The 142,573-nt window shown below is 51.5% G+C and overlaps 1 protein-coding gene and 1 long non-coding RNA gene across 5 annotated transcripts; both read left to right on the top strand.

Moving 5' to 3' along the window:
- Positions 1-39,731: 39,731 nt before the first annotated feature.
- Positions 39,732-141,866, top strand: PDE9A (phosphodiesterase 9A). Of its 4 annotated transcripts, none has more exons than XM_082392482.1 (19): positions 39,732-40,288; positions 75,041-75,111; positions 76,390-76,467; positions 82,869-82,912; positions 109,151-109,205; positions 110,103-110,173; positions 118,372-118,456; positions 124,597-124,678; positions 126,221-126,295; positions 128,880-128,966; positions 130,154-130,258; positions 130,450-130,532; positions 131,691-131,847; positions 134,830-134,943; positions 135,911-136,015; positions 136,473-136,601; positions 138,035-138,130; positions 139,597-139,666; positions 140,412-141,866. In XM_082392482.1, the coding sequence occupies exons 1-19, from the start codon at positions 40,220-40,222 to the stop codon at positions 140,420-140,422; spliced, it is 1,587 nt and encodes a 528-aa protein (XP_082248608.1). In that variant the 5' UTR covers positions 39,732-40,219; the 3' UTR covers positions 140,423-141,866. The 4 variants fall into 4 exon arrangements, with proteins under 4 accessions (XP_082248608.1, XP_082248607.1, XP_082248609.1 ...); XM_082392481.1 differs by having other exon boundaries at positions 39,735-40,288; positions 139,594-139,666; XM_082392483.1 differs by lacking the exons at positions 39,732-40,288; positions 75,041-75,111; positions 76,390-76,467; positions 82,869-82,912 and adding an exon at positions 107,525-109,036 and having other exon boundaries at positions 139,594-139,666.
- Positions 62,065-68,736, top strand: LOC309628932. Its single transcript, XR_014244790.1, has 2 exons — positions 62,065-62,733; positions 68,643-68,736. It is a non-coding gene; the product is annotated as an uncharacterized lncRNA (long non-coding RNA).
- Positions 141,867-142,573: the final 707 nt, after the last annotated feature.

The following is a 142,573-nucleotide window of genomic DNA, read 5'->3' as shown; positions in this document are numbered from 1 at the left end:
ATCGATTCGAGGTTACAAATAAATTTTCTCCAGTAGATGAATTTAAAAACAGAATCCGCAAATAACGAGGACCAGCTGTGGTTGAGACTGATGGGAACTTAAACATACCCTGTTCTCATAGGAGCAGACGGGCTAGGAAAGCAGCTCAGCCCCCAGGAGGGCGGTTCCCCCATGTCCAGTTCAGATGTGACCGAAGACAGCAACAGCAAAGGGAAAACACCCGAGGGGCAGAGCCACAGCCAGAGCGCGGTGGACGGGGCTCTTCCCACCCCACCGGGATTCCAGGATGGCGCGGATCTGTGGCTCCTGTGTACCTGTCCTCCTGCCCCTTTGCGGTGGGTGTGAGGATTGCTGTCGTCCCAGCCCAGCTCCCACATTTTATATTGAATGTGGACGGGATAATTTGCCTTTTCATCCAGATCTCTGACCCCGTGGGAACCGCTGGGCATCACCCCCGATGCAGAGACACCCCCCCCCCCCCACACACACACACACAGCACCCAGAGAGCCGGAGAGCTTTGTCCAGGACTGAACAGGAACTGGGGGTGGTGAGGGCAGAGCTATTTCAAATGCGAGGAGAGGGAACCTTGGGCAGTGGAGCGGACGCGTGGGCCTTCACGCTGCTCACAACGACCTCGGTTCTCTCCACTAGGCGTCCAGCGGGCTCCCAGGGAGCAGATCCTGAGTTGGAGCTGAGCACGCAGGACGTTTGTCGGGAGTCCCCTTGGGATCGAAGCCGTGGTGGAAAGGAGGGGCAGAGAAGGACGTGGCTTCAGCTGCTGTGCAGAGCAGACCACAGCCTTGGGCCCCCGGGCGGAGATCTGAGCGAGAGCGGCCCTCAGGTCCAGGACGGCGGGCCTTGTCCTCCTGCTGGGCTGCCGGTTGCCTCCCCCTTGGTGATGCTCCGTGCTGCCCAGAGAGCCTCCGCTTCCTGCGCACTCGTGTCTACCCACCAGCGCCTCCACTCACACCTCCTTGTTCCTTCCCCTCGCGTCCCCCCTCCCCACCTCTGTTCAGCTGGCCAAGTCCTGCCCCATCGCTCATGAATTCCAGCACCTTCTAACCTTGGGGCTGCTTCTCCTTCCACGCAGAGCGGAGGACCAGGTGGGCCCAAAGCTCTGCCCACGGGGAGAATTTTCCCTCCTCACTCTCCCTAAAGCAACCTGAGAGAGGCTGTCTTGTGGCAGCCGTGCTGTCTTGGCTGGAATGGACGCATCCCTGGACTGGGCGGGGCTTCTCCTCCTGTATCTGCTCACCGGGGGTGTTTTTAATTTACTATCTTGACCAGGGTCAGGGGCGTTTCTAGAGGCTTCCACCTGTCATGTCCCACTGTGACTGTTTTTACCCCACAGGCGAAAGACCCAAAGCGAGCTTGCTCCAAGTTTGTCTGTCCTAATTATAATCTGGGGTTGGGGGACGTGACCATAGGGGGTCAGGGACCCAGTGGACCCACTGTAAGCCAGTCCTTGGCCATGACCACCTATACTTACTACCTGGCTTCTATATACCTCCACCTCCACAGGAGGCCACTGTGAAGCTCTGGGTCCTTAGGTACCAAAGTAAACTCTAACCTATGTCTAACGATCCTTAAAATGTTTGGAGACGCCCGCCACCAAGGGAATGGCTGCAAGTCATTGTAACAAGCTCGCATGTTACATGGTCCGTTTTCCTGGGGACCCAGGCTTCTCAGGTCTGGAAAGAGGGCAAAGGATCATGACTCTTTAATGGGGCAGCTGTTTTTACCCTCCAGATATCCATCCTTGCTTTTGTCTCATGGTCTGCGTTGAGTGGTCCCCTTGTTGGCTGCATGTACATTTTGCCCCCGAGGATGCTATGCTCTATTAACCATTTCAGAGCTCTGCAGGTTGCCACACCGACCTTTCTGCTCTCTGCAATGATTCTGTGCACCTGAGTTCTGACGGGTCCCCACCCACACCTGATCTTGTGGTTCTCATGTCTTTGTCTCTGTTGCTCTTGGAGATCCTGGTTCTCATGGCCCCTCCTCCCGTGAGCCTGTTCCACAGACGAGGTCGCTACTGACTTCTTCATGAGGCTGGTTCTCGTCTCACCAACGCATTTCACGTGCCTATTGTTAATGGTGTGACCTGCAGGGCTTCCCAAGGAAAAGAAGCATCTCGTAGGTTTGGGGCTTTCACAGTTTATGCATTCCAGCCAGGTGTGTTAACGTCTCCCACTATCGTTGCATTTGTAGATTTTTCTACTTATTTTCATTCTGTCAATTTTTAAAATATATTTTGGTAACGTTATTAAGTGCATACAAATTTAGAATTGCTATATCTTCCTGGTGAATCAAAGTATCCCCCTTTGTCATTTGAAAATGTGTGTTTCTAGTGATTTTAACCTTGAAGTCAATTTTGTCTGAAATTAGTATATATACACCAGTTTTCTTTTTGTATTTGTGTGGCATGTTTTTTTTCATTGTTTTGTTTTAAGCCATTTTTATCCTTACTTCTTAGATACTGTGGGATGCCACAAAGCAGTGTCTAGAGAAAAATTTGGGTCTTGAATGCCTTTCTTCAATGAGAAAAATTCTTAGCTAATATTTCTTCAATATTGCTTCTGCCAATTCTTTTTTTCCCTTTCCTTTTCAGACTCCTGTAAATATTTACAAAATCTTCTCACAGTAGCCTTTATGTCTTTTACCCCCTATTTTGTATGTTCAGTCCTGTGTCTCTCCTTGCTTTATTCTGGATGTTTGCTTTTAACCTGTTTCAAATTCACTCATTTTCTCATCAGGTAATCTAACATTCTGTTAAAACAATCCATTGAGTTTTTATTTCAATAATTGTATATTGCTGTTCTCAAATTTGTATTTGGTTATTTTCAATTATGTTATATCATTTTTTGTAGTTTTCAATTCTCACTCACTTTAACATTTTGCCTGGTTAATTCCAATATCTATAGCCCCTGAGGGTCTGTCTAATTTCACTGTCCTTTGTTTCTGCTGGTTCTTGTTAATACTATCTTTTCTCTTAGTGTGTTCGGTTATTCTAGATTGTGTACTGGACGTTGCACTTGGAGAAAAAATATTTTATAGAAATAACTGAGGAAAATATTTTTCTCTGAGAACTTTTTGTGACTGCCAGGCTCCTGGTTATATTAGCAATCTGGAATCATTTTAATCTAATTGTAATAAGTGAGATTTTGAGACACCCTAATGTCTGAAAACTGGACTGAACTTTTCGTGAGGGCTTGTTTATTTCCAATTCACTTTTTTCCTTAAGTGTAACACTTTGGGGTCCCAACCCAAAGAAGAAGGCTAAGACCCCCAAACTTGGAGGACCTTGAACTCTAAATGTCATCCTCTCTTCCTATGGGATGGCAAAAGTCACTGCTCAACTTCTCAGTGGCCTCTTCCATGATTGGCAAACACTCTTAGTGGAAAAATTGCCCCAGAAGCTAGGTTCATCTTTCCAAATATTGATCTTCTCCCTGATGTTGGCCTCGTGGTTTTCACTATCTTTTTAGTCCATCAGTAGTCAAGAATTTTTTTCAGATATTTTGTTCAAATATATCTTGTTGTCCTCAGAGGGACGGTTGGTCCAAATTGCTTAGGTCAGTCTTCCTGGAAGCACAAGTCTTTACACTGTTGTTCTCAGCATAAATTTAACAATTCAGTCTTCTGACACCAAGAGATCAAAGCTTCAAATATGCTCACTTTGTCAGCCTGACTACATCATTCTATACTCTGAATACAAACGGGGAAAAAAATGCAGTCAAACTTTGTACAAAGTTCAGAAGCTTGAGGACAAGCTGACCTAGAATTCTGAATAGGTTGCATTTCAAAGTTCACCTGTCAGTGGGTTGTCTAGATTTCAGAGTGTGTGTTCCCATGTAGGACAACCAGCCCACAAGAGCCCTGATGTGGGGCTGAGCCACTGAGACCTCATGAATTCTGTGTCATGGGGTCAGAGGTGCAGATGGGAGGAAAACTACAGGAGTCAGAGATGGGACTGCCTCCCTGTCTGCCAAGTAGGCGGAGGGCCCAGGAGAAGATGTTTAATAGGCTCACTCTGCCTTTGGTGTTTGCCCACCTCTCTGTGTTCTGAGCACCCAGCCTCCAAGCACCCTGTGCCTTCCTGGGGTCCCCAGTGCACACTGGAGAGCCTCACCCATCCTGTCTCCCACCCATCCTGCTCCACGCTCCCAATTCATCTCATCGTTTTCCCTCATCATAAAATCTCAAACTCCTCCTTTGCAGGCCGTCTCAGCTCATAGCTGACGGAGGGAGGAATCCGCTCAGACTAATTCCAAGTTTGTAAAGAGGCACCTGTTGTAACACATGACTCTGTCATCTCAGGCAGCAGAGGTAACAGAGTGGACAGAACGCCTGCAGAGAAAGTTGGAGAAATTATCTGGGGGGAGACAATAGGAGAGACAGTCACTGAGGTGCCTCTACTTCAACTATTCAATTCCCTTAACTAGGTCCTACTTTTCCAGCACTTTCTCTCCATCCAATTCTGAATCCTAGGGATATTCCAAGTCTGGATATTTTTTCAGCTGCTCCAGGGCAGAGCAGTGTCTGCCTTGTATCAAAGGGGACCAGTGACGGGGAGACAGAGAATGGGAGAGGTCAGGGGCCGCCCTGAGGCTTCTGGAGCTATTTGTGTTAATAAACCAGGCGTCTGTAAGGCTGGGATTATCTGGAGTCACATTTTTTAGGTTTTTGCCTTGACTGAATCAAGTTTGGTTTACATACTACAGTGTTGCTGCTGGGCTTTTGTGGGGGGGGGGGCTTCTTATTTTTATCAGTTTAAAAACAAATCAAAGTCAAGCTTTTATTCCTGGCAGGTTTCGGTTGCCTACGCTTTATTTAGTGGACAATTCTGTTGGGCTCAGTTTTTCTAGAAAACAGAAAACCTACCTACTTTTGTTGCAACCACAAGAGGAGCTCACGCTGTAAGCAGGTGGAGGGTCATTGGAGCACCTGAGTGGTTTACAACTCTTTCTTGATGGCCAAGCTTGGCCCCTACCCCCTACGTGGTCAGCGTGGCTTTTCCCCATTTACAGGTAAACGAATGAGGCTCCTGGAAGCCAGCCTCCCTGCAGGTCACGGCTGCCGCCCAGGGCCCTCCCCCGACAGCTCTACAGCACTACGTGCATTTCTCTGCAAACCCTGTTCTTATGGTTTACAGGGGTGTCTGATCAAAGTTTCTGTAGTAGAAAACCACATTCACAAAGGGGCTATTTTTGGACAACAAAACTTGGAATTTTTTTTTCCAAAGGGACTTCTGTGGGCTTTCCACGGATGAGGGGACATTTGACATTCATGGCCCACTGCAGGTCTGGGCAGAGTTTACTCCCTGACAGTTTGGTTTTTGAAAACGACATGGCAAACTCTAGGAGAATGGAAGATGTCATGTGGACAGAGGCCACGTATGCAGTGACCGTGCCTGTGCTTCCCAAGGGGCATGGCCTCATGACTGACCTTGCTTTGGACTTCATCTGAGGTCTAACCTAGCCAGCATGACCTATGGGGTCCCACGAGGGGCAGGCTCCGTAGGTACCCCCAGAACAGCCCTTCTGTGGCAAAGCTTGTCCCAACGCTGACCCATCCCTGAAGGTAACAGAACTAAGACCCGAGCTGAAAGGGATTTTAGGGGCTTCAGATGCAGAAGCTGATTAAATGATTTGCTCAGAATCCCAAGGAAGCTGGGAGCAGAGCCAGGACAAGACTTCCCGCCATCCACTGCTCTACCCCCTCCAGCCCACCTAGCCTCCTCGCCGTCCCAAGGCTGGGTGTGATCACTCTCACACACACGTGCACACATACACACACTCGTCCGCGGCCAAGTTCAACTCTGCATTGTTCACTAACCATTTTTCCAGCTCCACCAATATGTATCATTTTGATCAGGAATGTTATCTTCCTCCTGCCAGGTATGATCTCCTACTCTGCAGCACGATCAAGGGTGTAATACTGGCCACCACGCATTATGAGTGCCCTGATGAAATGAAAGCTGTTTTGTGAACAAGAAACAGCAAAGCTCACTGAATGATGGCAGTTAAAGTAACAGAGGGACCAAGATGAAACAGAAGCACGGCACAGAAAGGTAAGAGCAGGAAATATACTCGAAAGCTTTCAAGCCAACTGCAAACTCCAAGTTTCCAAACTTCTCTTTAATCTTTGCCAATTTGGTAGGTAAAGGATGGGATTCCTGGTGCGATGGAGGATGTCTTCACATGCCTATCAGTGCATGTAGGTCCCAGTGGATTCCTTATTCCCAGCCTTCGCCCTGTCTCTGTATAGTTTGTCCACTGGATCTGAAAAGCTCTTGACATTGCCCACATTGCAAACATTGACAAATTTTTGCCATAGTTGTTGATTTTTTTCTAGGTATCCTGGAAATGCACCCAGAATGGGGATCCCAGTGGTCCGTGGTGGCCGGCCTCTGTAGGACGGGGCAGATGGTGGGCAGGCTCTTTCAGCCCGGGACTTCCTGGCAATTGTAGGAAAGAGCGTCCAGGAAGAACAGGCAGGGTGGCAACAGCACTCGGGCTCCTCACACCAACAGACCAACGGGCAGAGAAAGGTATCACCATGCCGGCCAGGATAACTGACCTTGATCGTCGTGTGGCTGTAGGGCTGGTGACATGTAAAAATGTGTTTGGTACCCACCTAATCCCCTGGGGCATCTTTGTTCTCCTATGTCCAGTTCAAATGGTCAATAGACAAGCACAGCGAACGCAGCCTGGTGAGGGGATGGTGACCCTCAAGGATGACCGGCTGGCCTCACTGAGCTGGCTACCTACACCTGTGTGCTGCGGTGGACAGAGGCGTGTCCAGAGGCGGCTCTGCCACGAGGGCCAACGTCTGAAGGATCACCTGACTGTGCTCCCAGCCGCCAGCCCTGCTCGCTCCCTGCCCGGCCCCGGCCCGTTCTGAGCCCGTCTCTCCAGCTTCTCCTCGATTCCGTGCACATTGATTATTCAGTGAGGGTGGGTTTCTATTGTTTCAAAACAAGAATCCAGGCTGGTGCCCACGATTGGAACTCCAGGCAGGTCCCCCAACAGCACACACTCTTTTAACCACAGATGTTCTTGCTGACGTCTGAAGTAATTGGCTCTGTTTTTCTTTCCAGGCTGCAGCCCAACCAGAAGATCACCGTGAATATCTTTGACCCTTCAGTGCATTTATTAAAGAGAAATTTGGCACGTAGGAGCCTTCTTGTGGTGGATTATTTTTCTCATCAGAAAGAGGGAAACTGGGGAACTCCCTGGTGATCCAGTGGTTAGTACTCCACGCTTTCACTGCTGAGGGCGCGGGTTCAATCCCTGGTAGGGGAACTAAGGTCCCACAAGCCACATGGTGCGGCCAAAAAACAAAAAACAAAGAAAGAGGGAAGCTGACAGCGTCTGCTAAAAGGGGAGGGTCAGACAGTGTCCGAACTGCTTTCCACACACAAACTGTCACCCTGCTCACGACCCCCTGCAGCTCCCACCCTCTGGTGGATCCTGGGACCAAGGCTCGCATGTTTGCCACAGATATTACCTCTTGAAAAACTGTCGCAAAGGAGACTTAAGGAGTTAGTGGCTGATTTAAATGGGTATCACCCTGGGGAGTCTCTCTATAGGGTCCCCAGGCCACCGATCCCTCCCACAGGGACCAGGGTGCCCTTCACATCAGACAGCAATCCCCTCGTGTGCTCACTTCCCTTCTTGTCACGGTGGGTCCAGAAAAACAAACATTTTAGGTTAAGTGGTTGTCTTCAAAGAGCGGGGCCTCGTACCCAGACAGGACCTCATCGAGAATTCAGGAGGGCACAGAGCAAAAATCACAAGTGGGCCCATTTTGTCTTTCCAATTTTTTTTTTTTTATAAAGATTTTTTTTTGATGTGGACCATTTTTTAAACTCTTTATTGAATTTGTTACAATATTGCTTCTGTTTTATGTTTTGATTTTTTGGCTGCAAGGCATGTGGGATCTTAGCTCCCCAACCAGGGATTGAACCCTCACCCCCTGCCTTGGAAGGCGAAGTCTTAACCACTGGACCACCAGGGAAGTCCCTCTCTCAGACTTCTAAAACTGGAAAATTCTGCCCCTTGTCCTGTGAGGAGTGGCGCCTGCCTCGTCCCCGCTGCCAGCAGGGCACCCCGTCCACTGCTCTCTTAACATCTCTGCTGAGACTTAACTTGTCCCAGGGGTGCCTGCGGTGGGAACACCCAACGTGAGTGGGATTCATGCCAAGCAGGTATTCTAAAAAGTCTCCACCTTTGTCCACAGGCATCTAAAGGTGAAGATGGACGAGGCCATGCTCACTGGAATAATTGCCAACTTGAGTAGACTTGAGTTAACTCACAGCTACCTGGAAAATGGCGCCCGAGCGCACAGCTGGGCCCTTTGAGCTGAATCCTCTTTTCTCATCCCAGTACTTTCCTGTTCTGTGTAACGCTAACGAAAAATCTGATCTCCATCCCTACTTCAGAAAGATTACAAGGCACTGGCTCTGGCAGCAGAAAACGGGTAGAAATAGCAGATCTCAGGCATAAATGTAAACATCTGTTCCGAAGCACACTATCTTCCATATGGACAAGTGAGAGCACGTCCAGAAATGTAAACCGTCTCTTTTGTATTAGTATTGCAATGAACGCAATTAAAAGCTAAAAATAGGAAAATGTCTACCATTAAGACACAAAGACGTTTAAAAAGGCGACTGCAACCGTCCCCATGCAGGGCGGGCATGCGCGTGGGTATTAAGCTCATCCATTTATTGTTCGCCAGCAATTTACTGGGAGCTTAATGTAAACAAGACAGGGTTAGGGAACAAAGGTGACTAAATTGGTCACGAAAGACCCACTCGACATCCTCAGCTCACTCTATACTTGACCATCAGCAAAAACCACTTGTTCTTGTCACCAAAGACGACTGATTTAACAGCATTCTGAGTAGTTTTGTAGAAGGTACACATTTTATCCTACTTCACCGTAAACTCAGACTCCAATACTCTTGTTTGACAATTCTATGCTTTGGGTTTCTGCACAGATGCTCCAAAGGCACGCACGTGTGCACACACACACACACACCCCACCCCGGACCTTCTTCCCACTCTCCCAAAATCAGCACCGTTAACCCAGAATGTTAAGTGGTCAGAAAACCAGAGAGCAGGAAGCCGGCTCCCGCCTTTGCCCCAGCTCCCCTGGATCCGCAATGCCCACGACAAGCGGGCTGCTCTCCCTCCAGGCAGGGTCTGTACTTCTCCTCGGAGCCCCTCTGGTCCCCAGGCGCCATCTCCAGCCCTCGAATGCAGTTGAAATTCTTTGTGTCAGAGGCTGTCTCCACACTGGGCGGTGACTCTATGGGGCAAGCTGTGGTCCCTCAGCCTGGGTCTCCGGGGCCCAGCTCAGAGCCCACAACATCCTGACGCTCAAAATAACACTGCGGGGTGAAGGCATGGGCGTATAAATGGTGCCCTGGCCAGCTTGCTGTCGCCCTTCACGAGGGCATTGCCCACAGGTCTCGAGTGCAGGATTCAGCCATCGTGACATGCCCGCTCCTGATGGACTTGAAGATGTGACTCCCCTCCACACCTCCCCAAACCCGTTCTGAGTCCAACGCCTGGATTCAGAACAGGACGGGTCACCGCCCTGTTGGAAACACCAGCTGGCATCTTCCTGTCTCCCTGGTCGTCCTGGGGCAGGAGGAATCTCAGTCCCCAGTGAGATGTGCCTCCTGTCACCTCGTGGAAGCTGGTTTCGTCTTCTACCTCCCAGACGTCACTGCCTTTACTCACTCATTCCTCAAAAAAAAAAAGAGAGGAAAAGTATTTCTATTATGTGTCTGACATCACGCTGGCTGCCATTGCAGATGACCGAGGTGAATAAGACATAGTCCCAGCCCTGGAGGAGTGTACAGCCTGCTGGGGATGGGACGTGATTGGAGTCAGGGACACCGCAGGGGGAAGTCCTGAGGCTCAACGCCTCCCCTCGGCCCTGCTGAGTCACGTCCCCACGGCTCAACTCACTGACTCAAGTTCACGTCGACTGCATTCCCCGTGCAAGCCATGCCTCAACGTGTGGGGTCTTAAAAGTACTATCTATTCTATTTTGATTAAGCATCTGTCATCTGCATTTCCACTTTGGGACAAGCTGTCAGTCACTGCCTCCCTGCGATGCGCGTGGAGATGCGCAGACTAATTTAGGGGCAACTGGAGGGCGACTCACGTAGAAGAAGAACTGACGAGAGCTTGCCTGCTGGAGGAGCTGTCGAGATGGGGCGCATCCGTCCACCTTATAACCTCCCTCTACGCCCATCACACACCCTCGCCTGCGGTTGTCAGCCCCCTGGATGATCCTGGTCAAGAGGCAAAGAGGATGGGGGCCTCCCACGGAGGCTGGCTGTGGACGCTGGGCCCGCATTTCCTCACCAGCAGCACCCACCCCGCCCCCGGCACCAGCCAATCCCAGCCACAAAACCCTTGGCGCCAAAACAGTTGGATTCTGACTTTGCAGCAATCAGGAAACTCTGCACAATAGTTCTCAGCACCCACCCAGGTGCTGTTTTAAAAATACATCTGCCCATGCCCACCCTCAGAGATGCTGATTCCCTTAGTCTAGGGTGGGCTCAGTCATCAGCATTTTTAAAAACTCCTCAGCAGATACCCAAGGGCACCCAGAGTTGAGAACCCCGCTCGGCTGGAAGAACTTTTCTACCCTGAGGACTCGGAGCCCTAACAAAGGGTCTTCTTTCTCCGGGACTCGGCTTGTACCCAGCTCTGGAGCACATCCCTCAAAGCGTCTTTGCTTGAATTAAAGTAGTGACTTCTGAAATTCTTGAACTGCTTTAGCCTATTTCACATGAGAAGCTATTACTTCTTTTCCAAAACAATGGAGTAAAATGGCTGTTTTTCGTATCTACCGATTCATAAGGTGAAATTTTGTATAAAACAGACACCCATACTAGTCATAAAGTTAACCTGAAACTACATTCTTCCCCAGAGCCGGGGTCCAGGATGTGGTAATTGTCGGACTTACGCTCCACAGCCCCCTGCTGCATCAGAGAAGCCTGGTTTGTACCCACTGTGGTCTAAGCTCCTACAGACCCTGCAGACACCTGGTCCGGGGATCAGGCCTCCCAGTTCTGCAAGGAGGCAAGACACAGACCAGCACGGCCTCAGTCCCAAGGCGGAGAAGCTGCTGTGACGTTCACAACTTTCCTAACACAGACAAGGCCGGGTCTTGAAGCGGAAAGGAGTCGATGTCACGTCTTCGAGCTGAGCTGGACCATGTATTCAACCTGGAAGGCCGCTGATGCTCGCGGCATGGCCATTTTTGGTGCTAAGACTCAGATATTCCCTGCTATCCCAGGAGAAGACTTCTCCATGCCCCCTAATTATTTTGTTTCTATTCTTTCTTTTTTTGGTTGATGTTATTCATGGATAATGGTCAACCTTCATTATGATCGTGGCACTGGTCACAGGTTGACCCAGAGGGAGAGGAAAGCCGAACCACGTTACCTAAGGACAGGTCCCCAGCACAGACACCCCGTGCCCTGCAGAGACCCTACTGCCCAAGGCCACCACACCTCCCTTCCCATCATCCTCCCCAGACAGCACTTGACCCCAAAGGAAGAGAGTTGACAGTTGCTCCCGCAGACTGGCTGGCCCATCCCGACCTCGGACACCGGCTTCCATTCCCTCCCGTCCCCTTTGGGCTCTCGGACAGTTATTGCGCTGCTAACACCCCAACTTCTTCCCTTCACTGTTAGAGCTTCTCCACTTTACATGCAGCTGCCACCTGGAGGGAAATTCCGTAACTCCTTCATCTTCCAGAAGCGCCCATTAAACTCCTGCTTCACACGGTATGCTCTGGGGAGCACCACCCCCACCCACTCTCCCCTCGTCCACAGCAACACAACCAGGCTTGCTGTGTAGACCAAGGTGGTTGTGCCATCCACAGCGGTGCCGCCAGAGGGTTGAGCGGGGCTGAAACCCAGCTCATCTCCTGGTGTGGTCACAGAGTCGGCACAGGACACTGCAAAGGGGCGCCCTTGACCTCCAGCAGCGAGTCTAGACTCCTGAGTCTGTTGGAGCGGGAACAGAACTAGAGGCGGGGACTCGGCCTGACCGTGGAGCTGGGGCCTCGGTCTCCTCCTGCCCTCGGGCTGGGATTTGCACCATCGGCTTCCCCAATTCTCAGACAGGACTGCCCGCCGGCCGTCCCAGGCCTCCAGTTTGCAGATGGTGAGTCCTAGGACTTCTCAGGCTCCCTCGTCATGGAAGCCAGCTCCTTAGAATAAGTTTATATGTATCTGGTTCTCTGGAGAACCCTGACGAGTCCGGCCACCCCACCTGGATTCTGTCCAGTGTGTCTGTGCCCTAGTCTGCCCTGCACCCTCTGAAGAGGACCCCACGCAGGGTGGGATCCCGAGGGGCCCGTCTGTCTCTCTTGCTGCACGTGAAGGAGCAGAAGGGCCCTCATCTGGAAGCAGCTGTCACACCCACTCCCTCTCGGGAGTCTAAGTGGATTGGCGCCAGGTGGGGGGACCGCAGGAGCACCTCCACTTCTCCAGCTCAGTCTTCATGGACCGTCAACAAAACAGACCCAACCAAGGACAGAAAGACTGCCCGGGGAATTGCCCATCTCTGGGGCCATCGGGCAGCCGAGCACCCAGCCGACACAGTGTGACACACAAGAGTGAGTCCAGGGCAGGGGATCCCCAGTCAACCCCGTCCTGAAAGGCAAGAAGAGCCCAAAGTTGAAGAACGAAGAGCCGCCCCTGCTGTGGAGTCTCTGTTCCGCCGCCTTCAAGAGGTGGGGGAGGGACGAGGGAAGGGAATAAAACAGGTTGTGATTGTGGCCACTCGCAGGGCTGGACAGCCTCCCTGGGCCGAGGCAAGGTGGGTAGCCTTGAGGGGCTGCCTGCACAGCCCCGCTTCCCACCCAGAATTTACACCTATGTCCCGGTCACACACTTAACCCTGTACATCAGGAGATGCCAGGGAAGCAGGTCGCTGTGGCCCAAGAGTGTGATTGGACGGGAGATGTCGCCTGGGCAATGACTGGTCCTCCCACCCCATCCAGGAGGAGCAGGGTTGGAATGTGTGTGTGTGTCTGTTTGTTTGAAAATACACATCTGTGTTGAGAAGGGAAGGAAACTCCTCCGCTGGGCTCAGAGAGAGAGCTGCCTGCATCTCCTCGGGAAGCGCTTTCTCCTAAATGCAGCCGGTGGGCCTCGGAGGGCAGCCCACCCTCCCTCTCCCACTGTAGCTCAGAGCAACTCAAAGGCTGAGGCACCTTCCCCTAGACCAGAGGGGAAGGCTGGCCCCCACCCCGTGGCCCCACTTCTGCGCGTGCAGCACCTCACTCTCCTTCCTCTCCCACACGGAAGCTTGCAGCCGCCTCTGCCTGGTACCTTCCCTCCTGCCAAAGTCACCCCCTCCCCGGAGCCCTGATGTCACCCCAACACATCCTCGTTGGTAAAGAGGTGTCAACCGCAGCACTTGCCACCCCCAGAGCCCCTGCGAGGACCTCTGCACCCCATCCTGCCCCAGGTCCACGCTCGGACCACAAGGCTCCTCCCTCCCAGGCCCGGGTTGGGCCCCTGGTCCCAGCAGACAGAGGCTTGTTAGGCAATTGTTGACCGGTTCGGTCTGTGCCTTTTCTCCGACTTGTGTTCTCCCACAGACCCCATAGGCATGCCCTTAAGTAGTCCCCCTGAACTCGAGGGATTCTCAGAGTTTCTCTTCCCTTGTGCCCAGGAGCCCAAAGCATCTCCAAGCTCATCTGCCCCCTTCACTTCCCCTCCAGGCACCCTTCCCCCAGCCTCCACAGAGCCAGGCCTGGGCTCAGGGGCAGGACCCCTCCTGTCCCACCCCCAGGGTTGTGTAGCTGTGGGCAGTTCTTTCACTTCCTGGCCTCCGGTCCCCTGACTGTAAAGGAGGATGAGGTTTGAAAGGTACATAAAATCCCTAACGCGGACAGGTATATAATAGGTACTCGAAAAATGTGTTTCCTTCTCCATCAGCTGCCACCCCAGTGAATCTTCCTAAACAACCACCCTGCTGTGTCCACCCCCAGATTCATAGGTTGAAGCCCTAACTCCCCAGCGTGGCTGTAGTTGGGGTAAGGAAGTAATTAGGGTTAAATGAGGTCATCAGGGTGGGGCGTTGGTCTGGTGGGATTAGTGCCCTTATCAGAGGAGACCCCAGAGCTCGCTCTCTCGAACTCTTTCTTCCTTCCTTTCTTTCTTTTTTTAAATGACATTTATTCACATCATTTTCAGAAAATAAAAATAAATGATGATTTAGAAAATAAAACCATTAGATAATGGTTAGCTTATTACTTTGGAAGGTGAGTATTGCAATCATAAAATATGTCTCTATTTCATTTTATTTTAAATTGGGGTATAGTTGTTTTACAATGTTGTGCTAGTTTCTACTGTACAGCAAAGTGGAGTAGAGTTTCCTGTGCTATACAGCAGGTTCTCATTAGTTATCTACTTTATATATATTAGTGTATATATGTCAATCCCAATCTCCCAGTTCATCCCACCTCCCACCCCCAGCCCCTGCTCTCCCCCCTTGGTGTCTATACATTTATTCTCTACATCTTTCTCTTTTTCTCCCTTTCTTTCTTTCTTTCTTCCTTCCTTCCTTCCTTTCTTTTCTTTCTCTTTCTCTCTTTCTTTCTTTCTTTCTTTCTTTCTTTCTTTCTTTCTTTCTTTCTTTCTGTCTCTCTCTCTCTCTCTACCACACACCTCCCCACTGAGTATATGAACCAAGGAAAGGCCACATGAAGACACAGGGGTACAGCAGGAAAGCATCCATCTACACGCCAGAAAGTGAAGCCTCACCAGAAACTGAATTTTCTGGTGCCTTAATCTCAGACGTCCAGCCTCCAGAACTGTGAGAAAATCAACTGCTGTTGTTCAAGTCATATAAGCCTGTGGTATTTTGTTAAGGCAGCCCCAGCAGACGAAGATCCACCCCAACCATGTTACTCTCTTCCTGCCAATGGTTCTCCTCACTACTTAGTGAGGTCAAGGTCATCGGGCAGGTGATTCAGGCTTCCCCAGGTCTGGCTCCAGCTACCTTTCTGGTATTATCACCCCACCACCTGCAAAACTCAACAGCCTGGCCATACTGGGCCCAACTGACATCTGACTCACAGATAGACAGACGGATGAGGGGTCAAGAGGGCTCCTGAGAGGGGAGCAAATTCGGCACCTTTTACGGTGACGCAGGTGGGGCCCGAGGGTGGAGCAAGTGTGGTCATCATCAGTTCCAGGAGGGGGAACTCCACCCACAGGCATCTCCTTCCTGGAGCCCACTCCTTCCTGGAGCCGGCTCCCTCTCCCCCACGCCAGGTGAGGGATGCTGAGAGATGAGGGATACTGACAAGTGAGGGATGATGACAGAGGGAGTCACGTGTGCCATGGATCCCCCAGTGAGAGGGACAGGGGACGTGGCCCTCTGCTCTGTAGAGCCACAGTTTCCCTTAGAGCTGTACTTTGCTTTCTAGGATCGTTGAATTATTCATTTATTTTTATTTTATGTGTTCAGTTACTCAACCAGGATTTACTGAGTCAGCACTGTTTAAGTGGCAGCGTCCAGCAGCGAAGGAGGCTGACAAGTCTCTGTCCACTCAGAACCTGGAGTCTGACGGTCCCTGTGGAAGAAACGCAGGACAACAGCAGCAAAGGACAATCTTCCAAAAGAGGCTTTTTCAGTCTCTGCAGGATTTTATCAAAAGTGAGCGATTTTATCTTTATGCAGGTGGCAGCCTTGTCCGTCTCGTGTTCCTGAAAGGCTGACACAGTCAACTTTCCCATCTTTTTTTTTTTTAATTTTATTTATTTGGCTGCGCTGGGTCTTAGTTGCAGCACACGGGATCTTCGTTGCCGCATGTGGGATCTTTAGTTGCGACATGCAGGATATAGTTCCCTGACCAGGGATCGAACCCGGGCCCCCTGCATTGGGAGCACAGAGTCTTAACCACTGGACCACCAGGGAAGTCCCTCCCATCTTATTTAAAAGGTCCCTGCAATGAAATGTGAGTTTTAAAAGTCATGGTCTAGAGGTAGGTGCTGCTGAGAATCTATGAAACCCGAGAGCTGTTCTGAAAAGGAGACACAGGGAAAAGTGTCCCCCTCTGGCCTCCATGAGCATGAGTGGGTTGGAGGAGGATGTCTGCTGCTGTGGCCTCGGGTGGGGTTTCTGCGAAGAGGCCCCTCGAGCTGGGCTGCACTTTCCCCTGAAGCTGATCACAGATGAGAGCCGGCTTTTTCCAGCTCTCCTGGCTCATCTTTTACTTCTTTGGTGCCATGTGATTGGACAGGTGTTGCTATGAAGAACAGACGTGTAGACACGCTTTCCGCACTGATGCTCTTCTCTTCCTAATGCTCCAATCAAAGGGCTCCACGCCCTGCGCCTGCCTCTCCGGTACCCGGGGCCGCTCTGTGTCTGCCTCACTTTGGGCATCTCCCAGCTCAGTCTAGACAGACTGGCATCTGAAACGGACGGGCGAGCCTCCCACGCTCTCCCCACAGAGAACAGTGCTGGTTTGCAAAGAGGAAGGACCGGCCCAAAGCCAAAGGGCAGGTTGCCGGGGAGCAGGAAGCAGAAACTGTCTTTAGGTTTTCATCATGCCCATAGGATGCATGCTTTCCCTGTTAACTTTTTACACATTTTTTCACCTTATTCAATAAATTCTAATATATTTGGGCTGTGACAACCATCGCACTATTTGTTTTCCTTGTGTCCACTATTTATATACCATTTTCTCTCCTTTCTTGTCTTCTTTAAGACTTTTCCGGTATTTTCTATGATCATTTCCTCCCCTCATTGTAGAATTTGTAACCAAATAGGGGAAAAAAAAAAAACAAACAGGAGGGAAATCCAGAAATGACTTGTATATCACTTTAATATCTATAAGAGAAAAAGGAGACAGATTGTGAAAAAATGCAGGATTCCATAATGTTAAAGGTCAGTGCAAATAGATGAAAAAATATTCAAATATCTTACATGAATGGAAATAAAAGATAGAAACAGAGGGCTCATTGTTCTCTCTACTTCGTGCATATTTGGAAATTTTCATGATTATAATATCTTGAGCACCAAGAAGAGGCAAGTCCCCTTGAAGCCTGGAGGGGGTCTAACAGTCTTGGTGGGAATTGACGACTCTGTGAGTGGACAGAAAACTTGGGTCATACACAACTTAAATCTTTGGGATGTGAAAACAAGGATTTAAAAGAAGGGATTTGTATTATGAAACCACCCCTTTTATAGACTTAGTGGGGCTCTGTATGTCCAAATGTGCTGCCAAAAATAATTCACTTAGCATCCTGGCCCGTGTAGACAGTCACACACAACTGCAGCAGGACAAGACTCCACTGCCCCCAGGTGGTTTGGGGATAAGCCATTGTTTCCATAGTGGCCTTTTAGGGTTCACTTCTTAGGACTTTTCAACGTCAGAAATATTTGGAATTAGGTACAGAAATTTTAAGAAAATCAAACTCATAGCCTATAGTATTTTCAAGTTAAGGAATTTATGGACAGTTGAAGTTTTATCTGCTCATAATTAGGTTCATTGCAATAAAAGCCCTTCCTGGTTTCTCCTTTCAATTAATATAGGAGTAATTGATTTGGACTTGGGATGTGAAATAGAAATTTTACTAAATTTATTTTCAGTTTTGAAACATACAAGAGAAGTCGCCATGTTTAGAAAGTTAATTTCTCAGTTAATGAGATCAATGGTAAAGATTGATTTGTTAATAAAATAACTGAAGCCCTCACCAAGAAAATTAACTTTGCTAAACTTACACACACAATTTAAAATATTCAGAGGGGTTTAACATTTGCTTCCATTGATCAAAGCCTATTTTTAAAAAAAATGGAACTGCTTCCAGTTACCAAAATTATAAATATGAGCTGATCTTAAATACAAGGAAGAACTAGTTATTCAAATTCTCAACTTAGATAACATGAAAAGTATTTTTTAAAACCAAAGCCAATTTCTGAGTTATGTTTTCTGTACAAAATCCAACCTTGAGAGTGCCAAAACTCACATTTAACACAAGAGGGAAAAGGCAGACAGAAGCCAGCCGTCTAGGACATTTGTTAAATTGCAAGTGTGCTCTGACCAGGGCGCTTTGTGAAGTTCCTGCTGGCCTGGAGGGGGTCCTGCAAGGGGCTTTTAACCTCGGAGAATCGGGACTCAGGAAGTCACTTCTCTGCTTGCCCATCTCTCTGCCACCGCCTTATCCGCCCCTCCCTGGCCTCAGCTCTGCGTGGTGCCTCCCAGCTGGCACACAGCCCTCCCTGCATCGGCTGACCCTCTGCTCCTCTGTCCCAGACCCTTCAGGAGACAGCGCTCCCCTTGCTTCCTCCACACCAGGTCCCCACCCCATCCCAGCCCAACACGTGCTTCTTCCTGGGGCCACATGAATCATACGCGTGATCTCCAATCCTCATGATGGTCAAGCACAGAGCACTGGACTGGAGTTCCTGTTCCATTCAGCCGCCAGACGCTGAACGTGTCCTTGGGCCCTGCTCTCCCAGGGAGGGGGTGAGGTCACGGGGGACAAACGTCCACCGGAAATCTGGCCTTCCCCAGAGTCAGGGGGCCCCAGGGCACATCACCACAGCAGGGTCCCCGGCCCCACCTGCACTATTCCACTTTCCAGGATCTTTTCATGCTGACACCTGGGTCCCAGTTTATAAAATCAGGAAGGAAGCACTCACCCAGCAGCCTTTACAAATCCAGCAGAGACTCAGCTCAGAGAACACTTGAAAGCTCTTCAGATTATATCACCCCGGCATGTCTTTATGTAAAATTGTCCGTGTTCCTTCCCCACCGAGGACCGTGACGCGCTCCCTTGTCTGTGTGATATTCCGAGGGCCTTGCCCAGGAAGCGTTGGCTTGTCCATCGGAGAGCACAGCCGGGCCTCACTGTGTGTTCGATGTGGGATCCACCGGGGCCACAAGGAATCAGTCGGGCGACTGAGCCTGTTGCTACAGCCCCTGAAGCCCTGGACTGCACTGAGATCCTGATTCCATGTTGATGTCCAAGCTGGGAAGTCTTTATCAGGTGCCCCAGCTGCAGTGAAGACACCAAAACTGTGAGAGGCGCCTGGACCAGGGGCAGCAGGGGTTGAACCTCTCATCCAAATTGCAGCTCTGGGGGTCATGGACAGACGTGTTCGGTGCCAGCACCCGCCGGCTGTTGGCGTAAGTGACGCCATCTTGGGCCCGCTAGGTCCCTCCTGTCCTTCCGCTGACCCTACCCAGGACTGTACTGTGCAGAAAATCCCTTGTCTGTCATCAAAGGCTCTGAGGTTAATAGATATCGTTTGATAATTATTAGGACCAGGTGGCTTCTCTGCTTTGTTAGTCCCCAAACAATGATGAATGCTGATGTATTCCCAGCATGAGGAGTGGTTGCCCATCCAATCTTCTTGACTTAGGAATGCACGTCCTATTTCTAAGCATGCACCCCCATGCCCTAGGTTAACTTTAATGCTGTCCCAATGGCCCCTCAGGGGTGCAGAGTGCAGCTGTGAATACGCATCATTGCCTGCCCGATCCACCCTGCCAGTAAATTACCTAATAGTAAACCGATCCATTGATTAGATGGAGCTGCCTGCCTCGTTTTTCGATGTCAAGACGCCTTGTCAGTGAGGTGGGCACTTTTCCTTCCCTCCATCCTTCAACACCCACCTCCCTTTGCCCCCTCAGGGCATCCTTCCCTTGGGGACCCCAGCCTGATTTCCTGCTGCCCCACCTGCATTTTGATAGCTGAGCAGTGTTGTACCAACCAAAGTGGAGCCTGAGACAAAAGGAAAAATATGCACCCCTATTCACATGTTTTATATAGTTTTATACGGTCATGTCTTTGCCAGAGCATTAAAATAGTTGCAAAGATAAAAAGCCGCAAAGTAGATGTATTAAAACTTACAACACTATTTTATTTATATATCAAAACAGAATTAATTATAATTTTACTTCAACTTAAGTTAATTTAAAATTATTTAAGATAATTACTTGGATAAGAAAAACTGTCAGACATGGAAACTCTTAAGTAAAAATAAGAATAGTCTGAACCAAAGACTATACGACACCAGAAGTGAGCTGTAAGGTAAATCACAGACTTGGGTGATTATGACACATCCATGTAGGGTGACCAACTATGACAAATGAGCCACTCAGGTAGGGGGTGTCGTTAATGGGGGAGAGAGCTGTGCATGTGTAGGGGTAGCGGGGATGTGGGAAATTGCTGTATTTTCCCCTCAATTTTGCTGTGAACCTTACACTTCTCTAAAAAAATCAAGTCTTAATAAAAATAATAAATCTAAAAAATAAGATAAGCAAACCAGTAGTTTTTGAAAATATTATTAAGTCCGCTTCCATGCAAGCCAGGTGTAGTGCATTGAGTGGTGGTCCCCACGCGCCCAAAAGGTGTTCCATCCGGAACCCATGCATGTGACCTTGTTTAGAGTAAGTGCCTCTGGAGGTGTAACCAAGTTAGGGTCTCAGTGTGAGGTCGTCCCGGACTAGGGTGGGCCCTGAAGCCAATGACAAGTGTCTTCATAAAAAACAAGAAGGGGAGGAGACACACGAGGACACCAGCTAGGAGCTGGGAGGGACTCACGAGACTTCAGAAGGACCGGCTCTGCCCACACCTTGAGTTCACACTTCTGTCCTCCAGGCTGGGAGAGAATACACTCCTCTTGCTCTAAGCCACCCAGTTTGTGATAAATTGTCACAGCAACTCCAAGAAACTAATACACCAAGGTTTCACGTCCCCTCCCAATGCCCCCAGTCCCCCTGCCCTGCTCACACTTCAATAAGGTTTGGTGCTGCGCTGGTTTTTATTTTAAATGTTGATATTTTGTTGATGGTGCATTTTTTCAATTTAATTTTGATTTTTTTAAAATGTTGCCTCTTTTACATGGATCCAGCGAGCAAGCACTGGGGTGGTTGAAGAAAAAGACTAGCTGGTATCCGTAAGATGGGCCACCCTTGGCCCCCTGAATACTGAGACACCCAGGCCCACGCCCCCTGTGGGTATTGACATGGGCCACAAACATCTTCCACGTGCCCATCCATGAGATCCACCAGTGTCTCCCTAAGGCCCACCTCGTCACCAGTTTTCCACCTATGTTCCTGCCACGTCTCTGGCCAAAAGGCTAACCCTTTTGCCACCCACCATGAATCAACCGAGATCTGCTCCCCGGCCAGCGCTACACTCGCAGGAGGTGGGCGACGGCTGGCTGTGCCTTTCTGAGCTCTGCCCACTGGGAGCATCCCTTCACCAGGGTCCTCCAGTGACACTTTGATGGCAGCGCACCGGCCGCGACTCCCAGCTGGTGGCAGCAAAATGCACAGAACCTTCTCTTTACCAGGCCCATGCGTCTCCTGCTCCATTAAGGGGCCCCAGGCTTGGGCTGAGGAAGAGGTGGAGATGGAGCAGACGGGACCACAGGGCCCTAGCTCCCTGCTCAGACAGTTTCCCGGTGCCTTCCAGGCTGCTCTGGCCTGGTCGTCCTACGAAAACTTCCGTCTGCTGTGGAATTCCATTGTGCATCTCCAGTATCATGGTTGGGGCCACGTGGTCTCCAGAGACCTCTTTTAGGGGTGGCTGCACTTCCTTGCTATGAAATGTCTTAGCTTTCGGGGGTGATGCAGTGTGAAGACCACGGTGATGGAGGAGAACCTGTAAGTACAAGAATGTGGTGCTGGCAGAGGACCAAGGGCAGGAAGGGAAACCTATTCATCCCCGTGAGGACAGAGTGCTGCCCCGTGAGTGACGGGGCTAGTGTAATTCACCGGCCACCAGGAAGTCAGCCCGCCCCACGAGGGGACACAGGTGACTCGGCAGTGGTCCAGGGTGGCACTCAGTGGTGGGAGAGCCAGGCGGGCTTTGGTGGAAGGGAGACCACGTGGACCAGGTAGTGCAGACCCTCCACCTGCAAAAGCAGGCAGCTTATGCCTCTCCTTCCTGATCAGGATGGAGAAGAGGCTTTCTCCGGGCAATAGCCGCGTAGCCACTGCCGGGGTTGTGCTGACCTCCTCCAGTAAGGATACAACCTCTGGACCACTGATTAGCTTCGTGAAAACCCACTGTCTTGCTCTGGGGTCCTTCGGATGTTTGCACCTGAGCAACAGGTGAGTCACATGGGCTTATGGTATGAATCTCTGCCCCAACACCTCTCCAGTGTCCGCCGCTTTCTCCCAGGATGCAGTGTTGGGCTTGGTTCATTATTTCACGGGGCTGTGGTGTGGAGGCTCCAGGGCCTCCTCGGCCCCTTCTACCACGATGGGCATTCGGCCAGTTGCTAAGCACATTCATTCCCCCTCTGTATCCTGGGTCTGGGAAATAATCAAGGATGGAGACTATCTCTGCGGGGGAAGGAGGTTCAGGGAACTCGGAAGCTCCAAATGTTCCACTCACCTGGCCTCATCCCCCATCTCAGGGTCCCTGTCTTTACCCCCAGGGCCCTTATGCCAGCTGCCTCTGTGCTCTTGATGTTGGGCCAGATCATTCTTTGCTGGGGGGCCGTTCTGTTTGCATCCCTGGCCTCTACCCACTAGATGCCGACAGTACCCTTCCCAGTTGTGACAACCCCAAATATCCTCAGACTTTGCCAACCTTCCCCTGGGGGTGACATGGCCCCTGTTGTGAACACACTTGTGCTTGGCTTCAGAGACCTGGCCACGCTCAAGAGATTTCACTCGGCGGCCTCACAGCCAGACCCCAGTCCTGGTCCTGAGGCTGCAGGGGCCACGGGGGTTCTTCACAGCTGCCCCTCTGGGTCTTCCTTGCTTATCCAGTAATTGGAATTTTCCTTGTTTCCTGTGTAGGTTAAGAGGAAGCCCGGAGGCTAAACTCTCTTCCGTCTCCACTAGGAAACCATGACAACCCGGCTTCTCCCCTAGCGCTTTGCCTCCTTCCACGCTGGGCCCTTGATTATGGGAATCATCAAGATGCTGTGATACCCGTGTTTACCTGTGGTCTGTTTCCCCGGCCAGGAGGTTACCTTGCATCTATGACCAACCCAATCCCAGCCCCCGCTCTGAGCATCTGTTTTCTGGGTCACCCCTTGTACTGACTACCTTATCAGTCAGGATTGGGGGGATTCTTTATAAAGGTGTGGGCAGGGTACAGGGGAGCCTCAGAGATGGAAAGCTGGAGATCATCGTGGTGGAGCTGTTTCCATCCTGGGCCCGTGGGGTGGGTGGGTGAGCACTCACCAGGAACCTGAAAGAAGCCCACAGACAGCAGGCCGCCATGAGCAGAGCGGTGACCTTCAGTCAAGGGAGACAACAGCCAGAGGCTCTCCTCCCCCCACCAAGCTCCCGCCAGGACTCCCTGTTGGCGGAACCCAACAGAAGCCAGAGGATAGGGGCCTGGTGGTGTACCCACGTGGGTCAGGCCCAGGACAGGCAAAGAGAAGGATGGAGAGGGGACCTGCAGGGGCGGGGCCCACAGCACAGTGTTGCCACCCTGCAGCCCTGTGTGATGCCCTCCACCATCACAAGGCTGTCCCCTGTGCTGGAAGGCCGAGCCCCACCTGCTCAGGGCTGGCCCTTCTTCATCTGGGCCCAGGTCAGTGCCACCTCCTCAGAGGCCTTGCTGACTCTCTTAGATCCCCGTTGTCCCCACTCCTTAGAAGGTAAGCCACATGCAGGCAGGAACCATGTGCCCCCAACACCTGGAGCAGCGCCTGTCACAAAACAGGTGCTCAGTGAGTGTGTGTCCACCTGCCTACTAGACTTGTGAGTGAATGTGCTGACATTTGCCCAACGCAAACCAAACATCTTATGTATTAATTCATCCATCCATACATCTAAGCTTCCATGCGTCCATCCATCCATCCATCCAGCCAGCCAGCCAGCCAGCCATCCACCCATCCATCCATCCATCCATCCATCTATCCATCCATCCCAGCATCCATCCATCCATCCATCCATCCATCCATCCATCCATCCATCTATCCATCCATCCCAGCATCCATCCATCCATCCATCCATCCATCCATCATCCATCCCAGCATCCATCCATCCATATATTCATACATCTAAGCATCCATCCATCCATCCATCCATCCATCCCAGCATCCATCCATCCATCCATCCATCCATCTATCCATCCATCCCAGCATCCATCCATCCATCCATCCATCCATCCATCCATCCATCCATCATCCATCCCAGCATCCATCCATCCATATATTCATACATCTAAGCATCCATCCATCCATCCATCCATCCATCCATCCATCCATCCCAGCATCCATCCATCCATCCATCCATCCATCCATCCATCCCAGCATCCATCCATCCATCCATCCATCCATCATCCATCCCAGCATCCATCCATCCATATATTCATACATCTAAGCATCCATCCATCCATCCATCCATCCATCCCAGCATCCATCCATCCATCCATCCATCCATCCATCATCCATCCCAGCATCCATCCATCCATCCATCCATCCATCCATCCATCCATCCCAGCATCCATCCATCCATATATTCATACATCTAAGCATCCATGCATGCATGCATCCATCCATCAGTCATCCATACGTGCATCCATACATATATCCAAGCATCCATCCACCCACCCATGCATTCATCTAAGAATCCATTATATCAATACATTCGTATGTCCAAACATCCATCTGTCCATTCATCCACTTAAGATATATTCTGCTATCTCTTTCAGCGCCAGCATCTCTCCACCCAGTGCCCGTGGCTTAGGACAGTAACCTCACTTTAACTCCTCCCCTGGCTTCTTTTCCCAGAGATAACGTGTTGAAACACACACAGTGACCCTGAGATGTAAATGCCATGGACAGAGAGCGCTTTGCCTGCTCTAAGGTCACCACAGCTCACCTCCTCACCAATGCAAAAGAGCTCTCCCAGTGACGGAGGGCCCAAGGCGGACGTTTTCACACCCACACGGGGTGGGCAGGGAAGCCCTGGCTGACTGTCGCCGTTTTTCTTATTTCCCCCCGAATTAAAGCAAAGAATGGAACTCAGAGAACTCTGGTTTTCATTGTGTTTACTCAGAGATAGCGTTTTTCCTTCCTCTGTGAGGCAGCTAAATAGATTTAACAATGATTCATTAAAGTTCTGTCACCGAACGTCAAATCATCATGGGATTTACATGCAGTCAGATAACTGGATACTGATTCCACACGTGATAAAAATTCCTCACTCTGACTAGCTCTTCCCCTGACGTGGATGGTGATACCAGTATCATAACAAAGCCCTACAGACGCCGCAGCTCGGCGGAGGAGTGCTTCCAAAGAGGTCTGCCTTTTCCAGTTTTATGCCATTTTGTACACCATTTTCTTTTCTTTTTTAAAGCTAGAAAGTGGGTGGAAGGCCAGTGTGTAAAACCTCCTGACAAACAGGGAGGTTAATAGCATTTGGGGAGCTCCTGGGTTGGTGTTGTTTTTGTTACCACGAACACAATTACATCAAACCCACGTGCCTGAGAACAATATCTCTTCAAAGAATCCATCCGGATTGCAAAATGATAAAAATGACTATTTCTAGAAAACCGAAAGACTGTGTGTTTTCGTCAGCTGCCGTGATGAGGTTTCATGGAACTGGCCTTGGAGGTGCTCTGTGTTTTGTGGGTGGGCTTAGATTAACCAGCACACACCTGAGAGGGATTCGTGTGGAGTTTGGCTCATGAACAGAATTTTACAGAGTTCCTGCACACACACAAAGCATGCACACACACACAGGCACACAGACACACAGGCACACACAGGCACACACACAGGCATACACAGGCACACACACACACAAAGCACATGCACACAGGCACACACACAAGCACACACACAGGCACACATGCACACAGGCACACACACAGGCACACACAGGCACACATGCACACACAGGCACACACACAGGCACACACACAAAGCACATGCATACGCAGGCACACGCACACACAAGCACACACACAGGCGCACACACAGGCACACATGCACACACAGGCACACACACAGGCACACAGAGGCACACAGGCACACACACAGAGGCACACAGGCACACACACAGGTACACACGCACACACAGGCACACATGCACACACACAGGCACACGCACACACAAGCACACACTGGGGGAAAGCTGCCTGACAGCCCACGCCTGCTTCCCAGAACCATCGAGCTCTGAGCTCCGTGACCTCCCTTGCAAATTCTGATGAGAATCAACGTCTCAGAGATGGAGAAAGGAACACGTGACGTTGATGTAATGTCCCGGCTACATTTGGGGTGGTGTCAGGGGAACAGAGAAGATGAAGTTTTCTTCACTCTCTTGGCAATCTACAAATGTCTACAAAAAACCCGTCCTCAGGGTCAGGTTACAGGGGACTTCCTGGGTCCACTGACAGTGTTGCGCTACTTTTAAGCAAAATATTCAGGCTAGCTCTGCTGACCCACAAAGCACAGACAGAGGGGCTCCTGGCCACGGCGTGGGATGACCACAGCCGGCAGGTAACTTGCCCCAAACTCAGATGCCCTCCAAGGAGGGCAAAGTGACAGGAAGGGCTTCAACCCCAACCCCAGTAGAGCCCTGTTCCAGGAGCAGACCCCATGCTGAACCCTTATGAAACCATCAGTCTCATCAGGTGGGCTCCTGGAGGCCCTGCCCATGCTACCTGGGTCTGGATTGGGGACTTTTCAAAGGGGAGGTCCCTTTGGATGAAAGACTACCTTTCAACATTTTGCTGTGAAGTTGCCATTGCAACCTCGGGCTTCTCATCAAGAGATTCACTGCTTAGTTCAAAATTAACTCCTGTTCTTCCTCTTCCAGCACATGGAGAGTCTTTTTTTAATTTATTTTTATTCTTTTAATCGAAGTATAGTTGATTTAGAATGTTGTGTTAGTTCAGGTGTACAGCACAGTGATTCAGTTATACATTTATATAAATCTATTCTTTTTCAGATTCTTTTCCCTTATTGAGGGAAAAGTATTGAGTACAGTTACATGTGCTATACAGTAGGTCTTTTTTTGTTGGAGACTCATTCCTTATACATCCTTCCTGGGTTTAAGATTGTCTCCGGGTCATCTGATTGGTCCCTTCCCAGCATCTGTATTTATGGCCTCCAGCCCTGGACGGTTTTCCGAGCTGTGCATGCTTCCTGCCCCCCACGTGTGAGCGCTCATCAAAACCTCCTTCCTACCACCTCTTTCTTTCTGCAGCCACCGCATTCTGCCCGGGCTGGGAGGAAGAAATGAGCATCTGTCCAGGCCCCTTATCGAACGCTCTGCAGAGAAGCAGCTCAGTCATCTGTGAATTCCACAGCAGATGATAAACTCCTGCAACACTGCTGGGCCTCAGCCTCCAGCCTGGGGGGCCTGGATTGCTCGGTGACCATGGTCATGGAGCTGGGAGCAGGCAGCTCACAGGGTAGACTGGGTTCCCAGCCAGACAGAAACCCCCCCCAGCCCTTCCTCACCTCTGCATCCAGATGGCCAGGCCCTGAGAGCCCGCCCACCCCTGACAGGCCCTGCAAACACCGAACGCATAGATACTGGAGTTGAGCAAGTAATGGGTGGTAGGCGGTGGCTTTCTCACTGTGGGAGTGGGAGGTAACAGATGAGCAAGAAGAGGGGCAGCAACAATCCACGTGGTAATGGACTCGAGCGGGAGATACCAACACGGTCACGTTCGACTTAACATAGATACCGAGGTTCTACGTGGATGTATTTATAGATACGCGCATATACATGGCTCAGGGGATTCACATATATTTTCTTGCTCGGTCAGCGGTAAGGGACAGCTGACCCTTGCAGCAGCTCCAGCAGCAATGAGCACACTCGACCAGACGTTGGTTCTTAATACCATTCTCCAGTGAAAAGAACCAGGGTGCCTTGGAGAGATGGCTGATTCTAGGACCAGGGCAGAAAATATACAAGATGAGCTGCAACGTCTTGTGGTCTCAGAAAGTAAAGAAGTGCTGGGGAAAAAAAGAAAAGAAAGAAGGAAAGAAATAGCGCATGGAGGAACGTCAAAGGCACACAGGACCCCACTGAAAGAGCCCCCAGTGGCCAAAATGGGACAATTTGAGCAAAAAAACGAAGTAGTAAAGGATTATAGCACAAAGAGTAAAATAAATATCCATGAGTCCAGATAAATAAATGGTTGAATAAACAAATACACAGGGTGAGAAGAGAAGATTTTCCCTGCAGAAGAATTCAGAAGGGTTTATGCAGGTCCTCTGCCCTGGGGGAGGGAGAACACCCCCCCCTTTCCTAAGGGGCAGGCTGTGCACGGGGATGTCCTCCCACAGAGGGCAGCGTGGGGAGGGGGAAATAGAGTAACTTCTCAGGGGAGAAACCTGACAGCCCCACCTCCACCAGGGGTCACCATCAGCACCAGCAGGGATGTGGCATGTTGATGCACGGATGTCGGGTAGGAGGTGATGAGCACGGCCCTTCACCTCCGTGGTCCCCCTCCCAGAACCCACACCCCATCCAATTCCATCAGAAACACGTCAAACAGATCCCAAGTGAGGGACATCCTGTAAAATAGCTGACCAGTCCTCCTCGAAACTCTCAAGGGCAACAAAACCCAGGAAAGTCTGAGAAGCTGTCACAGCCCAGAGGATCCCTAGGAGACAGGATGACTGATGTTATGTGGTTTCCTGGCTGGGATCTTGGAACAGAAAAAACGATTAGGAAAAAAGAAAACAAGAATAAAGCACAAATTTTAGGTAAGAATAATGTATCAATATCTGTTAGTGGGAATGTAAATTGGTGTAGCCACTATGGAAAACAGTATGGAGGTTCCTCAAAAAACTAAAAATAGAACTACCATATGATCCAGCAATCCCACTCCTGATCATATACCCAGACAAAACTACAATTCCAAAAGATACACGCACCCTTATGTTCATAGCAGCACTATTCACAATAGCCAAGACATGGAAACAACCTAAATGTCCATCAACAGATGAATGGATAAAGAAGATGTGGTCTATATATATGCAATGGAATACTACTCAGCCATAAAAAAGAATGAAGTAATGCCATTTGCAGCAACACAGATAGACCTAGAGATTTTCATACTAAGCAAAGTAAGTCAGGAAGAGAAAGACAAATACCATATGATATCACTTATATGTGGAATCTAAAACACGACACAAATGAACATATCTATGAAACAGAAACAGACTCACAGACATAGAGAACAGACTTGTGGTTACCCAGTGGTATGGGGGAGGGGAGGAATGGAGTGGGAGTTTGGGATTAGCAGATGCAAACTATTACATATAGAAAGGATGAACAACAAAGTCCTACTGTAGAGCACAGGGAACCGGATTCAATATCCTGAGATAAACCATAATGGAAAAGAATACATATATGTATTACTGAGTCACTTGCTGTATAACAAAAATTAAACACAACATTGTAAATCAACTAGACTTCAATAAATTTTTTTAAAAAGAATAATGTATCCATACCTGTTCATTAATTCTGATAAGTGTAGCCCGCTAAGGTAAGATGCTGATCGCGGGGGAAACTGGTGCAGGGTCCACGAGAACTCTGCGTACTATCTCTGTCATCTCTCTGTAAATTTAAAACAGATCGAAAGTAAAATTTTATTTAAAACAATATAATGAGCATATTAAGCTTGTGACTCATGGATGTTGTTGTGAAGTGACCAGGCACCTCAGTCAGAGCACCCGGCTCCCTGCTGAAATGACTCACGCTGGACCCAGTTTGGCCCCGTGGGGTTCTCCCTCCAGCTCAGTTCCCACCAAGTTCTCGTTCTACTTGGGTGACGGTGCCGGTAGGATGTGAGCTCCGGGCAGCAAGGCAGCCACGATACTGGCCACGTGGGGAAAGCCCACTGCGGCGGCTGCGGGTTGGGAGCAGACAGACAGACGGACGGATGTGGACGGAGACCCCGGACCCACGTGCCTCTAACTCCAGATCGACCCCTGGACTTTTCGTTTCTGAGTCTCAAAGCGTAGACTTTGCTTACATTTATTTGAGTTGAGATTCTGTCACTTGCAAACGAAGCATCTAATGAGCCCTGGATGTAATCCATGTTTCGCTGGCCCTACGTTTTAGAAAGAAAAGAAATTTGGGGAACCGTATCTTACATCATCAAAAATTAATGTTTTTATGGGACACCTCACAGATGAAAAGCCTCAAATCTGTTTTCCTCCGAAGCACCAAACTTTCCTGCACGCAGTGCCTGAGCACCCGTGTTCTTTCGCCCTGTTCATTATGTGGCTGAGGACCAGCTTTTCCTGAGATGATGGCAATGTGAAGTTTTGCCGGTAGGCTGTTAGAGCCACTCCTACCTTTGCACTTAAAAGAAGGAGGGGGCAGCAAACGTATGTGAAACAGCAACGGCAGCGACTCCCCAGCTGTGTTTCGTCACCACAGGTACAGAGCTGCTGCTGTACAAATGTGGTGTGAGTGGGGACGGCTGGTCGCCAGGGAGACAGCCTTGAAGTAGGTGGTTCTGGGCGCGTACAGCATCCCACACATGCTTTGGTTGATGGTCAGCAGGACCGGATCCATTCCTGGAAGGCAGCAAGGAAAGATGGAGAAGGGGAGGCCACAGGTGATTGCCATTAAAGGTCTTCGCTGCTCCGGACATCCGTCCCCACTGCTGGATGCCGTCACCTGGAGCATCTCAGGAAGGAAAACGATTGCCGACCGCCCAGATGTGGGAGCAGAAGTTTTCTTTAGAGTGTTCAACGCTCTGAAGGGGCCTCTTCGGCAGTTCTTAAACCTACACTCCCAAGTGAAAAAAATTACAACTGCCATGGCAACAGTGATCTAGTGCTTGTTATACAGAAAGCAGAACAGAGAAGTACGAGGAAGAAGAAAGGCGTGGATAAAGTCATGCTATGTGGGGCTAAGTGCTTTGCACGCTTTATACCATTAATCCTTGCGCCCATTTCACAGAGAAGAAAACTGAGGTTCAGGAAGGGTAAGCAATCTATCCAGGGTTGCCCAACAAGTAAGAGCTGGACTCAAACACCAACTGACCACATCCCAGGGCCTGCTGGCCCTGCCTGGCCTCCTTTCACGTATGTCACCTGCATCCAAGTCAGCTCAGGTCACTTCACAGCTTTCGATCCTCTTGTGGCTTTGGTTACACCTGCAACGCCAGCCCGCTTTGATCCCCAGCTGTCCTGCCTCTGCTCCACCACCTCGCTGCCCCAGCCCCGGCTGCCTCCGGCCTTCCCTGCTTCTGTTCCCTCCTCCTCGACAGCTCTCCCTTCAAACAAGTCTTTCACTTGATTTGTGTCTCTGCTCAAATGTCACCCCCTCCATGATGCCTTCCCTGACCACAATGTCTAAAACAGCAGCCCGAGGAATCCTCTATCCTCCTTCTTGGCTTTATTTTTTCCTTGATAAGTCTTATCTTTGTGCTGGAATTATACATCTATTGTTTGTTTATTATCTATCTCCCCACCAGAATATGAGTCCCAGTTAGGTGTTTGTTGTCTGTCTCCCCACTAGAATATAAGTCCCAGGTTGGTAGAATTCTGCCTGTCTTGTTAACTGATAGAGCTTTTTGCAAATGTCTACTGGAGATGGGACTTATCACACTGCGTGTATGTGCAGGGTGGGGGTGAGGGGAGATGGGCACTATCTCTTGCTTACAAATCTTCCTCCACTGTCTGTCTATGAGCTTGTCAGAGAGCAGGGCCCAGCCACATATATCTTTGCCCCAATCCCTGCTCCCGGCTCCCAACTCCCCGCTCCAGGCCCAGTGCTTCAACCCTGATCTGAGCTCAGTGAGTGTTTATTTGCAGTTGTCTGAATTTGGGCCAGACTCAGAGGTTGGGAGGCCTGACAGGTCCTGCCCGTCCATTTGCTTTGAGGTTGGCCTTTACGAAGTTCTGATCAGAAACAGGCCATCGCAAGTTCATGTTTCCAAACTTTGGCAAATCCTTTTTTCTTAGCAGAAGCTTCTTTTTTAGAACGCAGCCTTTTCTGTGTTCAAGAAAAGTGCTTTCCCTCATTTAAGGGTGTCATGGTGTTGAGAATGGGCTCACCCCAAAGGCCAGGGGCCCAGAGGGTCTGGGACTGAATTCCACAGACTTTCCCCAGGGCCAGAGGAAGGGGAGGAGCAAAACAGGGAAATCCACAGGTTAGATGGAGTTTAAAGAACTAAAGCAAAAGAAGGAGAGAAGAGAGGAGGAGGGGAGAGGCCGTGGAGGCCGTGGGTTGTGGGGAGAGCTGGTCTCCGGTCTCCACGGGTGAGGGGACCCGTCTGAGGGGAGGCAGCCGACAGCGGGGTCTCCCGGGACCCTGCTCCCTAAAGCCGCCGTCAGGGGGATGCCTGGAGCATCAGACCCAAATTATTTAAATGAGCAAATATTAGTCACAGCTCAACTGCTAAGAAATTTTAAAAAAAGAAAAACAGGAATCTCCAGCTGTTGAGATCTCTCTCTTCCATCATCCTGCAATTTTCAAAATCTAATCTTTCTCCCACGTTGGAGGAGGGGCACTTTTGGTTTATTTGCTTGCTTTCTTGGGAAGCAATAGAAGAAGAAATGGGCTGATGGGGGCCTTGCCCTCTCCCCAGGGGAAGGATTCAGCAGCCCCTCCCTTTGACCTTCATAAACCCTTGGGGTTTGGGACACTTGGGAGGGAGAAGGACACTCTCGGGATACAGCACAGGGAACTTCCTGCTGATTTGCACAGGTGGGTGCTTTGGAAATTAGCCACAGATTTACAAGAGGCATGACCACGGTCCAACTTTGAGTTTACAGAAGAGTTTCTTTCACTGAAGGATATACCAGCTCTGGCCCCTAAATTAACATTCGGAATATTTTTTAAAGCATTCCTAGGCACTGCGGAAGCCACTCAAAATAAATAGGACACTATCCTCTTCTTTAAAGAGCTTGCAATTAAGTCGGAACGCCAGGATCTACAGATATAAGCTGTTATGGATAATCACGTACAGGTCTGCCTACGAATTAGGCTGTCGCGTCCTAGTTCTGGAAATGAGATCATCAGTTTGCAGTGGATTCTACTCACAACGGCACACTTACTACTGAGTCGAGCCAGAGCCAGGGGGTCATCTGGGTGCTGGGGTCAGCTAGGCAATGACTTAGATTCCCGCACCTGCTGGGGCAATCACCCTGGGACTCCTGAATGCAGCGGAGGCTGAGAACAGACTCCGATGCTCACCCAGGGGCCCAAACAAAAAAAAACCAGCCTGTTGAGTTGGCGTCTGGTGGATGGCCATCCCCCCTCGCCAAAGAACTTGGGGTGACAGGAGAAAGCGAGATTATTACAGGAACGAGGGCTACTTGGTGAGCGGCCACTGCCGGCAGCAGGTCTTAGCGTCAACCCCCAGGTGACTGGGCCCAAAGCACACCAACCCCCGCCTCACCCCACTTCGCCCTATTGGAGCCTCCTTAGCTCTGATGATGTCACTCTGTTCCGCTCCCAGTTAGGGCAGCTCCGTGCATCGGGATGAGCTCGCGGGCTCTGACACCCATCTGAGCGCAGGGAACGTGGTCCAGAGAGAGCCGGGGTCCTTGTGCAGCTAGAGCGCCTGAGCCCCCCAGGGTGCGTGTCCCTCACTCCCAGATACCAGTTCTTGGGAGCCCCTACCAGGTGAGTGACCTGAGGGGCCAGCAGGTGGGAGAACAATTAGAGGTCCAGAAATGACAGCAGCCACAGTCCCTGCGGGAGATGGATTAGAGACGGCAAGTGGCGTGGCACCATGAGGGGGACGGGAGGGCCCAGCCTCAGCGCCCTGGCCCCAGAGGCTGTCCCTGTGCCCCGGGGGGCTGAGCCGGGTCCCCGGAGCTGCACAGCTGGCTGCTAGGTGGTGGCCCTCGACCCACGCAGGCTGTGCAGGGCTCCAGCTTCCGGCGGCAGGCAGCGGAGAAACAGGTTCTCACGGGGCCGGATGGGGCAGAGGTCTCCCGGGGTCGGCCCGAGGCAGCACTTTCCTCCTCAGAAACTCAGAAAAGCCATTTCAGCCAAGGGGCAGGGAATGCACCGTTGGCTCTTCGTACCGCTTTTAATGCTAATTAAGCCAAGGTCAAAAATTCAGCACAGGTCATCAGCTTTGTACAGAGGAATGGGGGCTGCCCAGTCACAGAAAGGCATTCACCTGCTGAAGGTTGTTCCACGTCCACTCTGCTCCAGGGGGAGGGCCACCCCTGTTGAAGCCCGCCCACAATTCCGTCTTTCCCTCGCAAGGGCATCATTTCGTGGGGACACGGCGGCAGCGAGCACGCACAGGGTGAGTGAGGGTTACAGAAATGCTGCTCTTCCAAACAGGACAACAAGACAGCCCCGAGCTCCGACGGTGCACCAGGCCCGGGCTAACGCATGTTCACGCATTATCACCCGCTCCCATCAATCTCCAGGACACCTCGGGCCAGCTGTTGTCACCCCCTTTGATCAACGAGGAGTCAAGCTTGGGAGGACATGCAAATCATCCGGGGCTACATGGCGGGAATCACACAGGATGCCGGGCTTCAGGGACCCGGGGAGGAGCTCCCCACCCTGGTCCAGAGATCTGGGGGTTCAGGAAGATGGCACCGTGTAAATGACACCTGAATGGATCTTAAGGAAGAGGTGATCGAGGGGAGGAAAGAGGGAGGGACATTATTCTCGGATGAAACGAGGAGCAAAGTCACGAACGTCACAGCAGAGTGCTGTCTTCGGGGGATGGGGACGGAGAAGGACAGGACAGACAGTAGACACCAGGTGTGTCACACTGGAGGTGACAGGAGGTCCCCAAGGAGGCCAGCCAGGGAAATGACAGGGGCAGATGGGCCCAATAGGATGATCTAGGGACGCACAGTCACGAAGGATGGGGGAGGGAGGAGAGGCAGGGAGGAGGCCACAAAAATGGACCGAGAGAGGACGGAAGAATGTCTTGACCCTCCAGCCGCCCAGAAAGGGAGTCACCGTCCACGAGAAGGGGACAAGGGGGGCCAGCTGAGGGCCCTGGCAAGCAGCGTGACTGCACGCCACCGCCATCAGCAGACTCGAGTGTCTGTCTGGGTCTGGAAGGCTCACGGCACCACATTTGTGAAGCAGATCCGTTCTTCCCTATCCAGTCACTTCCAAGAAAGCAGGAGGCCGCTGCTTCGTGCAACTACTTGTTTATCACTTTAACTCTTCCCCTTTTCCCCGTTTTACGGCAAAAATAACATCACAGCGTCAGAAAAAATGTTTTTTATAAAATGCCTAGAACCCTACCAACCTAAACCAACCATTTCATTTTCTCTTCCTAAATCGGTTCAAGTCTCCGCCAGGTTTCAGAGCCTAACATGTAAACCCGTCAAGCAGGGCCTGGTTCTGTCCACAGCCAGACCTGCGTTGCCTGGCCTGGGGCACTTGCTGACAAACGGGTCGGGGCGGGAAGGAATGGCCAGGGTGTAAATGCCTCTGCGGGTTCTGCTCTGTCACTGGCGGGGTTGTAACTTCCCTCGGCCTCCATAAACCCGTCATAATCATCGTCCTTGATATTCCCTCCGGCAAACGTGCCACAATTTAATTAGCAGTCCCAATCTTTGGAAATCCAGGTCACATCTTTCTTTATTTCTTTTTAAATTTTTCTATTATAAATGATATCTCCTTTCTAAGCCAACAAGAAATCCAGAAAGCTGACAAGAAAAGAGGTAGAGTTTTGATTACTTCAGTGTGTAATGCCGCGAATGAAATTAAAAGATAAGCCACTGACTTATAGAATATATTTGTAAAATATACGACAGTCAAAGGGTTACTATCCTTTGTACAATATAAAAGGAGCCAGTAGAAATCAGTGATGAGGGAAATCTCAATGCCCAGCATATAGGGAACCTGATAAATAGGTAAGAGCAGGTAAGAACACATGTATCTCCGCGACCCCCTTGGATGACCATTAAGAAGGGGTGGGTCTCCACCTTCTGACCTGGATGGGACTGTGCCTTTTTCTGCGTTGTTTGAAATATTTACAACTAGTAATAATTTTGTAATTACCAAAGCCATAAAAAGAAGTAAGTTGATGTGTGTATAAATCAAATATTGTACCACTAAAACTGACACTGCCCTTGCACGAAAGCTTGGGGCAGATGGGCCAAAGGGCACACCCTTTCTCTCCTTCTTGGTGCCTCCTGGCAGATGGTTTTCCCAGAAGGTTAGAGCAGTTTATGGGGTGTTCGGTTTGTTATAAATGCACAAAGCAGGCTGATTCCTCCAAGAGGCCGATGGTAAAACTTTCAGAACATAAAGCATCTTACCTCTGACCAGTTCGTTAATGTTAATCCTCTCCCATGGTGTTGCCAGACCCCCTTTAACCTACTCCAATCCCCCCTAACAAGGCCTGCTCAGTGCCTTGTATGCAGTAGGCGCTAATACATTTTGCTTGTCCGACAAATTCATTTTGTGGTACCCGCCCCCCGCCCCCCGCCCCACAGGTCAGAAGAATTAGCACAGGAAGCAACTGGATTATTTTCAGAAGAGTCATCAAAAACCCCAGTTAGACCCAAGACAGACTAGGCAGAGGACGCCCTCGGGGCTGGATCAGCCTGCAGACTCACTGGCCCACCCCGTCCGGGGGGCGCTGCAGGCGGGGGGGGGGGGGGGGTGGGGGGGGTGGGGAAGATGCTCCACCCGGCCCGGCCCGGCCACTCCCGATGGACGCCTCTTCCCACCGACAGATACAGCCTCTGGACTTTTCCTGAGTACCCTGAACTTCCTTCCCCATCTCTGCATCCTCGCTGGAGGCCGCCCACTCTGGGGGCGCAGGGCAGCCCCTTCTCTTCTTCCTCGTCGTGGCTTTGCTCCTTCTTGCCAGGGATGAAGAGCTGGTGTGGGACCCGGGGACCAGCATCCAGCTCCTCAGGCCACAGTCTCGGCCCTTCTGTTCTGCAATTTGGCTCTGATTTCTTGATTTGAAATTCTTCCCTGATGAGGTCTTTATGGCAATTAAAGGGTGAGCTCGGCATGCAGGGGTGAGCGCGTGTGCAGGCCAGACGGCAGCAGGAGAAGTTTCAGCCCATATGGAGGCCGAAGACCGAGGGTGAAGCCCCCAAGGGGCTGGCTGTGCACTTTCCTGAGCTCCTTCACCTCCGGCCCGGCCCCGCGAGATTCAGGCAGGGTTTCACACCCTGACACCCCAGACAGCTGGAAACTTCGCCCCCTGGAACCCCTCAGGGCTCTGAACTCAGTGGCCAAGTTGCCACAAGGCCCCAGGCCTCCTGCCCCACCCTGGCGCGTCATCCCGGCCCCAGCCCACCTGGCAGAGGCAGGCAGTTTCCTTCCGCTTTATCTTGGTTCTGGGAACTTACATTGGCTGCAATTCTGGTGGCCAAGCCAGGATCAGGAATGCAGGTCAAGGACGCCAGGGAGCCTCTGGGCTGATGTGGTGCAGGCAGAGGGGAGGGGTAGCTGCTGGAGCCTAACCCCAGGGGCCATCCAGGATGCAGGAGCACGAATTTAGGCAGAACCCCACTCTGCGGAAGGGAAGGGGAGCAAAACGCAGAAATAATGTCACCGTAGGCACTGAGCCTTAATGAAAGAGCCAAACGATCTCCAAATCGGATGCAGAATCCAACCTCTCCTCGCCCCAGTAGCCCAAACCACTGTCATTCTTCGCAAAGATTATGGGGGCAGCTCTTCCTGGTCTCCCGCCACCCCTCCCATTAGGGCATCCCCACCCAGCAGCGGCTGAACCCGAGGGGGCCGCGTCTCTCCTCTGCTCGGCCTTCTGCGTGGCTCCATCTGAAAGGGTGGAACCACGTCCCTGGTACGGCCCTGCCACCCCTCACCTCTCCGACCCACACCCCCTGCAGGCCCCCCCGTACCGCCCCCGCCCTCCTCTCCTGTGGGAGGGGCCTCGGCCTGAGGCTGCTCCCTTTGCTGGAAGGCTCTTTCCTCCCATGGACACGGGGCCCCTGCTCCCTCTCTGCCCCTGTGCGTTCCTGCCCAGCCACCCTGCCCACGTCAGCTCTGCACACTCCATGGCACACCCCTCTCCCCACGTGACTTTTCTCCTTTGCACTAATTATTATCCAACGCGCTACATGTTGCATTTATTTACACCGTCTCATCTGTTTCCCACTAAAATGCTGGCTCCTCCAGGCGAGGGATTTCTGTTTATTCTCCACTTGATTCCCCGGGGCCTAGAACAGCACCGACACACAGCAAGGGCGGCGCTGATGAAGGATGGAACCTCGGCTCCTGGGGGCGGGGTAGAGGCAGGGTCTGCTGGCTCAGGGATGGAGTAACTGGACAGCAGCCTAGTCGGCCAAATACTTATGGGGTGATTATTATTCTGAATGCAGAATGAGCCAGACAGCGTAAGGACCACCCCCCAACACACAGTGGTACGGAATGCACCGTCACAGAAACTCACCCTCTGATCGGTGCTAAACGGCCCTGAAGAGCTGCATTCGGTGTTTGGGCGCTCGAAGGAGATGGTCTGAGAGAGCAAGGTCAGATGACAACAAGACACGGAGGATAAATAAGTACCAAGCTAATGAGCCATCTGCCCGGCAGTGAAGTTTCCACGCCAGGCAGCACGATAGCTCTGCAGATCGGTCACCAGATGAGCCCAAAGAACATCGGAACGTTCGACAACAAAATTGAGCTGTAATAACAGTGCTCCTTCCAATTTTCTGGGGATACATTTTCACAACTGTGAGTCAAGTGGCCAAGTGTGACCACCCAGCAGGGTTGACCCTCCATCCCAAAGGCCTCCTGGTGCCCCTTCTCGCCTCCAGCCACGTGTAAAGCAAATCTCGTGGTGCCCAGGTTCTGACGTGGTCCCGTCACTGCGCTGGACGCAAGAGCAAAGCCATCATCATTCTTTGAGAGCCAATCGGCCCCCCACCCCACCCCAGAGCAGGCAGGGGACGTGAAGCGACACATGCTGGACCGTCCAAAGGCTGAGGAAGACCACTTCACCTAAAGATGATGACCCCACGCTCCCCAGGGCTCCAGCCTGGCCAACTCTCCAGGCAGCTGGGAGGAGTCTGGAAAGCCAGTGACTATCCACCAGGTGGAGGCCAGATGGCCAGGGAAGGAAAAGCAAAGACCATTGGCCGTGGCCGTGGTCAGCCGAGCCTGGGCGGACCGGCCGGGAGGAGGGAGCCTGTGTGCTCCAGACACTCTCTCAGTAAGCAAACCCCAGACATTCAACAGATGAAAAGCAGTGGCTTGGAATTCTCTTAGAACGAAACAATAAGTGCATTCTCTGTCTGGTTTCGACACCAGCTTCCAAAAGCAACAGGCACTGAGAGCCATTCAGCGTCACCGCCCTCCCAAAACTTGTTCCCACCCCCTGAGAGAGCTGGGGAGCTGCAAAGGCAGCCCCCGCTGTGGTCTGCAGGTCAAGAGCTGCCTGCAATCCCTCCCTTTTTTCCCACACTCCCTGCGGCAATTAACAAGGGGGGTGGGGACCAGAACAGTGCTGAAACCAGCAAATAGCTGGTGGCTGGGTAATCCTCACTCTGGCTACATCAAGGACAGAAATAAAATTGCCATTTCAGCTGTGGGTGCAGCTGGAAAAAGCTTTCACTCTCGAGGATGTACAGAAAACTTAGGGGAAGGAGGTACATGAAGGAGAAGAAACTTTTCCCATCTCCTATTGAGATTAAATGAGAATGGCACTCACAGCAGGGAGAGCTGGAACCCGGGGGGGATTCTCCCAGCGTTAAGTGGTGCTTGGGTTTAGGCCGTGACCACAAATAGCTTCCGGCCCCATGCCAGCCAGGTGCTTGCTGATGATGGAGTAGCCACCTGCGGCAAAGGAGTCCCAACTGGCCACTGTCCACTTGGGGAGGTGACCAGCCCTGTGGCCAGAGGGGGTCGCTATGGGAATCTGGTCACATGGGGAGGTGACCAGCTTTGCAGCCAGAGGGTGTCACTCGCTATGAGCACCTGTCCAGAGGGCACTTGGAGACAGGCTGCCCGCTTGGCCCTGTCCCCAAGGCGGCTGGACTCAAAGGGAAGATGAGGGGGTGTGCCTTAATGTGGGAGGGGAAGAGAAGGGAGTGAAGATAAGGGAGAGAGGAGAAACGGGGAGGGAAGGGGAAGGAGGGAGGAAGGCGGAGTGGGAGAGAGGAGGAGGGGGCGGGGAGAGGAGGAGCCGAGCCGGCGGCACGGGCCGCGGCGGCGCGCTGGTTGGCTGGTCCCCGCGTCCTCCCGCCGCCCGCCCCCTCCTCCCACTCCCCGCCCTCCCCGCGGTGGCTGGCGTCGAGAAAGTACAGTAAAAAGTCCAAGTGCAGCGCTCGTCAAGATGGGAACGGGCTCCTCCAGCTACCGGCCCAAGGCCATCTATTTGGACATCGATGGACGCATTCAGAAGGTAGCCCCCTCCCCAAGCGTCCCAGCCCGGCGCGGGCGCCCTCCCGGCGCGCGCCCTGCGGTGCCAGCCCGGCGGCGGCCCCTCCCCGGTGACAGCGCGGGGTCCCGGAGGCGGGTGGGGGCCGGCCAGGGGCAGCCGGCGGGGGAGGGGACGGCGGTCCAGCGAACCGGCATCCGTGGAGCCTGCTGCGGCCCTCGACAACTCGGGCCGGGGGTTGGTGGGACTCTGCGGGGCAGGTGTCCCCACGCGCGGCCCCGTGGAAAGGCGCGCCTGCAAGGGGGTATTTTTTCCATTTCGTGGGCAGAGCTTTCTTTGTAACAGATCTGATTAGGCTGAGTTCCTCCGTTCACAGGCTGGTCCGTTAAGCCTTTTATTTCCGGTGGAACGCTCACCCCGGGAGCCGGTGGGCAGACCTGCCGGGCAGAGTCCTCCGACAGAGAGGGTGCCTGGAGCTCGCAGCCCCTGTGGGGACCGGGCACTGCTTGCCGGCCACAGGGAGCGGGTTGAGGGGGGGGGGGTGTTGGTAGAGGCTGGCTCAGCAGGGGCTGCTCATCCCCCACCTCCTTCAGTTACCCATCCCAGCAGGTGGTCGGCTCTGACCGCCAGGGGGTGACCCCGGGGCTGCTCTACCTCCTGGGCCTGCAGAGAGACTGGGTGACCCTCTGGACCAGCTTTACATTCAGAGCATCTCCTGCTTCTCACTGGCAGAGAGGGACAATAAGAGAGCTGGCTTGGAGGGGGCTTCTCTAAGCTCCCCCTAAGGTCCTGGGCGCGGGGGACAGGGAAGGCCACAGTGAGGGAAACGCTCCCAGATCTCAGCTGGACGTTTCAGGGAAGCCCTGCAGCTGCTGCAGCTCACTTTGCTCTTCTCAAGGTGGCGCACCCAGAGCTGGGAAGCAGGGAGAGATGCCCCAGCCAGGCACGGAGTAGCCTCAGGGGCTCGGGTGTCTCCGGTTCTCACATAAGCCTCTGCCAGCCGCCTCACTCTCAGCCCATCCCCTGCTTGATCCCAGGAAAGGAGAAGTATGGGCTCCCCTTCTCCCACTATAGCCCGCTTCATTGGAACCATATAACGGGGAATAGGAAGCAGCTGAAACAAGGGCAGGTGGTCCACCCCTCTTATTTCATCAGCACAGGGCAGGTGGTGACCTGATGCAGGACTCCCGCCAGGTCCCCTGACTTCCAGGACTGGGCACCTGTGACTGCACAGGAATTTAACAGCGTCCCCAAAGGAAGAAAGGGCCCTCCGCTGAGTACTTCCCTGCTCCAGCATGGACACACATGCACAAACATGCACACACCTGGGCACACTCGTGTGCACATGCATTCACACACAGCGTGCACATTAAAATATGTGCACGCACCACATGTAAACACACACAAGCACACACGCATGCACACACACAGGCAAACATGCACACATGTACACAAGCACGCACGCTTTTTCTACCCCAGCAGAGGAGAATTATCAAAGATTGGCCCTTTTTATCTTTGGAAAGAGGTGAGATGAGATGCTGTCACCTTCAGAAGTGACAGTTCCTTCCCAAGAACTTCCCAAAGGTTTCCTGGAGAAATTCAGTGGGATGTGGGTGAAAAGTGGAAGAGAGGGTCTAGAGGGAGGTGAAGGTGGAGTGACGGGCTCAGCTCAGCTGTCACTGTGGGCATTTTGCAGCTGAGATGCTCGAGGTTTGGGTGACCTCCACGAAAGCAGCCCTGCAGGCGGCCCTGGGAGACCACGGGCACCTGCACTCAGGGGGTGCCAGATCTGATGTTGAGTGCCGGTTCCACCACTTTCTGTGATCCTGGGCATCTAACCCTTGGCTCTTCTGAGCTGGCCTCCTGGTCAGTAAAGTGAAACAAAAACATCTGCTTCACAGACTGTCGTGCACAGTGAAGGAGGCCATGTAGACAGAGTGCCTGGAACACTCTGGAACACAGCGGGCGTGATGCTCTCTCTCTGTTCCGTCCATGCCCTTTAACTAATACAAAAGGGGGGAGGCAGACCGTGGTCCTCAGATCTCTGTCATCTCTGTCACTGCTTCTTGACCTTGCTCTGCGCCCTCTGCCTTTGTTGCCGGCCCTGTTGGGAGCCCCTGGCTGCACCTTTAGCCCTGGGGGAGAGCCGGATCATTTGGGGTTGCAAGCATGTGCTAGAAAGTCCTAACCCCGCGCTCACCTCACACTCGACACCCAGCAGCATTGTTGGGACTTTCATCCTGGGTTGAGAGCTCCTACAGCAATGCTTCCAGCAGCTGCGGTTTCTTTTCTTAAAGTCCTAGGCACTGGATTAAATCCTGAAGTTCCCAGCATGCAGTCGTGTTCTGTCTCCCTTTTATCCCCATCCCATCTCCTTTCCGGGAAAGGTCACTCTTGAGGGGAGAGCCCCCCGGAGGCGGAGTCAGGGGATGAGGCAGGTACCACTTCTGGCACGTGTGTTGCTCTGTCCCCCCCAGCGTCCCTCCCGCGGCTCCCACGTTGTGTCTGCTCCTTGTCTGTCCAGTTCCCCGGCTCCTGGTCCTTCCACGCTCCCCCCAGAGAGGGTCCAATGGGGAAGAAGAAGATAACAGTCAGAACAGTGGCTTCCGCAGACGGTGTCTGCTCCAGCAAAGCTTGGGGTGCAGACGTAACGTTGTCCATTCGGACAGCCAGCCAGCCTCCCCGTCTGAGGACGTACCGTAGTGATCATACCGTAGGTGTTCCAGGTTCTTAGAGAAACCGTGGCGGCCCTCGGGAGGCTGGTTCACTGCTTCCTTGGTGTGAAGGAGACCCCAGCACACACGGTCACTTCACCTGCCCAGGTATCCAGTGGGAGGCCGCCACGGCGATCTGGGGTCCACTTGAGGGGTCCGTGTTCCATCTGCGGGATTCTCCTGCAGCGGTTGGGCAGAGGAGGCTCGGAGGGCAGACATGGCTTGTCTTCCCGGGTCTGGGTCCTTCCTGGGTCTGTGCAGAAGCAGCAGCCACGGTGGCTGGGAGCCGTGCCAGGAGCCAGACAGCGGTCCTGTCCGAAGCACCTCCACTACCATCCCCACGGCCCCGGGTCAGTGACCTCACCTCTCTCTGCCATGGATTTCTCCACTGTCATGTGGGGACGCCGGTCGTGCTGCTTGTTGTAGGAATCAAAGCAGACGGGGCAAATAACTTAGTTGTCCAAACGAGTTTACTGAGCAGCCGCTATGTGCTGAGAGCTGGGATCCAGTGTGAATGGGACATTCGTGATGCTGGGTGAGTCCCCCCCGAGCCATGGCCCCTCTGCCCCCTGCTTCCCCCGGGAGGGACAGATAGTAAACCGCCACTGTTGCAGGGTGCCTGGTGACGGGCAGGACACAGCGGGATTCGGCTGGGGGGAAGGGGCTGTGAGGCCGGCCGTACGTGGGGCCCAATGAAGAGGCTTCCTTCCTCAGAGGAGACTGGCATTGTGGGGAAGGAGCCCTTCTCGCAGACTGGGTGGCCTCAGGAGAACCCAGGCCGGGAACTGCCGAGTGGCCAGGGCTGCGGCCTCACGCGGCCAGCAACGCCTCTGCACGCCTGTCCCCTTCGCCTGCTCCTCTACCCGCCAGGGGGGCAGGTGGGACCTGGTACCTCCCAGCCGCAGGTGAAGGAGGAGGGAGTGGGAGCCCCCAAGCCCGGAGAGCCAGAACCGCAGCTCCGAGGACTGTGCTTTAGGAGCTGATGCGTCCTCTCCCTACCCAGAGGGCTTGCCGTTTCCGTCCACAGCTTCCCCTGACCTCAGAACCTGCTCCTTTCTCCCACCCGTATCCAGAGGAACGATGAGCTCGGCTGGGTTGCCCGGGCCATGACAGGACGATGCCCTTGGCATCAGGGACCTGGAGGGTTCCTGCCTGGTGGCACGTCCGGGCGTGGGTTTGCCCACCTCCTGAATGAGGCATAGTGAGGCCTTTGTGGGACCCCCGGACCTGGCCTTGGGCTTGGGTTTGGTGAGAGGCCTCATCTGGGCAACACTGACCATCCTGGAGACCATGATAAGTGCCATTGAAAGGGGCCGCCTGTTGGTGCATCACCCTGGCCTAGCGGCCCCCTGGGGGACAGCCCCTCGTCAGGCGCTCTGCTGGGCCCACCCTAGGCCTCTCTGAGTTGCCACGTCCTTGTTCCCGCCTCACTCTGCAGCTGGAACTCGGGTCTTAATGGGCGATCAGCCACTTGAGTTCTACTAAGTTGTTTCTGCTCTAAAACAATGGAACAAATGAGAAAAATCCAGAAGGAAGAGCAGTTAGAGCATTGGAAGGTTGTTAAAATGTCAACAGAAGGCTGTTCCCAGTTCCTAACGCCTGGTTGTGGTCGGTTCTCCCCGCCCCGTGACTGTGCCCCCTTCCCCGCTGGGGCTAAGCCCCCGTCTGCCGGGCCTTCTCTCCACCCTGCTGCCCTCCCCCCAGCCTGGCCCTGTTGACACTTGGGACCCCAGGCCGTGAAGCCGGCATTCAGCCCCCGTGGAGCTGCGGGGCGGGGCCTGCCATCCCCTCCCCAGAGGTTCCCCCGGGGCTCAGGCCCTCCCTCCTCCCTGCGCTGGGAGCCCCGGCTCTGCCCGCTCTGCCACAGTCTCCCTGTGCCCCCCCTGCCCTGCTCTGGCTCTGCTCCCTCCGAGGACGGCAGCCTCCACTGCCTCTGGCACAGACACGAGCCAGCGCTTCGAGCTGGCTGCTCATCTTCAGCCTGTTTGTTGCAGGGTGCACCTGCCCCCGTCTGGTCCAGCGCGGTCCGCGTGGCGGGGCCTGGAGTCCCTCCCTGGCTCATGGAATGTCTTTCCCCTCCTGGAATGTCTGGCTGGCTGCCTCTTGAAGCCTAGTGGAGATTCCCTTTTGCCCTCAGACGTGTGCCCCTGCTTTGCCCCACGCTCAGAACATCCCTGCCCTGCCGAGCGGAAGGGTCTATGCCCGTTTGTACAGGGATGCACGCCCTGGCCAGGCAGACCCGGCGAGTTCTCTGGGCTTCTGTGCTGCTGCCCTCTCCCCACATCACTGCCAGGGGGACAGCGCCTCCCCTTGGTCACCGTCCGCAGTCCCAGCGAAGTCGTTTACCCTCCTTTTAATGTTCCTAATGTAAGAGCTTTAAAAAGATATTGAAATGGTAACAAGCTAATTGCAACCAAGGGAAGTTGGAGAAAGGGGGTCATTCCATACCCTTTCAGGGATTCCGGTGCAAATGGAGGTATAGGGCTGGTCGTGATGGGGAGAAGACCCAGCCCCTCGCCTGTGATGACCCTCTGTCTGCAGCTGCGCCAGAGCTGGGCTGTGAACATTGATGTCTCCATTTTCAGTCTCTTTTTCAACAAGTAGATCAGCCACTAAAGCAAGTCAGCCTGACTCCTGAGATGCCGTATCAGGTGCTTCCCAATAAGATCTCTTGGAAACTCAGTCTCTCAAATTCTAGCCCGAGGTCGCGGAGAACTCAGGAGGCTGCAGGACTCCCTCCTTCCCACTAGCTACGGTCGGAAAACCTCTTAAACCAGACACTTTCTGACATCCGGACGCCCCAGCACGGGGTTGGCTGGAGGCCCGAACCTCTCTAATGTCATAAGAGTTGATGGATAATGACACGGAGACCTTGCCGGCTAAGTGCAGGGCGGCCGGAGCTGCTCTCGGCGGTCACGTGGAGGGGCGCAGGCCGTGGTGCTGGACAGACAGCCTCTCAGCGCCCGGCTCGGCCATGGAAAGGTCACCTTCTCCTCGGTGAGGTGTGTGCAGTGCCGGCGGCCCACACGGGGTGATGCGGATGGCGCTGAGTGGCACACGTACAGAGCCCGGGGCGGAGCTGGCCACCCGGGGAGGCTCAGTAAGCACGTCCTGCCCCCCGGCCCCCTCCCTCTGCCCTGTCCACTCGGAGACTATGGAAGAAGGCTTGGCAGTGCCTTGGCGTCCCCGGTTTCATATCTGTGAGCCAGCCCACTGTGACAGACAACCACAAAGAAGGGGGCAGTGCCAAGGCCCCGAGACCCCGGGCCACTGCCCAGGGCACCTCCCTCTCCGACCCGGCAGAGGCGAATATCTTGCCCTGAGCGAGAGGGCCAGTGGCCTCACCAGAGCCCTTGTGGGCTGAGCGGCTGCTTGGCCTCAGAAACCTGCACAGTACGGCTCTGAGTGTCAGGGAAGAAAAGCAAGGGCAGGGCGCCCCGTCAGCTTCTGGGAACCCTCATTTGCACACTTAGCCAGGATGCTGAACGCCGTGCCAGCCACGGGGACCCCGACACAAGCCCGGCAGTGGGCAGCAGGGGCTGGGGGGGGCAGGTAGCCTTGGGTCACTGCAGGCTGGGGCCCCACTCCCCTGTCCTGGGTTTGCGGTTTGCAGGTGGCAGGCTGCACTCCTGGGGACTGGGGGAGGTCTTTGGCAAGAAGGGCTCAGAGGGTCCCCAGAGGACACAGAGGGACCTCAGGTGTCCGTGTCAAGGCAGCTGCAGCCCAGCCCTGCCCCAGTGAAGGATTCCTCCATGCTCCCATCCCCTCCCCTTCGGCCGGACAGGCCATGAGATGGGAGGGGGGCCCCGGCAGCCCCCGCCCAGGTGTGGCAGAGGATGGGCTCCAGCCTGGAGGACGGCTCGCGGCCAGTGCAGGAGGCATGTGAGCCGCCCAGCTCGAAAGACGTTGAGACGGAGCCATAGCCTCTTGCTAAGCTCCTTGGGCTAATTGCTCCCACTTTTGTGGTTAAGTGTTTGCATTTCCAGGGTTCTGAATCTTTTTGAGAAAAACGTATTCTAAGGTAGTGCACGCTTAAAGATCCAGCTGTGGGAGTATAAAAAGTGCACCTGTCTGTCCCTGGGCACCAGGTTTACAGCCGTGCTGTGGGTCACTGTACAGTGCATTCAGGTGCCTTGGAAATGGTGCCAAACATTTTCAATCTCAAAAACATAACCTCTGCAGTCGATGGTGTGGTTATTTACCTTGGCCGCAGCCCTGCCTACCTGTCCCCCACCCCATCACCCCCACCAGGTACCACATCTCCTTCTCAATTCCCAAAGCTGATCACCCGATGGGGACTTCTGCCTGAACAGAAACTCACAGCGCCTCTGAAAACTCGGTCTTGACACAATTAAAGAAGAGCCAGAACGTTCTGTTCAGTTGGCTTTAGACGCCCTGCCTAACATTTTTTTTAATTTTTAAAAATCGTAGTAAAATACACATAGCATAAAATTTTACCGTCTTCGCCATTTTCAGTGTACAGTTAGCGGCATTAATGCATTCACATTGTTGTGCAGCCATCACCACCGTCCATCTCCAGAACTTTCTCATTTTCCCAACTGAAACTCTGTCCCCACTAAACACTGACTCCCCGTCCCCCCTCCCCAGCCGCCCGGCAACCACCACTCTACTTTCTGTCTCTGTGAATCTGAGTCCTCTAGGGACCTCCTATAGGTGGGATCATACAGGATTCGTCTTTTTGCGACTGGCTTATTCCACTGAGCCTAATGTCCTCAAGGTTCATCCTTGTTGTAGCAGGTGTCAGAATGTCCTTCCTCTTTAAGGCTGAATAAGATTGCATTGTGTGGATGGACCACATTCCATTTATTCGTCAATGAATTTGCTTGCTATCTTTTAAACCTGAATCATTTCCACTCTTACCACCTCATTTTGCAAAGCATAGGTCTGTTGCAATAGTGAATTATTGTGTCTTCTGGAAAACTTTGTGTTCCCAAAGCCCTCCCCCATTTCCTGGTCCTGATCGTGTTCATCTAGGGCGGTTGTGTGCGGTGTGGTCTCTGAAGTGAAATGTTACAGGCGGGGACAGGAGTCAACTGTTTAGGGAAGACAGATGCTTTTCAGATTCAATTACACTCAGTCAGTTTACCAGCAACATGACATCACAGTCGAGAGCACGGATTCTGGGGCGGGGTTCTCTGCATTTGCACCTGGGAGTGTGTGGGCAAGTTACATGCCTCGGTGTCTCCGTCTGTGAAGTGGGAGGAAGCCAGCGTCCACCTCACAGGGCCGCTGTGATTAAATTCAAGCATGTGTGCTGAAACGGGGTGGCGTGTGGTGTATGCTTAGGAAGGTCGTGTTATTTTTACTTGTTTGTTTATTATTTATGCATGTCATGGATTCAAGCCGCCGGATCTCCGTGTCTGGCTGGGGGAACTTTCCCGAGACCTGTGGCCCCGTGTGTCCTGCCATCGTTCCAGGCACAGGGCCGTGTGTCCAGGAGTGCTCTGTGGAATGAGGGGGCCGGCCCAGCCCCTCGGGTGTGTCCAGCTCTGTGATACCCGGTGACTGTGTTCCCCAGGTCGGCCCCCAAACCTCCCTTCTTCCCCCATTCTTCCCAGCAAAGAAAAGCCCGCAAACGCCTTTCATTTCTCCTCCGACTGTTTCGGAGGTGGCGCCCCATCAGGACGGCGGTGAGGAGGGAGGGCGGGGTGGGGGGGACGTGACCTCCCAGTGCTCTCGGCTTGGACGCACTAGGACCACCAGTCCCAGTAGTGACGCGGGGCAACCCGCATGCCCGCACGCGCTCCAGCTGCATTCGGGTTTCCAGGCTTCCGGTTCGTTTGTTTTGCTGGAGGGGATGGTAGCGGTACCCGCAAGCACGTAACAACAATTTTACAGGCGAAATAAGCCTTGCCGTGGAAACGAGCGGTGTTCGGACAGTGCTCGGCTGGTCGCCGTCCCCTGCGGCCCCAGGAACACTCTGCTGTCTCTGTCCCTTGGATGCTGGCTGCGCTCCCCCAGCCCCCATGTGCAGCCTGGGAGAGCTGCTCGGCCCTGGGCGATCTGTCACAGGCAGACCCTCCTCAGTTCAGCCGAGAGGGAACACGGCCGCGAGGAAGAGCGGCCACCGCCCTGCCGTCCCCACCGCCCAGCTGCAGGCTCCGGGAACCAGGGTGCTATCCAGGTGGGGTCAGGCATCCCCGAGGCCAGCTGCAAGGTGCATTGATTCATTCTGTAAGCAGAACACTCAGTAGACCCAGTGATTCAGGCTGGCTTTATCCCCACAGCTTCTGCCTTGGGGATTTTTTTGTTTTTACATTTATAGCCTTACAAATAACAGAAAAAGAGGCAGTGCATTTGACATGATCATCTAGAGATCTCCAATAATCTCTCCACCTGCAACTCCCGTTTGCAAGAACAGCTAACCCAGAGCGTCGTTCCTTGTTACGTAAAGGCTGACTGCCGGCAGAAGCGGCCGGGCGTGGCTGGCGGCTCGTCTGGAGCGAGCGCTTCGGGGAGCAGCCCCCAAGATGCTTGCGCTCAGAGTTGTGTTATATAAGCGTCACAGGGGGAAAAGTCAAGATGTGGGCAGTGCTTAAAGGCTCAAAATTCATGGTCACACATAACTCTGAGATCTCTCAATGAAGCTTCTTATGTAAGCCTCAGATGTCTTACCGTCACTATTAATAACAGAAAAAGAGCAAACACAAGAAGCAGTGGAGCACGTGACTCAGAGATGACTTAAGACGTCCCCCTGGAGCCAACAGGATGTGCAGCCATGGTCCAACATGTATTTGAGACCCATTTTGCGGCGGGGGGGGGGGTGTTTTGAAGGCTGAGCCCCAAAGAGCAGAGATGGGAGATGGCACCTGTGGCCTCCTGGCAAAGACGGCCCAGAATATTCCAAGGGGTGAGGGTCGGAGAGGCACTTCCTGTGGCAGAGTTATAAAGGGGCACGTGTTATAAAGGAGCAGTGAGTTTTCTCCGGGAGTATTTCTTGAAGCAGGGCTGCTGGCACCAGGCAGAAAAGGTGGATGAGATTGGTCACAGCCTGAGGGACGGAGAGGACACGCTCGTGCAGACGACGCCCGGGTGATGGAGGAGCAGCAGGCCTGAGGGTGACGAGGTGGTTGGGCAGAGGGTGAGGGCGGCCCTTCTCAGAGTCAGACTCGGCTGCCTGTCCTGGGCACCTAAGATGTTAAGCCGGATCACCAGGGCCCGATTCTCAGGGCTCCCGTGAGTGAGCCTGGAGGGTGTGGGCTGCGAGCACCGGCGGACATGGCTGATATTCTGAACCATAGACGTGTCCAGACCTCGTTCCACCTGCTCCCCTCCCCCTGCACCCCTACATTTCCCCCCCAGAACGTGACAGCATGCCAAGCCCTGCACCCTGTTTTTTCCGACTCGTCCTGTGCACGGCATCTCCCCTCCCAGGCCTTTCCCTGAAGCCCAGGGCCTCTCCAGGGGTGGGGGACTCTGGGCCTCTTGGGCACTGGTGCTGGAGCAGCGGGGCCCCCCTCTACGTCTGGGGTTTCTGACTCGGTCTGCGGCCCTGTGGTGACCCCTGCCCACATGCCCCAGAGGGACAGCTCAGGCAGCCCCCAGAGGACGCAGGTTGGGTCCAGACACCACAGGGCCCCCTCGAAGCCTCCAGCTCCCACCCCCCCTTGGAAGTGCCAGGCTTGGCTTCTGGAAGAAAAAGCCAGGGTTTAGTGGCTTTCGGCCAACCGCTGTGAGCCCCAGGCATCAAACTGAAACTAGTGAGCCCCAGAGGGATTGTTTGGTTCGGTGCAGAGGCCGCACGGGTGACACGCCCTCCACACGCTGGGTGGCACGGGTGCTGCGCGATGTGGGACAGTGAAGGTCTCGGCGTGGCCCAGGAGACACTGTGCCCGGCTGATGTTACATCGGGGACGAGCACCCCCGAAAGCACAGCCACACTGAGCAGAAACCCCGATCTTTGGAGGCGCTTGTAGCAGCCGTAGAGGATGCCCGCGGGGTTTTTCTCCCGGTGGTGGACGCCGGCCTGCGCCTGGATGAGACGCAGGACGGTGGGGCCTGGACCCGCTCAGGGCCCCTGCATCACCCAGGCCCAGAGACGTTTCTTTTCTGGCCGGAAAACTGTGCTCAATTTTTCTAATGAAATTTCAAGCAATAAAAAGAAAAGGAAATACAGGAGGCGATGGAGGGAGGAAGGAAGGCCGCCCCCCACTGCAGATGGAAGCCTCTTGGCTTCCCCGCGCCCCACGGCCAGCTCAGCTCACTGGACTTTCTCCCCCCGCTCCCATCTCAGTGCACACGCCACTGTTCGCCAGGGCGCCCGCGTGACGGCCCCAGGTGCCTCTGGCAGGTTCCCACCTGCCTGCGTTGTCACCTCGTCCTGTCTTTGTTCCCGTGGGTCCCCACTGTTTGGGGTGAATTGTGTCCCCCCCCAAAAGATATGCCCACGTCCTAACCCCCAGTACCTGTGAATGGGACTGTGTTTGGAAGTAGGGTCTTTGCAGATGTAACCAAGGTGAGATGAGGTCATGCTGGTTGAGGAGGGGCCTTTATCCCGCGTGACTGTGTCTTTTAAGAAGAGGGAGATAAATGTGCACATACAGAGAACAGAAGGTGGAGGTGGGGACTGGGGTGATGTGTCCACAAGCCAGGGAGCCCCAGGGGTTGCTGGCCGCCACCAGAGCTTGAGAGAGACGAGGACGGACGCTCCCTGAGAGCCTTCAGAAGGACCCAAACCCGCCATCACCTTGACTGCAGACTCCCGGCCTCCATAAACTTCTGTGGTTTTAAGCTGCCCGTTTGTGGCACTTTGTTACGGTAGCCCCAGAAAACTCATACAATTGCCTCATTTTAACTTCATTACCTCTTGAAAGACTTTCTCCAAATACAGCCCTCCCCCGGAAGCCTGGATCGTTCTCTGGAAAGGGCTGAAAGGCGCAGCTCCCCTAGAACCCTCGGATTCCCGGTTCATTCCCACTGGGAATGACAGTGGGACGTGGACGCTTGTTTCCCAGGACAGCCGAGCTCTCTGGCCTGAGCTGGCGAGAGGGGCCCTTCCTGCCTCCTGGTCACAGGTCTAGCTTTCGCATGGTTTCTTCTACATCTTGTCTTTTCGCCCTTCCCCGATCCCCGCCACACTCACATTCTGCCTTGAAACAGGGCCAGAGGGACTGCATGTTGGGGGAAGGCTCCCCATGGGTGGTCCCCAAGGGGCTTCGGCCCCAGGTCCTGCCCTCCTGCCCCCTCCCACCCGGGGCACCCAGGAGCCCTGACCCCAGGATGGGTCTCCCGGGACCACACTCGGAGTCCTGATGCAGCAGAGCCGAGACAGGCCCGGGAGACGCGGGCAGCGGGGCAGGACGAGGGCCCACCAAGGGGAAACAGAAGGGTCTTGGACCACGAGCTGCCTCTTACTGGGGTTAGATCTCAAGAAGTAGCGCAAATTTGAAGCAGAGAGGCGCCCTCAGCAACGTCCTAGCGTCAAGCAGCCCTCCGAGTCGAGCTCCGCCTCAGCACATTTCTTGTTCTTCCGGCTCCTCGCTTTGTGCATTTTCAGTCCCCTGTGATCCATTATTTACAACAATGGAGCTTGGCCTCAGACACCAGAAGCGAGAAAAAACAGAAACAAAGCAACCCCAAAAGATGACACGAGCGGTGAGTGGGTCAGCCATGACAGATGGGTTCAGGGTGGAGGCTGCCGCAGACCCGAGCGGGAAAATGGGCCCTGAAATCCCGCTGAGCCTCAGGGCGGCCCAGAGCCTGAGCAAGCGGGGCTTTACAGAGTCCGGGTGGCCGCGTCCTGCCGGTGAACATGCACACATCCAGGACAGTTCCCACGACTGGACAGTTCCCAGGCTGTTTTCCTCCAGCCTCCCGCCTCACCGTCCCCCAGGCCCGCAGCAGCCCTTAGGGGCTGAACCACAGCCTTTGACCCGCTCCCAAGTTTCCAGTGTCTCCACCCTCTAACCCGTGCTTCCCTGGCCCCGTCCTGCAGTTTGGTCCCAATCCTACAGACACCCCATGCCTCTGCAGCTTCAAGGACTCCCATCACCTGCAAGAAAAGATTCCAGCCTTCTCAGAATGGAGGCCAAGGGTTTGTTAGCTCCCTGGGACTGCTGTAACAAATCGCCATGAACAGCATGACTGAAAACAACAGAAATGTGTTCTTTCACTGTCCCGGAGGCCAGAAGTTCTAAATCAGTGTGACGGGGGTCGGAATCAAGGTGTCGGCAGAGGCCCTGGGGGAGAATCCGTCCCTGCCTCTTCGGCCTTCTGCGGCTGCCAGCATGTCTTGGCTTGCGGCCTCATCCCTCGAGTCCTCAAGGCCACCATCTTCCAATCTCTCTCTGCCCCGGCTTCACATCACTTTGTCCTCCATGTGTTGTCGGCTCTTCTTCTGCCTCCCTTGTGATTCTGTGATTTCATCTAGGCCCACCTGAATAATCTGGGATAATCTCAAGAGCCTTAATCTAATCACACCTGCAGAGACTTTGCCCCGTAAAATGATATTCACAGCTTCCCGGGGTTAGGGTGTGGGTATCTTTGGGGGGGTGGGGCATTACTCAGGGCCTACGGGGCTCTCAGTCACTTGGCTGTAAGTAAACACATTCTAGCCTCAGCTCACAGCACGTTCCCTCAGCCCCACAGGCTCTCCACACAAGGTCACTGTGCCCTAAGCCCAGCGGGATCGGGATCGTCGGTCCAGAGTTGTGTGTAGGGTGGAGCGAGGTGATCACACTTTCCCTTCACCTCCAGGCTGATTCAGCCTGCTCCTTGCGGCCTCCCCGTCCCTCGAGGTCGGCCCTCTTTCACAGACGTGTCCCGTCTGCCTTTGTTTTCGTGTGTGTTGTGGACACCATAGCCTCCTCTGCCGCCAGGTACGTGTCACAGGCAGGGTCTTAGACATCTCTCTGCCCTCCCCCCCACCAAATTTGGCTCTTCATTTTGATTGCATTAACGCGTGCTGCGCTAGGCAAATGTGCCTCTCAAACCCTGTCACCTAACAGGCTGCCTCGACTGCCTCTTGTGTGTTGGACCCCAGAAAAGGTGCGTGAGGGAGAGATGAATCTCAGGAAGCGGTGGTTTGCTTCAGAACCTCAGCCTCAAATCACCCCGCACCCCACCACCCCCTTGGCTGCTTATCCAGCGGCCCCGGAATCAGCAGACTGGGCTTTGCTTCCAGCAGTGCCACGTGCTGGTTGTATGATCTTGGGCCTCAGTTTCCACATCTGTAAATGGGGCTCGTACCTGCCCGGCAGACATTTGGGTCATGCTCACCACATCCCAGGTATCTTGGGACGTATTTTATAGAGGCTGTGCATCTTCCCTAGATTGCAGGTGAGGAAAGTATGCAGTGAAGAAGGTAAGGAATTTGCCCACCATCCCAGAGTCCTTGAGAAGCAAAGCTGGGCGTTGAACAGGAGGACAGGTTTCAGGCTCTGTGCGGTGAATGTGCCTCTCGGGGAGAAGGAAAAGCCACCCATGGGGTGAGGTGGTCATTCCAGTATCTGGGGCTCAGGGCAGAAGCTGCCCAGGGGAGCGCCGCAGCACCGTGAAGCTGGCCTGTCCACTCTGAGGTTGAGATGTCTAAGACCAGAGATGTTGGGAGACTTGCCTGGGGCACACGGTGTATTAGAGAAGGAACAGAGTCAGGTCCTGGAAGCCCAGTTCAGAGGCTTTTCCTCGGCCGGTTCGTCACGGCCTTACAAGCTCTGCAAGGGCAGTGAAGTTGGTCTTTAGGGACCTCTCTCTGCATTTGTCCCAAACTCACCCTCGCACAACTCCAGGAGGCTTTGCATGTGTGCTGCCCCCCGAGCGTGTCCATAATTCCCAGCTTCACCCACACCTGGTCTCCATCATCTAAGACGGTTTATCGCACTGAGCCACCAGCTCCTCTCCCTTCCCTCGGCCTGACCTTCACCCGCTGCTGGACTCGCAGTCGCCCTTCCTTTTCATTCCCACTCACTGGTTGTGTGAACCTGGATGAGTTCCTCCACTCTCTGAACCTTAATACCTGCAAAATAGGAATAACAGTGCCCACCTTTAAAGCTTGCTTTAAGGATCAAAGATAATGCGTGTTCTTCAACAAACAAATGGCAAGAAAAGGGGACCATGTCACACACAGACACACCCACACACACACTCATTTTCCAGTCAGGATCCACACAAGACTCACATGGTACATTTGTTTGCCGTCCCTCTTGGTCTTTCTCTATCCATTTGTTTCATGCCTTTACTTGCTTGCCATTTTATTGGTCAAAGAAGACATATTACTTCTTGTTCTCAAAACATGCCCTAAGGATAGATATCTGGCAACCTGAGAAGTGATAAGGGAGATTGTTGTCAATTTTATTTCCATGTGATAATCGCACTGTGGCTATCTTAAACCGTAAGAAAGAGATCTTATATTTTAGAGATCCACACTGAAATACATGCATGAAATAATATGATGTCGAAAATGAGCTTTACAATAACCCCAGTGGAGGGAGAAGTCAGGGAACAGACAAAGCAGGATGGGTCTCGCGTTGAGAGTTGTGGAAGCCGTGAGGTGGGGAGTGAGGCCCCGTTATGCCAGGCCTTCTGCTTTTGCAGATGTTGGAGCATTTCCATTATACAAAAGTTCCTTTTTTTTTTCAGAGAATGTGTGTAATGCGTCTGGCTCATAGTAATAAATGGTAGTTTTCGTTATTATTTTTATTTTTTTAACACCTTTATTGGAGTATAATTGCTTTACAATGGTGTGTTAGTTTCTGCTGTATAACAAAGTGAATCAGCTATACATATACGTATATCCCCATATCTCCTCCCTCTTGCGTCTCCCTCCCACCCTCCCTATCCCACCGCTCTAGGTGGTCACAAAGCACCGAGCTGATCTCCCTCTGCTATGCGGCTGCTTCCCATTAGCGATCTATTTTACATTTGGTAGTGTATATATCTCCATGCCACTCTCTCACTTCGTCCCAGCTTACCCTCCCCCCTCCCCGTGCCCTCAAGTGCATTCTCTACGTCTGCATCTTTATTCCTGTCCTGCCCCTAGGTTCTTCAGAACCTTTTTTTCTTTTTTAGATTCCATATATATGTGGTAGCATACGGTATTTGTTTTTCTCTTTCTGACTTACTTCACTCTGTATGACAGACTCTAGGTCCATCCACCTGACTACAAATAACTCAATTTCGTTTCTTTTTATGGCTGAGTAATATTCCATTGTATATATGTGCCACATCTTCTTTCTCCATTCATCTGTCGATGGACACTTAGGTTGCTTCCATGTCCTGGCCATTGTAAATAGTGCTGCAATGAACATTGTGGTACATGACTCTTTTTGAATTATGGTTTTTTCTCAGGGTATATGCCCAGTAGTGGGATTGCTGGGTCGTATGGTAGTTCTATTTTTAGTTTTTTAAGGGACCTCCATACTGTTCTCCATAGTGGCTCTATCAATTTACATCCTCACCAGCAGTGCAGGAGGGTTCCCTTTTCTCCACACCCTCTCCAGCATTTATTGTTTGTAGAATTTTTGATGATGGCCATTCTGACCAGTGTGAGGTGATACCTCATTGCAGTTTTGATTTGTATTTCTCTAATGATTAGTGAGGTTGAGCATTCTTTCATGTGTTTGTTGGCAATCTGTAAATCTTCTTTGGAGAAATGTCTATTTAGGTCTTCTGCCCCTTTTTGGTTTGCGTTGTTTGTTTTTTTGATATTGGCTGCATGAGCTGCTTGTAAATTTTGGAGATTAATCCTTTGTCAGTTGCTTCATTTGCAAACATTTTCTCCCATTCTGAGGGTTGTCTTTTCGTCTTGTTTATGGTTTCCTTTGCTGTGCAAAAGCTTTTAAGTTTCATTAGGTCCGATTTGTTTGTTTTTGTTTTTATTTCCATTTCTCTAGGAGGTGGGTCCGAAAGGATCTTGCTGTGATTTATGTCATAGAGTGTTCTCCCTGTGTTTTCCTCTAAGAGTTTGATAGTGTCTGGCCTTACATTTAAGTCTTTAATCCATTTTGAGTTTATTTTTGTGTATGATGTAAGGGAGTGTTCTAATTTCATTCTTTTACATGTAGCTGTCCAGTTTTCCCAGCACCACTTATTGAAGAGGCTGTCTTTTCTCCATTGTATATTCTTGCCTCGTTTATCAAAAATAAGGTGACCATATGTGCGTGGGTTTATGTCTGGGCTTTCTATCCTGTTCCATTGATCTATATTTCTGTTTTTGTGCTAGTACCATGTGTGTACTAGCATGTCTTTTAGTTTTCTGCATACAGGTCTTTTGTCTCCTTAGGTAGGTTTATTCCTAGGTATTTTATTCTTTTTGTTGCAGTGGTAAATGGGAGTGTTTCCTTAATTTCTCTTTCAGATTTTTCATCATTAGTGTAGAGGAATGCAAGAGATTTCTGTGCATTACTTTTGTATCCTGCTACTTTACCAAATTCATTGATTAGCTCTAGTAGTTTTCTGGTAGCATCTTTAGGATTCTGTATGTAGAGTATCATGCCATCTGCAAACAGTGACAGCTTTACTTCTTCTTTTCTGATTAGGATTCCTTTTATTTCTTTTTTTTTTCTCTGATTGCTGTGGCTAAAACTTCCAAAACTATGTTGAATAATAGTGGTGAGAATGGGCAACTGTGTCTTGTTCCTGATCTTAGTGGAAATGGTTTCAGTTTTTCACCATTGAGAACGATGTTGGCTGTGGGTTTGTCATATATGGCTTTTATTATGTTGAGGTAAGTTCCCTCTATGCCTACTTTCTGGAGGGTTTTTATCATAAATGGGTGTTGAATTTTGTTGAAAGCTTTTTCTGCATCTATTGAGATGATCATATGGTTTTTATCCTTCAATTTGTTAATATGGCTTATCACATTGATTGATTTGCGTATATTGAAGATTCCTTGCATTCCTGGGATAAACCCCACTTGATCATGGTGTATGATCCTTTTAATGTGCTGTTGGATTCTGTTTGCTAGTATTTTGTTGAGGATTTTTGCAACTATGTTCATCAGTGATATTGGCCTGTAGTTTTCTTTCTTTGTGACATCTTTTTCTGGTTTTGGTATCAGGGTGATGGTGGTCTGGTAGAATGAGTTTGGGAGTGTTCCTCCCTCTTCTATATTTTGGAAGAGTTTGAGAAGGATACGTGTTAGCTCTTCTCTAAATGTTTGATAGAATTCGCCTGTGAAGCCATCTGGTCCTGGGCTTTTGTTTGTTAGAAGATTTTTAATCACAGTTTCAATTTCAGTGCTTGTGATTGGTCTGTTTATATTTTCTATTTCTTCCTGGTTCAGTCTCAGAAGGTTGTGCATTTCTAAGAATTTGTCCATTTCTTCCAGGTTGCCCATTTTATTGGCATATAGTTGCTTGTAGTAATCTCTCATGATCCTTTGTATTTCTGCAGTGTCAGTTGTTACTTCTCCTTTTTCATTTCTAACTCTATTGACTTGTCTTCTCCCTTTTTTTTCTTAATGAGTCTGGCTAATGGTTTATCAATTTTGTTCATCTTCTCAAAGAACCAGCTTTTAGTTTTGTTGATCTTTGCTATTGTTTCCTTCCTTTCTTTTTCATTTATTTCTGATCTGATCTTTATGATTTCTTTCCTTCTGCTAACTTTGGGGTTTTTTTGTTCTTCTTTCTCTAATTGCTTTAGCTGTAAGGTTAGGTTGTTTATTTCAGATGTTTCTTGTTTCTTGAGGTAGGATTGTATTGCTATAAACTTCCCTCTTACAACTACTTTTCCTACATCCCATACGTTTTGGGTCGTCGTGTTTTCATTGTCATTTGTTTCTAGGTATGTTTTGATTTTCTCTTTGATTTCTTCAGTGATCTCTTGGTTATTTAGTAATGTATTGTTTAGCCTCCATGTGTTTGTATTTTTTACAGATTTTTTTCCTGTAATTTATATCTAGTCTCATAGTGTTGTGGTCAGAAAAGATACTTGATACAATTTCAGTTTTCTTAAATTTACTGAGGCTTGATTTGTGGCCCAAGATATGATCTATCCTGGAGAATGTTCCATGAGCACTTGAGAAGAAAGTGTATTCTGTTGTTTTGGGATGGAATGTCCTATAAATATCAATTAAGTCCATCTTGTTTAATGTATCATTTAAAGCTTGTGTTTCCTTATTTATTTTCATTTTGGATGATCTGTCCATTGGTGAAAGTGGGGTGTTAAAGTCCCCTACTATGATTGTGTTACTGTCTATTTCCCCTTTTATGGCTGTTAGTATTTGCCTTATGTACTGAGGTGCTCCTATGTTGGGTGCATAAATATTTACAATTGTTATATCTTCTTCTTGGATTGATCCCTTGATCATTATGTAGTGTCCTTCTTTGTCTCTTGTAATAGTCTTTATTTAAAGTCTATTTTGTCTGATATGAGAATTGCTATTCCAGCTTTCTTTTGATTTCCATTTGTATGGAATATCTTTTTCCATCCCCTCACTTTCAGTCTGTATGTGTCTCTAGGTCTGAAGTGGGTCTCTTGTAGACAGCATATATATGGGTCTTGTTTTTGTATCCATTCAGCTAGTCTGTGTCTTTTGGTTGGAGCATTTAATCCATTCACATTTACGGTAATTATCGATATGTATGTTCCTATTCCCGTTTTCTTAGTTGTTTTGGGTTTGTTATTGTAGGTCTTTTCCTCCTCTTGTGTTTCCTGCCTAGAGAAGTTCCTTTAGCATTTGTTGTAAAGCTGGTTTGGTGGTGCTGAATTCTCTTAGCTTTTGCTTGTCTGTAAAGGTTTTAATGTCTCCGTCGAATCTGAATGAGATCCTTGCTGGGTAGAGTAATCTTGGTTGTAGGTTTTTCCCTTTCATCACCTTAAATATGTCTTGCCACTCCCTTCTGGCTTGCAGAGTTTCTGCTGAAAGATCAGCTGTTAACCTTATGGGGATTCCTTTGTATGATATTTGTTGTTTTTCCCGTGCTGCTTTTAACATTTTTTCTTTGTATTTAATTTTTGATAGTTTGATTAATATGTGTCTTGGCGTGTTTCTCCTTGGATTTATCCTGTATGGGACTCTCTGTGCTATCTGGACTTGATTAACTATTTCCTTTCCCATATGAGGGAAGTTTTCAACTACAATCTCTTCAAATATTTTCTCAGTCCCTTTCTTTTTCTCTTGTTCTTCTGGGACCCCTATAATTCGAATGTTGGTCTGTTTAATGTTGTCCCAGTGGTCTCTGAGACTGTCCTCGATTCTTTTCATTCTTTTTTCTTTATTCTGCTCTGCAGTAGTTATTTCCACTATTTAATCTTCCAGGTCACTTATCCGTTCTTCTGCCTCAGTTATTCTGCTATTGATCCCTTCTAGAGAATTTTAAATTTCATTTATTGTGTTGTTCATCATTGTTTGTTTGCTCTTTAGTTCTTCTAGTTCCTTGTTAAACATTTCTTGTATTTTCTCCATTCTATTTCCAAGATTTTAGATCATCTTTACTATCATTACTCTGAATTCTTTTTCAGGTAGACTGCCTATTTCCTCTTCATTTGTTTGGTCTGGTGGGTTTTTACCTTGCTCCTTCATCTGCTGTGAGTTTCTCTGTCTTCTCATTTTGCTTAACCTACTGTGTTTGGGGTCTCCTTTGGCAGGCGGCAGGTTTGTAGTTCCTGTTGTGTTTGGTGTCTGCCCCCAGTAAGGTTGGTTCAATGGCTTGTGTAGGCTTCCTGGTGGAGGGGACTAGTGCCTGTGTTCTGGTGGATGAGGCTGGATCTTGTCCTTCTGGTGGGCAGAGCTGCAGCTGGTGGTGTGTTTTGGGGCGTCTGTGACCTTATTATGATTTTAGGCAGCCTCTCTGTTAATAGGTGGGGTTGTGTTCCTGTCTTGCTAGTTGTTTGACATAGGGTGTCTAGCACTGTAGCTTGCTGGTCGTTGAGTGGAGCTGGGTCTTAGCGTTGAGATGGAGATCTCTGGGAGAGCTTTTGCCATTTGATATTATGTGGAGCCGGGAGGTCTCTAGTGGACCAATGTCCTGAACTCAGCTATCCCACCTCAGAGCACAGGCCTGATACCCAGCTGGAGCACCAAGAACCTGTCAGCCCCATGCCTCAGAAGAAAAGGGAGAAAAAAAGAAAGAAAGAAAGAAAAAATAAATAAAATAAAATAAAGTTATTAAAATAAAAAAATAATTAGTAAAAATTTTAAAAATTTAAAAGTAATAAAAAAAAGAAAGAAAGAAGGAAGAGAGCAACGAAACCAAAAAACAAATCCACCAATTATAACAAGTGCTAAAAACTATACTAAAGAAAAAAAAAAAAAAAACGGACAGACAGAACCCTAGGACAAATGGGAAAAGCAAAGCTATACAGACAAAATCACACAAAGAAGAATACACATACACATAAAAAGAGAAAAAGGAAAAATATATATATATCATTGCTCCCAAAGTCACCGCCTGAATTTTGGGAGGATTTGTTGTCTATTCAGGTACTCCAGAGATGCAGGTACATCAAGTTCTTTGAGGAGCTTTAATCCGCTGCTTCTGAGGCTGCTGGGAGAGATTTCCCTTTCTCTTCTTTGTTCGTACAGCTCCCGGGGTTCAGCTTTGGATTTGGCCCCGCCTCTGCGTGTAGGTCGCCTGAGGGCGTCTGTTCTTCGCTCACACAGGACGGGGTTAAAGGAGCAGCTGCTTCGGGGGCTCTGGCTCACTCAGGCGGGGGGAGGGAGTGGTACGGAGGAGGTGGGGCGAGCCTGCGCGGCAGAGGCCGGCGTGACGTTGCAGCAGCGTGAGGCGCGCCGTGTGTTCTCCCGGGGAAGCTGTCCCCGGATCACGGGACCCTGGCCGTGGCGGGCTGCACAGGCTCCCGGGAGGGGCGGTGTGGAGAGTGACCTGTGCTCGCACACAGGCTTCTTGGTGGCGGCGGCAGCAGCCTTAGCATCTCATGCCTATCTCTGGGGTCCGCGCTGATGACCGCGGCTCGCGCCCGTCTCTGGAGCTCGTTTAGGCGGCGCTCTGAATCCCCTGTCCTCGCGCACCAGGAAACAAAGAGGGAAGAAAAAGTCTCTTGCTTCTTCGGCAGCTGCAGACCTTTTCCCGAACTCCCTCCCAGCTAGCTGTGGTGCACTAGCCCCTTCAGGCTGTGTTCACGCCGCCAACCCCAGTCCACTCCCTGCGATCCGACCAAAGCCCGAGCCTCCGCTCCCAGCCCCGCCCGCCCCGGCGGGGGAGCAGACAAGCCTCTCGGGCTGGTGAGCGCTGCTCGGCGCTGAGCCTCTGTGCGGGAATCTCTCCGTTTTTCCCTCTGCGCCCCTGTTGCTGTGGGATCCGCGCTGATAGCTGCGCGGCTCGCACCCGTCTCTGGATTTCGTTTAGGCAGCGCTCTGAATCCCCTCTCCTTGCGCGCCGCGAAACAAAGAGGCAAGAAAAAGTCTCTTGCCTCTTCGGCAGCTGCAGACTTTTTCCCGGACTCCCTCCCGGCTAGCTGTGGCGCACTAACCCCTTCAGGCTGTGTTCACGCCGCCAACACCAGCCCTCTCCCTGCGATCCGACCGAAGCCCGAGCCTCAGCTCCCAGCCCCGCCCGCCCCGGCAGGGGAGCAGACAAGCCTTTCGGGCTGGTGAGTGCTGCTCGGCGCCGAGCCTCCGTGCGGGAGTCTCTCCGCTTTGCCCTCCGCACCCCTGTGGCTGCGCTCTCCTCTGTGGCTCTGAAGCTCCCCCCCTCTGCCACCCGCAGTCTCCGCCCGCGAAGGGGCTTCCTAGTGCGTGGAAACCTTTCCTCCTTCACGGCTCCCTCCCACTGGTGCAGGTCCCGTCGCTATTCTTTTGTCTCTGTTTTTTCTTTCTTCTTTTGCCTTACCCAGGTATGTGGGGATTTTCTTGCCTTTTGGGAGGTCTGAGGTCTTCTGCCAGCGTTCAGTGGGTGTTCTGTAGGAGTTGTTCCACGTGTAGATGTATTTCTGATGTATTTGTGGGGAGGAAGGTGATCTCTGCGTCTTACTCTTCCGCCATCTTGAAGGTCTCTCCCGTTATTATTTTATAGTCTTTTCACACGACACGACCAGCAAAATACCTCTTAAATTGGAAAGAGACATAAGGCCTAATTCAAATTTTATCTTAGCAGACAAAGAAGCCATGATTGCCTGCCTGGTGGTTAACAGTGATCCATTCTGCATGTGACATTATTGCTACATGTTCTAGAAACAAGGGGCAGGACAGAATGAACAGTATGTTCCCATTTATGTATATAATTTATAATTTATAATTTATATATAAATATAATTTATAATTAGAGATGAATTGCAGATGAATTGCAGGTATACATGGATGGATGGATGGATGGATGGGGAGATAGCCTACAATCTTTCCTTTGGTGAAAATGTGTTTATTTCTTGAGTGATAGTAAAAAAACAATCAAATGTGGGATTTGGGTCTTGGTCTCTTTTTAGCTTGTTTGTTTTATATATTAAACACTTGTAATTCTCAGGTGCTGAAAAGGCAATAGAGATTCAGCTTTTAACTCCCCCAAAGATAGTGGAGTTGCAGAATCACCACTGAGCTGGCGTTTGGCTGTCCTGACAGCTGGTCTGGTGAATTCTAACTCGTGGACCTGGAGCATGAGAACCGGGGGCCAGACTGAAATACTCTTTGAGGGTAGACAAAGCCCTATACAAGCTTAACAGTTCATAAAAGCTATTAAAAAATGAATCATGGTCTGATAGACAAAGGAAAAAGAATTTGGATTGGTTTATTTTCTTCCAAGTGTGGGATCCAAATCAATATTCATTCCAAGTATGCAATCAGAAATATCAGTCATTTGAGAACAAGGCAAACAGAGAATGCATACAGTGTTATAGGAGAGTGACAGTGGCAAAGAGGCCAAGAGACCACCTCTACTTCCCACGTGGACCACCATTAAAAGCCTGATTTCAGGCACTGCATGCATCTCTGGGCTTGGAGCCAGGCGGGTCGAGTTTGTATCCAGAACCACAGGGACCCGGCCAGGCCAGGTTCTCTCTCTGTGGCTCAAAGTCCTTCTCTGTGAGGAGGAGGAGGAGGATACCCCAAGCTTATGAGGTCCTTCCAAGGACCCAGGGTCATAGGGTGTAAGATGCTTGGCTCAGGTTCTGGCCCAAGTATGAGTTCAACCTCACTAGTTGGTGGTGGTGGTGATGGTGATCGTAGAGGTGATGGTGGTGGTGACAGTGGAGGTGGTAGTGGTGGTGGTGGTGATTGTAGAGGTGATGGTGGTGGTGACAGTGGTGGTCATGGTGATGGTGATCATAGAGGTGATGGTGATGGTGACAGTGGTGGTGTTGGTGATGGTGATCGTAGAGGTGATGGTGGTGGTGACAGTGGTGGTGTTGGTGATGGTGATCGTAGAGGTGATGGTGGTGGTGACAGTGGTGGTCGTGGTGATGGTGATCGTAGAGGTGATGGTGGTGGTGACAGTGGTGGTCGTGGTGATGGTGATTGTAGAGGTGATGGTGGTGGTGACAGTGGTGGTCGTGGTGATGGTGATCGTAGAGGTGATGGTGGTGGTGACAGTGGTGGTGTTGGTGATGGTGATCGTAGAGGTGATGGTGGTGGTGACAGTGGTGGTCGTGGTGATGGTGATTGTAGAGGTGATGGTGGTGGTGACAGTGGTGGTCGTGGTGATGGTGATCTTAGAGGTGATGGTGGTGGTAACAGTGGAGGTGGTGGTGGTGGTGATCGTAGAGGTGATGGTGGTGGTGACAGTGGTGTTCGTGGTGATGGTGATCGTAGAGGTGATGGTGGTGGTGACAGTGGTGTTCGTGGTGATGGTGATCATAGAGGTGATGGTGGTGGTGACAGTGGTGTTCGTGGTGATGGTGATCATAGAGGTGGTGGTGGTGACAGTGGAGGTGGTGGTGGTGGTGGTGATCGTAGAGGTGATGGTGGTGGTGACAGTGGTGGTTGTGGTGATGGTGATCGTAGAGGTGATGGTGGTGGTGACAGTGGAGGTCGTGGTGATGGTGATCGTAGAGGTGATGGTGGTGGTGACAGTGGAGGTGGTGGTGACAGTGGTGTTCGTGGTGATGGTGATCGTAGAGGTGATGGTGGTGGTGACAGTGGTGTTCGTGGTGATGGTGATCGTAGAGGTGGTGGTGGTGACAGTGGAGGTGGTGGTGGTGGTGGTGATCGTAGAGGTGATGGTGGTGGTGACAGTGGAGGTCGTGGTGATGGTGATCATAGAGGTGATGGTGGTGGTGACAGTGGAGGTGGTGGTGACAGTGGTGATGGTGATGGTGGTAGTGCTGGCAGTCTTGGTGGTGCTGGTGATGGTGGAGGTGATGGTGGTGGTGACAGTGGTGGTGATGGTGGTGCTGGTAGTCATGGTGGTGACACTAGAGGTGATGGTGGAGGTGGTGGTGGAATTGGCATCCTTAGTGGTATAACCTAAAACCAGCAGATGCAAAATTCAGCCTCAGCCTGTTCACACAGGAGGATACTTGGGCACCAGTGTCCCGTGATCAGGTGGACAGGCCCTGTGCTCACAGATGGAACACAGAGGAACTGAGCAGGGTCCTGCCCACAAGGACCTCACCTTCCAAAGACTGTCCTCCGTGTTTACCAGAAGAAAACTGACACTAACCAGACTGAGGTCGAATTGATCATTTAACCTGTCAAAGTCTTTTAAATCCTACGTGGTGATCCTGTTGACTAATACACATTTGTATTGACACGATCCTGGTCTTCACTGCATTTTGGTTGTGGTTGGGTGTGGTTGGTAACACAGGGATGTTGGTTAGCACATCAGAGTCTGCTTTGTGATGGCCTTCCCAAGTTAAGGTATCCTCATGTCCTGACGTATGAACCACCCAGAGATGCCAACATGTTGAAGTTAAGGCTGTGTGTCCTCAGCGCCTCTTGCTTGTGAAATGGCCTTGGAGGGGTCAAGGAGGAGCCTCTCTGTCTCTAGGGAAGACACCCATACGTTTCAAGGGGCCCTCCCTGTAATCACAACTGCCACTTAACTGAGCACGTACTATGTACCAGGCCCTCTGTGTGTCATGATGAAACCTTCTCTGGGGTATGATAATCCTCACTCTGCAGGTGAAGAATCAGAGTCTCAACAAGGTGAAGAAACTTGCCCCGGGTCAAGCTGGTAGGAAGAGGGACCGGAAGTGAGCTCACTTCCCTGACCCCTCCCTTCCCACCCCTCTGCCCCGCACGTGCCTGGAGCAGTGCGCGACCCTGGCACCAGCCGAGGGCAATCCTGGGATGTGAGACAGCAGGAAACGTGTGGGCTCCAGCCAGCCCAGGGCCCACCCGGTCAGACGTAGCCCACTAAGGGCCGTCACTCACTGGTTGTCCTCGCTGCCAGGCACCCCTTCTGCCCGGATGGCCAAAGAATTAGTGCAGTGATTGCATAACTTTAGCAACTGAACTGTTTCTTTGTCAACAAATTTTACATACAGTCCTACTATATAAAGCTTGGATAAATAGTTAAGTGCCACATATTAGTACCCATTTATTCTGTAAGTTCAAATCTACGGCACCCACCAGAGAGTTACTGGGAACAGAGCGGGTCCCTGTGTGAGCACCGCGTTTGGAATTGGGGTTCAGAATGGCAGCCGCAGGCGGCCTCAGCATCAGTTACCCTCAGCTCGTTTTACCGGCCCCCAGGATGCTGCCTGAGGAGGGCCCTGACCTGCACAGTCCTGAGGCCGTGGAGAGGCCCAAAGGCCCAGGCAGTGCGGCCCTGCAACTCGCCGGCCAGGAGGCATGTACAAGACACTCAGGTCTCAGGACAGCAGTCGGGGGCAGCCTCCTGTGTACCGACCCTAAAGATGACGTGTCCCTCCTCAGATGCGTTGATATTTATGTTATTACAGCTGAGTACTTGCTTTATACTTAGTGTCTAAAGGAGCTTACGTGAGGAAAGCTGAGCCCAATGCTGGCAGGTCTGCACCACCTGCCCCTGCCCCTGCCCCTGCCCCAGGGCAGTGCTGGTCAACCAGACCGCCCCACTTCCCGTGTCTGGGGCATGGCTCCCCCGCCCAGGCCGGTCTCACCCCACCTGCTGGTCCGGACCCCTTGGGCTTTCTGCCCAGGCTCACTGCAGCCCCCTAGGAGGACCCCACACCCATCCTGATCCCTGAAAACCTCACTTGGGTGCGTCTGGAAGATGCATGATGTGAGGCGCATCAGGTTAGGGTCTGAAGCTGTAGAAATTCTTTAACGGGAAGTTCCGGCGCATGCGCCGTGAGTCTCAGGTGGGTGGGGCGGCGGGAGGGGGGAGGAGGATGGGGGATGCGGCTTCTCTGTGGCCCCTTCTGTCTGCACGGCCTCGGGTCCCCTGGGGGCCACGGCCAATCCCTCCAGCCCCGAGTCAGCCGTGTCCCTGCAGCTGGCACAGACCCGTGAGACCTGCTTTCTTGTCTGTCCCGGGAGGCACCCAGCTTGCCCTTCCCTTCCCATCCACAGGGTCCCCGCCTCTCCGTCGCCTCTGATTTTCTCCCGGTGCCTTCAGCTCACGCACCAGCTCCCTCTACTCCTAGCCAAATGCTATTTAAATTCTGATTTTTGTCCTCTGGTTAACTTGTCATTTAATTTTCTCATCCGCTTGGCTTAAAGCCAAAGAGTATTCGTTCCAAATAAAAATGGTAAAGACCTTTTTTTCCTCTCCTAAGAATCCTATGTAAATGCAGCGCAGCCCGCTGTTAGGAAGAGATATTCACAAGCCAGTTCTGTTATCAGTTATTAACCTCAGCTTCTAGATCTAGGTAACTTTTCTCTTGGTTATAAGAGCCCTGCGTATTCATCGTAGAATATTTGAAAAATACAGAGCAGCATAAAAAAGAAAAGAAAAGAACCCATTATTCCACCAGACAGTGCGAACATTTCAGGACCTCTCCTGCTGGTGTTTTCTTTTCAGAGAGAGAGAGGGAGAGAGAATCGCTTTCTTTTACATAATTTTTTATTTTGATCATTGTCACTCAGCATTACATTAGCGGTATTCAAAAACGTGATTTTAATGCCTATATAACGTTCCATCGTTGAGACTTACTAAGATGTAATCATTTCATTGCTTTGAGATATTCATCTTAATTCCATTTCTCTGCAATAACTAACACACAAGGAACAACCCCACTAGCTCTTTGCTTGCGAAGGGGCCGTGCAGGGCAGTGGTTTGGGCCTAAGCCTGGGAGGTGACTAGAACACTGCCTGGCGCTTAATAAATGCTCTCTTTATTACGTTTGCTGTTATTTTCTTAAGAGCAGTTCCTGGAAATGGGATTCCAGGTCAAAGGGCACACATATGGCCACGCTGTTTCCCAGCAGGGCTATCTGGACACACATTCCTGGAAGGGCATGCCTCTCCCCACTCCCAGCCAGGGTTGGTGCCTTCGCTTTATTCAGATAAGCTCTTGGGGACAATGGGAGATTAGCATGCAGTTGTGAGCAATACTGCAGAACGATCTGTGTACCCTTCACCCCGTTTCCCCCAGTGTAACGTCTTGCAAAATCATGGTACAGGGTCACTGCCAGGATGTAACCGTGAGACAGTCCCCCGCCTTATGTGGACTTTCCCCGTTTTGTTGAGCTCATCTGAGTGTGTGTGTTGAGTTCTGTACAATTCAATCACATGTGTAGGGTCTCTTATCCACCGCCACAGTCACGGTAGAGGACAGTCCCAGCCCTTTTGTGACCACGCCCACCTCCATCCTCCACCCGGAGCCCCACCCTCCTACCCCCCACCTCCATCCCTAACACTGTTCTCCATCTCTATAATTTTGTCGTTTCAGGAATGTCATATAAGTGGAATCATACAGCATGTAACCTCTTGGGGTTGGCTTTTATTCACGCAGCATAAATCCCTTGGAATCCATCTCAGTTGTGTAGATCAGTAATTCATCCACAGTGTGGACGGACCGGAGTTTGTTTAACATTCACCTATTAAAGGGCATCTGGGTTACTTCCAGATTTGGGCTCTCCATCACTTTTTCGTTCTTGCCAATGTGGTGGTTTGCCTTCCATTTCTTGGAGGCCAATGTGGCTATTTTTAGAAGTCAGTACCCTAGTTTGGTTGGGTGGAGATTTCTGATGCCGTGTGACGCGTAAAATTCATCATCATCAAGTAAATACAAGTATGATGAAGCGTCAGTGCTGAGATTTAAGATGCTGGGGGGCTGAGATCAATAGCCGACGTGGATGGAGCGAGGAGGGGCCAGAGTGAACGTCGCTGGAAGAGGCGTCGGGTTCTCATCAACAGAGGAAGGAACCGGAGCCGGGTACCGCGCGGAGGAACAGAGCTCGCCACGTGCCCTCGGGAAGGACAACTTGCTGGGAAAGGAGAAGTGCCTTTCTTCCCTGCCTGCTTCAGGACCTCGGCGTCCTGGTGTCTACGCACCCCGGCTCTCATCTTCAGCGGTAGCCGTTTAAAATCACTTCGGGGGAAAAACTGCAGAAGAATTACAATGAGGAAAATTTTGCTCGAGATTCATTACTCCAAGTTCAAAGACGCTCCGTGAAAATTGTTGCTAATGCGGTCGAATAAAAAGTTTCACATTCGGTGCGAGCGTTAACAGCAAGACGAACATAATTGCATGTCTTACAGTAGCCAACCCCAAAAGCACAACTTACCTGACATGCATAGTTTTTACTGATTTTGAAAGGGAACCAATACCATCCTGGTTTACGAGCTTCGTGAGCTGTCTCCCTGGTGGAAAAGATTGTAGCCGGCCTGGCAGAGAAAATTCCCCGGGGACACACTGCAGTCTCAGGAGGCCTCCGACCGTCCCCCTCCCTGCCTGGTCCCTGGTCCCCTTCCAACATCCACAAACTGAACTTTTCTTTTGTGATAGTGGTGGGTTTTGTCTTTCTCAACCCAAACGTAAATTGCCGTTTGGTTGTCATGTTTGTCCAGGACTGGGAGCATTTCCCAACGTAGAGCCACAAATGTCTGAGTGAGAAACCCACAGCTTCCGGTGGTCGCTGACTCCATGCCAGTCCAAACCGAAACTTGACAAACCCAGCAAGAAATGTTCTCAGCAGCTGCAAGGAAGTGCCTCAGATAGCAAAAGGAAACCAAACTCAGGTTCCCCTCTCCGAGTGCAGGCCCCAAGGGTGCTCATCCCAGCCCCCGAGGGTGCTTAGAGGGGCGGGGTCCGGGGACCAGGGGGCGGTGCTGTCTCTCTGCTTTCTGGGTGTCTCTGCTCTCTTATCAGTGCCCCTCCTGGGCGGGCTCCCCATTACTCAGCAGAGGAAACAGTGTTCTCAGCAACCACTGCCGACCACGTTTGCGCCGAACAGATGCCTAAATGACCAGCGTAAATGGGGCAGGGGCAGTGACAAGTGGCTTCCACCTGTGGAACCCAAATGAAAGGGCGCTCTACTCGAAATCTTTCTCGTGCCTGAGCACCGCCCCCAGGGTGGCCCTCCCCCACCCCCACCCCCACCCGCTTCCAGCAGCCAGGCTCATCCCGTGCCTGGACCGCAGATGCCCGGCACCGGCAGCCGGCCCCCCACGACTCCTCCTCCATCCACCACCTTAAAGGGGGGAGGCAGGAAGGCAGAGGACAGCAGGTGATGGACATCAACACCAGCATTTTTTGAAACTTTCTTTTAAGAAGCTTCACCTGCGTGAACTCATACGTGGATTTTAAGTCATGCGCGTCAGGGGGCATAATGCATATACCGTGCGTATATGGCAACTCAAGACACTGGGCTCTCCTGCCCTCTGCCCCTCCCCTCTGCCCACTGTGACCCGGCCTCCCTCCCCTCCCTTCTCCGGGGGCTGCGCCTCCTTAGTGATCTCGTGGGTGGCCTCGTGTGGTCAGCCCAGGTCAGACTCCCCGTGACCCCGTGACTCACCCCAATTGCCAGCAGCTCCGGATCACTTAATGAAGTTCTCACGAGGAAAGGAGATTGTGTGCTGGCCCGACAGTTGTAGGTCACGCTGCAGGCAGGGGCAGGGTCCCCAGGGGCCAGGGCTGCCCGGCCAGGGCTCTCGGGAGGCGCCCTGTGCTTGGAGGGCTGTGGCTGGGCCGCGGGAGTCCCCTGGGTCTCACTCCCAAGTCCCCACCTGTAAGGACAGGCCTGCAGGATGTCTTCAGAAAGGTCCCCACCCAGCAACCCGCCTGGGAGGGCACAGCCCTGACCAGAGCCCTGGGCCCGTTTCCTGGGCTGCCCGACTGGGATGGGTCAAGGCCAGTCCCAACCGTGCGCTGGGCCAGAAAGCCTGGTCAACCCGCGTGTGCCCCGGGATACTCACCTCTCTTCCTCGTCTGCACTGTTGGTCGCTCCCCACAAAGCCCCAGCACCGTCCTGCTGAGAGCTCGCGGCCTGGAACTCCCACCCCGGGCTCCATCCCTGCCTTTCTGGAGCCAAGGGTCCCCCGCCTACCAAGAAACAGTGGAAACGGAGGAGGGGTTACACGTCCTTTCTTCACGCTCTGGAAACCCTGCAGTCGTACATCTGAGGTCCTACTGAAATAAAATTGGGTGCCAGACAAAGGAGGGCCAAAAGTCACTTTGGGTGCGTTTGGCAACCTGAAGAGCCCTGGAGACTTCCGCCCACAGTCAGGATTTTAGAGCCAGCGGGGGCCGGGAGGTTCACAGGAGCAGAGCTGGCGCGCAGCTGAATTTGGTGTTAGAGCGGCAGCGTCCTGAGGGCTGTGCTCGAGCACGTTCCCTCGCGCGTCGCCCATCTCAGCCCTGAGAGGCAGGTGCCGCTGGCGTGATGGACCTCATTCGCAGAAAGGCAAACTGAGGCTACGGGGTGGTGGCGGTCTTGCCCGCGACGGCGGAGGGGTGGGCGGGGCACCGGGAGGGAACCGATGGATAGAAGAATAACCGACAGGGAGCGCAGGACCCCCTGCTCTCGCCAGGACACCATTGCTGGGTGGGCGGGGGGTGAATACAGATATTACACGCCATGCAGAGCCTGCGAGTCAGAGCTGTTTGGGTCACGCGTGTGTGCTGGACAGAGGGAGGCCTGGGCTGTGATCCTGACCCCCTGACCCCTCGCCGGCTGGGCCCAGGGGAGCTTCGTCCAGCTCTGTGTGCTGCTTCCTCCGGGGACCCCTCAGAACTCAGCTTGGCGGGCGGCTGGTCTCCATGAGTACTTGTTACCCAGCTCTGCGGGCAGCAGGAAGGTTCCAGGTGCCGAAGTTCCCTCTGACGTTCACAGCTCCCAGCTGAGTATGAGGGAGGACCAACGTCCAGCAGAAGAGAGGCCTCTGGGCTCTCCCTTTTTTTTCTCTTGTCCTGTTTTAACATCGCGGTGCTGCCGACCAAGCCACATGGAAGGGTCTGGGGTGACCTGCCGTGCTTACCGATGAGCCGCAGCTCCGGGGCAACGTAAGACCCTTATTTCTCTGTTAACCATGCTGCCTCCACTTTTCACGTTTAAATTTCATTTCACCAACGCTTTTTTCCCCCGCTGTTTATTTCTGGATAGAGGATAAAGGATTTGCAGAATGATTCAGCATGAGAACAGAAAGCCTTGTTGCCCTCCTGACCAGGCTGCCTGGTGACGGGGGCGGGGGAGGGGTTCTTCCCAGGCCAACCAAGCCTTTGTGCTACAGGGACTGGTTTCCCACACCAGGAACAACCCATCTAGGCCGGGAGCGTCTCCTGACACCCGGCCAAGAACTAGGCTGTCCAAGCACTTCCGATGTTAGGGTTCACGTGATGCTTCACCCCAGCCTCTCACCTGCGTCGGCCCTGCTAAAGGCTCATTAACTAACTAACTAAATAAGGCAAAAGCCTGACTCTCGCACAGATGTGAAATGGCCACACGTCAAACTAACTTGTTAGCTGAACAGGGGAAACAACAAGATGTTACAACCAGTTCAGAAGTGCAATCAAAGAACCCTGCATTTCTCTACAGTAGAGGAATGTTGAAATGGATTTACGGATGGACACAGCATGGCTTTCCATTGCAATGGAATACACCCGATGCAATCTTTTCTGCTTATTTCTGATTTCCTTCCACCCCCCCAGTCAAAAATAATCTCAAAGACTGTTCTGGACCCAGAAGAAGGCCGACCTCCCTCACTAGGTTGGGCTGGATCGGTTACAAAGGGGCAGCGAGAGTGTCAGTGTGCCCTGTGGGCCCTTCTGGGTTTGTTTTGCTGCTTCATAATTGGATTTTTTAAAGCTTCTATTATTTGCTATCCCGAGGCTAGGAAGCCATCACAAAAGACTGGCTCCTCCAGATTTCATCTGCAGTGCTTATAAAGTTGGGCAAACTCAACTCTTGTCAAGGCCCCCAGGATATTCCAAGCTCCTGGTCTTTCTTCCCACCTCCCTCCCTGGGGAGGGCCTTGTCAGCACTAACTTCCTGGAGTCACGCTCAGCTCCTGACCAGCATCTGGTCATGACCTGCAAGCCACCTCGCCCTGTTCCGGAATCTCCGGGCAAATCGAATGTTCACAGACAGAGCTGTCTTGTCCTCTGCCTCGGCCCACCACCCTCGCCTTTGACTGGGGTCTGGAATAAACCCACGCGGTCAGCCTGCACCAGGTGGACATGAACTTCACAGAGGCTTGAATGGGAAAGTCAGAAATGGTCCCGTGTCAGTGGGCGAATGGCCAGGACCTCGCACCTCACCCGTCTTGGGCACAGCCGCAAAGGCCGAGGCGTGAGCTAAGGCCTGTGCTGGGGGCGCTGGGACGCACTGTCGTGAATACGCGGGGGGACTCCTCTGGCGGTGGGGTCGGGGGGCCGTGTGGAGAAGCTGGCCCTGAGTCCCGAGGGCTGGGAGGACGGAGAGCGGAGGAGGGTCTCTGGGAAGAGGGGACCCAGAGCAGAGGGCGAGGCAGGGGCACCCGTGGACCGGAGTGAAGGCAGGGGCGGGAGCTTGGCGAGGGCACAGTGTCGAGGGACACACCCCAGAACCTCAGGTGCCCAGCGAGGAGGTGGACCTTCTCCGGTGGGCGTGCGGGGCAGCAGAGGTATCTGCACAGGAAAGTGGTACAACCACGTTTGAGTTCTAGAAACCAAGGGTGGGTGCTGGGCTGAGACCCAGCAGGGCCAGTGCAGGGGCTACTGCCGGGGTCCAGGCGGGACCAGCTCTGAGCCAGGCCGGTGGCCGCCAGGTGGACAGTGCCGACCAAAGACCCTGTCACCAAGGGTGCGAATACCACCTCGGGGGGCAAGTGGGCAGCCCGGACAGTGGCGCTGGCTGAGTCTCAGCGTAGCCAGACCGGGCAGCACACAGGAGGCCGTGGTAGTCAGGGAACAGCTACGTTTGCGGGGAAAAATATCTGCTTACTCTGTCTTACTGTTTCCAATAAAAAAAAGATGCAAACTGATCTGGCTGAAAAAATAGCGCTCTGGGCACTGAAAAATGCCCACTCTCCTCAGCTTGGCTCTCCCCATGCCCACGGACTCCTGCTGGTGAGCAAGAGGGGCCTTACAGCAATTAACCAGGGAAAATGTTGAAGGAAAACCTCTGTTACGGTGAAAATGGGAGCCTTGGCGTGGACTGTCCCATGCGCTGTCCAGCCTTAGAGAGCAACCCCCCTCTCTGTACGTGAAGCCCCCTCTCCCAGGGAGGGGTTCCGGAGCCCAGATTCACAATCGGGACCCCTCGGACAAAAGATGCTGATGTGACGTGTTTCTCTCCTGTCCAGCAGGGACTGGACACCCAGGCCGTGTGTAAAATTGCCTCCGGTGAAATTTGTTCACTGTGCAGACCGACGGTTCCAATCGGACCCTTTCTCAGGGTGATTCCCTCTTGGATTTGGTCCTGCACCTCAGCCCCCAAATCCTAAAAGGCAATCTTTTGTTTTTAAGCTAATGATCTTAAATTTCTTTTGCATAATGGCCCCGGAGGTCGTTGGAGACCCCCTGCAATGTGATATCATTAAGCCGAGGTTGTTGATGGTGCGTCAGACATCACCGTGATGGGCACGAGGCAGCATGTCACTGGCAGGTGTCCTTATGTGGGTGATAGCGTTGTTTTTCACAACTCTTTTCAGCGAACAAAAAAGTGAAGTTTTTCTCAACCTGTATAAATCGACTCAGTGAAGAGACGTGCATGTAACATTCCAGTGCCCACGGTTATTTTGTTTTTTCTTTGTAAAATTAACCTGCAGGTCGGGACCAGAGAGAAAGCTCTGGAATCTGACGTCACCATGGAAACCAGCTGCCCTGCTCCTGCCTGACCCTCACGGCCTTCTGCTTCTGTTTTGCAGGTGGTCTTTAGCAAGTATTGCAACTCCAGCGACATTATGGACCTGTTCTGCATCGCCACCGGCCTGCCTCGGTGAGTGACCCGGAATTGCCCCCGCCAGGGGGACGCCTTTAAATTCACCTGGAGGGACAGGTACCTGGGAGGGCGAGTGGCCGAGTCTAGGGGACAAGAGGGGTGGTAGGGCCCATGGGCTTACCTTGTACCTTGCACTCGGGACCTTTCGAATCAGTGGATGAGTCCCTGGAGGTTTCGGCCACCGCTGTGCTACACGGAAGGAAACTTTGGGCGGAATTAGGCAGAAACTACTGTCTTAAGAGTTTCTTTTTTTCTTTCGTTTATTTCTTTGCTTTGGGAGAAAGGGTAAAGGACGGTAGTAGTGTTTAGACTTTGGTCCCCCAGCCCCAAATGATCCAGCAACGGGGAGAGAGGGGCTCATCACAGATCAAGGTTTAGGAAAAGACTGATGTCAGAAATAAGTTGAAAAGACCAGAAATCTACCTTATAGAACCATAAGAATTCCAGAAGAATTCTTTTCCCAAAATCAACAGTTTGTTCCAGCAAGTGGATTTTCTGTCCTAACTTCCCAACTATAGAGAGTGATAAGGAGCAGCTTTGGCCTGCAGTTAACTAAGGTTATGACCCAGGTCAAGGAGGGTGAGAGAGAAGGACAGTAGGAGCCTTTCAGAGTCAGGTGAGAAAAAGGAGAGTCAGGGATGAGATTACACACCTGAAGTTACAGCAAGTAGTGGTTTGTAGCAGCCAGAAATAGCCCACAGTTCGGGGCATCTTTTATTAAGCAATGTGCTAAGAAATAAATAAATGTTATTCTTTAGAACAACCTGGGTTTCAGGTGTCACCCGCATTGCACAGATTTTGATACACAACCGAAGACCAGAGAGTTAAGTCACGTGGTTAAGGCAACACCTCGCGTGAAAGACCCCACAGATGAGAAGTTGGAGGAAGATTCAATTGATCCACTTAAAACTGTTTGGTAGGAGAGCTTTTTGCCTGTTTAGATAGACTCCCACGGGAAATGAAGTAGAAAGGCAAACCCTGAATTCATCACTGGCTGATACAAATGTTCATTTCTACTTTACCACAATTTAATCTCCCAACTCAACAAATTACACTCTCTCCAATTCCCGTTTTAAATTACTTACACATCTACTGAGCATTTAGAAGTACACACACAGTTCCTTAACTTTGTTTACAAGCTGAGGGCCACTCCTCATGGCCCCTTGGGCAGGACGGGCCTGCTACCCGGGCTCCTACCTCATGGGGGGCCCAGAGTCAAGTGTGCACCCAGGGGACAACATCGGGGTGAAGACGCTGGCTTCTCCTGTCTTCCAGGAACACGACCATCTCCCTCCTGACCACGGATGACGCCATGGTCTCCATCGACCCCACCATGCCCGCCAACTCGGAACGGTGAGCGGCTGGCGGGCTACGTCAGCTCCTTCTCGTGGCGTGTCTGACAGCTCTCTGCACGCACGGCAAGGCCTCCATGGTTGTTTTTTAATTTTACTGCTGCAGGAAAATCTGAATTTAAACCAAAGATGGGAGGGTCTGGGAAGGAGGCTGCTGGTTCCTTTGCAGAACTTGTCACTTTCCAAGAAAGTAGCAGCTCTAAGTGTGGCCAGGGACCTTTCCGAGGCTCCACAAGAGCCCTCCGAGGGGGCATTTACAGATGGGGAAACCGAGGCACTGAGTGGCAGGAGCAGAGCCGCCCCCAGTCCATCGGGGCAGGAGATTCCCTGACCGGGTTCCCTGGGCAGCGCTGGGCGTTGACCCCCTGGGGCAAGTCCTGGAGTTGTCGAGCACTGTCCACCGGCTACTCTGCCCAAGACGGCGGAGGTTGGGGGCTGGGAAGCCTGGGGGCCAGAGGAGCGAAACCAGGAGAGACCTAGAGAGGAAAAGGCTTGGGCAGTAAGCACACCTGTGAACATCTGCAAAACAGCCCGGCTGCATGCGGCCGGAGGGAGTACAAGGAGTCCAAGCAGAGCCTCTCCCATCCACGCCCGGCCCTCTGCCCCGCGGCTGGCGAGGTCCCCGGTGGCCCCCACTTTGTATTTGCAGCAGGGCCAGGCAGAATCCAGCCCGCGTGCCCTGCGAGGCCGGAAGCAGCAGCGTGATTGGGAGTGGGGTGCCCCTCGGGACCCCTGTTTCTCCTGCCCCTCACTGTATCCCCCTCCGAGGGACACGTGTCAATCCGGCCATCGGGGTGCCCCCCCCCCCGACTGAACCAGGCCAGCTACTCCAGCCGCAGGAGAGAGCATGGCCAGGCAGACCCTCGAAGTTCCCGGCCACTGGAGGGCCCTGGCCCCCTGATGGCAGCGTGGGAGTATTTGGGCTTCCATGATGGGGTCCCTGGGACCTCCGCTGTAGGTGCCCAAAAGGTTCCCCCGACCAAAGGTGTGTGCACAGCTGAGCGCCCAGGGATGGGCACCAGCTCTTCTTCCTCTGTCCCCCGAAGCCACCTGTCAGCCACCCACGCCGGCCTGGGTGCAGGATGACTGGCCCCAGGCAAGGGCTCAAGACCTCGCAAAGACTGCCAGGCTTTGGTGCAGGAAGCCCGGCAAGTGACAAACCCTTGGGATGTACAAAGTCCTAGAACATCTGAACAGCTTCCGATGTCCTCCGAGCTCCACGGTGAGCGGCCAGCACTGTCCTTCCCCGAGCATCTGGGTGCTTCCGCCCGGTCTCCCCTCCCCCTCCACTGCATCCATCAGTCTCCTGAACTTTTAATTTCGTCATCAGGAGCCTCTGCCCCCACGCGTTCTGTCTCTGATTACGCTCTGATTATCGGCTCCGGGCTCCCCGGAAGGAGCGATGCTAATTGAATCCCCGGAGGCTCCAGGAAGATTGTCGTAAATTGTGGCATAAGCTCCAGCCTGACCCAGATCTGTATTCATAAGGAAAGTCACGAGTGACCTGTCACCCCTGACTTCCACAGGATACAACGATGTCGTCAGAGGGAAGTGCCCTGTCCGTGCAAGCCGGTGTCTGATGGGGCAAAACTGCATTTTTCCCGAATTAATTTAAAGCAGTTTGTAGTTTGTCCATTCTGTTCTGTCACTTCATCATATCTCCTTTGGCTCTGTATTCTGTGCCAGCCCTTCTCAACGGGGGGCAGTTTTGTTCCCCAGGAGACACTTGGCGAAGTCTGGAGCATTTAGGCTGCCACGCCAGGGGATGGGGTCTCTGGCACCCAGCGGGCAGAGACCAGGGCTGCTGCTCTACCTCCCCCAGTGCCCAGGGCTGGTCCCACCCCAGACTCACCTGCCCAAATGTCAGTGTTGGCGAGGCTGAGAACCGGTGCATGTGGTCCCCGCTGCTTTCTCGTCGCAGAGCTGCCCGTTGTCCCCCAGGCCACCAGCCTCACGCACACCCCGGGGGGCTGGCTGAAGCGGAGCCCCCTCCCTCCCTCTCCCCTGGCATTTCTGCAGGTTCCCAGGTGGTGATGCTGTTGGCCGGGACCTCCTTAATCACTGGTCTCTGCACTGGGCATCGCCTCCCTTGCTTCTGTCTGCTCCCTGCATTTGAGGTCATGGACTTCTCCTTTTCTCCAGCTGCCTCCATCATCTTCCCCCCGGCTGTGTCTGCTTCCCACTCTCAGCCCCCGAAAGGCGGCGTTCCCCAAGGTTCCCTTCCCGCCTGCTCACCTCCCCCTCCCGGGTCGTGCACGAGCCCCAGCGAGGCCTCCGATCTGCTCCGTTTGCCTCTAATTCTCCGGTCCCACGCTTCCAGCTGCCGTCGGGGGTCCCGCCCCCTCTAAACATGCGCGGTATAACCTAGTCCGACCAAACCAGTGACCGTCAGCCCTGCCTGCAGGTTCAAACCACCAGCGATCATCAAAAAGGCTCTGGTCACCAGAGCCCCACTAGGACCCAGGAAATGTGGATTTTTGAGGGATTTTTTTTTAAAGCTCAGCGGGTGATTCCAATACGCAGCGAGGGTGAGAGTCACCGGTGTAAAGTGGGCAAAACCTAAGAAACTACTCTTGACCCCCAGGTGGGTGCTCAGCCTGCCAATGACCAGAAGGTCACCTCTACCAGACACAGGGTTTCCCCTTCTCGGAAAGTGCTGGATAAATTTTGTTTCTTCCCAGAAGACGGTCAAGTCAGGTCGTGTCCCTCCAGCTTCCTCCACCGCTGAAGACGCTGCAGCCCCTCGGTCCAGCCTTGTCAACGCCTGTACCCTGCCCCCAGCCTCGGATTCAGGAACCGCCTCCCAGGAGAGGCTCTCCTGCAGGTGCCAACTCGTCCGCCTTGCCTGCTTTCTGCCCGGTTCACACTCGCAGGGGGCGCTTTTCACAGCCTCTTCTCCAAATTGCAAGGGCTCTTGACTGTGACCACCTGGTTACTGATGAGAAGTCAGGGGTCCCAGTTCTCCCATCTCTTATACTGAACTTTTCGGCTCATGTCAAACCAAATCTCATGACCTTCTGACTCTTCCTTCAAAATGCTTCTTCCCTTAACGATCAGAGAACGTTCGGACCAGCATTTTAAATAAGCTGGAACATATTTACCTAAGTCAGAGACGCTCTAATCTAGCAATGGGCTGAGTAGCTTCCTGTCTCTTTTGGAGCTGATAAGAAAGGTGATTGATTGCTAATCGCCCTCATTCCTAAAGACTAACAGACACAGGTAGACACGTCCCAGCTTCGTTCAGATCACGCTCGGCGGGACAGCGTCTGGTCTCAGTGCTCCTTTCTGGACAAGGGGACATCCTGGATCCCATGGTGTCCCACTGAGCAGCGTGTTGCTTCTTGACCACCCTTCCGTTTCTGCCTCCGCCGCTTCAAGATCCTTGTTGAAGGAGAGAAACAGACCCTTGAGTAGTATGAGGAAAAAATGGGGCGTGGGGAGAGAGGGGCGAGCCGGGACGGCACGGCACACATGTGATAGAAACGCTCCTTTATTCCCAATGTTAGCCAAGTTGTGATACATGAAGGTCCACCGGATGAAATGGCTGAGCGCTTACAAGGATGGTGTGTGTGCCCATCCCCTCAGCTGGGGAGAAATGTTTCCTGCATTCCGGCGCGGCTCCCACTAAACGTGTTTGAAAAGAGGCATTTTGGAAAAGACAAATACAAGTTCAAGGCAAATGGAAAGTGGTTTATCTCAATTCTGTTGCTGAGGAAGAAATGATGAAGCTGCAACTCAATTTAGGCCGAGGCAGGAGTTTATTCAATCGTGGAAGCAACATAACTGGTTCTGAGAACATTCCTGCTGTTGAGTCAACGGGATTAAGGAACCAAGGGCCAAGAGTAATCTTGGGGAGCCAGCTGTGGTCAGCGCCTCTGACACGGTGTAAGGGGGGGCAGGCATTTCGGGACACGCGGCTCTGTCTCTCCCCATCCACACCTCCGGCACCTCCTCTGTGCCGTCACTGTCACCTCCCGGCCAGCGTCGGCCTGTGGGGAGCAGGGGAAGACAGTCCTCGTGGCTGCAGGGGAGGGAGAGAGAAGAGAAAGGGGGGAAGGGAAGGCCCCTTCCTGCGCCCCTAGGGCCTGGGATCCCGTCTCTCCACCCACTGCCCCAGCATCAGTGCTGCTCATGGGGCTGAGGGAGGAGGAGAGAGGAGAGGTGACGCCCACCTCGCCGTGGCTCTCAGCGCCCCTCACCCCATCGCCGCAGCCCTGGCCCCCCCAGGCAGCACCGACACGTGCTCTGGACACGACCCTGGTTCAAAGTCAGCCCCGCACACGCGGTGGGCTTCAGGGAGGTTCCCCCCTTCCCTGAGCGGTGGCTCCTGGAAACCTGCAAGCTGGCGAGGCTGACGGCTGCTGGGAGGGCCCGGGGAGGGTGGACTCGCCCTGCTCGCCATCAGTGTGAGGACGGAGGCAGCTAGTACCACCTTGGCCAAGCCCCGCCCCAGCCGGGTGTCTCACCTGCTCTACAGGTGGAGCCACACTTCAAACCGCGTGGATTCTGAGCAGGATGTTCTGTGATCTCCCAGGACCCAAACACCATTACGATGAAACCTCTGTAGGGAAAGTGCCCCAAGTCCCAAATAACCAACTTCCGGGGACCTTTGGAAGAGGGCCTTTCCCCAAGCAAGGTGCATGCTCCTGCGGGGGGGATGGGTGGGGTTGACTTGCCCCTCACGGGCTCCACCAGGAGGAACCCCTCGTGGGGAGGCGGGACTCGAGACCACCGTGGGCTTGTCCGTCCATCACCTATTAGTGCCACGCAGTTGTTATTTTTATACTTTATTGGCATTTTAAATGCAAACAATCTTCCGTGTGCCCTGTAACTGCTCAACCACAGGATGCCAGTTAGCCACTGTTCAGAGTCTGGTGTTTGGTGTAACTCCTTCCAGAGTCTCTGTACTTTCTTTCTCCATCGCTGAGCTGACTCTCCGTCTGTGACCCTGTAACTTGCCATGTCTCCCTGACGAGATGTCGTGGGCATCCCTCCACGTCAGTACTTGCTCACTCATCTCCATCTTTTTGACAACTGAATGACACTCCACAGTTCAGCTAATGTGTCATCTGGCCCCGGCGGATGACATTTCTTAGCCATTCAAACAGCAGCATTCACGTCCTTTCAACGTGTACTTGACCGTGGAACGTGGGATCTGTGAGGGCAGAGTGTTCTTGTCTGATTCACTCTTTTTTTTTTTTTTTAATTTTATTTATTTATTTTTGGCTGCGTTGGGTCTTCATTGCAGTGCACAGGCTTCTCACTGCAGTAGCTTCTCTTGCTGCGGAGCACAGGCTCTAGGCGCACAAGCTTCAGTAGTTGTGGCATGAGGGCTCAGTGATTGTGGCTCACAGGCTCTAGAGCGCAGGCTCAGTAGTTGTGGTGCTCGGGCTTAGTTGCTCCACAGCATGTGGGATCTTCCCGGGCCGGGGCTCAAACCCGTGCATTGGCAGGCAGATTCTTAACCACTGCGCCACCAGGGAAGCCCTGATTCACTCTTATATCACCAGAACCCGACCACACCGAGCACTCTGTGTAAAATGTGTTGAATGAATGAGCGAGGGACATATGAAGGTATCCCTGTGTAAGATAACCAAAAGAATTAATACTTTCGTTCCTAGGTTCACATGCGGAGACAAAGGATTTTACATTTGAATCAGTGCTGCTAGGTTGCTTTCCCCTAGGTGGTGGCAATCCGTACTCCCACCAGCAGTACCTGTGAGAACCTGAGTCCCTGTGCCCTCACAGCATTCATGTTACCAGGTTCTAAAATTGGGGGAAAAAAAATACCCTCTTTCTTGAGGTCCCTCTTTTTATTTTTATTAACTGTTATCAATGATTGCCTGTTCCTATTCTTTGCCTATTTTCCATTGACTTGTCTCCCCCCCACCTTTGCCAGAGGTCCTTGTATGTCAGGGACAGTGACCTTTACTCTGTCTTTCCTATCACCAGTATCCTCTCCCCACCCCCTGTGGGTCTCATGATTACCAGTGGTGACATCACCGAGGTGCCAGTGCATTTTCGCCTGAGTTGTTGACACCATCCTCTCTTGTGCACTTGGGGGACGCAGTCTCCAGGAGCTCAAAGCAAAACAGGGAGAGCCTCCTGTAACAGTCAAGTGTCAGGACAGACCAGGACAATTCTGTGCCATCCCAGCTGCATTCAACATGTTTATTTTATTAACCAAATATGAACATTATAGAGGAGGTCTGTTGTTTAAATGATATATTTAAAGTATTTAGAATTCTTCTGAATGAGAAAGCTCAGACCTGCCAAAGAAATTCATTTTAAAAAGACCTAATTCACTGAACTCTAATTCAGCCCAAGTGCTTCTCTCTCGAACCAGATGTACATGAACATTTTTGACAGCATCTTACAGTGCAACTGCCTTCTCTCTTGCAGGACTCCCTACAAAGTGAGACCTGTGGCCATCAAGCAACTCTCTGGTAAGGCCTTGCTATCATTTTTTAAATTAAAAGAAAAAAAAAAAAAGCTTCAGGCTGCGCCTATGATTGAATATGTATGAGTTAGGCATTTAATCTGAAGCCGAGTACTGTTACAGAATCTAAAGCCGCGTACTGCTGCAGAGACAGCCATACTCTGCCCGCCACAAACCCCCAGGATGCCCAGCCCCACCCCCTCCCACCCGGTCCTGACGACTTAGCAGACACTGGGTGACACCCCACTCTTGTCTACCTGGGCCCAGTACCTGTCCTGACCATTCAGACTGTGAGGCAAAAAGGCCAGCCCCCGGGATGCCTCATACAGTCAGTAGTGTTGTTTTCTTAAAATCCCATTTCCTTTTGGATCTTTGATCACTCTAATTTATGTATGATTTATGCATAATAAAATGCTCCCATTTAAGTGTATATTTTGATAAGCTTTGAAAGTTCTATACATCCTTGTTAACTACCACCAATACCAAGACTGGGAACATTTACATCACCTAAAAAAGTTCTCTTGTGCCTCTTCCCGCTTAGCCCCGTCCCTCCACTCCTGGTCTCTGTCAGCCACCAACCAACCGCTCTCTGACACCATAGATTAGATTTGTCTTTTTGAGAGTTTCATAGAAAATGAAATTATGTAACACGTGTACTCTTTTTTTGACTCGATCTAATGTTTCTGAGACTCGTCCATGTGTTATGTGTATCAGCGATTCTTTCCTTTTTATTGGTGAGTAACATTCCAGGTATGGCTGGACCACAGTTTGTTTATCCATTCACCTGTTGAAGGACATCTGGGTTATTTCAGGTTGGGGACTTTTATGAATAAAGCAGCTGTGAGCATCCAAGTACAAGCATTTGTAGGGACATATATTTTTATTTCCCTTGGAGTCAATGGGATTGAATGGGATTGGTGGATCACATGGCTAAGTGTATATTTCCCTTTATAAAAAGTACCGCCAGACAATTTCCCTGCACATCTTGCATCCCCACCCATGATGTCCGAGAGTTCCCGTTGCTTCACAGTCTCAGCAGCACTTGACATTGTCAGTCCTTTTTGTGTTAATCAGTTCTATTGGGTGTGGAGTGGTACTGCATTTGGTTTTAATTTGTGTTTCCCTAGTGATTAATGATGGTGAGTATCTTTAAAGTTTTTACTGGCCATTCTTAAATCTTCTTTTATGAAGTATTTGTTCAAATCTTTTCTGATTTGTTGGTTGTGGTGGTGGTGGGTAGTTTTCCTTCTTACTCTTGAATTGAAAGCGTTCCTGGTATATTTGGGATACACACCTTTTGTCAGGTAGATATTATAAATATTTTCTCCTCATCTGCAACTTGCTTCTTCATTTTCTTATGAGTGTCTTTCAATAACCAGAATTAAGTTTTGATTAGGCCCAATGTATCAATTGTTCTTTTATAGTTTGTACTTTTTGTGTCCAAAGAAATCTTATTTTATCCCATAGTTGTGAAGTTTTCTCCTCTGTTTTCTTCTACAAGTTTTATAGTTTTAGTTTTTGCATTTAGGTCAGTGATCCATTTTGAGCTAATTTTTGTGTATGGCCTGAGGCAAAAGTTGAGGTTTATTTTTCTTTTTAAAATTTAATATTAATTTAATTTTAATCTTTGCAAAATTGATGTCTACAGAATAGAATTTTGATGCCACCCATACTGTGCTGGATGGTGTGTGAGTGAGGCCCTGATGTTTCTGTGTCTCAGGGTCTCATCTTTCAAGTGACAGCGTTTACATAGGAGCACTGGTTGCTTTAAATATTTTTATGCCTGAGTAGCTCTTTATGAAAACTCTTAATTCAGTTCTTTTGATAGTAGATGTTAGAATAAAATCTGAGTTCTACCTTCTTTTCGTATGAAAATAACTTTCTTTTTTTTTAAATAAATTTATTTATTTATTTTTGGCTATGTTGGGTCTTTGTTGATGCGCACAGGCTTTCTCTAGTTGCAGTGAGCAGGGGCTACTCTTCATTGCGGTGCGTGGGCTTCTCATTGAGGTGGCTTCTCTTGTTGCGGAGCACGGGCTCTAGGCACACAGGCTCAGTAGTTGTGGCTCGCGGGCTCTAGAGCATGGGCTCAGTAGTTGTGGCGCACGGGCTTAGTTGCTCCGCGGCATGTGGGATCTTCCCAGGCCAGGGCTCGAACCTGTGTCCCCTGCACTGCCAGGCAGATTCTTAACCGCTGTGCCACCAGGGAAGCCCAATAACTTTTTATTAACATAAAAAGCGCTTATCAAGCCCTTGACTTAATAATAAACTTTTTATTATTGTTTTTTGTTGTTGTTATTAACTAGATCCTCGACTTTATTGAGGCTTCACTAGTTTTTTTCCTGATGTCCCTTTCCTGATCCAGAATCCAATCCACACTTAGTCGTTATGCCTTCCCGTCTTCTCTGGTCTGACAGTGTCTCGGACGTTCCTTGTTTGTCATGACCTTGGCAGTCTTTAAGAGTCTGTAGAATGCCCTTCAATCTGGGCTTGTCTGATGCTTTTCTCATGATCAGCCTGGGGATGTGGGTTTTTGGAAAGAATACAAGGAGGCCATAGTACCCACATGAATCACTGGCTTCTTCTCTGTAAAGTCACTATTTTCCCCTTTCCTTGCTCGATTCTTTGGAAGCAAGTCCCTAAGTATAGCCCACCTTCAAGGGAGGGAGAAAAGAATTGAGGTTCACTTTCTCAGATATCCATTTGTTCCAGCACCATTTGTTGAAAAAAACGATCCTTCCCCCCATTGAATTATCATGGCACCTTTGTCAAAAATCAATGGACCAGGGGCTTCCCTGGTGGCGCAGTGGTTGAGAGTCTGCCTGCCAATGCAGGGGACATGGGTTCGAGCCCTGGCCTGGGAAGATCCCACATGCCGCGGAGCAACTGGGCCCGTGAGCCACAACTACTGAGCCTGCGCATCTGGAGCCTGTGCTCCACAACAAGAGAGACCGCGACAGTGAGAGGCCCGTGCACCGCGATGAAGAGTGGCCCCCGCTTGCCGCAACTAGAGAAAGCCCGCGCACAGAAACGAAGACCCAACACAGCCATAAATTAATTACTTAATTAATTAATTAATTTTTTTTAAAAATCAATGGACCATAAATGTGTGAGTCTTACTGTCATACTCCATTAATATCCATGTCCATCCTTACCCGATGCCTCACTGTCTTGGTTTCCTAGGTTCATAGTAAGTCTTGAAATCTGGGAGTGCAAGTCCTTGGGTTTCATTCTTATCTTTCAAAAATGTTTTGTTTACTCCAGGTTCATTTTATTTTCAAATCAATTTTAGAATCAGTCTGTCAGTTGCTACCCAAAAAAGTCTGCTGGGATTTTGATTGAAATGATGTTAAATTTATTGATGACTTGGAAAGAACTACTGTCTTAGTAATGTTGAGTCTTCTGATTCGTGAATATGGTCTCTCTCAATTCATTTGGATTTCCTTTAATGTCTCACTAATGTGTTATAGTTGTCAGTGTAAAGTTCTTGAATGTATGTTGATAAATTTATCATGAAGTATTTCATATTTTTAATGCCACTGTCAATGGATTTTTTAAAATTTCAATTTCCAGTAGTTTTTAGTTTATAGAAGTACAGTTGGCTTTTGTGTATTGACCTGGCTAAACTCACTTATTAAGTCTAGTATCTTTTTGTAGATTTCCTACGATTTTCTACATATGCAAAGATAGAATTGCTTCTTCCTTTCATATCTGATGCCATTTATCAGATTCTTTTTCTTGCTTTATTACACTAACTAGGATATCTAGTACAATAGAAGAATAGAAGGTGTGAGTGGAGATTCTTGCTTTGTTCTCAATCTCAGAGGGAATGTATGAAGTTTTTCAACATCAATTATGATGTTAGCTATAGGGTTTTTTGGTGAATACCCTTTATCAAGTTGAGGGTTTATTTGTTGGTTTTTTTAAATTTCTCATCCTAATATGTTGAGATTTTTAATCATAAATTGGTGTTGGAATTTTGGAATTTTGTCAAGTGCATTTTCTGCCTATATTGAGATCATCATGTTTTTTTCTCCTCTCTCCAGTTAGTAGTGAATTTTACTGATTGATTTTAAAACATTAAACTAAGCTTGCATTCCTACTATAGACTCCATTTGGCCATGGCATATTTTCTTTTTGTTCTGGATTAAATTTACAAATATTTTGTTAAGGATTTTTGCATCTATATTAATGAGGGACTCTGGTCCATAGTTTTCTTTTCTTATAATATATACATCTAGCCTCATAAAATGAGTCGGGAAGTGTTCCACCCTCCTCTATTTTGTGGAAGAGTTTGTATAGAGTTGGCATTATGTCTACCTTAAATGTCTAATAGAATTCACCAATGAATCCATCTGTGTTTGGAGTTTCTTTTGAGAAGGTTTCAGATTATGAATTCAATTTAATAGGTACATTCAAGTTTTCTATTTATTTGGGTATTAATTTTAGGAAGTTGTGTCCATTTCACCTAAGTTTTATCTAAGAATATACTGGTAGATGTAGTTTGAAATATGTCTTTGTTACCCTCTTTAGGGGATTGTAGTGAAATTCCCCCTTTCATTCAAGATATTAATAATTTATATCTTCTCCCTTTTTAAGTTGATCAGTCTAACTAGAGATTTATAAATTGTATTGATTTCTTTTTCCAAAGAAATAGGTTTCGTTGGTTCTCTCTATTGTTTGTCTGCTTCCTATTTCATTGATTTCTTTTCTTATGTTTATTATTTCTGTCCTCCTACTCATCCAGATCTAATGTGTTCTTCTTTTTCTAGCTTCTGAAGGCGGAAGCTTGGATCATTGATTTTAGATCTTTCTTTTTTTATATAATAATATAAAGCTAGAGATTTCCCTCGAAGCATACTTTAGCTGTATCTCATAAGTTTTGATGTGTTGTGTTTTCATTTTTATTCACCTTCAAATATTGTCTAATTTACCTTGTGGTTCCTTTTCTGATCCATTTGTTATTTAGAAGTATATTATCTAATTTTCAAATATTTGGGTATTTTCCAGTAATCTTTCTGTTACTGATTTCTGTTCATTCCATTGTGACTATGTAACTTAAGTCTTTTTTGATTTATTGAGATACATGGTGTATCTTGGTGACTGGTCCATGTACACATAAAAAAGAACATGTACTGTCATTACTGGATGAAAGATTCTATAAATGTCAGTTAGGTCAAGTTAGTAAATAGTGTAGCTCAAGTTTTCTGTATCTTTACATATTTTTTGTCTGCTCATTCTATTGATTACTGAAGGATGAGTATTAAAATATGTAACTCTGTTGTGGATGTGTTGTTTCATTTCTCAGGTTTTGCTTCATGCTTTTCAGTTTCTGTTATTGGACACATACTTATTTAGGATTGTTGTGTCTTCTTGATGGATCAACCCCTTTATTCCTATGAAAATTTGCCCTTTATCCTTGGTACTATTCCTTGTTTTCAAGTCTTCTTTATCTCATGTTACTATAACCACTCCAACTTGCTTAAGCTTAGTGCTCCTATGCTATATCCCTTTCCATCTTTTTACTTTTAATGTCTTTATATTTGAAGTAGATTTTTTATAGGTGGCATTATCAATTCTGGCAAATTCAGCTTTTTAATTAAGTTTTTAAGCCATTTACATTAAATGTAATTATTGATATGGTTGGGTTTAAATCCACTACCTTGTTACTCATTTTCTATTTGTCTCATTATTCTTTTTGATATTTTCCATTCTTTCTACATCTTTTGGATACCGAGCATTTTTTAATTCAATTTTTTTTCCCTCCACTCTTGATTTATGAACCGTACTTCTTTGTCTTATCTCTTTGTGGCCGCTCTTGGTGTTCCATCGACTCATCACAGTCTGCCTTTCAGTTCCATTACCCCACTTCACAATAATGCAAGACTCTCAGAATAGCATGATTCCATTTCTCCTTCCTCATTCTTTGTGCTTTATGTCATACATTTTACTCCTACGTATGTTTTAAACCCCATGATACACTGTTATCATGTTTTGCTTTCAACAATTATATTTTTTTCTTCATGTCTTTTTATATTCATGTTCGCCTCTTTGTTATGTTGTGGATCATCTGGATTTTCTTTTCTTCCATTAAAGAGCATAGGCTCTGTCCTGGCAGACAGTTAAGCTACTTACAAATCAGTTTGATGCCTTTGAGACCTGTCTTCTAGCTTTGCTAGGATGGTTCTAGAGAACCCCTACTCCAGGGAGAGTTCCATCCTACAGCTGAGGTGCCATCCCTGTGGGGTCTCCACTGATGTCCTGGTGACCACCAAGCATTCCTGACTCCAGCACTTCGGAGCTCAGACATTCGGAAATGAGCTTTGAGGATGCTGGGGGCAGGTCATGTGGGAACTTGAAGGTCCATGAGGAGCTGATGCTGTGATTCCCATGTGGGAAGGGCAGGGGAGGTGGTGAGGAGTGATCAGATCCTGGCGTGTTCTGAAGGAAGAACCAGGCTTATTTCCTGACTGAGTGGAAGTGGGATGTAGAAGAAAGAGCAGTCGGAGAAGCCTCGGGGGTCCGGCCTGAGCCACAGAAAGGATGGAACAGCAGCCCCGTGAGGGTGTGAGCTGAGGGTGACGAGGGCTCAGGGTGGGAGTGGGGGGGGGGGTGTGGTTTGCCTGTTGGACATCAATGTCGGGTAGACATGTCTAGGGGAGCTGTCACACCTGAGCTGGGGATGTGACAACATGACACTGGACTGTCGGTGTGGGTGGTGTTTGCAGCCATGGGCCTGATGAGCTCCCCAGCAAGGGAGGGACCGAGGACTGAGCCCTAAGACACCACACTGGGGGACAGAATTCCCTGCGACGGATGCTGACGACTTGACACCATCCAGAAGAGGGTCCCTTTGAAGAACAAAGGGGAAATAAACAAGCCGAGCAGGTGGACGGGACAGGGATGAGCTTCCGGAGAGGAAGACTGTGGGGCGTGGCAGCGTGATCAGATGTTTGCACAGTCCTTGCTAGGGGAAGAAGAAAGAGGGTTTTGTGTGACTCTCTGCCCTTTGGGAATTGCTCATAGGAGTCTTTAACTCTTTGAGCTTCTCTCTCTGGAAATAGCCTTCCGTCTCCCATCCATCAACACCTGGCCTGGCTTCCCGGAGCCTCTCGGCCTTCGCCCCCGCTCAGTAACCAGTCCTGGCCATGCAGCCCTGAGTCAGGGCCTGTAAGGAGCCCCATCGGCCCTGCAGTCGCCAGGCCGCATTCACGATGGCGGGAAAAAGAACCTCAGGAGAGGACTCAGGAACCTTGTGTCCAGACTTACATGCAGCTGCCGGGGCCCGTGGGCCTGGCCTTTCCTGGGGGCCCCACCGTCTTTGCTGACCCTCTGAGTCACACGTTTCAATAAACGCTCCTAGCGGTCCTGGTGGGGCCGGGCAGTGCAGAAATGCCCCAGTCTTCCTGTTTTGCTGTTTAAATATTAGGAAACAGTGAAGAGAAGAGTATTGTGAAAAACATGACTTTTCATAGAAGAGAAGGACGGGCCAGTCCTGACCCAGCCACCACGTGTATAAGAAGACCAGCCACCGTCCAGCTGCAGATGTAAATGCAAAATACACACTGAATTTTGAAGACTCAGTATGGAGAAAAGGAATGTAAAATACCTCATGAATAATGCTTATATTTCATGTTTTCTTATTGAGATGTAATTCACACAGCATAAAATCCACCATTTTAAAGTGCACAAATTCAGTAGTTTGTAGTGTATGCACCTCGTTGTGTAACCATCACCATTCTCCAATGCCAGAAGGTTTCCATACCCTCAAAAGAAGCCCCATAGCTGCCAGCACCTACTCCCATCCCCTCACTCTGTTCCCTGGCAACCACTTGTCTGCCTTCCTTCCCCTTGGATAGGCCTGTCGTGGACGTGTCGTGTAACAGAGTACGTGGCCCTTTGTGCCTGGCTTCGTTCGCTTGGCCTGATGTAGGCAGGGTTCCTCTGTGTTGTAGCGAAGGTCAGCACTCGTCCCGTTGTGTGGAAGAGCCACGTGGTGTTTTTCCACTCAGCTCATGGACAGTTTGGGTGTTTCCACTTTTCGGCTAATGTAAATGATGCAGTTGTGAACAGGTGTGGGCAAATTTTCCTAGGGATGATACATGTTGAAATGAGATATTTTTGAGATAAGTTGGGTTAGATAAAATACTTCAATTAAAAAAACAAGAGCCCAGCCACCTTGGAGGAAAGGTCTAAGAAAAGAGCACATGCAGACTAAGGGCTTCCTCCTCTGAGTCCCCTGCCTGTGGACTCCCTCTGCACGGGAAGCTCTGAGGGCTGACGCCCCGAGAACGGTCCTCCTGCCAGAGAGGGAGACGCGGGCAAGTGTTTGGCTTCCTTGTGCCTGGGTGGAGCGGTGGGGACAGTTCACGCATCGAATATGCAGTTGCCCAAAGGGACCCCAGAACGATCAGCCCAGATGCCCCTGCTCATCGGCTCACACTTCTCTGCTTTTCCTCCGCTCCCCACGCCCCCCGCCCCCAGCTTTCCTGGGGCCACCTCCACGTTCCTTGCTGGCACCTGATTCCTTGTCTCCAGGTCGGCTTTGGAAGATCCAAACCTAAGAAGCAGGGACCGTCCAGCTGCCTTCGTTCAGGTGTCAGTTGGGTGAAGTGGTCTCAGGAAAGCGACTGACCACGCTACACCGCAGTTACCCTGCAAAGTAGGAATTAGGATACACACCCGCATGGTTCTTACGAGGATAAATGAAGTAATTCATACAAAATGCTTAGCACGGTGCGTGCTACTTGGGGAGTGCTCGCTAAATGGTGCTATCATTTAAAATGACCTAGAGGACATGTTTGAATGGCTGAAGCTGAGTCTCTCTGGAATTGCTGAATTTTCCTGGAGCCAGGACTGCTTCCTAAGGTCTGAAACCACACATGGAGGGCTGGCTCCCTTTTCACTTGCCAGTCACGTTCGTGCTTGACATTTGAGCACAAGCATGGTGCTTAGGAGAAATAACAATGCTTCTTAATAATATTTTCTATTTTTAGTGCAGTTTCATTGCCCACAGCTTGGTCAGCGTAGCCTTAGTCATCTTTACTCGTTCTTTTGAAAACAAAAAGGGTTCAGTGTATAAAATGAAAGCTCCTATTCTCCCGTGATGTCTCTTAGGGGCTTAGCGCACTTCTGTCTTCTTTAGCTTTATGGAATTGCGTGTTCACCTGCTCCTTGGGGTGGTCTAGGCGACAGCGGGAACACTGAGCACATCACTGTCAGGGAGGCGGGTGGCCTGTTTTCTGTTCTGTTTTCTGGTAATACCGGACACAGAATCGGCATGTGATGACTATAGAATCTGGTCCAGTCGGCCCTTGGTGTCCGCAGGTTCCACATCCACAGATGCGGAGGGCCGACTAAGGGTACCAAAATCATCAGCAGACTTTGCTGTCCTTGGGGACATGGGTCTTGGAACCAATCCCCTGCAGATACCGAGGACTGACTGAACCTCTAGGAAGCAAAAGTTCAAACAGGAAGCAAACGCTCTCTGCCGCTAGACATCTGCAAAAACCAGGCACACACGTATCCGTGTCCCCTCTAACTGTGCAGTGAGATGCACAAACATAAAGGGTACCATCTGATGAACTTCCATAAAAGAGCACACGCGTGTAGCCACCACACCAGTCAAGACAAAGAACGTTTCCATCGCCCCAGAAAAATTCCCTTGTGCTTGTCTTCAAATCTGTTCCCACGCACCATGAGAAACCACTGCTTCTTTCGCCGCAGACAGATTGCTTTTTCCTGTTCTTAAATTTCATGAGAATGGAATCACACAGAGTGAGCTCTTTTGTGTCTGCATTCTCTCGCTCAGGATCATGTTTTTAAGATTCATGCATGTCGTTTATTTACTTTGTATCGCTGAGTAGTATTCTATTTCATGAGCACTTCACCACTGGTCATTAATTCTCCTGTGGATGGACATATCCAGTTTGGGGTTAAGCTACGGTAAACATTGTACACGTCTTATTATGGACATATTTGTCAGTTATCTCGGGTAATACCTAGGAGTGATGTTGCTGGTTCGTATGCCAAACTGTCTTCCCAGGTGGCTGTACCATTTATGTGCCCACCAGTAATGTATGAGTGATCCCGTTGTCACATCCAACCCAACACTAGACATTCTCAATGTTTTTAATTTTAGGCACTCAAGTAGGCGTAGAATCATATTTCACTATGGTTTAAATTTACATTTCTCGGATGACTTAATAATTGTTGAGCGTGGTTTCCTGTGCTTATTGGGTACTTGAATATCTTCGTGAAGTGTCTGTTCCAAGTATTTCTGTGCAGTTTTTAGACTGTTGTATTAGTGTTTATCACTGGTTTATAGGAAACCGTATATTCTGGATAAAATTCATTTGTGAGATGTATATATAGCAAGTATCTTTTCCCAGTTTGTGACTTACCTTTTTCATTTTCTTAAAGAGGTCATTTGATGAGCAGAAGTTTTTAACTTGAAGTTAATTGAACAAGTTTTCTTTTATGTGTAGTACTTTCTGTGTCTTCTTTAAGAATCCTTTCTCTACCCCAAGGTCATGAAGGTACATTTTCAGGAAATTTAGGGTTATAGCTGTCATATTTCAATCTGTGATCCATTTCAAATTAATCTTGTATATGGTGTGAAGTAGGAGTTGATGGTTTTTTGGTTTTTTTTTTTCCCATACATGCACCCAGTTGTCACAGTATCCCTTGTTAAAAAAGAGTTTCCTTTTCCATTGAACCACTTTGGCATGTTTATTGAAAATTAATTGACTCTGTATGTGTGAGTCCCTTTCTGGACTCCCTGTTCTGTTTCATGGGTCTGTTTGTCTGTCCTGACACCAAGACCACACTGGCTTAATTGCTAGAGCTTGGAATCCGGTAATTTTCCACATTTGTACTTCTTTTTCGGTTGTTTTGGTTCTATGGGTCCTTTTCTTTTCCCTACAAATGTTAGAATAAAGAATCAACTTGTTAATTTCTTTCAAAAAGTCTTCTCTACTTGAACTGGGATTGCATTCAATATATAGATTAATTTGGGAATAATAGCATCTAAACAATATTGAGTCTTCCAACCATGAGCATGATATATCCCTCCACTCAGCAACACTTATAGCTTTCAGAATAGAGGTCCTGCATATCTTTTGTTAAATCTGTTCCTCAGCATTCTCTGTTTTCTGGTGTTATTGTAAATGGGATCTTCATGTAATTTTCCGTTTGTTTGCTCCTCATTTATAAAAATACAGCAGACATTTGTGTATTGACATAGTATCTTGTGACATATTGCTTATTAATTCATGTGTTAGTTCTGATAGGTGTTTCATAGAATCTTAGGATTTTCCATAGAGACAATCATATCTTCTAAAAGTAAAGACAGTTTTACTTTCTACATTCCAGTCTTTTGGGATTTTATTTCTTTTACCTGTCTTGTTGCATTGGTTGAAACTGCAATACAATTAAATAAGACTGAGAGCAGACAACCTTACCTCATTCCAACCTCAGGGGAAATGCATTCACTCTTTCACCATTGGGTGTGACATGAGCTGCAGGTTTTTTTGTAGATGCCCTCTATCAGATTGAGGATGCCCTCTTCTCCCAGTTTACAAAGAGGTTTTTTTTGGTGAAATCTTCTTTGACAAAATTCTGTGTTAAATTTTATCAGATGTTCTTTGTGCATCGACTGAAATGGGTTGAGGAAGTTTCCTTTTATTCTTAGTTTTCTAATGGTTTTTTCCATCATAAATAAGTGTTAGATTTTTGTCACGTGTTCTTTCTGCCTCTACTGGGATAACATATGATTTTTCTCCTTTATTCTGTTAAGACAGTGAATTATACCAACTGATTTTCGAATGTTAAAACAACTTTGCATTTCTGGGATAACCCCACTTGTATTCCCAGGAGTGTCCCTAGGAAAATACTTAGGAATAAATTTAACAAAGGGTATACAGGACCTCTACCCTGATGTAAGATGTAGTCCCTCTTTATATATTGCTAGATTTTATTTTTTAATAATATGTTAAGGAGTTTTGTGTCCATGCTCATGTGGGATGTTGGCTTATAACTTTTTTCTTGTAATGTCTTTGTCATGCTTTGATTGTGGGGTTATGGTGGCCTTATAAAACATATTGGGGGATTTACTTTCTTCTCTGTTTTCTGAAAGATTTTATGTAATTTTGGTGTTATTTCTTCCTATGTTCATTTACATGTAAGGTATTTCTTGATATGCTTGAGGTTAGATCTACCGTGTTGCCATTTGTTTTTTTATTGATCTTGGGTTCGGTTTCCTGGTTCCTCCTCTTCTGCCTTCTCTTGGGTTCATTGGATAAACTTTTGTATTCTATTTTATTTCTTCTGTTGACTCTTTTTTTTTTAACGGAAGAAATTAGTTCTTTTTTAAAAGTCTTTACTGAATTTGTTATAATATTGCTCCTGTTTTATGTTTTGGTTTTTTGGCCACGAGGCATGTGGGATCTTAGTTTCCCGACCAGGGACCAAACCCGTACCTGGTGCACTGGAAGGCGGAGTCTCAACCACTGGACTGCCAGGGAAGTCCCTCTTCTGTTGACTCTTTACCTCTGCTTTTTGCATTATTTTTAGTTGGTTGTTATATTTCACCGTGCATCCTTAACCTTTTTTTTTAAATTGCAGACTTTATTTGTTGGAGATCAATAAAAACACAAAACTGAGTGAAAAGTACAGAGTTCCCACATATTCCCTCCTTATACACTCACTCAGTCTCTCCCACCATCTGCATCCTGCCTCAGAGCTTTACATTTGTCCCAGTCAGTCAGCCAACACTGACACGTCATTGTCAACCAAAGTCCATAGTTTACATCAGGGTTCACTCTTTGTGTTATACAGTCTGTGGGTTTTCGGATGCATAATGACCTGCATCCACCACTACAGGGCCATACAGAGTAGTTTCTCTGCCCTAAAAATCCTCTGTGCTCCATCTGTTCATCCATCCCTCCCCCAGACCCCTGGCAACCGCGGATCTTTTTACTGTCTCCAGAGTGGTGCCTTTTCCAGAATGTCCGTAGTTGGAATCATACAGTCTACAGCCTTTTCAGATTGGCTCCCTTCACTAGGTACTATACATTTCAGGTTCCTCTTTGCCTTTTCATAGCTTCATAGCTCATTTCTTCTTAGTGCTGATTTATTCCTTCCCCTATTGAAGGATGTCTTGGGTGCTTCAAAGTTTTGGCAGTTATGAACAGAGCTGCTATAAACATTTGTGGGAAGGTTTTGTGTGGACATAACTTTTCAGCTCCTTTGGGTAACTACCCAGGAGTGCAATTGCTGAATCATACATTTAACTTTGTAAGAAACCACCAAACTGGGACTTCCCTGGTGGTCCAGTGGTAAAGAAGGCGCCTTCCAATGCAGGGGACACGGGTTCGATCCCTGGTCGGGGAACTAAGATCCCACATGCCGCGGGGCAACTAAGCCCACGTGCCACAACTACTGAGCTCACGCACCTCAACTAGAGAGCCTGCGTGCTGCAAACTACAGAGCCCACGCGCTCTGGAGCCTGCGGGCCACAACTAGAGAAGAGAAAACCCACACGCCACAACTAGAGAGAAGCCCATGCGCCGCAACGAAAGACCATTTGTGCTGCAACCAAGACCCAATGCAACCTAAATAAATAAATAAATATTTTTAAAATGTTTTACAAAGAAAAAAAGAAACCACCAAAATACCTTCCAAAGTGGCTGCACCATTCTGCATTCCCACCAGCAGTGATGAGAGTTCCTGTTGCTCCATATCCTCAACAGCATTTGGTGGTGTCAGTGTTTTGGATTTTTGCCATACTAATAGGTGTGGAGTGGTATCTCATTATGGTTTCAATTTGCAATTCGCTAACAATATTCAGCATCTTTTCATGTTTATTTGACATCTGTATCTTTTTTTTTCTCAAAGTGTCTTTTCAGATCTTTGCCCATTTTTAAATCATCCTTAACTTTTTAGCTTAGTGAAAATTAATATTGTACCACTTCACATAAAAAGTAAGGACTTTGCAACAGTAAAATTCCTCCCCACAACCTTTGAGCTATTGCTGCAATACACTTTACATCTATGCTTCACACTGAATGTTTGTGTCCCCCCCCACCACCAAAATTCTCATGCTGAGATCCTAACCGCCAATGTGATGGCATTTGGAGGTGGGGCCTTTGAATGGTGAGTAGGTCATGAGAGCAGATCCTTCATGAATGGGATTAGTGCCCTAATAAAAGAGACCCCGGAGAGCTCCCTCGCTCCTTCTGCCCTGTGAAGACACTGAAAAGATGGCCATCTGTGTACCAGACAGTGGGCTCTCACCAGACCCCGAATCTGCTGGCGCTTTGATCTTGGACGTCCGGCCTCCAGAATTGTGAGAAGTAAATTTCTGTTGTTTACAAGCCACTGAGTCTCTGGTAGTCTCTTAGAGCAGGCGGAGCAACTAAGATCATCTACACCCAGTATAAACTCCATAATACAGTATTAAAATTTTTAAACAGCCAGCTGTCTTTTGAAGAAATAATGAAAAGAAACTTAAAGATAAATTTTTTGTAGTTACCTACCTATTTGCCATCTCTGGTGCTTTTAGTTTTTTCCCGTAGATTCCAACTCCTGAGTGGTGTTACAGCCCTTCAGCCTGAAAATTTTCTTTTTTCTCAGCATCTCTTAAAGCGCAGAACAGCTCATGACTAATTCCCTCAGCTGTTGCTTCTCTGAACGTGTCTCTGTTTGCCCTCGTTTGGAAACATATTTCAGGGTGTAGAATGCTGCATTCAGAACTTTGTTTTGTTTTTGTTTTTTAAAAGAGGTCTAAAGATGTCCTTTTTTTTTTTTTTTTTTTTTTTCCTGGCTTCCATTGTTTCTGCTGAGAAGTCAGCTTTTATGGTCTCATTCCCCTGCAAATGAATCATTTCATTATGAATCATATCATTCCCTTTTTTCCCTCTGGATGCTTTCAAGGTGTTTTTCCTTTATCTCTGGGCTTCAGCACTTTGACCATGTCGTGCCCTGGTTTTCTTTTTGTTTATCCTGCTTGGTGTCCTTTGTTGAGCTTCCATGGTATATAAATGTGTTTTCATCAAATTTGTAAAACTTTCCACTATTATTTCACTAAGTTTATTTTATGCACCATTCTCACCCCTTTCCTTCTGAGACTAATTACATGCATGTTAGAAAGTTTGCTCTTATCCCTCGTGTGACTGGCTCTGTTATTTTTTTAACCTTTTATTCTTTTTGCTCTTCAGATTGGAGAATTCCTAATGATCTGTCCTCAATTCCCCGACTCTGCTGCTCACTCCAAACTGCTATAAACCCATCTGTGAATTTTTTGTTTCAGATACATTTTTTAATTCAACAATTTCATTCCGTTCTTATTCGTGGATTCCTCTTTTAAGATCCCCTGTCTGTTTACTACTTACTAACATCTTTTTTCTTTAGTTTTTGGATGTACTTATATTTGCCACATAAAAGGCAATTATAAGGACATGCTCATTTCAACTTCTGTGTCATCTGGGTTTTTTTGTTTTTAGTTTATCTTGTGCAGCCTCTGCAATCGTGCAACGTTAACGTCCACAGATGGTTCTCAGAAAGGGTTCAGTCTCTTAATAGAGCTTTACAGGAGCCCTCCTGTCGTGTGAACCACCTTCGATCATCTTATTGGATCGGAGTTGATCCTGACAGAATTCTCCCTGACACCGGTCTTCTGGGGTCATGTGACACACCGGCAAAGCCCAGACGCAATGAACTTGACAATGAACTTGACTCCCTTCGGTTTCACCGTAATTAAACGTTACCACAGAGTGTCCCCTACTGAGGCATTCAAGGTTATCGCATAATGGGCAAAGTCCCTCCAGCTTGTACAGTCAATCAGCTGCTAGTTCTCGAATTCAGATTCCTCTGAGGGCATCCTCAAGAGAATGTCACGCCCGTGGCCTCTTCCCTGAAAAATCCACCCCCCGACCACACCATGGAGGAGGGGTGGCTCTCAGGGAGGAGGCCAGAGTGCAGAATATCTCTGCCCCCTGGGCTCAGTGCGACACTGCCCATCTTTGCAGTCCTACGTGGGAACATGCCTGGGGGGGGCACGGTGGGTTTGGCCGGGTCGTGCTGTGGCTTTCTCTCTGCAGCCACTTCGAGCTCTTAGGAGGCTTACGTGATCAACATAGGCAAACCACTCAGAACAGTGCCTGGAACCTAGAAAGTGCTCCATAAAGATTATTTTGGTTGTTGCAATCCATAGAACAATAAAGAAAAATTGCATTGCTAGCTGTCCCAGAAGCTTCTCCCTCCGAGGCATTTTTCTCAAAACTAAGCCTAAGCGGAGAGGAGGGCATAGGGAGGAATTGTATCCAACATCTGAGATCAAACTCAACTATGCAGAGTACAAATCCCAGCTCCAGAAACGAAAGGGGAAAAAAAAACCAATCCAATCCCTGCCGCAGAGGTCCGTCAAGTCTGCAGTGATCCTGCGAGGACTCGGCCGAGACAGTTACGAGACATTCTCCAAATGACATTCTCCAGATGTGGTCGCCAGGACCCTTTGGTCCACTTTGCTTTCTTTGTCACATCTGAATGGCTAACAGGAGGCGAAAGCATCTAGTCAAAGTCACACCGTGGGTCACCTGGGACGTCCCTTTGGCCGCTGATAAACAAGGGTGATTTCTCGACAGGACAGACCATGGAAAGGGCACCTGTTCCTTTAAGGAGCGAGGCCAGGTCACTGTTAATCATATCATTTTATTGTGCTCCTGGGTTGTAAAGGAAACGTCCCCCTTCTGCACGTCTACTTTATGACATCCATAAACAGTGAATTGCCGATGACTGTGCCCAGGGCTGGAACATCCTTTCTGGCTGGAGGGGCCAGGAGAGCAAAAGTGGGGCAGAGGTGAGTTCCCCCGCGTCTTTCCTGGAGAGGGGCAGTGCCACCTCCCAGAAGGAGGGGCAGGAGGGGACAGAGAGGGAGTCCCCTCTAGGCCCTTCCTACACACAGCCCTGGAAATAAACGCACCCCCAATCTTCAGGGCCTTGGGGTGTCTCTTTGGGCCAAGTAATGGGGGTGATTTTCCCTAATGCAAAGCAAAACACCCCTTTCTGAAGGGATATCCATGTTTTTTTAAAAAAAAAAAAAAAAAGCTTTGGGAGGGTGTCTGTTAAGTATGTATTTTTTGAAGGACGCTCAGGGCTTCAGGTGAGGTAGATAAGGTCGGACAGCTCACACATCGTATTCACAGCATGGAGACACAATAGCAATGTTGCGCAACAGTTGCAGACGTATCAGGAGAGACTGGGACCCGCCCTGGACCCCAGGCAGTTCGCGCATCGCACTGCTGGGGGTTGGGGTTCAGGTGCCCGTGCCGGTGGCCCCTCCCCGCATGCACAGGTGTGGAGCCAGCATATTACGAGGGCTGTGTTTGCTTCCATTTGCACCGGGGGAGGAAGGTACGCGTGCCAACCAGCTCAGGTGTACACAGAGGATGGAGGAATGGCCATGGCTGTCATTGTTTTGTCCAGCACGGGGTGGGAAGAGATATGCCCATCAGCTGGCTGGCCTAGCCAATCAGGGCATCACCTTCAAGCTGACCTTTAGGAATGAGAGGGTTGGGCTGTCCTGTCGATCAGTTAAACCAGATTTTTATGTCATTCTGTGCTGCAGAGACTCGGGATTTATCTGAAACAAGTAAACAATTCCTGGAAGGGCTGGGAGAGGTGGAGGCGGGTTCCTCGAAGCGTCTGCGGCAGGCCAACGTGGAGTCGGGCAACAGCCTCTGGCATCAGGGAAGGGCAGGACGGGGGTGAGGGGGTAGATGCTGTCCTGGCCACTCATGGGGACAGCTGGCGAAACACCGCGGGGGAGGGTGCCTGTCCTGCCAGCCCACGGGCGGAATCCTGCCCACAAACCCCAGTAGGCAGCTCTGCACCCATCTCCACAGGGTGGGCTGCTCCAGACCCCTCGGTTCTGTTCCAGGGGAAGGTCCTGGGGCCACCCTGGTGCAGATCCACAGCCAGAAGCTGGACTGATCTGGCAGCATCCTTAAAACAGGACTCAGATTCTGCCAGACTCCAAGATTGTCCTGGAACTAAATTAAACTCTTCTGTAATGTGTGGGAGACCCTGCCAGCCCCAGCATTTACCCGTCGGGGCCCGTCACCTGAGAGGCCAGCCAGATAAGGCTGCCAGAATATCTAGGCTAGGCCCATCCAGGTGAAAAGCAGGGAAAAAGCAGCCCAGACCTGAAGAGGCTGATGATAAGCCTGCAGAGACCTCTGTGCTTACGACTGACCATTTGGCCTTTATTAAATCTTCTGCTTTTATGAAAGCTGTGGGTGCCTAGGAGTAAATCACGGTGAGCTTGGAGCAGTGTCCTGGAAGTTCACTAGCGTGTCCTAGGTTCAGGGACACTTCTGATGGTACGTCAGCTGTTCTCATGGAGCGGAGTTTTCTCTGGAGAGCACGTGAGTCACCCATAACTCTGGGCTGGTTCCCCCTCAGCCTGCATCCTGTGGACCAGCAATCATTCTGCTGACTCCCATTCTTTCAATCGTACTTCCTCTCTCCCAATTTTCTCAAAAACTTTGAGATCCAGAGAGACCCCAAAGACCCAATCATGTCCAACCCCGAATTGCCAGCATCCCTGGCTGCGGCTGGTTACTCTTAAAGCTATTTTAAAATTTGCAAAGCAAAAACATTTGAATATGCTTCAATTTTTAAAATTCGATATATGCCACATAGCATCTAGGAGATAGATGGGTTTCCCACATGCTGTCAGACTTTTCTGATAGGGTGTGGTTTGGCCACCAAGCTTGGGCATGGCTAATACTTGTGACTGAAAACTGCTTGTTGCCCCCAGATCCAGGGGTTTAGGGCTATCTGAGGCTTCTAGGAGAATGAAGAGCACCTTCGGGACAGCGCAGGAAGGATGCAGCTGCTTCTCGGCCTGGACCTGGTCCCCCCAGAACTCTGCCTGTCACCCCAGGGACAGTGCACATACCAGGGAAGACACTCAAAGCAAGAGAAGGTGTCAGAGAGCCTGCGGCTGCCAGCGACCCTCAGTGATGTAATAACAACACCTGCGGCTGCCGGTGACCCTTAGTGATGTAATAACAACACCTGTGGGTGTCAGGGACCCTTAATGATGTAATAACAACACCTGTGTCTGTTGGTGACCCATAGTGATGTAATAACAACACCTGTGGGTGTCAGGGACCCTTAGTGATGTAATGACATCTGTGATGTAATAGCAGCTATGGCTGTTGGCAACCCTTAGTGATGTAATAACAACAGCTATGGTTGTTGGCAACCCTTAGTGATGTAATAACAACACCTGTGGGTGTCAGGGACCCGTAGTGATGTAATAACAACACCTGTGGGTGTCAGGGACCCATAGTGATGTAATAACAACACCTGTGGGTGTCAGGGACCCTTAATGATGTAATAACAACACCTGTGGATGTCAGGGACGCTTAGTGATGTAATAACAACACCTGTGGGTGTCAGGGACCCGTAGTGATGTAATAACAAGACCTGTGGGTGTCAGGGACCCTTAGTGATGTAATAACACTTGCAACGTAATAGCAGCAGCAACAGCCAACAGCCAACATAGGAGCACTCACCACGAGCTAGGCACTGTCCTGAGTACTTTACACACATTAAGTCAATTAATTTTAAATTCAAAACTCCCCTGGGAGGAAACAGTGGCCCGAGGCAGGAATGCCAGTGCTCTGGGGTGCAGGGGGTGGGGGGTGGCGGGAGGCACCCACTTCCTGATCAGGCTCTGTTTATGGTTGTGTGGGTGTGGTTGGCCTTTCGCATAGAGGCATTTTTTCGCTCTTTTCGCCTTGCAAAAGAATGCAGATTGCGCAGCATCTGAAGAGGTGGCTCAGGGCGAAATCACATACACAGCAGTGGCGCCCCGAGGCTTTCTCGCTGCCAGCTCACCTCTGTGCCTGTGCCCTTTCGGAGGACATCAGATTTGTTGTCACGGGTGGCACATGGGCTGAGGTGTAGCTATTACGTGGACCGGAATACCAGTGTCCACGCCTTGGACTGAGCTGGGAGCAGGAAGGTATGGGATGAAGTAGCAAGAAGCGTTATTACTGCTTGGGCTGGAAATTAAATTTCGGCATCAAAAATCCTATAATGCTCAAAGGAGCCCACCTCAAAAGTCCAAGGGAAAATTCCCCCTTAACTTTTTCTTTCCATTCTATCTATTAAATTTTTTATTAAACCGTTTAAAATGATTATAGAGTCACATACAGTTGTAAGAAAAAAGGCAGAGAGACCCAGGCACCTTTACCCTTTTTCCCCCAGTGGTAACATCTTTCAAACTGTAGTAAGATATCACCCCCGGGCTGTTGACACTGATGCAGTCCAGATACAGAGCATTCCATCCCCCCAGCGCACGAGCCCTCCTTTTATAGCCTCCCCCAGATCCCTCCCTTCTATTCCCCGCCCCTCCTTAACCCCTGGCACTCGCGAATCTGTTCTCCATCTCTATATACTTTTGTCATTTCAGGAATGTTCTATAAATGCATTCACCCAGTGGGTGAGTTTTGGGATTGACTTTCTTCGCTCAGCATAATTCTCTGGAAATGCATCCAGGTTGTTACGTGTATCACAAGTTCAATCCTTTTTATTACTGGGTAATATTTCATGGTGTGGCCGGAATACAGTCTGTTTATCCATTCATCTATTGAAGGGCATCTGGGTTATTTCTGGTTTGGGGCAATTAAAAATAAAAGCTGCTCTGAACATCGTGTACCAGCTTCATTCTCTGCCCCAGAGGGCAATTGCTAGGTCATACATACAGTAGTTACATATTTAGTTTTTTTAAGGAATTGCCAAACCATTTTCCAGAATAGCTGTACCGTTTTACATTCCCACCAGCAATGTGTGAGTAATCCAGTTTCTCCAGATCTTTTCCAGCATTTGGGGTTGTCACTTTTTTTTTATTTTAGCTTTTTTGATAAGTGTGCAGTGATATTTCCGTGTGGTTCTAATTTGCATTTCCCAGTGACTCATGTAGCTCAGCATCTTGTCATGTGCTTGTCAACCATCTATATATTCTCTTCAGTAAAATGCCTGCTCGTGTGTCCTGCCCATTTTCAAATTGGGTTGTTCTGTTTTTCACTGTTGAGTTGTGACAGTTCTTTTCATCGTCTATATTCAAGTCTTTGTCAGATACGTGGCTTGCAAATATCTTTTTCCCAGACTGTAGCTTTTCATCCTCTTAACAGGATTTTTCTCAGAGGAAAAGTTTTACTTTTGATGAAGCCCAGTTTATCGATTTTCCCTTTTATGGATTGTGTTTTTGGTGTGAAGTCTGAGAACTCTCTGCCTAGCCCAAGAACCTGAACATTTTCCCCTATTTTTTTTCCTAAAAGTTTTATAGTTTTCTATTTTACATCCAGGGTCCACTTTGCATTAATTTTTATATAAACAGTGAGGTTTAATTCGAGGCTTATTTTTCTGCCTGTGAAAGTTCAATTGCTCCAGCCCCATTCACTGGAAAAACAATCTTTCCACCATTGAATTGCTTTTGCCCATTGGTCAAGCATCAGTTGGGCGTATTTGTGTGGGTATCATTCTGGGTCCTCTGTTCTGTTATCTGTGTCTAACATTCCACAAATGTCACAGTCTTGATTATTAGCTATGTAATAGGTCTTAAAATCAGATAGACTGATTTGTCCCATTTTATCTTCTTTTTCAAGATTGTTTTAGCTATTCTAGTTCCTTTGCATTTTCATGGGAATGTTAGAATAATCTTGTCTATTTCTACAAAAAATCTTGATGGGGTTTTGATAGGAATTGTGCTAAATCTATATATTAATCTGGGTAGAAGTGACATCTTTACTATGTTGAGTCTTTCAAACCATGAAAATGGTAGGTCTCACCATTTATACATCTTTTTTATTTCTTTCAGCACACAGCTTCCGCATATGCTTTGTTATATTTACACTTAAGTTGTTTGAGCTTTTCTAAGTGTTTGTAAATGGTGTTGTGATTTTAATTTCAGTGTCTCCATGGTCATTGCTAGTATATAATCAATTTTGTATATTTATCTTGTATCCTGTGACCTTGCTGAACTCACTTATCAGTTTTACTTTTATATTTTGCTGAATTCTAATTGCTAATATTTTGTTAAGGATTTTTGCATCCACATTAACGAGGGATATTGATTTGTAGTTTTCTTTTTTTGTTGTCTTTGTTGGATTTGGTATCAGGTTAATACTAGCTTCATAAAACGAATCGGGAAGTGTACCCTCCTCTTCTGTTTCCTAGAAGAAATTGTTCAGAATTGTATTACTTCTTCTTTAAATGTTTGGTAGAATTCTCCAGTGAAACCATTTGCACCTGGAATTTCCGTGGGGGGAGTTTTTAAATTAGAAATTCAGTTTCCTTAATAGATACAGACTGTTCAAATTACCTATTTCATATTGGATGAGTGTAGTAGTTCATACTTTTCTAGGAATTGGTCCATTTTCATCTAGGATGTCAAAGTTATGTGTTTAGAGTCGTTTGTAGTGTTCCCTTGTTGTCCTATTGATGTCTGCAGGGTCTCTAGTGCTATCCCCCCTTTCATTCCAAATATTGGTGATCTGTGTCTTCTCTCTGTGTTTCCTTAGTCTTGCCAGGGATTTGTCACTTTATTGATATTTTTAAATAACCAGCCCTTTGTTTCATTGATTTTCTGCTTGTTTTTCTGTTTTCTATTTCATAGATTTCTGCTTTTTATTATCTCCTTCCTTCTGCTATTGTTTTAGGTTTATTTTGCTCTTCTTTTTCTAGGTTCTTAGATTATTGTGTTGAGGGTTTTCCTCTCTGCTAATGCAAGCATGTAGTGCTATAAATATTCCTCTCAGCACTGCCTTAACTGTGTCCCACAGCTAAATTTTGATGTGTTGTATTTTCATTTTCATTCAGTTCCATGTCTGTTTTTATATCCCTTGAGACTTCCTCTTTGACCCAGGTATTACTTAGAAGTGTGTTGTTTAGCTTCACAGTGTTTGGAGATTTTCCTGCTATCTTTCTGTTACTGATTTCTAGTTTGATTCTCTTAAAAGTCAGAGACCATACTCTATATGGTTGCAGTTCCTTTAAATTTGTTGCGGGTTTTTGTGTGTGTGTGTGGACAGCATATGGTCTATTTTGGTATACACTTCGTAGGCACCTGAAAAGAATGTGTGTTCTGCAGTCGTTGACAGACTTTTTTTTTTTAACATATTTTTATTTAAATTTATTTATTTATTAATTTACTTATATTTGGCTGCATTGGGTCTTCATTGCTGCGTGCGGGCTTTTCTCTAGTTGCGGCGAGCAGGGGCTGCTCTTCGTTGCAGTGCGCAGGCTTCTCATTACAGTGGCTTCTCTTGTTGTGGAGCACGGGCTCTAGGTGCGCGGGCTTCAGTAGTTGTGGCACGTGGGCTCAGTAGTTGTGGCTTGCAGGCTCTAGAGCGCAGGCTCAGTAGTTGTGGCGCACGGGCTTAGTTGCTCCGTGGCATGTGGGATCTTCCCGGACCAGGGCTCGAACCTGTGTCTCCTGCATTGGCAGGCGGATTCTCAACCACTGCACCACCAGGGAAGCCCCCGTTGATAGACTTTTAAATATATCTCAAGACTTTGAGACAGATCACTAACTCTTGAAGGTTATGTGATACGTTACTTTTTTAAACTTTTAAAAATTTATTTATATATTTTTTATTGGAGTATAGTTGCTCTACAATGCTGTTAGTTTCTGCTGTACAACAAAGTGAATCAGCTATATGTATACCTACATCCGCACCCTCTTGGACCTCCCTCCCCTCCTCCCCCCATCCCACCCATCTAGGTCATCACAGAGCACCAAGCTGAGCTCGCTGTGCTATACAGCAGGTTCCCACTGGCTATCTATTTAACGCATGGTAGTGTATTTATGTCAATCCTAATCTCCCAATTCATCCCACCCTCCACTTCCCCCACCCGTGTCCACATGTCCGTTCTCTACATCTACGTCTCTATTCCTGCCCCGTAAATAGGTTCATCTGCACCATTTTTCTAGATTCCACATATATGTGTTAATATACGATGTTTGTTTTTCTCTTCTGACTTACTTCATTCTGTATGACAGACTCTAGGCCCATCCACATCTCTACAAATGACCCAATTCCATTCCTTTTTATGGCCAAGTAATATTCCATTGTATATATGGAATATATATACATCTTCTGTATCCATTCATCTGTTGATGGACACTTAGGTTACTTCCATGTCCTGGCTATTGTAAATAGTGCTGCAGTGAACGTTGGGGTGCATGTGTCTTTTTGAATTATGGTTTTCTCAGGGTGTATGCCCAGTAGTGGGCTTGCTGGGTCATACGGTAGTTCTATTTTTAGTGTTTTGAGGAACCTCCATACTGTTCTCCATAGTGGCTGTATCAATTTACATTCCCACCAACAGTGCAAGAGGGTTCCCTTTTCTCCACACCCTCCAGCACTTGTTTCTAGATTTTTTGATGATGGCCATTCTGACCAGTGTGAGGTGGTACCTCATTGTAGTTTTGATTTGCATTTCTCTAATGATTAGTGATGCTGAGCATCTTTTCCCATGCCTCTCGGCCATCTGTATGTCTTCTTTGCTGAAATGTCTATTTAGGTCTTCCGCCCGTTTTTTGATTGGGTTGTTTTGTTTTTTGATTTTGAGCTGCATGAGCTGTTTGTATATTTTGGAGATTAATCCTTTGTCAGTTGCTTCATTTGCAAATGTTTTCTCCCATTCTGAGGGTTATCTTTTCATCTTGTTTATGGTTTCTTTGCTGTGCAAAAGATTTCAGAATAAGTGATCTAAAATCCTGCTGAGTTCACCGAGGAGGGCTGTGAAACCTTCTCTCTGGTGATTCTTGTCAGTGGAGTCACCATCTTTCTTCCCTGATAGGTGTGGGCCTCTCTGAAGGATAGAACTTGGATCAGCTCAACATATGGCTCAATGAAGTTTCCTGGCTGACGTTTTTACTCTTATATTTCCAAGAGATACAGCAAGACATTGTTTCCCTTCTTCTCATCAAGTCATAGAATGCTAAAGCCAGAGGAAACCTTGGGTCATCTGGTCCACCCTTTCTGTTGGCAAGTGAAGGAATAAGGTCCAAGAGGTTAATTTAGATTAATTTTTAAAATACTTTTATGAAATTAACATATGTTTGTTATAGAAATGTATTAGATATAGAGAAACAAAAATAAGGGAAAAAGTGTATATATAATCTTACAACCAAAAAGCAACTACAATTATTATTTTGGAATGTATCCTCCCAAGTTTTCAGAAATGGGATCACACTGTACTACCATTTTTTTTTTCTTTAACAATAGACATGAACATTTTCCAAGGTGTTATTCCTAATAGCAGAATTTGTTTCCACAGTACAGATATACCATCATTTATATGCTCTAAGTGATGTGCATTTGATGGGCATATAGGCCGTTACAGTTTTCACTGTGTTAAATAACATTGTGATGAACATCTTTCTCCTAGAAACGAAGACACTAGATCATTTTTAGCTTTTCAGCCCTGTTGTCAAATTGGATTATCAAGGTTTCTTGTTTGTCTGGACAGGCTTGGTTTGGTTTTGACGTGCGTTGGTTTTAGAGTCAATATAGAAGATGACATGAGTTCAGGAGGAGGCCTTGTTTAGGTCCCCAGCATTTCAGGGCGTGAACTAAATGGCCATCTGGATCCAGGAGGAGAACCCTCCCTTCCTCAGAGGGTGGAGTTGCTGGAACAGTGCCGTGCGGTCTACACCTTCCTATGAGGCATCCCGCCTTGGGCCCGGTCAGGAAACAGGAAAACAGGCAGGTTATATTCAGCCTGGGACCTGAACCTTGTAAAACCAGCCACCCAGCCCGGTTTTATGTGCCAGGCAACAAAGGGACGAACTTGCTCACCCCGCCTGCTTCCTCTCCCTGGGCCCTGCCGTGAGAGCACTGTTTGCACTCAACATATGCCTTGAACTCGCTTTGTCATGGTAATCGCCCCCGTAAGATGGGCCAGGGCACCACATGAAAGTGTCCCGTATTTAGAGACCCAGTCCTGCCTGCTCTTTGTGGCTGGTGCTGAGCGCGGGAGGACCTCAGCCCCGCTCACTCTGCCCAGGCACCGCTGAGGGCAGTCTAGGAAGGAAAGAGCATCCCTCCAGGTACCCGGGCGGCGCCCTGGCGCGGCGTTGGCGCCACTGCCCGCAACGTGCGGGTTCAGCCCATGGTCCGCACAGCGTGCCCTTGTCCATCAGTCTTTCTTTCTTCGTCTGCAGAGAAAGAAGAATTGATCCAGAGCGTGCTGACCCAGGTGGCAGAGCAGTTCTCAAGGTACAGAACCTTCTAGATGCGTCATCTCCAGACCTCAGTGCTTTTTCTCTTCATGGCTGGGGTGGGCCACTTGGTCTGAGGCTGTCTTGGCCGGCAGGCTCTGATACATCACTCGCCCCCAGAAGCTGCCTCCCCAGTGGAATCCTTTGGGGACTTACATACCTCAGCCAGCTTGGATGGGGTCCAGGAAACGCTCGCCAGGTGCCACAGACCATGTCAAGCGGGTGTTTTCAGAACGAGGGCCCGTGTTGCTGGTAATTTTCCCAGCTGGCTCTTCTGGGGCTAGGACTTCAACCTACAAGAACTGACAGCTTTCACAGAGATCCTGTGTAGCTGTGCGGCTTCCTCTCCATTCTAAGTTATCCTGCCGGTTCTGGGTCAGTGCTTTCCATTTCCCAGTTACCTCGCTGCGGCAACTTACTGCCCGAGGGTAGTTAAAATGGGGAAAGGCCGTAGGGTATTTTCTTAAAGCCCAAGAGTTGTTGAACTGAATGGGTTGGAGCCCGGAGAAGGGCGCATCAGGTCCCCTGAGGTGGTCTGTGCCCAGCAGGGCAGGGTGTGGGGCTGGACCATGCCTGCTGTGAGCAGAGGACCCGGTCCTCCCTGGAGAGCATCTGCTCACTGCCCACGTATGGGGAAGTAAGCATACCTGCTCTACATTCCCATCTTGGAAAATACACCTTTGAGATAATTCAAGGGTGTGTCTTTTTCCTCCTCCCCCTCACCGCCCCCCCACAACTCCCATGAGTTCCTTGAAAGCAACTCCTCTGTTCGAGCTCCTCACCAGCCCACCTGTAGGCCTCACCACGGCAGGGAGTCAGCAGATGTTGGCTGAACCCATTTTAACTTGGAGAATTTGATGAGTTATGTTGTTTTGTTTTGTTTTTTCCTTCCTAGAGCATTTAAAATCAACGAACTGAAAGCTGAAGTCGCACATCACTTGGCAGTGCTAGAGAAGCGCGTTGAATGTGAGTGGCATGTTGATTCCCTTTCGCTGATTTGTCTTTTAACCTCTGTTTAACGTAACCACTTAAAACCGTGGCACTTGGTGATGGCAACGGAGGTGAGGCTGACAGCAAATGTCCTTTCTTTGGGAAATGCGCGAAACTTACCTCTGAAGTTAACAAGGGCTAGAACAGTGATGAATCTCAAGGGTTTTATTTCTATTTTAAAAGTAACTCAGTAACATGTGGCGTGTTATAAGTGCCATCTTATAAGTATGCAGTAATTTACAACATGGTACTTATGATCGTAGCACAGCCCCTGGGACAGGGTCTCTTCAGTGCAGGGGAGCACAGAACGAAACCGCGAGCCCCCCAGACGTAGCCCCCTCCAGAGAAGAACTTCTGCAGAATAACTTGTGTGTGTGTCTTCTTACATAAATGAGAATGCACCGACCCATACTCTGTGGTTTCACAATTCTGGGGGAGGATGTCTACTAAATCATTACAGAGTCTTGATTCAGTGACAAAATAGCTGAAACTCTGGGAGGAAAACAGCTTCCAGCCACTCACCCTTTGTGTTCCCATCCATCAAATAAGGAACAAAGCTTGAATTCCACGTGACCCGCAATTCCCCATTCAATGCACAACGGGAAGGCTCTTTGTCAGTGTCAAGGCCAAGGTTAATGGCTCATGGTCACCACATTTACTGACTTCCGGAATGAGTAAACAAACTCCAAACCTGAGGCCATCGGGGTCGTGGCATCACAGACTCTACCTGGCTGACTCACTGAATGTCACTTTTCATATCTTGTAATGAATTGCTTGGATTTTTTCCAAGAAAAAAAATTCAGGATCATGTCCAAAACCAATTCACCTAAATAACTTGAATCATGATTTATATAGTTACCCTTTTCAAAGTATGGCAACATTTTTAAAATCCATTTGGTCGTATCACCCTGGGAGCTTTGTTTTTCTCCCCCAAAAATCATGGTACCCAGAAACTGCTGTGAACTTAGTTTTCTGGGAGTGGTGCTGATACTTTAAAAATAAAGGGGTTGGAATATAGCACATTGTTTCTGCTGGATGTTTTTTCAAAAGAGAGAGCTTCATAATAAAGAAACTTTGGTTTGGGTTAAAAAAATAAAATCCATTTGGTCATTAGAGCTTTAGAACAGTTTTATTTTCCCCGTTGGTCAGCTGAAGGAGCCACCAAGAGATTAAGTGACCTGCTCAAGTTCATTCCGCAAATTGGAAAAGTAAATAAAACTGGGACCAGCCCCGGGGTCCTGGCGGGGCTGCTCTCACCATCACCTTTCCCCATGGGGGGCCAGTGCCACAGCGGGGCGGGGAAGGCCTGAGGATGCAGGTTAGAAGGCAGCTGTGACAGCTGGCCTCGCGGCTACAGCCGCAAACACTGGTCATGGCTGCCCTGAGCAGAAAAGAGGTTTTGCCCTAAGGGATTGGGGGAGCTCCCCTGGGTGTCAGGAGGGCTCAGGACCAGGGCTCAGTAGCTCTGCAGCAGGAGCGGTGCCCCAAACCCCACGTAGAGCTGATGCTGTGAGCATGCCGATCTGGTGGATCTGAGCCCCAGATGTACAGTAACCCCCCCCGGCACCCCTAGATCTGTGCTTGGACCCCCATAGCCCCTGTGGCCACTGCTGCATACATCAGGCTGCTTCTCTGTACACGAGCTACAGATCCAGAGTCTGGACAGAGCTGGATCAGGTGCCCACACCCTCGCTGCAAGGATGGCCAAAGAAAGCAAGTGTTAGTGTCCTGTGGCTCTCATGACAAAGCACCACAAACTGGGGTGCTTAAAACAACAGAAACGAATTCTCCCACTGTCTCGAGGCCAGAAGTCCGAGATCAAGGTGTCGGCAGGGTCAGTTCCTTCTGGAGGGGAGTCTGTCCCAGGCCTGCTCCAGCTTCCAGGACGCCCACGGGCCTTGGCGTGTGGCCTCATAACTCCAGGCTGCCGCCGCCTGCACATGGCCTTCTCCCCTTGCATCTGCATTCAGGCCGTCCTTCTATCAGGACACCTGTCTGTGGATTTAGGGCCCACCCTCACCCAGAATGATCTCATCTCGAGATCCTTTTTCTAAACAAGGTCACACTCTCATTCTGGGGGTCAGGATGTGAGCCTGTCCTTTACAGGGGCACAGTTCAACCCACTGCCGTGAGCGTTTGGGGTTTCCGTCTTCTGCCGTGGGCGGCAAGGTCAGCTTCCCACCAAGCCCCACAGAGTAGGGAGCTCTCTGCACGTGGGAAGGGGTTCAGCCAACGAACACAAAAAACGTTCACTGCCGGCTCACCACCTACAATCACAGAGATGAACAGTCATACAGTCCCACCTGGAGAGCAGATGCCCGGGGGGTGGGGAAGGGTGGGGGGCGACAGGTGCCTCCTGCTTCGTCCTCCTCTTCTCCGGCTCCACTGACCACTTCCCCCCGCCCCACACGGAAGCCGGCTCCAGTGCCGCCGTTCCTTGGAAACAGGCACGTTGAAGAGGCCATTAATTAATTCTCAGAACTCCTACAGAGAGCTGTGTCGACTTCAACTTGAGAGGCTTCCGGTATCTGGCCGAGGGGACAGCAATCAGGCCGAGAAGTGTTTTTATTTTACCTTCAAGTGGCTTGTGGATTGAGGACCACTAAAGGATGGATCCCCGATGACCTTCTCCCCAGCATGTCCTTGCCCGGAATCCTCCAGAACTAGCTCGCATCTCCTCCTGGGGCTCTTGTGTAAATCAGATAATTCATGCACGTGCACATAAATTACCTGGAGGATGGCATCACCCCTTCATCCCCCAGCTCAGGCTCACTGCACAGATCAAAATTACTAGTGTTTTTACTAGTGGTATTAATTTCTAGCACCAGAGACCTGGGCACTGAAGGAGTGGGATGGAGAGAGCTTGGAGGTTAGGGTTAGGGTTCCAGGAGCTGCGGTCAGTTGGCCAGGTGTGGGCAACGGCCTCCCCCCATGGCCCACTTTGGTACCTCTCCCTGCATCAGCCCCCGGCCTCCCCACCTCCTCCTGGCTGCCCGCTGCCCACAGGAACGTGGCTATGGGGGCCTACGCACCCCCGGAGGTGGCCCTCATCCTCCTTGAACTCCATCTGGCTTTGGGCGCATCCTTTCCTGGCGCTTGCGGCTGACCGCTCCCCGGGCTCCACCAGCCTCTGCGTTAGCGCAAAGGTGGGCGTGGTCACCTCACCTGTGCTGAGCCCCGGGGGGTATGAGTTCCTAAGAGCCGCCCAGACACAGCAATCAGGGCCTCCCCTAAAGACATCGCAGGGACCTTGGAAATGGACAGGGGAGGCCTTTTGAGGACAGGGGTTCTGCAGCTGGACCTCTCCCGCAGGTCATTTGGGGAACTGGTCATCCCAGCCACTCAGAAGGTCAGCCCTGACCCTGCAGAGCTGCCAGAAGCAAGCCGGCCTGCGCTGCTGGCCTGGGAAGGCTGCCGGGAATATGGCTGCCAGTCTACTCCGCTGAGCCCGGCCAGACGTGGACACACACACACACACACACACAGACACACACACACAGACACACACACACACACAGACACACACACACACAGACACACACACACAGACACACACAGACACACACACACACAGACACACACACACACACAGACACACACACACACAGACACACACAGACACACACACACAGACACACACACACACAGACACACTCACACACACACACAGAAACACACAGACACACACACACACAGACACACACACACACAGACACACACACACAGAGACACACACAGACACACACACACAGACACACACACACACAGACACACACACACAGACACACACACACACAGACACACACAGACACACACACACAGACACACACACACACAGACACACAGACACACACACACAGACACACAGACACACACACACAGACACACACAGACACACACACACACACACACACACAGACACACACACACAGACACACACACACACACACAGACACACACAGACACACAGACACACACACACAGACACACACAGACACACAGACACACACACAGACACACACACACAGACACACACACACAGACACACACACACACAGACACACACAGACACACACACACACAGACACACACAGACACACACACACAGACACACACACAGGCACACACACACAGACACACACACATACACACACAGACACACACACGTAAACACACACAGAAATGTAGGCACATACACTCACACACATACACGAACCCCCATGTACATACACGTAGAAACACACACACACGCCACGCTCACGCACACACACACTTTGTCTGGTATGTGCAAGCTGTTAGGAGTCGTTCTCTGCTTCTTGAATTCAGAGGCACCAGCTAGAACTGCCCATCTGTAAACCACATTACATCGATTTGACTTGTTTTCAATGGAATTTCCTGCTCTTTTTTTTTTTACCTTCTCAAGTGTATAATTCTTTGGAATCAAATGTAGATTTTGCCATAGCTCTTAATTCACCTTAAAAGCTTTCCTTCCTTTTCTACGAAATGTTTTCCTTCTCCGGGAGGCTGGGGTCTCGCTTCAGTGAGAAGCCATTTCCTAAACACAGGGCGTCCAGGGCCTCCCCTCACTTCCCGGCTGGAGGTGGACCATCCAGGGGCGCCCCTCCCCCCCTTCCTTCCTTGTTCGCGGAAAGGGCCCAGGCACCCTGCGGTGGGCACAGGGCAGTCCTGCCCCTGTTCGGCCTTTGTCCCTGCCGGGGCCTGGCCCAGAACCTACAGACTAGAGAGCTGGCCCCGTGGGGCAAAGTTTACAGCCGGGTCGTGCCAACAACCCAGAAGACTGAAACCAAAGCTTGCTTTTCTTTTTGTCACTGGGGAAATGTGCTTTATGCAAATTCTTTACCAAAGTCCTTGGAGGAAGTGCTGAAACCCGAGGCTCTATTCCTACGTGGCTGTAAACAACTTTCAAAGCTCTGCAGCCTAACTAGGGCCTCGCCTGCCCACAGCCGGCCTCTTAGGAGAGCCCAACGGGGCAGGGGGAGAAGGGAGTAGGACAGAGCTGCCTTCGTGACCTGACCGTGACCGTGCTGTTACTCCTGCCTGCGGAGGCCCCATCCCCGAAGCCAGTGTCCCTCTTAGAAAATCATTCTTAAAGGTCCTCCAGGGTGGCCGTGACCTACAGAGGCCCACAGAACCCCTTCGAAAGTCTGAGGGAACGGCAGTGCCCAGGTGGCGCTCACACTGCCGGTCAGCCTGGGGCCGCGTAGCCTCTGCTTTAGTTTGGGGTTCTGGTCCGTGCCCGCCTGTGTTTAAAGTTTGAGACTGACGAGTGGGAAACTGACATCCGTCTCAACCCTGAGTCCTCCCTGGTGTCAGTGCAGGACCTGGGGGAGGCCCAGCTCGGACGGCCTTCTCCCTCCCCCAGGATCTTCCACAAGGCAGCCTGGTGTCCAGCAAGGCCTGGGAGCGGCAGCCCTGGGTCTGCTGGTGCCTGAATCCGCCGCGCGCTCTCACTGCCTCCTGGCTTCCTCCCGGCGGTCTGGCTCTTTAATCCCGTGACGCATTGTTTTTCTCTTCCATTGATTAATGCACTTTTGCCATCTCATTACGCACTATCAATTTCCTTGGCAACCAGGCTCTATTTCATAAACATCATTGCGGTAAATTCAATCATTCCATGTTGCCCAAAAGGCTTATTCTTAACATCACCCCCAATAAATGGCCAAGGAACCTGATCTACATCAATTTCAATATCCACACAATCAAACACCAGGCAACCACCAAAAACCATGAGCTAGGAGGCAGCTGCTAACAGGAGCATCCTTGACTTGTTGATGATGGAGAAAAGCAAATGAGAAAACATGATCCCAATTCTGCCTTTTTTAAATTAAGAAAGATAAATAGATACTTAGATTGCATGGGGGCGGGAGAAAAATGCCTGGAAGGATACACACCAATATATACAATATTAAATGAGTTCTCTGGGCCAATAGGATCATGGATAAATTTTTTTTTTTTTTTTTTTGGCTGCATTGGGTCTTTGTTGCTGCGCGTGGGCTTTCTCTAGTTGCGGCGAGCGGGGGCTACTCTTCGTTGCAGTGCATGGGCTTCTCATTGCGGTGGCTTCTCTTGCTGCGGGCTCTAGGCGCACGGCTTCAGTAGTTGTGGCATGCAGGCTCAGTAGTTGTGGCTCACGGGCTCTAGAGTGCAGTCTCAGTAGTTACGGCGCACAGGCTTAGTTGCTCCGCGGCATGTGGGATCTTCCCAGACCAGGGTTCGAACCCGTGTCACCTGCATTGGCAGGCGGATTCTTAACCACTGCACCACCAGGGAAGTCCCATGGATAAATTTTTAAATACCCTTCTTTGAGATACTCTGTATTTCCTCCATTTTCTACAATGATTATAGGTTCTTTTGTATTCAGAAAAGTGATGCTGGAAGCGTAAAGAATGGTAACCGTGGACCCTGACAGGCAGGGCACCGCTACCCTGTTTGGACTCTATACTGTGTGCTCCATCTCTTCCCCAGATGGATCCACTTTTTGGGTCCAAGTCTATGCCACATGCCGGGTCTCTTCTCCAGATCTATTCAACTTTCCGAAATTTTCTGCCCTTCACGTGTTAACACCCCCTTCCTGGGCCCCTTCCTGCCACTGATGATGAATCTACCATCTGTCCCGGCAGCAGACCCGCAGACACAGCTCCGCGGTGGTCCTCTCCTCCTCGGGGTAAGCGTCCTGCAATGGGACAGAGGCCGAGAAATGCCTGGGAGACCGCGCACCCCTGGTCCAAATGCAAACCGTAAAGGGTGTGTGCTGATGTGCTTTTTCTTGGAAGAGGACCCATGGTTTCATCCACCTCCTAACGGGGTCCGCGATGCAAGAAAGTGCTGAGCGCACCCCACCCCAAAGGAGGGTGTGGGCTCTTGGTGGAAGCACGAAGTACCGATGTCGAGTTCCCTGGCTCCCCCACCTCGCTGGTCCCACGTCCTGGTACAGGAGGGCGGAGATGGTTTTTGAGCGTCTCCCTTGGCGTCCCGCACGGCACAGAAGCAGCAGGTCAGCGGGACCAGATCCGAGTATCAGATCCTCCAGATTCCTGCCACTGGACGGAAAGAAGTGATGGTTTCACACAGTCTTGCCCCCGCTTGGCCCCGACAGTGAAATGTTTAGAAAACCTGCCCAGGGAGGTTGTGGTTCCTGGCGGGCCGCCCGGGGGCTCGGCGCTGGGCGGGTTCCCCCAGCCGCGAGCTCCAGAGCTGTTGACAATTCCTGCGGGTGGGAGATGGATGGAAGCCCGCGGAAGTCGCTGAGTTGCTTTGTTTTTCTTTTAGAAATCACCTGCATTTTATTTTTAGCCATTTTCCGAGCCACTTGATGAAAAGGGGAATGAGTGGCATCGTGGGTAGTATCTTTTTGCATAAAAATCGAGGTGTGATTACCAAGTAACAAAGCTAATCTTTTTTCTTTCTTATGAACTGACTCTAATCTGAAAGCCGTTCCAAAACTGGCAGCGTTTCTGAGCTAAATATGCACCTGCCAGAGTGAACGTCTTGAAGTTGAATGCTAGCTGGCAGGCGTGAGCGCCAGTTCATCCTTTGATGAAAAAAAAAAGTGTTCTGACTTAGGGGACCCCGTACTGCAGGACCCTGGGAATGCGACCAAGCCCAGGTTCTGCTCGTCCTTCACCTGGCCTGATCATTTCTCATCCGTTTCAAGTCAACACGTCTCCTGGTTAACGGCTCTACCCAGGACCTTAAAATGCAAAGCTTTCACCTTAATGAAATTTTCCTCCTTGCTGGGAAGGTGGTGGTTTTGCTCCCCAAGCCCTTCGTTGCATTTTCCTACCCTGGGAACACGTACCCCCGTTTTCTTTTGGGGATAAAAGATCCTCTGTCCCGTGTCCTCGGCTGGCGCTTAGGGGTACGGAGAAAAAGCAGAAGTAGGTGCAGGAAGAGTGGAGATTCGGGAAGTGGGGAGGGGGAGGGGCTTCTGTCCTCGAGGGCCCATGTGGGTGAACGTGAGGAACAGGCTGTGGTTGAGCTGAGTGAGGGGGGAGGCCTGAGAATCAGCGGCGCGGGCAGGAGTGGGAACCAGCGTCTGAGCCAGCTTCCCCCCGACCCCCGGGGACATGGGAGCCATGGGCGAGCCTCTAGTTACCAGCTTCCCATCCTCCACGTGTATCCATGGTAACCCCCTTGTTTCTCTTGGTCTCCAGTGGAAGGACTGAAAGTGGTGGAGGTTGAGAAATGCAAGAGTGACATTAAAAAGATGAGGGAGGAGCTGGCAGCCAGAAGCAACAGGTAAGGTCTGCGCTGGGCAAGCCGCGGCGGGCAGCCAGGGGAGAGCTCTGCGTGGCCATGTGGAGCCGGGGGGGGGGGGGGCCCTGGGGGTTTTTTTCCCCAGAAGCAAAGCTGGAGAATCTGGGGTTCAGCTCTGGCTGGGGTGGGCACCGTCTGGGATTTGCTTTCCAATTACACAGCTTTCTTATCCTAAAAGAGAGTTTATGGCAGAGGGAGGCTGGGAGGATGACTTCACAGAAAAGGAGAGTGATCTTCTTGCAGATCAAAGTGTTAGGATTCACGGCCCCAACTTGAGCAAAGTTGGCATCGATTTTTTGAAAAGGGGAACAATAAAAGGAGTAAGGCCTTTGGCTTCCAGGGGACGAGTGTCCTGGTGTCCCGGAGGCCCCAATCCCGTGCGGACGTCCCCATAGCACAGAGCGGTCCGTCAGGGGAGCGATGCCACGTTCTGGACACAGAAATCACTTGTCCCGTGGAATAAGGGTCCCTCCACAGATGCCCCTGGAGAGCCAGGGTGAGGTGGCCCAGGCTGCCAAAATCCATGAAAAAACATGCCCCAGGCATTTTTTGGAAAGTGGGGTTTGGGCTACAGCCAGACCCTTTGCGAAAACCGTGGTTAAAGCAGATGCTCAGGTCAAGGGCAGAGATGCACCACGTCAGCCACGACGATGCTGGATGTTGCACACATGGAGCGCTTGCTGTGTGCGGGGCTGTACCAAGTGCTCTGCTGGCGGGACCAGCTTGCACCTGTCTGCTCGCCTGCATTGCTTCACGCCCGTGGTCACCCGTCCAGAGACCGCGTGGTGACGGTGTGGCCCGTCACCCCCGGAACGCCACGCCACTAAGGAGGCTGAGGTGACAGCTGGGGCTCAGCGGGATTTAACGGGACTGATGAACCCACGAACGGCCCTGTGCAAGCGCACCAAATTGTCTTACGAGGCCACCCAACATCTTGAAGATCATTTCCTAACTTTGCAAAATTGAGGGCAACCTGCTTCCTGCAGAGAGTGGCTGCATGCAAGGGCCTTCGGTGCAGCAGGGGAAGGGGAAGCTGGTGGTCGCAGGGGAGGGGCGGGGCTGGCGGCCTCAGGGCGGGCTCGGGGACTAGCCTGACGGGCTCCGAGCCTGTTGGTGCGTGTCTTCCGGGGACCACGCCACGTTCGTGGCCCGCTCCCTCGTCAAGTATTTTGGACTTCGGGATGTCTCACCCCACTGGATTTGGGGGAAGTCGGGCAAAGGAGTTCGTGACGACAGGAAATTGTGAGTGAATAATCCGTCCTCACTGCCCCTGAAGCGGAAGGCTCTATGGGGTCAGGAGACAGAGCCCTCGCGTGACCCAGGAAAAGCCCTGGAGCTGCCCGTGCAGCCGCGCGGCTGGGCCCCGGCTCAGCAGCTGGAAGGAGGCCCCTGGTCACGGGGTCGTCCTCGGGCTCAGGATCTGGACGGCTCAGCTTGCCCTCTGGCTGCCACGTGCTGGACCTCCGTCCTGTGGCCAGTCCTAACGCCCAGGGGAGAAAAGCTAATTAGCCAGGCCCTGTCCCGGCCGCTCTGCGACCAGCGTCAGACGGGCGGCCCGTGGCCGAGTGCCGTGTCTGCTGTGGCGAGCGGGTGGTGCCCCTGGGCCCCGTCCCCCACGTTCCCTCTGTAGAGTCCCCTCACCCATAAACACGCTGCAGGCACACGGCCCACAGAGCCCTTGCAGGAGGCGGGGTTTTGGTTTTGGTTTTGTTTTGAGGTGTAGTTGATTTACAGTGTTCGGTTCGTTTCAGGGGCATGACACAGTGATTCAAAAGCGGAAGGTGTGTTACAACGAGGCCTCTCATCCCTTCTCAGATGATTCAATCCTGCCACCTGCCCAGAGCAGCCGGGCTGAGTCAGGAGCCCCCGCCTGCTGGTCCTGCCCCGCCGGCCGTGTGGCAGGCGCCCTCCGCCGCCGCTTCTGGGAGAGCCAGGCTGGGGCGGGGGCCGCGGGATGCCCCGCTGTGCTTTCTGGCGCGCACTGTCCTGCGGCTCAGGTTGCAAGAGAAAAAACAAGGTATTAGTTTCCTGTGGCTGCTGTAACAAAGCACCACAAACTGCAGGGCTGAAAACAATAGGAATTTATTTCCCCACAGTTCTGAGGGCTAGAAGTCTGAAATGAAGGTGTCAGGAAGGCCACGCTCCCTCTGAAGGCTCTCGGGGAGAATCTGTTCCAGGCCTGTCTCCCAGCTTCTAGGGGTTGTCAGCAATTCTTGGGGCTCCTTGGCTTGTAGAGCACCACTCCAGTCTCTGCCTCTGTCTCCACGTGGCCTTATTTTTGTATGTGTCTGTCTCTGTGTCCAAATGGCCCATTTTTAAAAAGACACCAGGCATATTGGATGAGGGGCCACCCTACTTGGTGTGACCAGTCTTAACTCATTACATCTGTTACAGCCCTGTTTCCAAATGAGGTCACAGTCACAGGTACTGGGGGTTAGAACATCAGCATATGATTCTTGGGGGACACAATAGGCCATGTGGAGAAGACCTGCCCGATTTCAGAGCACAAGGGAAGCAAGATGTCCCTTGCAGGCACCCGTCGGGGGCAAAGTGGGCAGAGCCGGGGCTCATCCAAGTAATGAAGCCTCTTCCACGCCTGCCCCCCGCCCCTCCGCAAGAGGTATCAATACATTTTTGGAACTCACAGTGCTGTGATCCAAAGAGGAGCCTTCCCTGTGCCCCAGCCGCTTCCAGAGCCATGTCTTCTCAGCAGGCAGTTTTCACAGCAGCCCACGTAGGTGAGAGACGGGTGATTGTGACTCTTCAGTCGAAAACAGAATGGGGTAAAGTCTCAAACAGTGCGGACACACTGCGAAAAAAGAAATGCAGATTCCTGGGCTCAGGGCTAATCCACAGCAACATCACCCCCCTGGGACCCTGGGAGCCTAGCACCCCTTTGTGCCCCATACAAACAGCCCTGCCCTTTTCTTTATGGAGAAATTAACTCAGATGGAGGGTAAGCCGCTTGCGCTGCCCCTCGTCTCTATTGACGGCTGGGTTCCATCTTAATCACGCAAGGGGGCCGTGCAGTCATTCAGCGTCCTGGGACCAGGCTCGTTACCTGGGGGGGAAGTCGCACAGCTGAGCAGCTCTTTCTGAGGATGTCAACCCAGCCGGGTGGTGATCCTGCCTCTGGGGGGCGGAGAGGGGAACAAAGGCACCAGCCCGGCTGAGCTCAGGTCTGTACCCGCTCGGGTGGCCAGTGAGCCTGAAGTGATGGCCACCTTCACCCACCCACAAGCACACCCCAGCGTGGCCTCGGAGCCGGGGGTCTGCATGGACCAGAACCGCCCTTCCCTAGGGAATAGGGATGGCAGTTGGGTCAGATGAAGCGCAGGCCCACAGACACCCTTGGAACAGGCTGCACTCCCCTGAGACACAGGCCTTGGGTTTCTCTTGGCTTTTCCCCCAAGAGGAAAGAGGGAGGATTGGCCGCCCACATTCAGGGAAGGGCCCGGCCTCGCCGAGCACGTGTCCGCAGAGTGGAACTTGCTGGCTCACCCCAGTAGGGGGGCTGCAGGAACACGGGGCGGCATCTGAGGGCTCTGGGGTCTGTCATCTCCGCTTTCATCCCAAACAAATGGCCTTGACCACTGGACTGAGCCCCAGGAGGGGGGAGGCTGGGAGCACAGAAAATGAAAGCAAAAACCAGCCCCAAAGAGAAAGAAAAGAAAAGGCGCCATGCCAGCTGCTCTGTCAGCTGGAGGATGCTGGTTCCCGTGGCGACGGGGCGCAGAGGGGGCAGGCAGGGCTGCCTGGCCGAGGTGGGCAGGCCGTGGCAGGACCTCCCAACGCTGGGGTTTTCAAGGAAGCAGTGGATTCCAGCAGTCAAATCATCTTCGGTGGTGGAAGCTTACACAGCCCTCCTGGGAAAGGCGCGGGACTGACCTGCCCAGCACGTGTGTGGATGTTTGTACAAAAGAGGTTAAAAGCAGGAAAGAAATCATGACGATGGCTACCTACGCTCTTAAGTCACAGACCAAGTTCTCACTGCTCAGACGTGTGTGTGTAAATGGGAGTTCTCGCTTACAAGGGCGACCACGGAAAGCGTTTGGTTGGCGCGCTTTCTTGGTTCATTTTGTTACCCTTTTGCTAAATCTGTCTTAAAATCCCGCTCCATACACGAAGCTGTCTTCAGCAGCTCGGGTGATTTTCGCAAGCATCGGGTGGAGGGAAGGAATAGCAGCACGCCAAGAAAGTAATACTGAGGCTCTTTTTCCAAAAAGGAAGCGGGTGTATCATTCTGAGTTTGCAAGTGGCATAGCCACCTTGTCAAACCTCCAGACTATACTGATGAGGGGGCAAGTCAGTAATAATAACAGGGACCACGACGCTCCCAGTCGAAACCCAGCCCTGAGCTTCCCAGATGTTCTTCTATGCACAGACAGCCAGTTTTGAAAAACAGCTACGAAATACTGTTGTAATTTTTTTTCATTTACACCATTGTAAACAATCAGTAGATGAAAATGCAGCCTCAGACATTTTTCCAGAAGGCCGCGGTCCAGCACTCATTTGCACCCACGCAATGAGTTCTTTTCTCCTCATTCTGTGGTCAATTGTTTTGCAGGACCTTTCAGGACATACTGTAGGCAACGTTTCTTTTTCCCTTCTCACCCAACATTCCCTCGCGTCACATAATACTCATAATTAAAGATGATGTAATAGTCCTCCCTGTTGAAGCACCACAATGGTTTAAATTATTTCCCATTGGGGGACGTTCCGGTGGCTTCTAGTTTGGTTTTGTGTTTTTGCAGCAACAGATAACACTGAGATGAATACCTTCAAGCTGTTTGCTTATGGCTAATTCTTTCCTTATGATAAATTCTCCAGAGGAGACTTGCAGCTTAAAGGATGTGAGTTTCTTTACAGCTCTGACAGTACGGTATAAATTGCTCTCCTGGAAGATGGAAGTTTATTTACAAACTGCATGAGCTTCTGTGCTGGCCCCATCCCCAGCCTAGGAATCTCACGCAAGGCAGGGGCAGGGCGGGGAGTGGGGTGTTAGACCCACGCCCCACCCCTGCTGTGCTCCCTATTTGAGGTGGGGGGACTTCAAGTTCCTTCCAGAGGAGTTAAGGTGCCCATGTGGGCTGGGGGCCCAGGCACTGCCAGCTCTCCTGGAGCAGCCCCGACCTGCAGTCACTGGCTGTGACCCCCTCGGGCCAGCACACTCGCCCCTGATGTCGGAAGGGGACTTCCCTCCAAAACCACCAGGCTCCTTTTGTTCTGTTCTTTTGTTTTGTTTTGCTTTTGTTGCTGCAACCCGAGGCATATGGGATCTTAGTTCCCCGACAAGGGATAGAACCCGGGCCCCCTGCATTGGAAACGCAAGTCTTAACCACTGGACCGCCAGGGAAGTCCCTGTTCTGTTCTTCATGCCTTGATGTTAAGGAATGAAAAGCAGAGTCAGAGATCAAACTTGCCTCTCAACGTGTGTGTAAGGGGAACAGTTGGGGACATCCTGAAAGTCTATCATAGGAGGCAGGATTGATGACCTTATGAGGTCCACCACGCCCGAGGTCCCAAGGAGGACTTGCTTTTTGATGAGGTCGAGCTCTTTGAAGCAGCAGCAGTGCGTTTGTGGCATGGTAGTGGAAAAAGCAAGTTGCCAGAGAGCAAGCTTGGTACAATTCCATCCTTATTTAAAAGGACCAGGGGCTGTCCGTGTGTGTCCATACCTAGGAACATTCTGGAAAGGTACCCCAAACGTAACAGAAGGCATTGCCAGGTGTGAGATTTAGAGGAAAGAAGTGGGTGAAAGGGGACTTATTTTTTTTACTTTGCTTCTGTGTTTTTTGAATTTTTTAGAATAAACGTATTTTACTCTCATCATTTAAGAGAAATTTTCAGGAGCTCCTCTAAAATGAAGACGCCATGTTTGCTGAGAGCTCAGTATTATCTCAGGAGGTCCAGGCAGGGTCTTCGGGGTTTAGCAACGAGGCGTCACTGGCTTTATGATTTATTCTTCTGTAACAAATAAGACCAAAGGGGTTTGTGGGATGCGGATTGGGTTGGGTTTTGTGTTTCTCGGTTTTGCTCTGATGAGGTCCCCGCAATCCACCGCCCAAGTGACACCAAGACCAAGGCGGCAGTGCCAGAAACAATCTTTGCTTTCCCTTCAGGACCAGCTGCCCCTGTAAGTACAGTTTTTTGGATAACAGCAAGAAGTTGACATCTCGACGCGATGTCCCCGCTTATCCCAAGGTAAGGTGACATCCTGCCCCTGAAGAAACCACAGCCAATGTCCACAGCCTCCCACCCTCGGCCCCCCTGGCCTCCCAACCCGGCCCCTGCCGTCTGCACATCTGCAAAACCAGCTCCCGCCCAGGCCCTGGGCTGTGGAACGCTCCCGTTTTTCTTAGACGGGATATATTTTCTCTTTGACGTTTGTTTAGCCACAGTGGTCCCAGACCAAGCTTACTGTGCCGAGAGATCAGAGCTCCTCCCCGGTGTCCAGCCAGCCCCCATCGCCGACTCAGTGAACAAACGGTTCTTACGTGCAAATGTTACTTGAAAGAACTTTCATTTTTAACTAAATTATTTAAAATCTGCTTCGCTGCATCTCCTGTCCCTGAACAACATGTAGTTGTTGTGAGAAGTTTTGCTTCTTGGTCACAAAGGATTTCTCAGTTACAAGAAAACCTCGGCCCTTGTTAGAGCAGCAGTGCCCTGGGAGCGGGGGTAGGGTTCTTCAGACAGCTGCAAAAGAGGGGTCCGGTGATGGTGGTCCCCCATCTCACAACGCCTGCAGCTGGTGACTGGGCAGGACCCTGGCTCCACTGTTCTTTGCATTCTCTCCCGCTAAGATTTGGGCTTCGCAGTGGCCGGAATCCTGCACACAGGGCGCCTGGCCGTGCCCTAGGCCACCCCCCACTGTTCCCACAGCAGCAAAGAACCTCCCAGAGCCTCCCTGCCAGGGGGTTCCCCAACTCGGATACGAAAGACAAGCTAAATACTGTCCAAGGTTTTCACGTGGACACGAGTGCCCTGCCCCATAGGAATACGTGTCCCACACCTCAGGATCCTGCCCCAGGGAGCCACGAGGCCCAGCTTAGGTCCAGAGCAAAAGGTGCCAGTCCTCCACAGTGGTTCCTTTTAAAAAAAACAAACAGAAAGACCTAGGAGACAACTATATCTAATTCCAAAACACCGTGACTATCTTGGGTCTAAAATCTTCCGTTTCCTCTGACAACGTAACCTAAACTCCGGTGTTCCGTAGAACCAGCGCCTGCCCCCCAGCAAGCCGGGCTGTTATAGCCCACGGCTAAACCAGTGACAGCGTCCAAAAGCAAACCTCAAAATAGCTTCTTAGCCACTATTTGAATTTATGCCAAGTACAAATTTTTTCCCTTGATTTCACTTCATTGTATTTTTTAAAGTCAGGTTTCTCGGGATGTCATTAGCATGCAGTCAAGTTCAGCTTCTGCAGTGCGGAGCGCTATCAAGTGTGACAGGCTTACGTGGTCACGTACCCTCCGCCACGGTCACGGAGTGAACGTTCTGTCTCCCCCAAGCGCCCCCTCGTCCCCCGTGCGGTCGTTCCTGGCGCTCTGCCCCTGAGCACAGCTGGTAGGATGTCTGTCCCCGTAGTTTTGAGCCCTCCAGAATTCTCGTGGGTGTAGCCTTTGAGAAGGTACCCAGGTGTCCTGAGAGGGGCGCAAGCGGAGAGGGGAGAAGGCACGGCCGGCCTTTGTCTCAACCCAGAGGCCCCCGTGGCCGCTCACAGTGCTTTCCTGTCCCCTCCAGTACCTGCTGTCCCCCGAGACCGTAGATGCCCTGCGGAAGCCCACCTTCGACGTCTGGCTCTGGGAGCCCAACGAGGTGAGTGCAGGAGCCGCCTGGGACTGGGACCGGCCTTCAGGGACCAGACGGGAGCGGCCCCTTCGCTCTTCTCCTCTGTCTTCTTTGTCTTTCAACTTGATTCTCCAGGTTTGCAGCCAAACTGCCCCTTGGTGGGCTCGGGAAGGGGCGTCAGAGCCGAGGAGCGGGTGAGCAGCGGGGCCTCGAACCCGGGCTCTGGCTGCTCGGCACACCCCCTCCGCCCAGCAGCCCCCCCGGGCTGCGTCCTGATCCCCGGGGGCCGCTGCCGAGCCTGCAGGGTGCAGGCCTGCCGGGCGTGGGGAGTATTTCAGGGAGGAGCTTCCACTGGAGGTGCTGCTGAGAGTAGGCGACCCGGGCAGCTGTGAGGACTCGGGGACCCAGAGTGACTTTTTACAGCAACACACTTCTTTAAAATTCCCCTTGTGCCGAGAAAACACAAACACGGAGATCGTTTTGTTTTTGTTTAGTCTATAGTATCAGTTATACCTTCCTCTCTCTGAACCCGGAGAAAACAGAAAGTCCCTCCACGTGCACATGAGGCCACCAGAACCGACAGACTCTTGACAGCTTTTTGGTAACACGGAAGCCCAGAAAGGCTGCCCGGAGGGGCTCACCCACTTGGACGAGATCAGCAGAGAGACTTCCCTGCGCTCCAGGAGAGGAACGGAGCACACTGAGCCTTCACCATCCAGGTCGTCCCCGCCTGGGCCTGGACTCTCCTGTGTGAACCGCCTTCCCTGGCTGGTCTCCCAGGATGAGAAAAGCCCCAGCAAGAGGGGCCAGGAAAGTGCAGATCCCGCCTCCACCCTGCCTGGTCCACCCTGAGAAGAGCCGCGTGCTGGCCGGCGCCTGAGAAAAGGAACTAGGTGGTGACACGTGTGCTCCAAACCGTCCAACCAGTCAGCACGCAGGGCCGGAGCTGCAAGTTCAGGGGTGGGGGAGGCATTCTAAGTGTGCAGCTGTCACCTGCCAGATCGATGCGTGATCAGAAATGGACGTGGTGGAGGGGACCATGGCAGGAGAAGAGTCAGGTCTTCCAGGAGAAGCATTAGGACCTCTTGTCCCAAAGGCTCCCGCTGAACAGGGGACCCCGCTGGCCTGTCCACGGGCACATGGACGCACAGGAGCTCAGAACACGCATCCCTGCTTCCAGCAGGCGGGCGAGCACCGCTGCCAAGCACATCTCACGCTCCCCAAAGTCATTCTGACCTCAGCAGCCCACAGAGAGGAAGAGCAAAGCTGGGGCCCTGATGGCGGAACCCCCGCCATTCCTGCCTCCTTGGAGCACAGGCTGCTTGTGGCCAGAGAGGGAACGCCACCCTCACGTCGAGAGGCGGAAGGATCCACGCATCCGGGATGCAAAGGCGGTCCCCCCACACTCGGGATGTATGTGCAGCCTCCATCAAGACGGGGATGAAAGGAGGGACCAGCCCCCAGCCAGTGGGCTCGGCCTGTGTGGCCGTCTGCCGGCCCAGGCCCTCGCCAGCCCACCTCTGTGACCCCGGGCAGCCTGGGACGGGTCCCGGTGCTTCCGAAAAGCACCTAGCTGCCCACAGTGGCAAACCAGAGGTGCTCAAAGACGGGAGCCCTGGCCTCTGGGGATGCCATGAATTTTGGTGTGCGGACAGCAAAGATGAACAGCTGCAGGGACACCCCTGAAATCTTCAGCAGCCCGCCTGGCCCCCCAAACTGCATCTGGCCACCCAAGAAGCAGCTCACACCCCGAGAACATCAGGGCTCCCGGGTGGTGGTGGTTCACCTGTCTCCCTTCAAGGGGGGTGACGCATCCAGCGTCACCCAGGGGCCCAGCGTTCTCCGATCGCAAACCAGGCGGGGAAGTGACTTCCCACTGCTCCGCTCTCGCGGGCTGACCTCTGAGTGCTCCCCCCCACGCTGCATCTGCCGAGCGCAGGCTTGAAGGCTGCGGGGCCGCTCGGTCACCTCATGCGTCCTCCACACTCAGCATCACCCAGCTGCCCAGCCCAGGGCCCGCTGCAGTGTCAGCGCGCGAGCAGATGCACAGACGCGTCACTCCTGCTCCGAAGCTGCCACATAAGTGGCACCAGATGGTTTTGTCTGCCGATCACCTCCGCCTCTTGACTCTGATTTCACAGCAAATATTTCAGCTCCTTGGGGTTGCCCGCAGCTGCGAACAGGCTGGTGGGGCGGGGGGCGGGGCTGTCGGAGCCACAGCCCCTCCGGACGGCAAAACCCTGGCTGGGCGCTCGCACTGCCGGCAAAGCTGGGGGGATCCGGGCAGCAGCCGGCCAGCAGCCTGGACCCCAGCCTTCCCGCTCTCACCCGGGACCCTGCAGCCCCAGCGCTCTACCGGGGGCTCCTTCAAGGCCCCCGTTTCCAAACTCCGGCACCCGGTCTGCACCTGTGCTGTGACCTCGAGGAAGAGCCGTGTGTGGTGGCCATCAAGGACTTTCCATCTGGGACATCATCCCAGTTCTGGGACGGGGTGGGGTGGTTTCCGGTTTCCCCAGTGGATATTCTGTGAGGCTGGAGAAGCCACCCGGGCTGCCCTGAGCGCACCTCCTGGCCGCCCTTGCTGTTGACCGTCCTCCTCCTGTGCCCGCAGATGCTGAGCTGCTTAGAGCACATGTACCACGACCTTGGCCTGGTCAGAGATTTTGGCATCAACCCCATCACCCTCAAGAGGTGGCTGGTGAGTGTCAGGCCCCCCGTCCCCCCGACACAGTTTCACGGGAATGGACTGTGGGTGCCTTACTGATGGGCCCGGGCTTCCTTCAGACGGAAGCCACGCTTCCATGAGAGTCCTGCGGGGACGGCCAGCCAGTCTCTGCCCGTCCCCCTCCCCCAAAACACTCTCTGCTCTTAGGCCCCGGCTCTGGTGAGCGAGAAAATAGTAAGAACCGGGGAGGGTCAAGTGAAGCAGGGCGTTCTAAGTAGCACGTGTATGTGAGTGAGTGTGTTGTGCAGGTGTGTACATGTGTGGGGGGTGTGCAGGTGAGTGTACATTTGTATTTGTGTGTGTGTGCATGTGATTGTGTGTGAGTGCCGGTGCCTGCATGCTTCTGGGGCGTGTGCATGTATGTGTGCATGTGAACATGTGCAAGTGTATGCATGTGACTGCATTTGTGTGATTGCCAGGGTGTGTGTGTGAGAGAGTGTGTATTTAGCAGCAGATCTTTCTTTTTTTTTTAATTAATTTATTTTTTTTATTTATTTTATTTTTGGCTGCGTTGGGTCTTCATTGCTGCACGCAGGCTTTCTCTAGTTGCAGCGAGTGGGGGCTACTCTTCATTGCGGTGCACGGGCTTCTCATTGTGGTGGCTTCTCTTGTTGCAGAGCACAGGCTCTAGGCACGTGGGCTCAGTAGTTGTGGCTCGCGGGCTCTAGAGCGCAGGCTCAGTAGTTGTGGCGCATGGGCTTAGTTGCTCCACGGCATGTGGGATCTTCCTGGACCAGGGCTTGAACCCGTGTCCCCTGCATTGGCAGGCGGATTCTTAACCACTGTGCCACCAGGGAAGCCCCAGATCTTTCTTTTTAATAAAATACTGCTCACAACCAGATGTTAAAAGCCTGTGGAAGGTTTGATGGTGGCTGGGGACCCAGCGCCCCGCATGTAGCCCCCCAGCTCTCCCCCCAAGCTTCATGGCCCATCATGGCTCCCCTGGGGACATCTTCCCCGGGGTGGGATCGTGGGGACCATGGCGTGGCCCCCGGACATCCTCAGGCCCCTGGGCCCCCTGGTGCTCACCCTCAGGAAACGAGAGGGCAGTTGGATGAGGACCAGGCGGGCAGCAGGCAGTTGGCGCCGGGAAGAAGGTGCCAGGAGCTGGGGGGAGGGGTGGGCAGCTGGCCACAGTGCGGACCCTCTCGTCTCCGCAGCTCTGCGTGCACGACAACTACCGTAACAACCCTTTCCACAACTTCCGTCACTGCTTCTGCGTCACCCAGATGATGTACAGCATGATCTGGCTCTGCGGGCTGCAGGTGGGTCTGGGGGAGCCCCTTGCCCAGCTTTGTCAGTGAGCAAATGGGTGCCCACCCCCTCCCCACCCCAGGGAGAGGCAGGTCCTCCCCCACCAGGCCAGCGGCCGGAGGGGCTTCATCCACCTGTATCACCCGCTTCCCACCCCACTGCAGCCCCCTCCTCACCCCATCCCACTCTCTCTCTGATCCAGGAGAAATTTTCCCAAATGGATATCTTGATCTTAATGACAGCGGCCATCTGCCACGATTTGGATCATCCAGGCTACAACAACACGTACGTACGCGGTCTTTTTCTCTGTCTCTTTTTCCCTTGTAAAGGGCCCTCTGGGTATCAGAGGTGAACTTTTCAGCTCAACCCTCTGCCAGTTCCAAGCTGGAGCTGTCGGCCAAGGCCTCCTAAGCCCCCAGCTCCACCCCACCTCTTAGGACATGGCTCGCCGCTTGGGACTTTGTCCGGGGCCTGGGCCTCCCGGGGCAGGACCCTTGGAGGTTACCAAACCCGGAGGGGCTGCCGTAGCCCTGTGCGTCTGCACCGGCAGAGCCCCGACGGCAGCAGGACCTCCCTCCCCCGAAGCAGGCAGGGACGCCGCGCACGTGGATGGGGAAGGGCAGCCTCCCACCCGGTCTCTGGATCTCACCCCCCGCGGGCAGCCTCCCCAGCCCGTTTCCAGCAGGAACAAGGCAGAGGCAGGGGCTGTGACAGCAAGAGCGGGGGTGTGGGCGAGCGGGCGGTGGGAGGGCCCAGGGCAGGCCGTGGAGCCAGGAGGACGGGCCGGGCTTTGCTGGAACGTTGGTCCGCTCCCGCCTCCGGGGCGAAGGCTCCAGACTGCCACCCCACGCACCTGCCAGGGTCCAGGCCGGGTGGCGCTGGTTTGTGTTCCTAGTGACACACTGGTGGCTCTATCGGATTCGTGTATTTGCGTATCGAATATTACTGGGTGGGCGATGACGCCAGGTCTGCCCGAGAAGCGTGCCGTCGTTTGTCAGGACCAGAGCGGATTCCGAGGTGTGGACGTTTGTGCCCCTCAGAGGAGGCGTCCCCGTGGGCACCCATCCCCTCAATTCACACTCGGATGACGTGCCCGAGCACAGGCCAGCCGAGGGCCATGCCCACAGCAGCTGGTCCTCCTCCACATACTGAAAACATTTGCGGGTGCCTGACCATTCTGAGGGCCCGTGACGGGGGGAGCTGAGGCCTCTTGGGGATGTCCACTGTTAGGACTGGAACAGCTTGGAGGTATCGAGATGGAGGGGCAGCGGAGAGCTGGGAGAGCCGGGAGAAGCGGGTCCCCGGCACGAGCAGAGTGCGGTCCCCTCCACCCCTTCCGGCCTCCATACACCCCCCACCCCCCACCAGCGCTGCTGCCCTGACTCGAAGGTGCCTCTGAGTGCGGGTGCCCGAGGGCCCTCCTGCTCTCTCCTCCAACCCCAGGTACCAGATCAACGCCCGCACGGAGCTGGCCATCCGCTACAATGACATCTCGCCCCTGGAGAACCACCACTGTGCCGTGGCCTTCCAGATCCTCAGCCAGCCCGAGTGCAACATCTTCTCCAGCGTGCCGGCCGAGGGCTTCAAGCAGATCAGACAGGTGGGCAGGGTGAGGGCACGCGCACCGCAGAGCGGGAGCTACCGGGGGGGAGAGTGAGCCCGACCAGAGAGCAGGCGCCCTCTCTCCCCGTGCCTGAGGCTCCCAAGACCTCCCAGTCCCCCGCCAGGGATCCTGGGCGACCGGCCCTCCTCCCCCACCTCCTCCAAGGCCAAGTGGCGCCCCGGGAAGAGGCGTGTGTTTGGCACACATGCATGGTGTTCCATGGACCTGCAGATCACGGCCACCATTTAACTGAACCCTTTGAGATCGGTCCGTTCTCATCTCACAGCCCAGGAAAGTGAGGCTGACACAGGCGAGGTCACTCGCTCAAGGGAGCAGGAGGCCCTGGACAGACACATCTGCGGCATCCAGCCCAGCAGAACCCCGACCACTGTCCCCTAGGCCCTGCTTTTGTCCCCTGCAGCCCCACCGCCCATTTCAGAAGAGACCTTTCTGCTGCTCGGGGCACATTGGGAAGAGGATGAGGGAGGCCAGCTGTCTGGAGTCAGATGCTTCCAACTCACCAAAAGTGACACCCCCTACACACACAGGAGGTCCCACTGAGCACAGCCCTGTGCCCCATCCTCTGGCGTGTTCAGGGGAGGGGCAGTGTCAGAGAGATCTTGGAGGAGTGAGGTGGGTTGAATGATAGCCACGCCCCAACCGAAAAAAAAAAAAAAGGTATGTTCTCTTCCTGACTCCCCAGGACCTGTGAACGAGTCTTTACAGACATAATTAAATTAGGAGCTTTAGACAAGTTTAGCTCGGATTATCCATGCGGATGTGAAATCCAATGACAAGTGTCCTCATAAGAGACACACAGAGGTGAGATACAGAGAGGCCATGTGACAGCAGGGGCAGAGGCAGGAGTGATGTGGACACCAGCCAAGGAGCGCTGGGGCCACCAGAAACAGGAAGACGTAGGGGATGGACCATCCCGGAGCCTTCAGAGGGGACACCTTGGTCTCAAGACTTGCAGCCTCAGAACTGTGAGAGGATACCTTCCTGCTGTTGTGTCCCCCAGCATGTGGCACTTAGCGCGGCAGCCCTGGGACCCAGACGGGAGCCGTGCCCACCGCGTAGGAGGAGCCCCACGCTGCGTCTATTCGGCGGCGTCTCGGTGGCCTTGCTCCGAGATGCACTAGAGCCCAGGGCCGGGACACACTCCCCTCCCTCCAGGAGAACTGAAAGCTTCACCTTATCAGACAACAGCAGCCTCGTTCCCCATCCTTCCAGCTTCCAGGAAGTCAGAGCTCAATCAGGGCTGAATTACCGCCCTTGTTGAATCACCGATTCCTGATACAGTTATCTCCCCTTTATCTGCTGGCTTTCTGGCCTCCCTTCCACGTTTATGGAACCACCCAGCAGGCACGTGCTACGTGTTGTTCCATTAGCTGTAGTGAGTCTCTCTGCGAAGCAGGTAAAGGGGCAAATCCTGAAGAAAGGACCCTGCCTTTGTGCCGCGCCTGATGGCTGCCGGGTGAGGGACCTGCCGGGGACTCGGCCCAGAGAATTCACGCAGCTGAGCCCCTTTGTGGGTGGAGTCGTCAGAGCAGCACCCCGCTCCTGCTGGGGGAGCTGCACCCCAGCGGATGGGGCCTTCCTCGTGCCACCCGCCGCGGGGACGCAGGGTGATCTTGCCCCAGACCCCTTACTGACATTAACACTTTCTAAGGGCAAAATCCGTTGTCCCAATTGTTAATAATATTTCATCCTTGAACATTTTGAGGGGTAACTCATCATAGGAATAGATCCTTCACTAATAATACAATTAAATCTTTACTGAGAAATTACACAATTCAAAAGGCCAGTGATGCCCCCCATTTTTTATCTGTCTTGACTGATTTGAGTTCTGTATTTGATGTTTGTGGTGGTGTTTTCTTGGAAAAGTAGAACACCATACTCAGCACAGAGGTGTGTTCTGTAAATGTTTGTAGGATGGATGGATGGATGGATGACAAGTGGGTGGGTGGATGGATGGATGGAGAAGTGAACAAGTGAATGGATGGATGGATGAGTGAACAAGTGAATGGTTGGATGGATGGATGGATGGATGGATGGATGGATGGATAGGTGGATGGATGGATGGATGGATGGTTGGATGATGGATGGATGGATGGATGGATGGGTGAGTGGACAAGTGGATGGATGGGTAGACAGATAAATTGATGGGTGGATGAGTGGGTTGATGGATGATCATGGTTTCAAATTATGTTATTTCTACTAAACCAATACTGGGTTAACAAGGTCAAAATATTTGTATTAAAAAACTTATTTGGGGACTTCCCTAGCGGTCCAGTGGTTAAGACTCTGCACTTCCAATGCAGGGGGTGCGGCTTCGATCCCTGGTCGGGGAACTAAGGTCCCGCATGCTACATGGTGCGGCCAAAAAAAACAAAACAAAACAACCTTTATTTCATCCTTCCCTACAATTCGTTAATAGAAGAATGCTATTATATGATCAGACTTTGATCACTCCCAAGCAAGATAAGCACATATAATCACATACAGATTAGATAACAGGAAAAACAAATACTCTTGGAAAATAGGTCACTGACCTCCAACAACAAGCTCTGGAAGGAACAAACCATATATCTAAATTACTAAATCAGCGGGAAGCATTTGTCCTTGGCTGAAAGCGGCTGGACTTCGCAAGGAGACACATGCTGAGCCTGCCCTCTGCAGGTGAATGGTCTTGGCGGGCCCGATGCGCTGCCTTCTCCAGGGACACAGCCTGTGTCAGGCACCCCTGGGCTCAGCCCCCGGCCTTCCACTCGCCAGCTGAGGCCTGGGCAGGCTCCCCGGCCTCTCCGGCTCTCGGTTTCTTTATAAAAACGAGGACAGTGGTTCTTAGACACGCCCGTGGCGCTGGCATGAGGCCTAGATGAAGTGATGTGTACAGAGGGGTCCGCATACAGCGGGCGCCCACTGAGTAACTGTTGGGATCGTGCCCCGCGTTAACACTTTGCTTTCGCTTCTCAGGGGATGATCACGTTAATCTTGGCCACTGACATGGCGAGGCACGCGGAAATCATGGATTCTTTCAAAGAAAAAATGGAGAATTTTGACTACAGCAATGAGGAGCACATGACCCTGGTGAGTGGGCTTGTCTTCCCTCTCTCGGGGGCTGGTGAGTGAGCGCCGCCCTCCAGCTCAGACTGCAAACCAAAACACCAAAGGAAAATGTGTAACCGCGCCTTGGAGCGAGGCGTCGGTAAAGCCGGTTTTCAAAGTCACAGCACTTAACAGGGAAAGCGCCCCTATCACCCCAGCGGGACCCCCTCTCCTAGATAAAGCCATCCCTTTCCCATTCCCCCATCTCATTCGGATTTGAAGGTTATAAGTAGGTGAAGGTAAGCCTGCATACAGAGGCCCGGCCAACGCAGGGGAGTGCCAGGCTTGGGAGCAGAGCGCAGAGGGCAGAAGCCAGGGCCGCCTTGACATTTGTGTGACTGCTCCCCCCGGGCTGGGGGCGGCAGAGGTGGAGTTTGCCCTGGATGCCCCTTGGACCAGCCGGCAGGACTGTGGTTCCCACCCCTGCATCCCTCCCCGGTGTTCAGGCCGTGGGGTGCCGAGGCCGGTAGGTGCCCTCCCTGCTGTTACATGAGGGTCCCCTTCACCCTGGGTCTCTAACACACCTCTTCAGTACTCTGGGGTCCCAGCACTCTCCACTCGGTGGGGTTTTTTTTCGTTATCTTTTAAACCTCTGCCTCCAGACAATGCCATCTGTCTACATTTTTTACATATGCTCAACATCAAGAAGATACTTCGGAGCTTTGCAGTGTATAGTTTGTATGACAAAACGTCCGCGTGTTAAAGGGGCTTTCTTACTACTCAGGCCCCTCCAGGAAAGATTCTGATCCTCGGGGGTGCGGGGAAGCCCCGTTCTCCCCCTGCAGCGGGAAGTATGCCCTTGCGGGGGGCAGGGGGCAACAATGCTGGGTTCCCCTCTGCCAGCATCACCCACCCTCCTTCCCCGCCGGCCAGTGACGGTGAGTCCAGACGCACAGCGCTGTGGGATGTGTCCCGTGTTGCACAGCTGATTCCAGATCTCTTCTTTCAGCTGAAGATGATCCTGATAAAATGCTGTGACATCTCTAACGAGGTCCGTCCGGTGGAGGTGGCGGAACCCTGGGTGGACTGTTTATTAGAGGAGTATTTCATGCAGGTAGGAGCATCACGCAGCGTCACGCAGCGTCACGCCTCCTGGGCTCGTTAGCCCCTTAACTGGGTTCCTATTGGAAGCGTGATGGACGGGCCAAGGTGGCCGCCCGCGTCACCGCCTCCGGAAGCCTTCCCAGCAGGCGGACGTGTAATTTGAGACGTGAAAGACAGGGACCAACAGGAAAAGCTAATGTCAAACTGTTACCACATTAGTGCCCCTGTTACCACTAGTTAAACCCCCTCCCCGGGCCCCCCCTCCGCACGACCCTGCAGGCCCAGTGGGCACCTAGTTCGCACTTGCGGCGTCCCCATCTTCCCACGTGGTCACTAATGTGCATGATGCGGGTGGTTCCGTTGGCGTATTAGCTGTTTCTCTCTTCCTCTCAGACGATGATCCTGGAAGCTCCCAGATTCCACGGGTGTTTCTTTCTTTAACGTTGTGTCCTCTGCCTTCCCCATAGAGCGACCGCGAGAAGTCGGAGGGCCTTCCCGTGGCCCCTTTCATGGACCGGGACAAAGTGACCAAGGCCACGGCCCAAATTGGGTTCATCAAGTTCGTCCTGATCCCGATGTTCGAAACGGTGACCAAGGTGAGTGACCATCACCACGAGCTGGTGACGCAGCAGTGATAAATACATGTGTGCACACACATGCACATGTGCACGCACACTCTCACACACTCACGCGGACACACGTGTGCAGTGGCCTCCTGCCCGACGCCCACCCGAAGCCCCCCATCCATCTTAACACCCGCGTGTTCGAAACAGACCCCCCCCCACCGGCCTCCTGCCCCGCCCCCCGGGCAGCGACCCAGCAGCAAAGCCACAGAGCCTCTCGGCCTCCCCTTCCTCGGCCACCCTCCTCCATGGTGTCTCTGGGGCGCCCCCAGGCCCCCGCTTCCCAGGGCACCCGCCAAAGGCCCTGTCAGCCTTTCAACTCCGCCTACAGAAGCCCCTCTAACCTGCCCCCCACCCCGCCCAGCACGCGGCTGACACCAGGTTAATCCTCAGCAGGGGACGGCCTCTGCCTCTCTCCCGAACCTTCCATGGCTCCCCGCTGCCCCCAGCACAGGGCACACAGCCCCCCGCCCTCCCAGCCACTCCCGTCTTGCAGGACGGCCCTCGGCTCCTGGTCCTGCCTTTCTTCAAGCCTCCACCTCTGAGCCCACCCTCCTTGGCCTGGGCGCCCCACGCCCTGCTCAGCAGCCTTCCAGAACTGCCTCAGCACACCCTTCCTCAAGCCCCGTGGCTCCGTTCCTCCTAGAATGTGTCTCCCTGCCTGCAGCTCCCGTCCTCAGGCTGCGGGGTCTTCCCCGTGGGCACTGGGTGCCAGGGCACAGCAGGGCGATGGTGGCTCGCCCGGGTGGCAGGAGCAGGGCTGGGGAAGCACAGGAAGCACGAGGGGCTGAGGGCTGTGTGCACAGGGCTCCCTGGGGCTTGCCGGGGGTCTCGGAGTGGGAGGCAAGCCCCTCGGAGCTGAGTCTCGAAGGTAAAGATGCTCAGCAGTGGACCCGGGGCGGCGGGAGCCACAGGGCCAGGCCTGCGCGCGGAGTGAGCGGAGGGGTCCTGGGCCACGCGGCGGCGGGGCGGGGGGGAAATAGCCTCACCCCTCCCGCCCCGGGGCTGCCAGGGCTCTAGTGGGCGAGGTTGGCGTTCGGAAGATGAGAGTCTGCAGGGTGGACGGTCGGGGGTTCCTTCAAGCAGAGGGCAGGGGGTGGATTCTGCCAGGTCCGCGAGGACAGTGTGAGAGCGGGAAGCAGGGACCTGGAAGGGGTGGGTGGGCAGCGAGCGGGGGCTCCCCCTCCCCAAGGGCTCCCGGGAGTCATTGATCAGACGGCCCCACACCTCGGGCACCTTGGATTCCGCCGCAGGCGAGACCCAAGAGGTCCAAAAGCACCCCTTGGACAGAAGCACATTTCCTGTGCGGCTTTTGTCCCGGGACGCACGGGACCTGGCACGGTTTTGCTGGAACGTTTTCCGCGAGGATGACCAGCTGTTGAGAGGGCCCGTTTGTTCCCTCGCAGCTCTTCCCTGCGGTGGAGGGGCTCATGCTGCAGCCCCTGTGGGAATCCAGAGACCGCTACGAAGAGCTGAAGCAAATGGACGACGCCGCGAAGGAGGTGAGCCGGCCTGCTGCGGGCGCGGGGGTCCGCAGGGCCCGCACGCCCGGCCACACAACCCGGGGGGCCCTCCAGACGCGAGCGCGTGCGCCCCGCGGAGGAGAGGGGCCAGTCCTCGGGGAACGCACGGCGTGGAGCGCACAGAACCTTGGGCGGAGTCGGTGCCCCGTGGTCGTGATTGCCCACGGGAAGTCCAGAGCGTCACAGCCCCTCGGCTGCCTGCGTCCCCTCAGAGCGGCGCCCTGGCCCCGTGCAGGTCCCTCACCTCCTCCCGGGGCTGACCTTGTGCAGAGGGAGGGCGGCGGAAGAGACGCTCCCGCTGGCACGGGAAAAGCCACCACCACGACCCGGCCACAGGGCTACCACGTGGCAGCGTGGCACCTTGAGGAGGGTCTGGGTCTGGCTCTAGGCTGCTGTTGGGGTTGATCCCGTGTTTCAGGGAGGTCCAGTTCATAGGCTCAGAGCTGGGGTAGAGATTTTCAGAAAAGCCCCAGAAGCTGGTCTGGCCAAGGCAGGACCCCAGTGTGTGCAGATCTGCTTCAGGTCCCCCTGACGCTTGGGACCCCTGGGACCTCCCCCCGTGACGTCCAGCCACTTGGGTGTGGCCTCCCTTCCGTCCACCCTCCCTCCCCCTCTCTCCGGGGCCCGTCCCTGCTGCCTCGGGCTCGGTCCCCCTCTGGCCTTGGCCGCTGTCCCCCCGCACCCACCCAAGGGCCCCCTTCTGTGCCACTTGTCCTCACTGCGGGCAGGGCCCACCCCATCTCTGCAGCCAGGAGCTCCCACTGTGCCCCGCTGAGCCTCAGTGCAGCTCTCGACCTCCTTCGTGTACAATGCCGCACGCGTTGTGGTTCTCGGTAAATGCTTATGGGTCGATGGGCAATCCAGGCCGGCAGCCGATTCCTCTAGCTGGATTCTTCTCCCAAGAAGTCACAGGCGGGTCCTGAAGCTCCAAGAGCCTAAGAGCAAATGATGCAGAGAACAGATGGAAGAGGCGGTGTCCCCCTGCAGAGCCCCCTGACAGGAGGGCTAAAGGGGCCTGACTCCCCAGGGCCAACTGAGAGCCGTCGCTGCAAAGGCCTCGGTCTCCAGGTCCCAGGCCAGCCGCCCAGAAGGGTCGCCAGGACCCTCCAGGGCCCCTTCCTGTTCCCAGAAAGAACAGACCCACAGAAGAGGTGAAAGGGCCTCGGACTCCGCACCCGCATCCACCAGTGCGCTGGTGCTGCATCTGCGGCCAGCACGAGTGGGAGGACAGTGGCCGCGTGCAGTGAGGCCTTCTGACCACAGGGAAGGTGGCCCGTGCAGAGCTGTTGTCCGGGAAGCTCCCCCAGGCTGCAGACCCCAGTCTCCTCCCACGTCTTAGCATCTGCAGCCCCGGGAAGGTCTTGAGCAGACAAGCAGTCACTCACTCACTGGTTCCTGGAGCCTGATTTTTGCCTTCCCCGTACACTCTGTCCTGGTTACAGCAGAAGGCTGAGAGTCTGACACCTGAGAGCACCGTGTCAAGAGAGGAAAGCAGAGATGGGGGAAAAAGCGAAGGTAATGCTGTTCTGCATGATGTCTCAGTGTATACGGTAGTTCAGACTGAAATGGGGACGGCGTGGAAATCTGGGAAGGAGGGAGGGACGGAGGGAAGGAAGGGAGAGAATCTGAATGTATGAATGTTTTTAAATGAAACGTTTCTTCCTTGCATATAATCTTTACAATTAGGCTCTGAAAGAAGGGTCCATGCCTTAGAAAAAGATCAATGATTAGCATAGGTACTACTTACAAGGAAAAGCGCTTTTTAAAAGCTTTTCAAAAATAAAGTCTTTGCTTATGTCGCTGCAAGCACTTCCTGCGCGCTTGCATTTAGTCCAGGTAGAAGGCAAACCAGCCCATTCGGCCTCCGCGTGGTAACGTCACACCACACACGTGTATGAGGGTCACTTGGGAGATCCTCACTTACAGAGCAGTCAGGGTGCAGGGCATGAGAACTGCGATGGTTTCACAGAGGAGCGGTGCCAGGCCCTGGCATCCAGCAATCCTTGTTCTGAGTCCGGGCTTTGCTAATTACAAGCTGAGTGACTTGCACAAGCGTCTCAACCTCTCTGAGCCGCAGAGCCCCAGTCTGTAAACTAGAGGCAATAATCCCATTCCTCTTGTTTTAGTGATTAAACGAGCAAAGTGCTGGGACAGAAGAAGTGCCCATTGTCCGTGTGTGAGCCTGCGACATTGGTGGCATTACCCACACATTTCCGATCCCACAATCACAAACCAGCCGTCTTTGTCCTTTTCCAAGCAGATCATGCCTGAAGAAAGCAGAGTGCTGTGGGCTGCTGTTCTGGACCCGGCCGGCTGGGCTTTGCGGGATCGTCCCTGCGGGGAGAAGTGGTCCTGAGCGTCTGCCACCATGAGATCATGTTTTCTAAGAACCATTCTGTTCACTGATACAAGAAAAAAGGACTTCACGATGCTGTACAGAATTTTTATTTTTAAACTGTCTTTTAAATAATATATTCTTATACAGAAATGGGTACTGTCCTTTTTCTTTGGTAGTGTTGTGTATCCCGGGCTGCTTCTGATAAACCACAGGAATCTCCCCCGCTTCCCACGGGGAGACAAAGGACACTGTGCTTTCCTCACCCGTGTGTCTCAGAGTGATGGCCTGGGTGATGAGCTGCGTGCCTCCGTGTAATTCAGCATTAAATGTCACACCGGTGCCCGGAGCGCGGGGCTGTGCGTGTCCTGTTTGTGAGCTGAGGGGGGGATGTTGGGGGCTGTGTCCAGGGACGTGAGGCCGGAGGCAGCTCGGTCAGGCTGCAGGTGGCGTGAGCCCAAGAAATCCACGCGGGGTACCAACTACCACACGCTGGAGCCCGTTTTCAGCATGGGAATTCCACGTTTCAGTGGGCAGATAGGCAAAGGAGCCGCGTTTACTCAGCACATTTCCGGGCCCCCGTTTCAGGGGATGAAGCTGTCCTTCTCTTCCTGCCTTTGTTTTAGGGACAAGCACTGGGGACGTCGTGGGCGGCCCTGCGCCCACAAGGGGAGACCCAGCCCCAGGCTAGTTCACAGTCGGGCTTCGCAGGTTGCGCACGCCTGAGCTCTCACCCAGCACCCCCTCCCCGTGTGCTTCCCGGGGCTGTGAGCTCCATCTCTGTCCCCCCAAAAGCATCTGCTCTAAAAACTGACTTTACAGGCCGTCAGCGTAATCTGAGCTCTGGGGACATTTCATCTGCATGTTGGTTCAGTGTCCTCGGAGCATCTATTCCCTCTTGGTGAATTCCAGAATATTACTTCCCATCTTTGAATAATTCATTTCTGAGCTGTGAGACGTTCCATCTCTTCTTGAATTCAGTTCAATATGGAGAGGGCGCTTGGGTTCCGCCTCTCTTCTTATTTTTGTTTTTCATTTTCATCCTGCTAAAGCCAGTACATACCGCAGCTTTGGCTAAAATACAGCCCAAACTTAGTAGGTGCTTAGATATTGATGCCTTCAACCTGCACATCATCCTATACAGACACTTTATCACCCGCCCTCCCAATCGGTGAGGCAACGCGCTGAATGGTACCTTCTGTCTGCTGGGTTATGCTGAATGCCTACCTCACCAAACTCTGCCCCTGATCAAACTTCATACAATGATTACTGAATTTAACACTCATGCACACACATGCACAAACACACATGCACATATACACAGTCACAGGTCCACACACGTCCACACAGGCATACACACACACGTATCCATACATGTGTACACACATGCTTACATATACACGCAACCCATGTGCAATACACATGTTGACACGTGCACACATACACATGTGCAATCACACATATGCACAGGTGTCCACACACAATGCTTCTGTGCACTGTACACATGATCATAATACACATGCATACACATACATGAGCATGCGGTGATACATAGGCACATGTGTACTCACACAATCACATGCATGTGTGTCCACATACACAATCACGTGTACATGCATGTATACACATGCACGCACATATACACTTATACAGGCAATCGCATGTACACGTGTGTGTACACATACACACACACACACACACACACACACACTTCATCTGCATTACTGGGTTAGGTTATACCAAGTCCTGGGACAATGGGGGATCAACAAACAAGAGGAGAGACCGTCCTGGCAGCACCTGTGACAGTCCGGGTCCCTGTGAAGCCAGCCTGGTCCCTTTAACGGGATCCTGTAGAGCATCCGGATCCCACTGAAAGCTGCCCTGAACCTTCTGCTTCAAAAGTGTTTCCACACTGCAGGTAGTTCCTCCCCCATCAGCTGGGCCCGTGGATCATGAGGCCCCATCCCGAGTCGCCTCTCACACGGGACGTCCCTCCCCGTGAGCGGCGGAAAAACCGCCAGCCGCCCCCCTGCTGCACAGACCAGCCCCAGAGCCCGTGGACAGGGGCCCATCCACCCGGGTCAGGC

Source organism: Balaenoptera borealis (genome assembly GCF_965194805.1).
Source record: "Balaenoptera borealis genome assembly, chromosome: 5".
Classification (NCBI taxonomy): Eukaryota; Metazoa; Chordata; class Mammalia; order Artiodactyla; family Balaenopteridae; genus Balaenoptera; species Balaenoptera borealis.
This window is presented reverse-complemented; position numbering and strand designations above follow the sequence as displayed.

Bases quoted from the DNA above. Each gene is read 5' to 3' on its own strand.
- PDE9A (XM_082392481.1), top strand. From the start codon at position 40,220: ATGGGAACGGGCTCCTCCAGCTACCGGCCCAAGGCCATCTATTTGGAC. The intron at 109,206-110,102 runs GTACAGAACCTT...TTTCCTTCCTAG, and splicing joins GTGGCAGAGCAGTTCTCAAG to AGCATTTAAAATCAACGAAC. The intron at 138,131-139,593 runs GTGAGCCGGCCT...TCCTGGTTACAG, and splicing joins TGGACGACGCCGCGAAGGAG to CAGAAGGCTGAGAGTCTGAC.